General features: G+C 39.0%; 1 pseudogene; it reads right to left on the bottom strand.

Annotated features, from left to right (window-relative positions):
- Nucleotides 1-13,168: 13,168 nt before the first annotated feature.
- LOC131760822 (ubiquitin-conjugating enzyme E2 R1 pseudogene) lies at nt 13,169-90,296 on the bottom strand (annotated as a pseudogene).
- Between the last annotated feature and the right edge of the window lie 15,167 nt (nt 90,297-105,463).

Raw genomic sequence — 105,463 nt, 5'->3', positions numbered from 1 at the left:
ATTATATTTGTTCTCATGATCCGTGATCAGTGATCTTTGATGTTACCACCACAAAAGGATTACTCACCAAAGACTCAGATGTTGATTAGCATTTTTTTAGCAATAAAGTTTTTAAGGGATGTACATTGTATTTTTAGACAATGCTGTTGCACACTTAATAGACTACAGTATAGTGTAAACATAATTTGTACTGGGAAACCAAAAATTTGTGTGACTTGCTTCATTGTGATAGTTGCTTTATGACAGTGGTCTGGAACCAGACCTGAAGTATCTCTGATGTATGCCTGAACAGTGTTCCTTTACTGAAGGAGTTTGCTGATCCTTGATCTTGGTGAAGGGTATACTGGTGTTCATTGTACTGTTCTTGGAGCCTTCCTAAGGCTTGAGAATTTTTAAAATAAAAAGTTAAGGGAAAAACCTCCATCAGAATCACCAGAGGTACTTGATGAAAATGCAGAATCCCTAGCCCCAACTCAGACCAGAGAATTGGCATCTCTGGGAATTGCAGCTGGGAATATAATTGTATAACAAGTTCCCCAGGTGTTTCTTATGAGCAGTAACATTTGAGAACCCCATAGCACGTAGTAAGCCCCTGTTATCTCTCTCCCTCTTTAACAGAGAATACATCTGAACAAATGTGAATGTTATTTTATATTTATTTATTTATTTTTTACGGTATGCGGGCCTCTCACTGCTGTGGCCTCTCCCGTTGCGAGCACAGGCTCCGGACGCGCAGGCTCAGTGGCCATGGCTCACGGGCCCAGCCGCTCGGCAGCATGTGGGATCTTCCCGGACCGGGGCACGAACCCGTGTGCCCCGCATCGACAGGCGGACTCTCAACCACTGTGCCACCAGGGAAGCCCGTGAATGTTATTTTTTTTAACTCGAACGGCTCCATCTACACTGTCTTCCCCACAACTTTTGGTCACTAATGCAGGGCGGATCTGGTGCACAACACAGTACCTGGCTGTTTCTGGGGCAAAAGTTTGGAGCCTGTGATAAAGTCTCCACTGTCTGAAATTCTCAGTTTGAATTATTCCTTTGACTACAATTATTTCTACAGTGAGATCCCATCCATCCTTGTGAGTTCTCTTTATTATTTTAAGGAGTTTGCAGGAATATGTACAATAAGCCACAATCAGGCTGCATAGACTAACAACATAAGTTTCTTTGCTTTTGGATGGAACTGCATTCACCCTAGTTATTTCACATTTATCAAAGTACTGATTGGCAATTGCAGGTCTATTTTTTTTTTTAAGGTAGAATGAATTATTTTATGTAAGCAATTTGCTCTGTACACAAAAGCCTTTTAATACATGAGCTTCTTGGAGGAGGTGGGAGGGGGTTGGGTGGATTTTAGGGGGATAATGAAATTGGGCCTTGCCAGGAAAGAGGGTGGTACACCCTGGGAGGGCATGGGAGGTTTATCTTTTTCCACTTTTTCCCACCAGCTTACACTGATCAGAACACCTAGTTCCTGAGGGAGGAAGGCTTTGGTCAGATAGGTTTCTTTTTCTTTTTTTTTTCTCCAGATAGGTTTCTGATGTGGGGGAATGTCAGCTCTACAAACTCAGGAGGCAAGGAACATCATTAGCTCCAATATGGGTGGGAGGAGGAGGGAGTTCTCACAAGGGAAAGACCATGCCAGAACTTGTTGCTTCCTTCAAAAATGTGCATGTGAACAGTCTTTTTCTAAGGAAAATGACTCAGTGAGTAGTTAGTAGATTCCAGACAGAGTGAAGTCAAGTGTCTAATGCAGTTCGTTGCTGAAGATATGGTGGGTGTTTTGTCTGATGCCACCTAAGGCTGTTTACTAGCAGTGTTACTTCGAGCAGTTTCCTACTCCTGATCCTCAGCTTTCTCATATATATAATGGGACTACTAATACTTTTGTAAAATTACAAAAGGGATCAAATGAGAGTAGCCAACAAACCTGGGTGCTTTGTTTACAAAGAAAATCAGATTTCCAGGCAATTTGTTACCTGGGTTTGCCTCTTGCTGAGTGTTGAGCTAAAAGACACAACCAAGCCAAAGATCGGGAAAAGGAAGCATTATTACTTGAGTAAAGTAAGGAGAACACCGGGAATCTTTCCCAAAGCAGTGTCTCCTCCAACAGCAAAATTGGGGAAGTTTTAAGCTAAGGGTACATGTATATTCATGAAGAGGGTTGGGCGGCTGACAGAGTCCCCAGCTTTAATTGATTGAAGTCACAAAGGTCAGAGAAGGTCAACATCATCTTCTTGTAGGTTCCAATTGACCTAGGTTGAATGCCTGAGAGGGGTTTAATTCCTGCAAAACAACTCAAGAAAGTGCTTCAGGCTAGTCTTCACCATTGAAACAAATCTGGGAGTTTTTACAACTGATTTGTTATCTTTGCTGTTGTTACTTCTCTTGCCTGATAACAGTTAATTCTTTTGTTCCCTTAAGTTCTTTATTTTTGAGACCTATTCAAAGGGCAAGCTTTGTGGACAGACTCAGATCACAAAATGACAGGCCCAAAATGGCTTCTCTTGTGTCAAGAAAGCCATGCCTGGTTCTCTTTCTCCAAGGACCCCCTACTTTATCTGCTTATACCATGTATTCTTTTTTTTTTTTTTTTTTTTTTTTTTTTGGTGGTACGCGGGCCTCTCACTGTTGTGGCCTCTCCCGTTGCGGAGCACAGGCTCCGGATGCACAGGCTCAGTGGCCATGGCTCACGGGCCCAGCCGCTCTGCGGCACGTGAGATCTTCCCGGACCGGGGCACGAAGCCGCGTCCCCTGCATCGGCAGGCATCGGCAGGCAGACTCCCAACCACTGCGCCACCAGGGAAGCCCAGGAATCTGTATCTTTTAAACAAACAAGAGATAGTGCGAGATTTGGGAACCACTGAGAATGCCCTATGAAAGCCCCTGCCCTAGTTTTAACACACTTCCCGTACTAAGTTGTTTGTATCTAGAAAATAGGCCTTCAGAAGGCCAGACAGTGCTTGTTTAGTGAATTGGTTTGAGCATCCAGAATGAGGTTTGCATTTAGGCCCTTCCTTGCACTAGCACCATAACTCAGCAAACAGCTGTGTACGGACTCAAGCTATGAAATGTGGAAAGACAGCTATGAAGTGAAAACATGTGGCTGCACCCTGTTCTGCAGCTGGTGTGTGCAGTTTCCTGCTCTCCATTCTCGTGAGGGAAAACTGCAGTTCATGGTTTGCCTTTTCCAATCCCTTTTGGCGTAAACTAACATGGAATGCAAACAACTCATTTCTGGTTTCCTCTCAGTACTTTACCCACATTTCATTCTTCCTTCTTACCAAGTAGGAAAAATGCTAACATGCAATTAATTGGTTCAAAGTGAAGGTTTATATGATGAACTGAAGCTGAGTTAGAGGACTTGGAAAATGAGTGCCTTTGGCAACAAATCTTCCTATGTTTCTGTACCCCATTTCTTTCTAGTCACACCCCCACCTCCTCGTCACTGCCCAGGGTCCACTGCTGCAGCCTTGTCACACTGGGCAAGACCATGTTCCCATCCCTCTTTGTACCTTTCATTCCCCATCATTGCTCACATGTTCCATGTCCAGTCCTCAGCATCCTCAGCTAGCCCTTTGCAAACTTATTCAAAGTCAGATTGGTCCTCGTGTCTGAAACATATTCCCTCTCAGGCAGCAAGGCCATTTTAATATCTGCCCACAGTGCCCATAATGCTAAAAGTAATATGTTGCTGGAAGTTTTGTTTATCTTATTTGGTTAGTTTTTAAGGCAATTTTGCCCTCCTACATACTTCACCTATGTATGAGGCTGATTCCATTGAAGCCTGGAGGAAGTTACGAATCTGGAAAATTAACAAACTGGATAATCATTCCCTGGGTAATGGAGTCATTACCATCTACAGGATATGAATACTTGTATTTGAATAGAGTCCCTTTTGACCGTTTTCAGGAAGGTTATGGATAATACTGCGATTTTCCTCCTGCTTAAGCAATGTTCTCAGAACATGGAGACTAGATGAGTAACTCTACCTGGCTCTGAAACATATAATCCATTTGGATTCCAGGCCCAGGGTCTTGGCCGCAAAAAAGTGTATTTGTTCCAGCATCTTCCTGGAAGCTGTGCTCTGTGAGCACTGGAAAATCCCTTTCGTTTATGGTGTCCTGCATTTCTGTAAATCACCTTATTTCAATAGCTGAAAGGAAGAGATTTGGTAATTATAGCTTTCCTTTGTTGCAGCTTTATATTGAAAACATGCCAGCAAGGTTAAGTAAGAATCCAAGTGGATAGATGATATATAAACAAGATTAGGAATCATGAGGATTGGGGGCTTCCTGTGCAGTTTTATCCAGAGGAAAAAGGTCAATTACAAACCCCAAGTTATTTTTTTTGCTGGTGGGAGTATGATTTTATTATACTGATGATCTATATATTCTGTGTCTTATTTCCAATTCCTTGCAGTGAGTTAATTTGTTGATTTCAGTTATAAATTTTTAATGTGATATCTAAAGTATTATATTTAAAATCTATTGACAAGTATAATTGTTGGGTATTTTGGACAGTCAACTTCTAACTTATCAACTTAATACCTATATGGCTGCTACCTATTTGATTGAAATAACCTGAGAGTTCCTTTAAATTTTATTTGGTCCTTTATTTTATCTGTTTACAGAAGGTAAATGATGAATATGAAGCAGAAGGGTAACCAATGAAAGACTTAAAGATTAGTAACTTCGGAAGTAAAGGATGAGGAGGGAGAAGAATGACTCCACCCTGGCTTTCTTTAACTTTTTACATTAACTATTTCCATAATTAAGTTAGCAAGTCAGAGCCAGTAGAATCTATCTAGTCATTGAATTTCTGAGTTTGCTTAGTGAGATAATACTATTTTAAACATCCTGCCCTCTTTGTTTGTGTGTGTGTGTGTGTGTGTGTGTGTGTGTGTTGCTCTCATATGTCTGAAAGTTTATTCATTGTACCAACCAATATCATTATTTTGGTGAGGGCTAGCTACAAAGAGATTACACTTGTCAATGTGGTGTTAAAGAAGAAATATTCAGGACACTTGTTAAAGATGGCAAGGCAGACTTTATTCAAGGGGGCTATTATAATGGAGTTTTGTAGTAGGGGAGTGAGATGGAGTGCAACTCCAAATACACCAAGGAAAAGTGAAGAGTTATACCCAAGGAGCAGGGTGGGGATTGGTGGATGTAAAATGACTAAGAAAACAGCAGGGGTAGGGGGATGCTGGCTTGACAGGAGATTTGCAGCAAGTGGGCCAGGGTAATAAGATACCTGAGAACAGTGAGGGGGGATGAGAAATTTGATTAGATATCAAGGATGGGGAGTTTTCACTAAACTGGAGTTTTGTGAAAACTGAATTTAAAAGGCCAAGGACAGAGCCCAAGATCAGGGGCCTTGTCAGAAAAAGGACCCAAAGGAGCCTGATTCAAGCTTGGTCAAGGAGAGAGCCTTTGTCAGTGCTTCAAGGGTGAAGGTAAGTCTACTGTTAATTACCATGGGGAAGTTAGCTATTTAGGTATACTCACCTGCTTGGTATTAAGTTTAGAGCGAGGGAAAGAGGGTTTAATCTTTCCCTCTGAAATTAGACTTCTGTGAGTCAAATTGCTTTGAAATGGGCTGTTGAATTATGAAAAAGTTTCAGATACCACATAGAAAAAGAAGTTTTTTTTTTTTAACATCTTTCTTTGAGCATAACTGTTTTACAATAGTGTGTTAGTTTCTCCTATACAACAAAGTGAATCAGTTATACATATACATATGTTCCCATATCTCTTCCCTCTTGCGTCTCCCTCCCACCATCCCTATCCCACCCTTCTAGGTGGTCACAAACCACCTAGCTGATCTCCCTGTGCCATGCGGCTGCTTCCCACTAGCTATCCACCTTACGTTTGGTAGTGTATATACGTCCATGCCACTCTCTCACTTCGTCACAGCTTACCCTTCCCCCTCCCCCATCTTCAAGTCCATGCTCTAGTAGGTCTGTGTTTTATTCCCATCCTACCCCTAGTCTCTTCATGACATTTTTTTTTCTTAGATTCCAGATATATGTGTTAGCATACAGTATTTGTTTTTCTCCTTCTGACTTACTTCACTCTGTATGACAAACTCCAGGTCCATCCACCTCACTACAAATAACTCAGTTTCATTTCTTTTTATGGCTGAGTAATATTCCATTGTATATATGTGCCACATCTTCTTTATCCATTCATCTGTTTATGGACACTTAGGTTGTTTCCATGTTCTGGCTATCGTAAATAGAGCTGCAATGAACATTGTGGTACATGACTCTTTTTGAATTATGGTTTTCTCGGGGTATATGCCCAGTAGTGGGATTGCTGGGTCATATGGTAGTTCTATTTGTAGTTTTTTAAGGAAGCTCCATACTGTTCTCCATAGTGGCTGTATCAATTTACATTCCCACCAGCAGTGCAAGAGTGTTCCCTTTTCTCCACACCCTCTCCAGCATTTATTATTTCTAGATTTTTTGATGATGGCCATTCTGACTGGTGTGAGATGGTATCTCATTGTAGTTTTGATTTGCATTTCTCTAATGATTAATGATGTTGAGCATTCTTTCATGTGTTTGTTGGCAATCTGTATATCTTCTTTGGAGAAATGTCTATTTAGTTCTTCTGCCCATTTTCGGATTGGGTTGTTTGTGTTTTTGTTATTGAGCTGCATGAGTTGCTTATAAATTTTAGAGATTAATCCTTTGTCAGTTGCTTCATTTGCAACTATTTTCTCCCATTGTGAGGGTTGTCTTTTGCTCTTGTTTATGGTATCCTTTGCTGTGCAAAAGCTTTTAAGTTTCATTAGGTCCCATTTGTTTATTTTTGTTTTTATTTCCATTTCTCTAGGAGGTGGGTCAAAAAGGATCTTGCTGTGATTTATGTCATAGAGTGTTGTAAGAGGAAGGAATCAGGATTTCCCTGGTGGTGCAGTGGTTAAGAATCTGCCTGCCAATGCAGGGGACACAGGTTCGAGCCCGGGTCTGGGAAGATAACACATGCTGCAGAGCAACTAAGCCCGTGCGCCACAACTACTGAGCCTGCATTCTGGAGCCCGTGAGCCACGACTACTGAGGCTGTGTGCTGCAGTACTGAAGCCTGTGTGGCCTAGAGCCCATGCTCTGCAGCAAGAGAAGCAACTGCGCTGAGTAGCCTGTGCACCCCAACGAAGAGTAGCCCCTGCTCACCGCAACTAGAGAAAGCCAACAGGCAGCAGCGAAGACCCAACACAACCAAAAATAAAATATAAATTAATTAATTAATTAAAAAATAAATAAATAAAGAGGAAGGAATCCCTGTCCTGGATTCTGCCATTCTCTGTTGTTTCCCAAAGTGCAGGATTATCCTTAAAATGCACTTTGTGGGCCGTTTCCATCAGAACAATGGGGTTTACTGTTAAAACTGTGGATTCATGGGTTCCATTCTGGATGGGTTGAATTAGAATCTTTGGTTAAAACCCAGAAGTCTGCATTTAAATAAGGGACATAACCAGTGGAATGTATCACAGAACCCAGAAATCGATTTGTAACAAAGATGGCATTACAATCAATGAGTAAAGAATAAACTATTCAATAAATAATGTGAGAAAAGTTGATTTTCCACATAGAAAAAAATGCAGTTAGATCCCTACCTTATACCATGAAGAAAAATAAGAGTCCATGTAGACTGAATATTTAAATGTGGAAAATAGTACTGTTAAAACTTTTAGAGAGTGGGAATTCCCTGGCGGTCCAGTGGTTGAGACTCAATGCTTTCACTGTCATGGGCCTGGGTTTGATACCTCAAGTCATGCAGCATGGCCAAAAAATAAATAATTAAAACTTTTAGATAAAATATAGAAGGATATAATTTTCACATTGAAATAACCTTAAATACATGAAAATTTTGCAAATCATTTAAAAAAAGAATTCTACTAGATTACAATTTACTAATTTTATGTGACAAAAAATACCATAAGCAGTCAAGAGACACCATAAGAAATACCATAAGCAGTAAAGAGATAGGATATTTCTAACAAGTATAACCAGCAAAGAATTAGTATCACAAACCTAAGAACTTCTCTAAATCATTTAAGAAAAATAAAGGCAAACCAAGGGAAAAATGGGCAGTTTTTAATCATATCCAACTCATAGAACAGGAAATCTGAGGCAAATACATGTATGAAAAGATGTCTAACTATTATTATTTAAGGGGAATTCAATTAAAAAGTGAAATAGTATTCAAAGGGTTCATGAATATGCAGAAAAATGAAGCTTTTGGACACATTGGCTGGATATAAACAGGTACAAACACTCTGGAGAGCAAATTGGCAGTATCTAATAGCTTTGTGTGTATGCTATCCTAATTATATATATGCCTATGAATCTCTTGTTCATATGTGCAAGGAGGCGTGCAGAGATATTTATTGCTGTGCTTATATGGGTGAAAAATTGGGAAGAACGTGAATGCTCATCATTGAGGGACTGCATCAATACATTATAGTATACTCATACATGGGACTACCATACTCCAGTCAAAATGAATGAATTGTGTCTTAGTGTATCAGTATAGGTTCATCTAATGCTGGGTAGACAAGGTACAAATTGATACATATGAAACAATAACAATATTTATGGATACAAACATTGTTGAAGTTGCATCATCCAATTTCCTATCTCTAACAAGAGGTTTTCTTTCTATTCTTGCTAACCTTGGAGATTTATTATTTTATATTTTGATATCAGAATATTCAGGCTAAAATTGCTTTATCATTCATACTTTATTTCATCCAATCTTTTCCTTTTTATTGGTTTTAAAAAATCTTTTAAAATGAACTTTTAATTTTAGAATAGTTTTAGATTTATAGAAAATTTGTGAAGAGAGTTCTCATATACCCCACATCTAGTTTTCCCTATTATTAACATCTTACATTATGAGTATGGTATATCTGCTATAATTAACGAACTAATATGTTAAGTAAAGTTCATATTTTATTCAGATTATCTTAGTTTTTAACTAATTCCTTTATCTGTTCTAGAATCCCATCTAGGATACTACGTTAAATTTATTAGTCATGTCTCCTTAGGCTCCTCCAGGTTGTAGCAGTTTCTCAGACTTTTTTTTTTTTTATGACTTTGACAGTTTTGAGTTGCTGGTCAGGTATTTTGTAGAATGTCCCTCATTGGAGTCTGATATTTTTCTCATGATTAGATTCGGCTTTGGAGAAGAAGACCATAGAGGTAAAGTACCATTCTTATCACGTTGTATCAAGAGTGCCTATTATTGGGGCTTCGCTGGTGGTGCAATGGTTGAGAGTCCGCCTGCTGATACAGGGGACACAGGTTCGTGCCCCGGTCCGGGAAGATCCCACATGCCGCGGAGCGGCTGGGCCCGTGAGCCATGGCCACTGAGCCTGTGCGTCCGGAGCCTGTGCTCCACAACGGGAGAGGCCACAGCGGTGAGAAAGCCCGTGTACAGCAAAAAAAAAAAAAAAAAAAAAAAAAAAAGAAAGAAATAAAAGAGTGCCTATTATTAACATTACTTATCACCTTTGATGGTAACCTTGATCACCTGGTAGAAAGTGTTTGTCAGGTTTTTCAGCTGTCACATTATCCCTTTGTCCCCTCTTTCCATGCCATACTCTTTGGAAGGAAGTCGTGATAAAGTAATTTGCCCTAGGTCATACAGTTAATCAGACCTAGTCCAAGGTATGATTTGGGCCACAGTAAGAGGATTACTTAATGTATAGCAATTTAAATTAATTTTAAAATTAATGTAATTCAATTAATTTTACTTCACTTAAATTTTACACTTAATTTACATGTTAAAATTAAGGTTAAGGAAGTGCACTTAGCACTTGCTAAGTCCAGTGTCCCCTCGCCCTCAACAATCCTTCTACTCAAAACATATAGATTTATTAAGTACACAGCTGAGCTCAACATGAATACTGGAAAACTTACACATATTGAAAACTGGAAAGGAACTAGTAACAAAGAGCAGGAGCTAAAGTTCCATGGGGACCAGAAACTTAGACCAGAAGTCTGCCCCTAACATTTGCCACCCAGGCAGGAAATTCCAGGGTCCTGAATCTTTGGAAAATGGTCCAGAAGAAAGCAAGAGGTACATGCTCAGATGGGTATATCTTCTTCAGCTCCTGGATTCCTTAGTTCTTAAAGATGGGCACACTGGATGGAGGGCCACAGGGACCCTTTAAAGTGCTAGGTCAGACATCAGGGCCATATATCCAGGTCTGAGAGTAGTACTCTAAATAGCCATGCAGACTATACTTCAGGAAAAAGAAAAATGATTGCAGAGTGAAGCTATGGGGTAAAAGAAGTGATGATAAAGGAAGCAGTAAAACATAGAATATAATTCTAAAAAATACTTTCCATAAAGTAACAAGCATAACCATATTTGTGTTTGTGTTTGAAAACACTAGAAATAAAATACCACATAATAACTTGGAAGTTATGAGGCAGAGGAAGTTATTATGTGCTAAGGTCCTTGTCTTTTTCAGTAGAGAAAAGAGATACTGATTGGCTTTGTCATCATATTATAAATGCTTGCTAAAAAAAAAACAAGCACAAAATGCATAACTTCCAAACTGGAAAGCAAAAAGAAAGAAGTTTGAGAAATCTATTTAATGAAAGATAGCAAAACAGAGAAAAACAGTAGAAATAAATAGCAAAAAATAAGACATAGGGACTTCTCTGGTGGTCCAGTAAGACTGCATGCTCCCAATGCAGGGGGCCTGGGTTCGATCCCTGGTCATGGTACTAGATCACATGTGCCACAACTAAGAGTTCGCATGCCTCAACTAAAGATACCGCATGCAGCAACAAAGATCCCACATGCCGCAACTAAGGCCCGGTGCAGCCAAAATATATACATATAGAGTAAGATGGTAGAAATCCAAATATATCAATAATTACAGTAAATAGCCTCAGATTAAACTCACTTTTCTAATACTGGATTAAAAAACCTGGTTAAAAAAATAAAATATAAGCTGTTTATAGGTATGCCTTACACAAAATGATATGGAATGATTAAAAATGAAAATTATATACAAAAAAGTTGATGTAACAATATTAATATTGAATAATATTTATAGAATACTAAAATTCTAAGCAAGAAAATGCATAGCAAAAAAAGAAGGAAACATAATGATAGGGGGTAGCATTAAGGGACAAAGAGAAATATCTCTCTTAGAAAAATTGATAGGTTAAGGAAGCTAAATTAAGGAACCAATCCCCATGTTGAATCACAAAAGTAGGAAATAGGCACGCATTTGTTCTCCAATTCAGGAACTGTGGTTTGGTCTTCAATTTGCTTTACAGTGTATGCCACATATTTCCCCTGTATTTTTTAAGTACATATTTTCAGTTCTCCAAACTCACCACGTGTTCTCTCTTCTTGAGCTTCATACAGGCTTTTCTCTCTACCCAGAGCTTTCTCCTCCCCACTCCTTTTCTTGGCTAACTATAATACCTCTGATCTCATTTTAACCATCCTATCCTCTGGGAAACTGCCACTGTGCCAGGGGTTCCCACAGCACCTCATACTTCTTCTAGAGTGGCATGTACAAATTTGAGTTGTAATTGCCTGTTACTTTTCTTTCTCCCCCACTACATGATAACTGTTCCAGGACTGGAGCTATGTACTTTTCTCTTATTGCAGCACAGTGCCTGGCACATGATTTGCTTCTTGAGTAAATAAATCAGTGAAGGAATGAGATAAATAAAAATGAAATGTTTTTGCAGATGGAGGGATTAATTCTACCTAAGGAGACAGCTTCAAAGAGGAAGACACCTTTAAGAAAAAACTTGGAGAATGAATTAAGGCAAAGGTTGTTTCAGGTAAAGGGAACAGTGTGAACAAATGCCTGGAGGCTAGAGAGAGCATGGCATGGCAGGGAATTGTGAATAATCAAATTTAGTGTAGCTGGAGCATATATATGTGGCAGTGAAGGAGAGAGAAATGAGGCTGAAAATTGAGATTGGGATCCCTCTACAGAACCTGGAGTGCCATGCTAAAGAGTGTAAACTTGAGCTGGTAGGTGAGATAAATCCATTAAAAATATTTGAACGGTAGAATGATTATGGTAGTTATTTGAGCTATTCACCAAATATTTTCAGTTCTTCCCACTTCTAAGCCTATATTAGTATTGTACTTCCCCGTCTGCCTTTGAACCTAGGTATGGCTACATAACTTACTTTGACCGATGCTAATGTATGCCACATCTGCACAGAAACTTTAAGAGACACTATCTGATTTGCCATTGAGTCTTTTCCTGCCTTAGGTCTTATGGAAGCATAAACCTTGGTCCTTGAGTGAGAATGACATAAAGAAAACCCTCAGCTATTTGTCACATACATGAATAAGATACAAATCTTTGTTGTTATAAGACACTGAGATACAGTGGTTATTGCAGCATAATCTTGCCTGTTTCTGCTATTATAGGGTTTCTTTGTTTTGCTTCATTTTGTTTCAGATCTGGCAGATCAGTTAGACTTGAGGCTGGGAGAAAAATTAGGAGACCATTCTAATAGGCCATTGGCAGTAGGGAAGGTGAAGAATGAGGACAGGGACTGAATTGATTTTACTCATTTATGGATCTCTGGTACCTGGCACAGTTCCTGGAAAAAAAGAGAGGTAAGGGGAGAATCCTTGTTCTCATGCTTTCGTAAGGATTGTTTAGTATTCCCCCAAAAGATCTGTCCAAGTCTTTGTGACTTGTGAATGTGTACCTGTGAATGTGATCTTATTTTGAAATAGGATCTTTGCAGATGTAATTAAATTAAAGATCTTGGGATGCGATTATCTAAGATTTAGGATAGGCTATGAATCCAATGACTGGTATCCTTGTAAGAGAAAGGGGAGGGAGATTTGGCACAGGGTTACAGGGGGAAGCCATGTGAAGATGCAGGCAGGGACTAGAGTTATGTAATTACAAGTTGAGGAATACCAAGGATTGCCATCAACCATGAAAAAAGTAGAAAAAAGGTAAGGAATGGATTCTCTCTCAGAGCCTCCAAAAGGTACCAATGCTGCTGACACCTTGATTTTGGACTTCTGGCCTCTAGAACTTTCAAAGTACGTTTCTGTTTGTTGTTGTTGTTTTGTTTGTTTTAGGTAAAACTTGTAAGTTTATTCGGTGGAGGACTCAGTCAGGACTCCTAGTTGCGGAGTCATCCTCATCTTCCCGATAGCAGCCTCGGGCTGGGCCTCGGCCTCGCGGTACTCGCAACAGCGGGGCTGGCGTAAGAGCTCAAAGCCTCCTCCTGCGCCTGCGCCTGCGCTTGCGCCTGCGCCTTGGTCTTCACGCAGCGCTCACAGCTCGCGTGAAGGGCACTCTCGTGCCGCCGCGCTTCGCGTCCACCTTGGTCCTAGGACCTGCTTTGGGATGATTCAGCCTCTGTGCTCCGGCTCCTTGCCTTTGCTCTTTTTCCACTTCCTGCACATCATGACGGCTGGTGAGGAGGGGTCGGGTTATTGAGGAGGGAGGTGACGCGCAGGAGGGTGGTCCTGAGGCTCAGGTGGGGTTCCGATGTTTCGAGGGCAGCTGCCCGCCCGGGGGTCCTCACCCGGCACAGTGTGTGGAGCCTTGAGACGCGCATGTCAGCGTCTTGTAGATGTCGCTGTAGATGTCACCTTGGTCAGGAAACGAAAGTCCGGCGGTGGTTGCGGGAGTTAGGTAGTAGTCGGGAAACTTGAGGCGCGCCTTGAAGCAGCTGCCCTCATGGTAGGAGTTGGGCCCGAAAATGGCCACCTCCCAGTTGTACAGGTCGCCCCGTCCACCAGGGTCACCCAGCAGTCCTCCCCTGTCCCCTCCTGTGACCCTTTGAGCAGGGCACCAGTGGCCGGGCCTTGGTGTGATGCAAGAGTCCCGGGTCTGGGCGCGCGGGAGACCTGAGCCAGAGCTGGACATGGCCTCCTCCTCCTCGCTGCCCTCCGGGCCTGAGCGCTCCACTTGCTCTGGCCCTGCGCCACTTGCTCGCCTCTGTCCGGCCCATGCTGCCAGATTACTGTTGTTTTAAGACACTAAACTGGTGTGTGTTTTTTTGTTTGTTTGTTTGTTTTATCCCTGATACGCGGGCCTCTCACTGTTGTGGTCTCTCCCATTGCGGAGCACAGGCTCCGGACGCGCAGGCTCAGCGGCCGTGGCTCACGGGCCTAGCTGCTCCGCGGCATGTGGGATCTTCCCGGACCGGGGCACGAACCCGTGTCCCCTGCATCAGCAGGCGGACTCCCAACCACTGTGCCACCAGGGAAGCCCTGGTGGTAATTTTTAATAGTAGTCCTAGAAAATTAATAGACTTGTGCTCCACTTCTCAAGAGGGAACAGCATTAGAAGAATATTTCCAGTTACGCCACTCTGTGCACAGGAGTAAGAATGATTAATCTGATTTGTGAGGTTGGGGAATTAACTTGTAGCACCTAATACTCTTACAGGCTGACTTTTAGGCTATGCTATGGGGTGGATGTGTTCTCCTACTCATCTCTTCCATTAAATAAGTAAACCTGATTGATGACTTGAACCTGTTTTCTAGAAGCTCTCTAGGTCTGAAGCATGAAAGGCAACACACAATTCCCCACGTAGCTGGCTAGGCATAGATAATGCTTTACAGACTGTCCCTTCAGATGGTGTTCAAGATTGGACGTGTGTGTTATGGCTTTGAGGGTTTATAGGCCTGGAGGTCTTGAAGAAGAGGAAGAGATTCTGTGTGTGAGTCATAAGTACAGTACAACATATTACTTCAAACTTATCAAGGTTTACTTGATACTCAGCCATGATGAAGATATATTTCATCAACTTTAGGATTCCATCAATTGCAAGACTCACCATTATTTTATGTACTACTAAAAAAGAAAGGAACAACTGCATATGAATTGGTTCAGAAGCCAATTATTGCTTTGAAATGTCTCAGCTTTTCTGAGTATCTGGCAGTTTCTCCTGTTTCCATTGGTATTCGCTGACTTGTGATAGATAGTCCTTTGCACACATCTCAGTAATGAAATACAACATTATCTACTTGTAAACATCTTTTTTCTTAGTTCCTATAAAGCACTCAGTTATTCCTTTATAAGAAAATATGGAAGCGTGGTCATTCTTCCTACAAGGAGTATTTTCTGCTCAGTTTCCATGTCTTTCTGCATACACAATAGACTGTTTGTTTCACTCATGTCAAATTTATATTCCTCTGCTGTGTTTCTGTGCCTTTCTGCATTCTCCAAACATTTTGTTTAAATGCTGAATCGTAATGAAAGGTTTTTGAAAACGTTTAGACAGCAATTAAATTCAGCACTGTAGTGCCAGATTGCATATAACTCAACAGAGGTGATGACATTCATATGAACAACTGTGACCAATGGGGCATATGCCAGCAATGACAGCTCAGTTGTGACGCTGCCTGGCTGGCAGGGATTGTGAATGCAACTCCTTGGATTGTAAGAAAATCCAAGTTCAATGTATTAAATTTGAAAAAAAAGAAGTGTACCTTAGAATTGCTGAAATATGCAAATTAAATTTTTTACAGAAATAGGTAATCAAAATTTTCAAGTAAACCTCAAAGTTAATTATAACCACTCTTTTTTCTTTAATAGGGAGCCAGAAGTAGATAAACCTATATTGATTAATCACTGTTTCAGTATTTTTATCTTATTTGAAAATGACCTAGAGAGTCAGTGAATTTCCATCACTTAATATGGTGATACGCTAAGCTTCCAAGTTACCAAAAGACTTTAGAAACTATTTTTAAGTAGACATATCTCATCACTGTTGAAAAGTTTTATAAACTTTTACTCCACTTACATCTATTTGATTTACACCTTCATAACAATCATGTTTACATTAGTCAAGAAAATTCTACCAGATGTTAAAGAGCTAACCATTATCTTTTTAAAAGTTCTTTTCTTGTTGGCAAATTTTGTAACAGAAATAACTTATTTGACTAGTAAATCCAGGGAGAATAAAAGTTGCATGTCTGCATTAAATTTAATGCTGGTAATTCTGAAGACATGCTTGTTTTAATTAAAGCAACAAACTGAAACTAGCTTTTATTTACGGAAGATTATCCTAGATCACATGCACTTGAAAAACGTTTGAGTTAGTGTTTATAGTTCTGAGAGCATACTTAATTTACGTAGCATTTGTTTGACTTTAAGCCAATTAAATTAGTTGCAGGAAGGGGGTCCCCTTCCATGGCCCGAGAGTAGGCACTTGTCTAACACTTGGAAATGAATTGTCAGAGGAGACACATGTACTGACAAAGCAAAAGGTTTTATTGGGAAGGGGTACCCGGGCAGAGAGCAGTAGGGTAAGGGAACCCAGGAGAACTGCTCTGCCACATGGTTCACAGTCTCAGGTTTTATGGTAATGGGGTTAGTTTCTGGGTTGTATCTGGCCAGTCATCTTGCCTTTGTTTGGTTTGACTCAGGGGTCCTTCCTGGTGGCACACGCATCTCTCAACCAAGATGGAGTCTAGTGTGAGGGTTTCTAGAAGGTTGGCAGGACATATTATGGGCTGGTGTCTCTTGCCTCCTTTTGCTCCCTCATGATTTCTCCTGGTTAGTTTTCGGTGGCAGCCCTGTGTTCCTTATTGGGACCTCCTGTTGTGAGGCAACTCTTGCCAGTGGTTATTATCATATCTGGCTGAGACAGGTTTCATTCGATGGTTCCCTAACAAATAGAGCTCTTTAAAAATTAACAGAAACAGACTCACAGATTTAGAGAATGAACTTACGGTTACCAGTGGGGAAGGGTTGGGGGGAGGGATAGATTGGGAGTTTGGAATTGACATGTATACACTGCTATATTTAAAATAGATAACCAACAAAGACCTACTGTACAGCACAGGGAACTCTGCTCAATATTCTGTAATAACCTAGATGGGAAAAGAACTTGAAAAAGAATAGATACATGTATAACTGAATCACTTTGCTGTACACCTGAAATTAATACAACATTGTTAATCAACTATACTCCAATATAAAACAAAAATAAAAAAAACAAAAACAGTAAATTAGTTTTAGCAATACCATCCAGAGGTAGAAAAATATAACACATCCATAACGTGTACACAGACACACACAAATATATAGACAGATGAAAACAGAGATCTTTCAGCTTTCATTAAGATTTTTCACTTGTCTAGTTTTCAAATAGTCTTTCCCCATTTTTTCTTTTTCTTCCCCTCTAATAAGGATTACCTCTTGAAATTTGCATATCAAAAAGATGTTCCACAGTTCCTAGAGAAGACTGGATAGAACATTTACATCTCAAAGGCACAGGGAAGGAATGCAGATCCCACCAAGAAGGACTTTTGTTTCCTAAATCCAGAATTTTGCAATAACTACAAGAATTTTCAAGTGAATAGGTGAGGTTTGGGGATTAGTAAAAAGATTAGGTGGGCAATTTATGTTCTTGTAAAGACTTGATTTGTAAGGCAAGTACAGTTGTTTTTAATTCCTCGAAGAATTGAATTGCAACCTGAATGATAGCAAGGCTGACTGATTCATTCAACTACATCATTTTTAATTTGCTTTTTTTTATATAAGGGAGAGCTTCAACTAAGATGGAAATCAAAAGATTCATATGTTCTGGATTTAGAGCTGTTTGTCTTTGGAATGTTTTTCTTTCTCTCTAGGTACATGGTTTCATTTAGTTTAGGGGAGAAGGCCTAAAAAAGAACTTCCTATCAGGCTCTGAATATCAGTTTCCAATTTGGCTAACTTTTACTATAGAGCTACTTAAAAAAATATATTTTTGAATATCTTGTAAGACTTCAGCCAGGACAAACAATAAATATACCTGGGAGTATTGAATGACCTCATGAATGAAAGAGGCATTTCCCAAAGAAGTACTGAAGATACTTTCCTCGAAATGTTGCAGGAAGGGGGACCCCTTCCAGGGCCCGAGAGTGAGCTCTTGTCTAACACTCAGAAATGAGTTGTCTGAGGAGACCCACTTGCTGACAAAGCAAGAGACGTTATTGGGAAGGGGTGCCCGGGTGGAGAGCATGAGGGTAAGGGAACCCAGGAGGACTGCTCCGCCATATGGCTTGCAGTCTCGGGTTTTATGGTGATGGGATTAGTTTCCGGGTTGTCTCTGGCCAATCATTCTGACTCGGGGTCCTTTCTGGTGGCGCGTGCAACCACTGAGCCAAGATGGATTCCAGTGAGGAGGATTTTGGGAGGTTGCTAGGACATGTGGACCAGCATCTCCTCTCTCTTTTTGACCTTTACTGTATTCTGCTGGTTGGTGGTGGCTTGTTAGTTCTTTGTTCTTTCCAGTAGCTCCTGTCGTAAAATAACTCATGCAAATTGTTACTGTCTTTGCCTGGCCAGGGTGGGCAGTTTCAGTCAGTGTTTCCCCTAGCACCAAGACCAAGAGCCACTCCCGTTACTGAACTGAACTTGGGTCTGCTTGTTGGATGTGCAACAAAGCCAATCTACTGACACTGTGTTATAGTGAAGGAAAGTACAGCATTTATTGCAGGTTGCCAAGCAAGGGGAATGGGCATCTCATGCTCAAAAGACCCAAACTCCCTGATGACTTTCAGGCAAGGGTGTTTATTTTTATTTATTTATTTTTTCTTTTTCTTTTATTTTTTTAAACATCTTTATTGGAGTATAACTGTTTTACAATAGTGTGTTAGTTTATCCTTTACAGCAAAGTGAATCAGTTATACATATACATATGTTCCCATATCTCTTCCCTCTTGCGTCACCCTCCCTATCCCACCCCTCTAGGTGGTCACAAAGCACAGAGGTGATCTCCCTGTGCTATGCGGCAGCTTCCCACTAGCTATCTAATTTACATTTGGTAGTGTATGTATGTCCCTGACACTCTCTCACTTCGTCACAGCTTACCCTTCCCCCTCCCCATATCCTCAAGTCCATGCTCTAGTAGGTCTATGTTTTATTTCTGTTCTACCACTAATCTCTTCATGACATTTTTTTTCTTAAATTCCATATATATGTGTTAGCATACAGTATTTGTTTTTCTCCTTCTGACTTACTTCACTCTGTATGACAGACTCCAGGTCTATCCACCTCATTACAAATAACTCAGTTTCATTTCTTTTTATGGCTGAGTAATATTCCATTGTATATATGTGCCACATCTTCTTTATCCATTCATCTGTTGATGGACACTTAGGTTGCTTCCATGTCCTGGCTATTGTAAATAGAGCTGCAATGAACATTGTGGTACATGACTCTTTTTGAATTATGGTTTTCTCAGGGTATATGCCCAGTAGTGGGATTGCAGGGTTGTATGGTAGTTCTATTTGTAATTTTTTAAGGAAGCTCCATACTGTTCTCCATAGTGGTTGTATCAATTTACATTCCCACCAGCAGTGCAAGAGTGCTCCCTTTTCTCCACACCCTCTCCAGCATTTATTGTTTCTTGAGTTTTTGATGATGGCCAATCTGACCAGTGTGAGATGATATCTCATTGTAGTTTTGATTTGCATTTCTCTAATGATTAATGATGTTGAGCATTCTTTCATGTGTTTGTTGGCAATCTGTATATCTTCTTTGGAGAAATGTCTATTTAGTTCTTCTGCCCATTTTTGGATTGGGTTGTTTGTTTTTTTGTTATTGAGCTGCATGCATTGCTTATAAATTTTGGATATTAATCCTTTGTCAGTTGCTTCATTTGCAAATATTTTCTCCCATTCTGAGGGTTGTCTTTTGGTCTTGTTTATGGTATCCTTTGCTGTGCAAAAGCTTTTACGTTTCATTAGGTCCCATTTGTTTATTTTTGTTTTTATTTCCCTTTCTCTAGGTGGTGGGTCAAAAAGGATCTTGCTGTGATTTATGTCATAGAGTGTTCTGCCTATGTTTTCCTCTAAGAGTTTGATAGTGTCTAGCCTTACATTTATGTCTTTAATCTGTTTGAGTTTATTTTAGTGTGTGGTGTTAGGGAGTGTTTTAATTTCATACTTTTACATGTAGCTGTCCAGTTTTCCCAGCACCACTTATTGAAGAGGCTGTCTTTTCTCCACTGTATATTCTTCCCTCCTTTATCAAAGATAAGATGACCATGTGTGTGTGGGTTTATCTCTGGGATTTCTATCCTGTTCCATTGATCTATATTTCTGTTTTGTGCCAGTACCATACTGTCTTGATTACTGTAGCCTTGTAGTATGGTCTGAAGTCAGGGAGCCTGATTCCTCCAGCTCCATTTTTCGTTCTCAAGATTGCTTTGGCTATTCGGGGTCTTTTGTGTTTCCATACAAATTGTGAAATTTTTTGTTCTAGTTCTATAAAAAATGCCAATGGTAATTTGATAGGGATTGCATTGAATCTGTAGATTGCTTTGGGTAGTAGAGTCATTTTCACAATATTGATTCTTCCAATCCAAGAACATGGTATATTTCTCTACCTATTTGTATCATCTTTAATTTCTTTCATCAGTCTCTTATAGTTTTCTGCATACAAGTCTTTTGTGTCCTTAGGTAGGTTTATTCCTAGATATTTTATTCTTTTTGTTGCAATGGTAAATGGGAGTGTTTTCTTAATTTCACTCTCAGATTTTTCATCATTAGTGTATAAGAATGCCAGAGATTTCTGTGCATTACTTTTGTATCCTGCTACTTTACCAGATTCATTGATTAGCTCTAGTAGTTTTCTGGTAGCATCCTTAGGATTCTCTATGTATAGTATCATGTCATCTGCATACAGTGACAGCTTTACTTCTTCTTTTCCTATTTGGATTCCTTTTATTTCTTTTTTTTCTCTGATTGCTGTGGCTAGAACTTCCAAAACTATGTAGAATAAGAGTGGTGAGAGTGGGCAACCTTGTCTCATTCCTGATCTTAGTGGAAGTGGTTTCAGTTTTTCACCATTGAGAACAATGCTGGCTGTGGGTTTGTCATATATGGCCTTTATTATGTTGAGGAAAGTTCCCTCTATGCCTACTTTCTGCAGAGTTTTTATCATAAATGGGTGTTGAATTTTGTCAAAAGCTTTCTCTGCATCTATTGAGATGATCATTCGGTTTTTCTCCTTCAGTTTGTTGATATGGTGTATCACGTTGATTGATTTGCATATATTGAAGAATCCTTGCATTCCTGGAATAAACCTCACTTGATCATGGTGTATGATCCTTTTAACGTGCTGTTGGATTCTGTTTGCTAGTATTTTGTTGAGGATTTTTGCATCTATGTTCATCAGTGATATTGGCCTATAGTCTTCTTTCTTTGTGACGTCTTTGTCTGGTTTTGGTATCAGGGTGATGGTGGCCTCATAGAATGAGTTTGGGAGTGTTCCTCCCCTCTGCTATCTTTTGGAAGAGTTTGAGAAGGATAGGTGTTAGCTCTTCTCTAAATGTTTGATAGAATTCATCTGTGAAGCCATCTGGTCCTGGACTTTTGTTTGTTGGAAGATTTTTAATCACAGTTTCAATTTCAGTGCTTGTGATTGGTCTGTTCATATTTTCTATTTCTTCCTGGTTCAGTCTCAGCTGCTTGTGCATTTCTAAGAATTTGTCCATTTCTTCCAGGTTGTCCATTTTATTGGCATACAGTTGCTTGTAGTAATCTCTAATAATCTTTTGTATTTCTGCAGTGTCAGTTGTTACATCTCCTTTTTCATTTCTAATTCTATTGATTTGAGTCTTCTCCCTTTTATTCTTGATGAGTCTGGCTAATGGTTTATCAATTTTATTTATCTTCTCAAAGAACCAGCTTTTAGTTTTATTGATCTTTGCTATTGTTTTCTTCATTTCTTTTTCATTTATTTCTGATCTGATCTTTATGATTTCTTTCCTTCTGCTAAATTTGGGTTTTTTTTGTTCTTCTTTCTCTAATTGCTTTAGGTGCAAAGTTAGGTTGTTTATTCGAGATGTTGCCTGTTTCTTAAGGTATGATTGTATTGCTATAAACTTCCCTCTTAGAACTGCTTTTGCTGTATCCCATAGGTTTTGGGTCGTCATGTCTCCATTGTCATTTGTTTCTAAGTATTTTTTTATTTCCTCTTTGATTTCTTCAGTGATTACTTCGTTATTAAGTAGTGTATTGTTTAGCCTCCATGTGTTTGTATTTTTTACAGTCTTTTCCTGTAATTGATATCTAGTCTCATAGCATTGTGGTCGGAAAAGATACTTGATACAATTTCAATTTTCTTAAATTTACCAAGGCTAGATTTGTGACCCAATATATGATCTATCCTGGAGAATGTTCCATGAGCACTTGAGAAAAATGTGTATTCTGTTGTTTTTGGATGGAATGTCCTATAAATATCAATTAAGTCCATCTTGTGTAATGTATCATTTAAAGCTTGTGTTTCCTTATTTATTTTCCTTTTGGATGATCTGTCCATTGGTGAAAGTGGGGTGTTAAAGTCCCCTACTATGATTGTGTTACTGTCGATTTCCCCTTTTATGGCTGTTAGTATTTGCCTTATATATTGAGGTGCTCCTATGTTGGGTGCATAAATATTTACAATCGTTATATCTTCATGGATCGATCCCTTGATCATTATGTAGTGTCCTTCTTTGTCTCTTCTAATAGTTTTTATTTTAAAGTCTATTTTGTCTGATAAGAGAATTGCTACTCCAGCTTTCTTCTGATTTCCATTTGCATGGAATATCTTTTTCAATCCCCTCACTTTCAGTCTGTATGTGTCCCTAGGTCTGAAGTGGGTCTCTTGTAGACAGCATATATAGGGGTCTTGTTTTTGTATCCATTCAGCCAGTCTGTGTCTTTTGGTGGGAGCATTTAATCCGTTTACATTTAAGGTAATTATCGATATGTATGTTCCTATTACCATTTCCTTAATTGTTTCGGGTTGTTTTTGTAGGTCTTTTTCTTCTCTTGTGTTTCTTGCCTAGAGTAGTTCCTTTAGCATTTGTTGTAAAGCTGGTTTGGTGGTGCTGAACTCTCTCAGCTTTTGCTTGTCTGTAAAGGTTTTAATTTCTCCATCAAATCTGAATGAGATCCTTGCTGGGTAGAGTAATCTTGGTTTTAGGTTTTTTTCCTTCATCACTTTAAATATGTCCTTAGGCAAGGGTTTTTAAAGATAACATTAGGGGTGAGGGTTGTAGGGTGTGTGGTCAGCTCATGGACATTCTTCAGGTTGTTGTTGATGAAGTAACAGGTGATGTTTCAGGAATCTTAATCATCAACCTTCTGGGTCCAACTAGTATGGAGTCTATATGCTTGTGGTCAGCATGTAGTCACCATCCTCCACCTGGATAGGGATCTTTGTTTCTGCAGAACTACTCAAAGATATGGGTCAGACTGTTATGTATATCCCTTGAGGATGAACTAGGTGTCCTGTGACTCTGTTTTATTGCTGAACTGTTGTTTAAGCTATCATTACTTTTCTTGCTCGACTCCTTTTCCTTTGTTTCTGTGTTCCCTCACTTCTTGGGAAGGCCAAATAAGAAGCTGGGGACATGAAGGGACTTGTCCTTGGGAGGGCCCTGCAGAGTCCTGCTAGGTTTCAGTCTGACCCCAGACTCAGCCTGATTTCTCAGTCAGAGCCAGTTCAGAAAAGGAAACAGTCAAATAAAGTTCGAAAGCTCATAATGCAAAAAGTGTGGCATTAGGATCCAAAAGGGACTTACCCACCGCCTCCAGAGGCAGTGAGAAAGCAGCAAGCTGAAGGGACTCAGCAGGTATCTCCACCTCATTGCCCATTGTTCCCTAGACACTGTGGGGTGGGGGAGCTTCTTCAGTCCCCTCTTCTGATATCAGAACTGTTATAAGATAAACTGAGGCATATTAAAAATTTTAAGAGTTTATTTGAGCAAATAATTATTTAAATCAAGCAGTGCCAAACCAGAAGTGGTTAGAAGTGCTCCACTGACAGGAACTGGGAGAGGCTTTCATAGAGAAAATGTGGAAGCAAAGTAAGGAAATTACTGATTGGGTATAGCTGAAAGCCGTGTTGGCCATTTGTGACTGGTTGTCCTTAGCATTTTGATTTTGTAACCTTGAGGCAAATATAGGCTTAGATTTGGTTTGCTTCTATAGGCCACCAGAGCATTAGAACCATCTTGGCCTAATGGCCTCCTTGTTCAATGACTTTAAAAGAAGGCATGGTTCTAAAGGCTGGTCAGTCATTCTTTACTGTCTATTACACATTTCTAAGAACAAATCTTCTCTCTTGTCTCTGTATTTTGCCTTCCATTAGTCACACCTGTCTCTTGTCATTTCGTTTTGCTTTGCTTTGTTTTTGTCCCTTGTTGGGTCAAGGTAGGTTTGTTTTATGGAAATAATTAATGCCTGATTTCCCACTCTTCAGAGCTCTGGTGTGAGTTAAATCTACAGATGTTTATGAGTGGTGACAATCCCTGTAGGCAAATGTAGTAGCAGTACATTTATTTGGGAACCAGCTATACTGAATGATGCCAGCTGAAAGGGAATCCCAGAAATTTGCTTTCATGTAGATCAGACATTTGAACCCAGTGAAGAATGGCCCCCACTTTTTCTAGCTTTTATAAGTCCTGTAAGGCCCAAATTTCACTTGTGCAATCTGAGAACATTTTTTGCTTTCATCTGTGACTGGGGGTGGGGGAGTGGGAGTCAGTTGTTCAAAAGGAGGTTCTTTGTTCATCCTGACTCTCAAATCTGTTTCATAGGAAAATTTCCATAGGGAACCTAGGAAGAGAAACAAATGACTTAGGCAGAGAGCAACATTTGCTCTATTAAACATTCCAGTGGCTGGGTCTGTGGCCAGCAGGGCAGCCAAACCTAAGGAATTTCAAGGAGCATAGCTCTTTTTAAAATTGGAGTCCTTTGTCTGGACATAATGCTAATTGTTTCACATAAGCAACTTGATATATAGTACTGTGGGGACATCAGTGTTTTCTTTTGTCAAATACAGGCTAACATTTATTCAAAAAGGTTACAGTTAGAAAAGATTGTGAAACAGAGCTTAAGAAAGTGATCATGGGAGCCAAACTCTCTTTTCACTATAAACTTTTTCCTTTTCCTTGCTTCTGTAATTGTCAGATGCTAAATGCTTGAATCTTCTTGGGTTCTCTTTTCTTAGGAAGGGCACAGTGTAACCGGGGGAAGCAGATATTTGAATGCTGTAGTCCAAACAGCTGGCATGGGAAACAGGCATGGACGTGGAGGCTGCTGGTGATTTGAACGAAGCCCAAACACGCCTGAAGTTAACTTGATTTACAGGAGTCAGCAGAACCTGGAAAAGAACCAAGCTGTGAAGCCTTTGTTTGGAAAGTTTTGCAGGCTAGCCAGATCTAAATAAAGCTTTTCTATCAGGATTTCAAAACAAAACATTGAAAAAAACAGAGGATGCCTCTATCTTTCCTTGCTTTTGGCCAGGTTTTGAATTCAGTTAGAGGAGTAGTGAGTTGGATGTGGAAAAAGATGCAGTCAGTTTCTTTGAGCAGTTCAAGAATCTGTCCCATCCTGGAACATATAACACTGCAGGGTTGGATTGATTTCTACTGCCTAAGGAAAAAGCTAATTAATATTTCATGTTTTTATTGTGGTTCAGTAGTTGCAGGACTTACATTATAAGTTGGGGGCAATGTCAAGTTGACACAGGAAGCATAAGTGACTTAGAAATGCCATACTGAGGGTATGCCTATGCACCTACCATTCCTAGATGCCATCTCTGGCTCAGCCACCAAAAGAAGTTCTGTGTCCTCCTCTATGCAATGGTGATACTAAAAATACTGTTTAAAAAAAAATCAAGTGAAAAACCACATGTAAATGTAAACTATGAAGGTTCCAGGACTCTGTAGTCTCTGTGCCCTAAACACTATGGCATCCAACAATATTTATAGACCTAGAACACACATGGTAGGCACTCAGTTAGTATTTGTTGAATGCAGGAATGTTTTGTGGCAAAGCATCTTCATTTTCCTCTATAGTAGGGGCTGGCAAACTATAGCCAAAGGCCTCTTTTTCGAAATGAAGTTTTATTGGAATACAGCTACAGTCAGTGTTGAGCATGGCTGCCTTTTTGCTACTACAGCAGAGGTGAGTGGTTGTGACAGAGAAGTCCCAAATATTTACTATCTGGCATTTTACAGAGAAAATTTGCCGATCGCTTCTCTACTGCTAAACTTTTCTACCTTCCCCTAAACAGTGTGTCCATGAATATTCCTGGAGCCCTATTTCTCAAAATATGTTTCAGGGAACACTAATTCTATGAGCTGTTCCTGGTTTAGGAAGTTCAGAAAATACAAATTTATAATGTATAGTGTTACGTCTGAAAAAAACTTGTATAATTTTGATTCAGTATTTTAAAATTCATTTGACCTTATTATTCTCACCAATTAATGTTTTATAGAAGGAAGTTGCCCATAAACACCTTAAGAAATGTTGGTGAACAGAATTAATTTTGCATGCTAACTCCAGGAAATTGGAAGTGACTGCCCAGTGCATTGCATTGAGAATGGTCATGAGGTACTGCCGAGGCACCTAGATCAGCCATGGTGTGTATGCTGAGCATTTGCCGACACTTGTTTACACCTTATGAAAACTGCTTTACACTTATGGTCTTTACAGTTTCTGTATTGGTCCCTGCTGCGTGAGATGTGACTTCAAGGATGCTTTTCTTGGGTGGCTTATAACTTAGTTATGAAGAAATTTCACTAAGAATTACAGTGAGAGTACTTGTCTTATCTTCCAGGAGAACTGCTTAGAAGATGAAATTTGATTGGTCATATAGATGCAGACTTGATTATTATACGTTATTCTGCTTCTGATAGTCCCATTCCACTTGTGTTACTTTTTGTAGTTGTTCTGCAGTCCTTGGATATATATTTTTTTATTTTTTTATTTTTTTATTTTTTTATTTTTTTTCCGGTCTTTATTTTCATTGCTTCAGATTTTGAAGTTCCTATTGACATATGCTCAAGCTCAGAGATTTTTTTTCCTCAGCCATGTCCAGTCAACTAATGAGCTTATTGGAGGCATTCTCCATTTCTGTTACAGCGTTTATGATTGCTAGCTTTTATTTTTGATTCTTTCTTACAATCAAATCTCTCTGCTTATGTTACTCATCTGTTCTTGCATGTTGTCAGTTTTTTCTATTAGAGTCCTTAGTATATTAATCATAATTTTAAAAAAATTCCTGGTCTCATAATAATGAGTCTAATAATAGGTCTCATTCCTGCCATATCTGAGTCTGGTTCTGATGCTTGCTCTTCAAACTGATTTTTGCCTTTTAGTATGCTTTGTGTTTTTTTGTTGTTGTTGAAAGTCAGTCATGATGTATTGGGTAAAGGAAACTCCAGGAAATAGGACTTTAGTGATATAGTGGTAAAGTGTTGGGGTAAGGGGAAGCGTTTTTTAGTCCCATGATTAAGTCTCAGTCTTTTAGTGAGCTTGTGGCTCTGGACTATGAACTTCACAAGTGCTTCTCAGTTCCCCATCTCTACCCCATAGGTGGGACAGGACAGCCAGAGTAGGCTGGAGTTGGATATTTCCCTTCTCCCAATTTGTTAGGCTCTGGTCAAATAGTTTCTCTTGAGGGCAGACCTTTTAAAAGAATAGGGTATTTCAGAATGGCTCCCTTTCCCCTCCCTGGAAGCATGAGAGAATTTTTCTCCAATATTCACTGTGAGAACCTGGTAGGTAGAACTCACAGAAGTGTCAGGCCCTCCTGATGACTGGGGCCCCTTGGAGGTTTAACTCTCAGACTTGTCCAGACTGAGCCTCCAGAAATTTTTCAATTACAGCTTAGGTTTTCCTACCCTGGTATTGGTTCCTGTGGGGTTTTTGCTCTGGTTAAGTTGTGATTTCCTTGTATCTACCTGTCTGTCTCTCCAATTTGGGGGCAGTGGTTTGGGCTGTGACCTCACTTCTCTGATAAATATAAGAAGAATTGTCAATTTTAATTTTATTTTAGCATTTTACTTGTTAGGATGTTATGGCAACTTTCAAACTCTTTACATGCTGGACCAGAGACTTTAAGTCCACATCATTCTGTATACTTTCTTGGGTCTTAAAAAGATAACAAAGCAGATTCCTTGTCAGATCTTGTGTGTCCAGGAAGCATTATAAATTTGCTTTTTGAAGTTCCACCTTTGATTGAAACATATAGCAGTTTAAAAAGAGAAAATGAAAGTAATAGATATACTAATAAAAAAGAATAACATTTCCCTGTACCCGAAGCACAACAGAACAACAAAGCTATCATGGGGGTTAGTGCTGGACTATGCTGAGAGGTATGTCTGAAAGCAGGCAGAAGCTTCTTCAAACTAGGGCCTTGAGTGGGGTTCTCCTGGTTAAGAAAGGAGACTGGAGAGCTCCTTAGGGCTGTCATTTCTGTGAACTTAGTGCCCAGGAAAGAAAGACACTTTGTATACATTCACAACCTGAAAATGAGGCAAGCCCCACACAATGGCAAATCTTTAATATCTGTAATACCATCAAGGACATAGGGGAAGAGAAGCAGTTGCGGGTTGCCACTATACCTGGGAATGGCTGGAAAGGAAGGAAAAAAGTGACATTTAACCAAAATGAGCTTGAACTACAAACTCTAAAACGTATGAAGAAATCTAGTCTTAGAAGGACAGCCAACAATTTGAGACAAATTCATTTTAGGTACAATTAAAATAATAGATTAATTTGAAAAAGTCTTTAGATACATGTGTTTAGGATCATCAGAGTGGTAAATGAAAGAAAAACTTTCATACAGGCAGAAATGAAACAAAAAGATGCATATGAAATAAAAATCTTGTACACGACAAATGTAGGCAGTGGAATAAGAGACACAATATATTCTAGGCTGACACAGTTGAAGAAAATATAGTGCTCTGGACAGTTGTATTAGCAATTCCACAAGAATGCAACACAAAGAGAGTAAGAGAAAAAATATGGAAAAGCAGGGAAGAGACCTGGAAGATGTAGATTGAAAGGTGTCAGCATATATCCAAGAGGAAGTTCAAAAGAAAAAAGGGATGGTGAAAAAAATATCAAAAGAAAAAAGTGATGGTGAAAAATATATTCAAAGGAGAGTGAAGACATTTCAGAATTTAAAGAAATTCACAAATCTTCACATTTTAAAGAACACAAAGAATAATGAAAAGGAAAAATAGAAATAAGTTCACATGTAGATCCAAGATGGTAATATTGCAGAACTCCAAGCATAAAGAGAAAGGTCTTAAAAGCCACAAGAGAGAAAAACAGAATTCCTGTTAATGAATACCCATAGATGAACAACAGACTATTCATCTGCAACAGATGCCAGATTATAACAGATGTTTTCAAGGTGCTGATAGCAAATAACTGCAAACATTGAATTCTAAATCCAGTTAAACTATGACTCAAAAATAAGGACCTTATAAAGACAGTTTCAGATATCATAAGAAAAATTTACCACTTAAGATCCTCAGTGAAAGAACCATGAACACATATGCAAGGATCAAGATGCAAAAAACAAGAGAAACTGTTATTCTTAAAGTGCTGTTATCTTTAATTAACCATTGACATTGTTCACACACACACACACACACACACACACACACACACACACACACACTCTCAACATTCTAGATAAGAATACCAAGAAAGAGGGTGGAGGCAGAATTGGGAGTCAAGGTCTTTTCATTGGGTAGAAAAAGAAGACTTTGGTTGTTAAGGAGGTGGATGGAGATGTTAAGTAATTCTAGGCCAGTGTTTCTCAAACTGTGGCATCTATCAGAATCTCTTGGTGCACACAGGTTGTAGGTCCCATCCCCAGAGTTTCTGATTCATTAGGTCTGTGAGACCTGAGAATTTGCATTTCTAATAATTACCAGAGGATACCTATGCTGCTGGCCTGGGGTCCACACTTTTAGAACCAGTCCTCCAGACTTGATTGGAAAAATATTGTAGCTGACTCTGTAGATCAAAAAATTAAGGGTGACTGATAATAGAATAGAAACAATGTGTAACTTTAAAACCATAGGTTAAAAAATTATTGTACAGTACAACAGAGGCAGGTTAGGAGAAAACATAAGAGAATAAGGTGGAAAAAGAGATTGGTAAGCAAAAGTTAAAATGGTAGAACTAAACCCATAGACAGAAAGACAGTCTTTGCAACACATAGAACTGAAAAAGAATTTATGTCCAGACTGTATTAAGAATTTTTGCAAACATCTAAAACAAAAAGTCAAAACCTGAGAACAAAGGATATGAAGGCAATTCACAAAAAAGTAAAGCAATATGCCCAAGTAAGCATATGAAAAGTGCTTAGTCTCACCACTAACAAGGGGAATACAAAATTAAGACATGGATTCATACCCAACGGATAGGTGAAAACTTAAAAGTCTCATAATTCTAAATGTGAGTGGGGAAAGTGAAAAAACAAGACAGAAGTCTCACACATAGGTGGTGAGAGAGTGCATTGATAAAATCCTTAGAGACCAATTTGACTGTATTTAGTAAGGATATAATCCTCATGTTATATCATAGTAAAGATGCACATTCTCTGTAACCCAGCAGTTCTGTTTACGAGGAACCCAGAGGAACTCTTGCATGTATGTGTGTACAGAGGTGTGTGCATAAATGTTCTGGAAGCATTGCTTGTGATAATGAAAAGCTGGAAATAACCTAATTCTTTCACTAGGGAGTGATAAAAATGTAGGATCTTCATAAAATGGAGTACTCCGAAGAATTAGAATTAATGGGTACTATGCGGAGATAAATTCTACCTACAGATTCTTTAATGTTATATATTATACAACATTATTAACCCCAAATACCTTGAATCAGCATCAGTTAATACTACAGTAGAAACTATAATGTTTCAGTGATAAATAAGAAACTTCAATGAAATGTATTGACGTAAGTGATTTTGAGAATCCTAAGCACTGGGTTAGCCATTATTCTTTATGAAGATTAGAACGATAACACAGAAGGATGAATAATATTTACATTCCAGTAATCATTTTAAAATTAATCTATACTTTTTTTGTATTTTTTTTATCATAGAATTGTCTCTACATAAGTCTGTTTACTTAAAAGGGCAAAGAATTTCCTTTAATATGCAGAAGTTTATTTAATAGTTATTGTCCAAAGACTGTTGACTTGTAAACTTGAGACGATGTCTGTTTAAGAAGCTACATTTGTTCAAATATTTGTAATAGAGAATTACGTTTATTACTGAAAGAAATAAACTATGTTAGTCATTCTGTTCTTGTTTTAAATAACACAACCAGTATATAAAAACTGCTCCAAGAAAAAAAAAAGGGACTTGCCTGATGGCACAGTGGTTGGGGGTCCGCCTGCCGATGCAGGGGACACAGGTTGCCGCGGAGCGCCTGGGCCCGTGAGCCATGGCCGCTGAGCCTGCGCGTCCGGAGCCTGTGCACCGTGACGGGAGAGGCCGCAGCGGTGAGAGGTCCGCGTACCGCAAAACAAAAACCAAAAACCAAAAAACTGCTCAGTTAAATTAGGAAAGTGTAATTAAAACCTTCCTCCATGCAAAATGATTTTTTTCAAGTAAGATAAATTAGTGCTTCTAGCATTAACTTAAAACTGTAATGCTGAATCTAATTTTCTAGTTACATGTATTAACATGGTAAATCTCAAAAACAAAAAGTGAAAAAAGCAAATTGGTGAATATGTACAGTAAGATGACACTTATTTAAACAAAACATTCAAAACAGTGCTATATATATCCCATATAATGTTTTTTTACCAGAAACCGTGGTATCAAGTAAATATCAATATTACTTATAGATAACATGCCATGGTGATAAATTATGAAAACATGGAGGGTAGTCAAAGAATATGGTGATTTCTGGGGAGAGAGGAAGTGAGAGGTACCAAGAGTCTTCAATGATATCTGTCATATTTCTTACTTTCATTTTTAGCTTTATTGAGATAGAGTTGACATATAACATTTTGTAAGTTTAAGGTGTACACGTGTATGTTGATTTGACTTATATTTTGCAAAATGATTATACCACATTAGCATTAGCTAACACCTGCATCCTGTCACGTAATTACCTTTTTTTTTTGTGTGGTGGAACCATTTAAGATCTATTAGCAACTTTCAAGTATATAATACAGTATTATTAGCTATAATCACCATGCTATATATATTAGATCCCCAGAACTTGTTAATCTTATAACTGGAAGTTTTTACCCTTTGACCAGTATCTCCCCATTTCCCCCACTCCCCAGCCCCTGGTAACTACCATGTCATCTTTATTTCTTAAAACAAATAGTGAAAATATGGCAAAAATAACTTTTGTTCAATATAGGTGGTAAGTACTTGGATATTTGGATACTTGGAGTTTTTTTGTTTTTGTTTTTGTTTTTTTTTGTGGTACGCGGGCCTCTCACTGTTGTGGCCTCTCCCGTTGCGGAGCACAGGCTCCGGACGCACAGGCTCAGTGGCCATGGCTCACGGGCCCAGCCGCTCCACGGCATGTGGGATCTTCCCAGACTGGGGCACGAACCCATGTCCCCTGCATTGGCAGGCGGACTTGCAACCACTGCGCCACCAGGGAAGCCCTGTCATGTATTTTTATTTAGGTTATAGAACATGGGTAAAAAATATGTGAAAAAATGTGTTCTTTCTCTCATATACATAATTCTTTTTTTTTTTTTTTTTTTTTTTTTGTGGTACGCGGGCCTCTCACGGGTCCAGCCGCTCCGCGGCATGTGGGATCTTCCCGGACCAGGGCACGAACCTGCGTCCCCTGCATCGGCAGATGGACTCTCAACCACTGTGCCACCAGGGAAGCCCCATAATTCTTATAAACCAGTTACACACAGAAGATTCTTCCCCATTCCCCCCAACCCCCCAAAACAACTCTTTTATTCATATAGATGCTGTGAAAACATGAAGAACTCCAGCAACAGGAGCCCATAGGTAATAGTCAGCTGTTTGCAGCTTCAAGCTGGCAGTATCTTTTACATACAAATGTCCAGTAATGTTTCTGCACATTTCCAATTAGCACCCTCTGGCTTGTCCACAATAACTATCCAAACCTTCACCAGTATCCAGCCTTCCTCAGCAGCACCCAAACTCTCAGCAGATGATACCTTCCAGCATTTAATCAGGGAAGAAGAGATCAGTAGGCATTCCTCCCTGAGCTTCTCCCTGTCTTTCTCCTGACCCACAGATTTGCATCTGAAGCCTTTATTCTCTCTATTCCCCTTAGTTTCTGTGAGAACAATGGCCTTTCTTCTACTTTAATTCATCCATCCGTGTTCTGGACCTCCTTTCCTTTTACTTTTTCAGAATATCACTTTATCATAGGTGCCTCTGGCTCCTGTGTCTTTATTCTCTCCTATGTGTTTTTGTTTCCTTTTGGTATGTAATTATGCTTAACTATCTTCTAACTTAAAAAAAAAATCTCCCTTGACCCTCTCATTTCCACTACGTGTACTCCTCCCTCAACAACTTTAATTCATTTTTGAAAACTTTATTGCTAAGTGAAGGGCCATTATGGTGAAAATCCTTTCCTGACCATCTATTACATGATGTAACATAATGCTTCACTGTCAGACTTCTTGAAGGAGAGATCTACTTTTCCTTTCCCTACTGTCTCAACCCACTTCCATGGTTGTTTGGTTGCTGCCCCTCTTAGTGCACTAAGTTCTCTTGCCAAGAATTTACCAACTGATGTCTTGTTTGTAAGTAAACTGTTTTGAGTTGGCTTCTTGGATGTAGTTCATAGAGTTGGTTATTTCCTCTTATTTGAATGTCTTTCTGCCCTTGACTTCAGTTGTGTTGAACATGCATTTATTGATGGACCAGATACAATGTGCTAGAAGCCACCCTGGTTGCTAGAGATGTGGAGATAAGTAGGACCTGGACCTGCCCTTGAGAGCTTCAGAGGCTGCAGCTTGGGTGGGGGGAGACAGGTAAATGTTGCTTCATTAGAATGTCATGGGTTCTGGGCTATGACTCTGCTTAAGAGCAAAAAAGAAAAGAAGTTAGTGTGCTGAGGTGGGGAGATGATGCTGAAAACATGGCCTTTGTGCACTGGTGCCAAATCGAATCTCAGAGACAGAGTTTTGCGTGAAGTATAGAAAAGAATAGCTTTATCGCTTTGCTGGGCAAAGGGAGACACAGCAGGCTCCTGCCCTCAAAAACTGTGTGTTCCATCCCAGGAGGATTTGGTGAGGAGTTTTATACCAATAGTTCAAGGGTGATAAGATTAGGGTGTGTGCAGGGCTTGCACTCCTTTAATCTGGTCTCAGGTAATCTATTGATAAGCTTCTGTGGTTCCTTTAATCTGGCTTCAGGTGGTCTTCTCTGGAATGAAGCATGCTATATTGTCCATTCAGGGGTTTTAGTTCTATAAAGAGCTTAAAGATGTTGTTATGTGTATCCGTTGAGGTGGAAACAGGACCCTGCCCCAAGACTGCACTATTGTTTCTTGGCTGCTCCTCCCTTGTCTCTGCATCCCCTACCTTCCCTGATTAGCAGCTGTTTGAACCTGCCCTTTTGGGACTCAGGGAAGTTCATGGAGGTTGGAGTCTGTTCCCTACAAACAAGAAACAGGGGACACAGAAAGGCTTCTGTGCCCAAGAGCCCCACAGGGTCCTGCTCAGTTTCAGAGAGACCAAGAGAAAGCCTTTCTGGAGAAGGTGGTACCTGAACCGAGTCTTAAAACTTGAGTATTAATGTGGTTTCCAGCTCTTCTTATTTCCTGCCTATCTCTTTGGCTTTTTCTTTTCACCTCTCTTGTTTTTTGATGTTGTGTTCCCCAGTCCTCCTTCCTTGGTCCTTTATTCTCTTCTCATTCTACTCACTCTTTGTATATGTCTGTGTCCTTGACTACCATCTGTATCCTGCCTAGATCTGTCTCTTAAACTTAAAGCTAGATATATTGCATACCCTTATTCCCCCCCAGCTTTATTGAGATATCATTGACATGTAACACTGTGTAAGTTTAAGGTGTACAATGTGATGATCTGATACACATATATATTGAGAAATGTTTACTGTACCATTCTTAAACACTTCTGTCTGGTCTGGAAATTTTACAGACAATTCAACCTAAGACACTTAAAATGGATAATTTTTTTAACTCCTTAAATATATCCTTCCTCTAATGCTTCCTATCAGTGAATGCCACTACAATCTGTCTAGATGCCTAAGCCAAGCATTTAAGAGTTCATTCTACTATGTCTGTTTGGTCACCAAAGAGTTACTGATTTTGCTACTTCATATCTCTTATAGCTATCTACTTCTGTGAATTTCATTGCTGTTGCTTTAGCTTAGACCCTCCTCATTCTCTGCCTGTTGCATTCTCCTACTAACAGGTCTCTCCATCTTCAGGCTTTTTTCTCTTTAAGGACTTAAAGACTTGTCTTTCAGTCCTTTCCTTATCACTACCACAGTGACCTCTCAAAGCACAAAGCTGGCCTCTTCACTCCTCTGATTAAGGTCCTTTGATCACTCCCCATGGACATCAGGATGCAATATAAACTGGTTGACCTGGCTCACGGGAGAGGCATCATTTCTGGAATTTCCTCTCCTTGTTCCTAATTTCCAACAAATCAAGCTACATATGGTTCCCTGAGCGAACCAGTCTCTCTCATGTTTTGGTGCTTATGCATATGTTGTTCCCTCTGCCTGGAACTTACTTGTCCCCTTTCTTAACTGACTATAGCTCAGTCATCTAGTTATTACTTTCAAACTGCAAAAATTCTTCCCTGTCTCCTTTCCCAATTTAGCTTACTCTGACCCACAGGCTCTGTAGCATCATAGAATTTTTGGATCTAGCATTTATCACACCATACATTTATTACCAGTTGGCCTGTCTTGTATCTCTACTTAATCTTTGGGGTCCTTAAGCCAGGGACTGACTGTGTTTTTGTTCTCTGTGGCCTCAGATTCTAGGGTTGTTCCTCGCACATAGGCATAAGACACGTACTCAAGAGATGTGTATGGAATGAATAAATGGATCCAGCCTTCCCAAAGAACTTTCCCCATGGTCGTCATGGTGCTGGTTGCTTCTCAGTCTTCATTTTAAAACTAAAGAAAAGAGGGAAGTAATAGAAATAAGATTAAAAGATTTCTCAAAAAAGCTAGAAATGAATGTTGAACAAATAAATCTTGACTAGGGTTTTTTAAACAGTCAAAACTGACATGTAAAGGAAGACAGAAAAATTCCTATCAGGCAAAATGGGATAAAGGATCACAGAATATTTTTTTTGATAAATTAAAAAGTAGCAACATAGTGAAACAAGTTCTGAAACAGCAAGTTTGAAATTTACTTAAGGTCACGTGTTTTGGTTTTTTTTTTTTTTTTTTTGTTTTTTGCAGTGCGTGGGCCTCTCACTGCAGTGGCCTCTCCCACTGCGGAGCACAGGCTCCGGACGCGCAGGCTCAGCGGCCATGGCTCACGGGCCCAGCCGCTCCACGGCATGTGGGATCTTCCCGGACCGGGGCACGAATGCGCGTCCCCTGCATCGGCAGGTGGACTCTCAACCACTGCATCACCAGGGAAGCCCAGGGCACATGGTTTAAGAAAGTCATAGGCAGAACTTCTCAAAGACTGGAAAGATATCCTTAATAATAAGAAGCTACACTTAATCATAATAATTTTAGCTAACATTTATGAGCATTAGGGGTGCCTGGTATTATACTGAGTATTTTACATTCATGCTCTCAATTAATGTTTATATAACACTATGAAGTCTATATAATTATTATGCCCAGGTTACTGATGAGAAAAACCAAGCCCTTTTTATAAGCCAGATCTGCTGGATCCAAACCTAGTGCTTTCTGCCTTCCTGGAAGGAGGTTTATTGCCTCGAGGGACAGAGCTTGGCTGTGTAGGTAATTCACAGACAGGGCTTGTCCTCCACTGGGCCACAACAGCCAAGACACATTTCCCTCCTGTCCTCTTGGTTGCCTTTTGCAGATTTCCCTATTAGGGAGTCTATGAGGAAAAAGATTCACAAGGTCACATATAATAATGGACCAGAGGCTATGGAGGGAGGTAAACATTTTTACTTAATACCACCTACCATGGAAAGTTTCTTTGTGAGATCTGTGGGTATGGGTGCTGAGAATGAGCTTCCCCTTCCACATGGGGAAGTGGTAGGGCCAAGAGCCAGAATAACTTGTCCAAAGTCCCCAAGGAAGTCAGCACTAAAAGCCGAGTTTCTACCACTGGACATTCAGGTGGCTTAAATGGATATTTATGTGTATGAGAAAGAGGGTCCAAGAGAAGGAAATGCACCCTCGCCACTGAGTTATATAGAGATTGAGTGCAGAAACCTGTCTTCAGTTATGAGGCTTCTCAAATTTTGTCTGGTTCAGAGCTCAGCTCACAGTAGACCTCCAATGTATGTGCTTGATGAATTAGGAAGATTTTATGGACTAAACATTATCTGATTTAACCTTTACAAATTCCCATCAGTTAAATATCACTGATCCTTTAATAAAGATGAAAGTATGGAGACTTTGAACAAGACTAAATAACTTGTTCAAGGCCACTCGAAAAATAAGGACTGGAGCTTGGGTTGGGGAGCAGCAGCCCTTGTGATCACAGGTTGAAAGGTTTGCCTTTTCCTGTTTTGTATTGGCTCACAAAAGCCCATTGTTAAATATTCAGGACTTTCCAAGCTGACTATTAAGTTGTTAGTAGTTTGGAATTGCATGGTGTTAAGTACTTTTATCACAGGAATTTGCAAACAGTGTAAGTGAGGGCTCCCTCCACCTGTGGAGAGCCAGTTTACAGAACTGGTTTAGTGTGTCTGACCTGTCATTGTTCCCATTGATTATCCCAAATAACAAAGTTTCAGTTAAATGTTACATCACAACTCACTTAAGAGCAGCCTCACTTAAAGCTTCAGTGTATCCAGCCAAAGGAACTGACTTTAATGTGCTCTTTGTAGGGCTAGATCCCTATGAATGATAGATACAGGGAGTAACAGGTTAAAATTAGTGAGAGGATTCTAAAGAGATGCTATTTTCTCTGCATTTTATTTCTGTTGCAATATTTGGAAACTTTCCTGTTTACATATTTATTTAATGTGTCTCCCTCCACTAGAATGTGAGCTCCATGAAGACAGACACTTCATTTTTGGTGCTCCCGGGTTAGACCGTAGTATGAAATATAGTTGAAACCAGCAATAAGTTCACCAGCAGCAATCAAACAAGGAAATAGTTACAGTCTCACTCTCTAACTGTGAAAACCTGGTAGCCAAAGAAAATCAGAAGATTCTAGCATGGCTAGGCTTAGCAGTAGGCAGCTTTGGAAAAAGTCAAGAGAAACCCTTAACTATCATTACAGGGTTTCAGTAGAGAAAAGAAGGGCTTCCAGAGCTTTACATTTTCCAGGGCTTCAAATAAATTGAGCAATAATCTGAAGACTCTGGGCACCCTTGACCCATGGGAATATTTTTAGAGGAATAGCACCCACAACTATGTGATGTGAATTCTCAGATAAGATATTAAGAGAATCTCTGAAGAAATAGAACTCACTCAATAGCCTGTGAGTTCTGGGCTATTGCCCAGAGCCCCAGCAGAGCCTCCCCGTTCCCCTTGCACCACAGACAATAGAGAATGAATCTAATACAATAATAACTCTTTAACCTTAGGTCAGAGGAGAAAACCATGCAGGTTCAGATGAGCTGCAAGTAGAGTCACCAAGAATTGAGTTGTGTTCTGTCAGAGCAAAGAGAGGTTTGGTTAGAGTTGTCTGCCTTAAGCTTGTGTTAAAAAAATAAATAAATAAAAAAATCCACGGTGTTAGATACATTGATAATAGGGGAAGAAAGAAGGAAAGGGGAAGAAAGGAAGAGAGGAGGGAGGGAAGGAAGGGGAAGGAGGAAGGGCAGGAAAGAGCAAGGGAGGGGGGATGAAAGGAAAAGGCAGACTAGAAGAAAAGGAAGGAAAGAAGAGGGTGAAGGAGGGAAGAAAGTGGGAACATACTGAGCAAAACACAGATGAATAGTTCAGTCCATATTTCTATGAGTGGTGTGGGTCGTAAAAGAATTACGAACAGGAATTCCGTATTAAGAACAAGGTTATAAGAAATAAGAATTCAAGGATAGAATGGTACAAAATAACAGCCTGAAGTGCGGAAGATTTCAGAGCTAAGGGAACAAGTTAAGAACCGAAACAATGTCATTACGAAACTTATACATAAATTAGAGACAAAGAACAGAGTACACACAGCTGAAAGTCAAATTACTTACACAGAGAAAAAGCTGGAGGAAGTCATAGTGAGCACAGAGGAAAAATGCAAGAGTTGAAAGCAATTAGAACAAAGAGTCTCACCGCCACTGGTCCTCTGCTCATGCTCACGTTCACACCCTATGAATTCTACCTCATTGGGATCCCCGGTCCATTGATCTTACCACTTTTTATTATTCATCAAGCTGTCTACTCTTATTTCCTCTTCATCCAGCTTAGATTTACTTAAAAACACATTCCTTGAGAATCTGAATAATGCTTTTTATTTTGTTTTTTGGCGAATTCCCACTGGAATGACAGCCCTTTTGTTATGGATGATGCTTGGTTTAGAGCAAAAGATTTCACATATTGAAAGCTTTGATCCTATGGTCTGTTGCTGCAGTCAGCCCCTGGGAAACCAGGATTTTAACTCCCTTTTCCCTCCTCTCCATTATATTCATTTGGCAAAACGAATAAACTAACAAAAATTAAAACTCAAAACAAAAACCCTGCATGATTAAACCCAACTATCTTCTACTTTTGAGCATTTGAATGGTGTTGGAATTACTAATACAAATGGAATGACTAGTCCCACTATAAATTTGTGCTCATAATCTTCAAAAGAGCACTTGATACTTCCTGGCTTTTCTTGTGTGTTCTTTTTACTCTCTGATTCTTCAAAATACCCTTTACACACTTTCTCTCCTCCAACCTTTAGTATCCTTCTCTTTCTACACTGTCTTAGCTGATGTTTTCTCTTTACATGACTGATAAAAGCAAACAGATGGTGACTTGACTTCCTCCTTCATATTTACGCAGTCCTTATCTTTCTCAATGTCTCAGTAGCAGAGTGGCCTCTCCATCCTTCATGAAACACTTTCTATTCTAAGGCTTTGCTAGTTCTCCTCATCCCTCCCTGCTACTCTCTCAGTCTTCTTTACTGGATTCTCCTCCTTCCACTTCAGATGTGAGTGTATTCAAAGGCTTGGTCCTGGGTCCACTTCTCTACCTACACTGATGCCACATCCCATCCTCACATATGCTGATTTATTTGGGGGTAGGGAACTGGGCACAAGTATTTCTTAAAGCGTCTCAGGTGGTTTTGTTGCAGAGTGAGGACTAAGGACCACTGTCTACCCAAGGTGATTTCCCCCTTGGTATTAATTCCATCCATATGTTGACTATTCATAAATTTCTCTCTCCACCGAACTCTAGACTAGATATAGATAGCTCTGTCTACTGGATTTCTAATAGATATCTCAAATGAGACATTACTAAACTCCTGTACCCAATCCAACCTATTACTTCTCCAGCCTTTCCCCCCCTCTCAATAAGTGGCACTATTGACATATAGACACTACCAAATGTAAAATAGATTGCTAGTGGGAAGTAACTGCATAGCACAGGGAGATCAGCTCAGTGCTTTGTGACGGCCTAGAGGGGTGGGAGGGAGACGCAAGAGGGAGGGAATATGGGGACATATGTATATGCATAGCTGATTCACTTTGTTATACAGCAGAAACTAACACAACATTGTAAAACAATTATAGCAGAAGCTAACACACATTGTAAAGCAATTATACTCCAATAAAGATGCTAAAAAAAAAAAGTGGCACTAATTTTAACTTGTTTCTCGAGTGAAACAAAACTAACCAACTAACCAACCAAACGAGCAAACACACACTAGAATTTGTCCTTGGTTCCAGTTTTCTCATTCTTCCACCTCAAATTCTATCTCACTAGGAAGTCCCTTCTTCTCTACTTGTAACATGTATCCCAAATCTTCTACTCTTTTTTGTCTTTGCTGTTATTGCTCTAGTCCAAGCCATCATCATCTCTTGCCTGGATTACTACAGTAATCTCCTAACTGGACTTCCTACTTCTACTTTTTCACTCCACCATCTCTTTCAATTCATTCTCTACACAGGAATCAAAATTTGGTCTTCTAAAAATGTAAACTAGTTCATGTCCTTCTCTCCTCTTGCTTATACCTTCTGAAGTCTTTACATTATATTTTGAATGAAGTCTCAATCTCATATGTTGTCCTAAAATTCCCTGTGTGAAATGACTGTCTACCTCTCCAACCATATACTCTCCTCTCCTAATCTCCAGTAAACTTTAGCCACATTGGCCTTCTTTCTGGTACTCAAACATGCTACACGTATTTTTGCCTGAGGCATCTTCTGTTCCTTCCATGCAGAATGTTTCCCCTTAAGGAAGTTTTCTGACTGACTTTTTTTTAACCATTCAAGGACTCAGCTCACATGTCACATCTAAAGAGAGGTCTTTCTTGGCTAAAATAGGCTTTTGCCCACTTACCATGTGTCCTTATGTACATAGCACCAATCACACACAATCTGAAAACTACCCTGGGCTTTTATCTTACGTGTTTTATTTTTTCTCTCCTCCTTTAGAAGGTAAGCTCCATGAGTGTAAGAATCTTACCTGTTTTTCAGTCTTATCTCCCCAGTGTCTAGATGCCTCAAATATATTTGTTGAATATACTCAGGAATGGAAAACCTATGGTAAAAATGATCAGTGTTGAGGATCAAGTACATTTAAATAGAAAACTAAGGGTAAACACTTGGAGGATTATAATTACAAAACAAATTTTAAGTACTAAAAATCTTGACAACATTAAAACCACAATATAGCTCATAAAACTAAGAATGTAAAGGGAATTATAAAAGGGCTAACTTCCTTATTGTTCAAAGTATAGAGTCAGTCTTTTCAGTTCATTCAGTCTAAACATTTCTTCTGTTAAATTCAAGAACAATTAAATTTTACTTAAAAAACAGCATTTAGAATACAATTCTATTTTACATTCTTTTCCCCCTATCTATCCACCCTCTTGTTGGTATATAGTAATAGAAAAAATGTTATAAAGAGAAAAGAGATGATTATTTTGGGGTTGTGAGAGTTCTGGTGACTTTTTCTTTATTCTTTCATTTTTTCCCCCTGTTGCTCACTTTTAAAAAAAGTCATGGAAAATGAAGTCATTCTGAAAAATAATGAATGGGAGATGAAAAAGTACATACTACATGTGTAGAGAACATGCTCTCCCAAGAAGCTAACTATGAAGGTGAGAATTGAAATAGAATGAAACCAGGGAGGTTTTTTCTAAAACTTTGCTAGTTTGCTTATTGTTTAAGAGAGGTACTAGAATATATCTGAATGTAGATGAAATGGATTTAGAAGCAAGGATGTGTGCATGTGGCATATTTAGGAAGATGATCTATGGGTCAAGGTCCCTTCCAGAGAAGAGGAGAGTTAATGAGTTTCACAGCCCATTTGGAACTAGCCTTTATTAGGAGGTAGGCAATTTATTATAAAAGGGGGAAAAAGGAGAAGGTGGGTGCAGGTAGATGCAGGATGGTATGTATATTTAGAATCAGTGATAGGAAGTTGAGGGGGTTGATAGCTAATTACTTTTATTGTCTCAGGGGAGTTGGAGACAAGACATCACTTGAGAATGGTTATGGGAGTTTGAGGAAACTGAAAAGGTATAAAATAAAAAAGCTACTACTAGAGAAAAATAATAAGATTAATGGGCACTGTTGCGGGCTCAGTTGATGTTGCTGATTAAAAATGTAAACTGATAGCAATCTATAAAGCTGAATGATTTTTCTCTAGCTTTGCTCAGCCATTTGGGTGCAGGAATGGGACAAGTGGGTGGTTGAACTCACTCAGGGTGGGTACTTTGAGACAAGGGTCCTAGGGAGGTCCAGGAATTTACAGGAGAAGGATTGTAGTGGAATCTGAGATGGAAAAGGAGAGGAGTGAGGAGGCTCTGATGGGTAAGGAGAAGTTGGTTTGGCCTGTGGGTTGAAAGATGATGACCAGTTTGAAGGAATGTTATCCCTGGGCATTTGAGCTGCATGTCTTCTTTTCATACACAATGAAAATAGACTAGACGGAACATTCATATTAAGGTTTTAGTCCTAGCCACTCTGATGTACATCTGTGTGGTTTGACACAAGCTACTTACTTGAGACTCCGTTTCTTTATCTGTAAATAAAAGGGTTGAATTAGATCAATGCATCTCAAACTTTAGCATGCACATGAATTACTTGAGTATCTTGTTAAAAGGCAGATTCTAGTTTAGCAGGTCTTTGGTGGGGTCTGAGGTTTTGCATTTGTAATAAGCAACCATGTGATTCTGGTGTTGCTGGTCCATGGATCATATTTGAGTAGCAAAGAAGAGATAAATTCTATAGGCTTAAAAATTCTGATTATAAAATCTCAAACCTTGAAATATATTTCCTCCTCCTTCTCACCTTCCTTTTCTGAGCTTTGTCAATTCATTTTGAAACCAAGTTTTGGACACTTCTATGGTTTTCCCTTAACTGAGCAGGAAGTAAATAGAGAAAGATGCAAACCCTGCAGAATAACCCACGCCCAGCAACGGAAACAGAGAGGGTTGATGACGTCTTACAGTTTGTGCTTGCTGGGTGGGGGTAAGTGATACTGCCTTTTCCCAGGCATGGTGTGTCAAACAGGAATGTACTATCACTCAGGAAATGGCTCCAATACAAACAGGGACACCAGAGATCAGGGTTGGATGAGAGACTGATCACAGCAAATGGCACGTTACAGACAAGACACTCAGATCGATTTCCTTCCTTTGTCATGTGAAAAGGTTTCACTGTGTCAGTGTTCTTTTCCTTAAAAACATATGTTCCCAATCTAGTATATATACAAAGCCCACCACCAGAAGTCCTCCTTTACTCAGCTAAGGACTGAGTAAAGGTTCATTTTGTTTTAAAGCTAAAGACTACGGGAAGCTCATCTGGTACCGACTTAGAGAAACCCACTTAAACTGTTCCCATATTGTATATTTCCCACATGACTTTCCATTTCAAAAGGTTCCAATTACAGGGATGTGTTTTTCTGGATTGAACATGTTTTTCACAGGCAATTAATTCATGTTTCAATTAAAAAAATAATAAGGGCTTTAGCAGATTAAATCTGATACTTTAGTTCTAAAGAGAAAATTTGTTATAAGGAGAAATAGATGAAAGAATGGAACATAAAATTTTTGTAACAGCCATAACTGAGGACAGTTCCCATTTAATGAGATGTGTGTTAGTGATGGTAGGAAATGAAATGCTGAATATGAATAATTGAGGGAAGAGTCAGAGTTAACATTTCCTTTTGGGATCTGTTTCAGTGGAGGAGGAAATCATCCTGAGAAGTACTTTTTGGCTTATCTTGCAAATGAAACTGCCCATAGGCCAAGTTTAGAAAGGATTGGGAAAGACACAATCAGGATCTAAATGTCAACTTCTAGCCTTTCATCCTGTGGGGCAGCCTGTCACCCTTGAGATTGAAGAAGAGGCTGATGTTATCTCAAGGCTCCTTCTTGATTTCTGGAGATGGGTTTGCCCGGCATTTGAGGATGGCAAAAAATAAAAGAGGAAGAGCCATCTTATCTAAGGTCTGTCTGTTAGGTTTTCTTTAAATATCCTGACTCCATTCAAGAAATGTCTTGGAATATGTTTTACATTGTGCTGAAATCTAAGCCTCTTGATCTCCGGAAATGGTGGCTGGGTCTCATAAATGAGAGTAAGCGTGTTTATTGGTAGCACTCATTTGCAGTGGAGCAAGCAGTTTAATGAACTATGAAAGAATAGTCACAAAACCCCATTTCCACAGGAGAAGAACATTGTATGCAGTAAACACAAATAAACTCCCCGCTGCCTTTCTTCCCCACACCTCTTAACATGTCCTCATAAGTATTGTTGAATCCACAGGCCATGGAGTAGATGACAGCCTTGACTAATTAAGCTGAAGTGTTGTAAGGGGTCACTTTAATTATAAAGCCAGAGCTCATCAATGGATTGAAATGAGGGAGAAAGAACTGGAATAACCTTGCTTGAACTGCATTAAGTTACTATTTTGTAAAGCCAAGAAATTCTTAGGGTTTTCAACAACAGGCATTGTGGAGACTTTTTTCCAAGGTCAGGGGTGTGAGTGGATTTTAAGAGATTGCAAATTACTTTGCATAAAGAAGAGGTTTTTTTTTTTTTTTTTTTTCATGGAAGGAGTTTCTATTACATGTAGCAAATTTAATTCTAGATGTTCAGCACTACAAAATCTCGACCAGATATCCAAACTGGCTGGAGATGTTTATTGCAAGTAAGGTATTCAACACCTGTCCGAAGAGACCTCTCCGCCCCCTTACGTTTTCATGTGCTCTAGCATGTTAATCTTGCAGGAGTGATGAAATATTTAGTCTCACAACATAATTAAAGAGGCTATGAAAATTTCTGAAACTGTTAAATTACTCTAAATGCCAGTTAAGTAAATGACTATAGAGCTCCTCCTGGGATATTTTTGAAGATTTATTAATCACACTGTTTCAAAATATGAGATCCACTTTAGCAAGTTAATTCAGAGTAGGAAAAGGACTTCAGACCAAATAATCCAACCCAAAGGAAAGATATTGACATTTAGCAGCCCCTGTTGCTGCTATAAGGTAACTCATTTGCTGAAGAGTCACTTATGTAGATCTACTTTTATAAGGTAGATCTTCTACTTTTATAAGGCACAGGATTTCCCCTTCTTTTCTGTTACATGGATGTTGTATCCTTAGCACATGCCAGTCACTGGGGGCAGGCACTCCCAGGTTGCTGGAGGTGGGTGCTTAAACAAGTCACTTTTCTTTTGGTGTCACCTTTTAATCTGAATGTTGGTTTGAGTTCTACAGCTTGAGATGTATGTTAAAAATAAAAGCTAAGATTATAATCCTTGTGACATTGGAGCGAATGCTTCCATTTCTACTAAACGAGTTGGAATTTAAACCATATGTAATGATGGTCATTATCTCTGGGACTTGCTGCTTTGTAGGGAGGTTGGGCAGGAGGAAAGAAGTAGGGTGGCTTGCTTCGAAGCTCATACATTCCATCACACACATCCTCTCTCCCTATCTCCAGCCCCTTTATATGGCAAGACAGATTACCTCTTTTGCCTTCTGAGACCTGCCTTTAGAATGAATTTAGCCAGAATTAATTTTTTTTTTTTTTTTTTTGCGGTATGCGGGCCTCTCACTGTTGTGGCCTCTCCCGTTGCGGCGCACAGGCTCCGGATGCGCAGGCCTAGCGGCCATGGCTCATGGGCTTAGTTGCTCCGCGGCATGTGGGATCTTCCCGGACCAGGGCACGAACCCATGTCTCCTGCATCGGCAGGCGGATTCTCAACCACTGCGCCACCAGGGAAGCCCCAGAATTAATTTTTTAATAGATTTTCTTTTAGAGCAATATTTACAACAAAATTTAGCAGAAAGCACAGAGTTCCCATGTACATACCCCTAGGCCCACTGCCACGTAGCCTCCTTCCTGACTGTCAACATCCTGCATCGGAGTGGTACATTTGTTACAGTCAGTGAACCTGCATTGACACATCATTATCACCCAGAGTCTGTAGTTTACTAGGGTTCAGTATTGGTGTTGTACATTCTATGGGTTTGGACAAATGTATCCATCATTATAATGTCACACAGAGTAGTGTTCACTGCCCTAAAATTTCTCTGTGTTCCACCTATTCATCTCTCCCTCTCCCCCAACCCCTGGCAACCACTGACCTTTTTACTGTCCCCATGATTTTACCTTTCTCAGAATGTAAAATGGTATATAACCTTTTCACATTGGCTTTTTTCACTCTGTAATTTGAAGTTAAGTTTCCTTCATGTCTTTCCTGGCTGAATTTCTTTTTATTCATGTAAACATTTCTTTTTGTTTGTGTTGGGGTGGGGAGAATGAGAACACATGGTAGCTTGCCAGGAGTTGGGCCTGCAGTGTTGTGGCCATTCTGTGAAAACACCTTAGGCTAATAACACACCTTGGATTTCGATAACCCACCAGTCAACCTTTAAAGTTTTTGTATTCCTGTTTGCCTGTCTGTTTTTGCCATTGGGATGTTCAGAACTGTTTGATGTTGTTTGGTTCTCTTTTATTGCCTCCCAACTCAATAAATATAAGAATCCAACAAGGCTCAAGATGGATTATTGTTAGGAGAGGAGGGTATTTATTCATTTCTTCAAGTAAAAGGGTATGGAGAGTGTTTTTACATAGACCAACTCAGAATAGTTTGTCTTCTAATTCCAGCTTTCTGTTTCAGCAGAGGGCACTCTGACCTTACCTAGAGCCCAGTGTTTTTTTCATTTGCCCAGTTTTGGAAAAGAGCTAGCTTATCGTATCCATTCTTCAGTTTAACAGTCAGCAGTGAGTATATTGTCAAAGTAGAAACCAGATGCATCAAACTAGGGCTCAGTCTTATCCTGTGTGATCCTGAAGTCCTTTGTTCATCTCTCACCTAAGCTCCTACTGTTCTGTAGTGAAATCCATGCATTTGCATGTAGCTTTTCTGACCAGTCTGTGAAGTTCTTGGGGCTGGGACCCATATATTTCATCCTTGGGGTGTAGCACAATGCCTAGCACAGACTATGCACTCAATAAATATCAACTGAGTAAATGAAAAAAAAAAAAAGGTAGAGTCTGACCAGACTGTAACAGACAAAGGGACAATTGTGCATGTATTTGATGTTTCTCTAGAAGACATCATTTTGCTTTGTGGATTCAGTAGTGTTCCTTCTTGAGGTCATACTCATGTTCCAGGTTGCTATGTGTCAAGAGGCAAAAAGTAGCATCTGCCTTAGATCCAGACTGGAAGATCCCACTGTGTCACCCCATTCAGCATGGCATTATTTGATACCCATAATGGCCTGGTCATGGCAAGTCATGTAGGTAAATAAAATAAATACTAGTTCTTTCAGCAAATTTTGAGATGGCAAAAGCCCAAGACAAATCCAACTTGCTAATTTGAATGTACTCTTCCTTGGTCCTAAAATGCTCTTCTCTTCATCTCTGAATCTCGAAATCCTACCAAATATGTAACCACCAGTTCAGATTCTGCCTTTTTCATAAAGTTCTATTTCAGGCCATCAGGAACTTCTCTATCTGGCCTCCTATAGATGTTGAACCTTTGAACAACCCTCATGGCTCTTACCCATTTTTCTCATAATTTTATATATATATATATATATATCTTATAGAGGTTTAGCTCTTGTTGTAAAGGAACTTGATGTTTTCTGAGTGCTAGCTGCGTGTGCTATTTCATTTAATCCTTAAAACATTTCCGTGATAAATATGAACATTGTCATCTTGCTGATGAAGAGACTGGAGCTCAGAGAAGTGAACTATCTTGACTGTTATCTCCCAGGTAGCAAATGATGGAGACAGATTTTCAAACCAGTTTGGTCTGATGCTAAAATCCATGTTCTTTCTGTTACATTGTGCAGCTTAAGAACAGGAACAGGGGGCTTCCCTGGTGGCGCAGTGGTTGAGAATCTGCCTGACGATGCAGGGGACACGGGTTCGTGCCCCGGTCCGGGAAGATCCCACATGCCGCGGAGCAACTAAGCCCGTGAGCCATGGCCGCTGAGCCTGCGTGTCCGGAGCCTGTGCTCTGCAACGGGAAAGGCCACAACAGTGAGAGGTCCGCGTACCACAAAAAAAAAAAAAAAAAAAAAAAAAAAACCAGGAACAGGAACTACTCATTATGCCCTGTAGAGGGTTGAGCTGTAACAAGCTGGGGGGGGGGGGTTGTACCTCTTTACTTCACACTGTTTGAAGGCCTCAGAAGTTGCTGTGGTTTAACTTTAACTACTCATGACAGCCTGCTCATAGAAGAGAATCTGTGGACCTGTCGTTCATATTATTTATATTTTTAAATTAAGAAAATTGATACATAATCTACATGCAGTAAAACACCAAAATCTTAAATGTACAGCTTGGCGGTTTTTTCCTACATATTATGCAGTAAAGAGTTAACATAGTAGGCCTGAATTCTATCCTTAGAAAGCCCTGCTTGTGAGGTTGGCCCTCATCTGGCATCTAGGAACTTCAGTTTCAGGAGGGTTTGTGTTGTTTCCCTGATGAGAATGGTTCACTGTGTGTGTATGCAAACAATAAGATTTATGCTAACACTTGACTTTTTTTCTGGGAGTCTGAAGTTTTGGTACATGCTCTGTAGAAGCTGCCTCTGTTACTAGCTCCCAGTAAAAACCCTGGCACTGAGTCTCTAATGGGTTTCCCTGGGCGACAACATAGCCTGTGAAATGAATTTCATAGTTCATTGCTGCAGGAATGAACATCCTGTATGACATTACTGGGAGAGGACTCTTAGAAGCTTGCTCCTGGTTTACTCTGAACTTTGCTTCATGTGCTTTTTCTCTGCTTTCACTTTTCATCTTTTTTTTCTGTGATAAATGACAGGCACGAGGCTAACTTTATGCTGAGTCCTCCTGGCAAATCATTGAACTGAGAGTGGTCTCGTGGTCCCCTGATTCACATATGTTTACACCTGTGTAACTATCAATCAGATCAAGATATAGAACATTTCTGTCATTCCAAAAAGTTTCTTCATGCTTCTTTCCAGTAAAAACCCTTACTTCCAAAAAGAGCTAACCATTATTACTTCCAAAAAGAGCTAACCATTTTTCCGACTTCTGTTGCCACAGATTGCTTTTGCCTGTTCTTAAATTTCAAATCAATGGAACCATAATAGTATGATTCTTATGTTTGACTTCTTTCATTCAAGGTAATATTTTTTGAAATGCATTAAAAAATCCAATATATCCAAAATATCCAATAGAATATCCATGTAGTGTACATCAGCAGTTCATATATGTGTGTGTGTGTGTGTATACACACACACACACACACACACACACACACACACACCATAATTTATTCTTTCTTCTGTTGATAGACATTGTGTTGTTTCCAGATTTTGGCTGTTATAAATTATAGCTGTGATGAACATTCTTATATCAACCTTTGAGAGAACATACGCATTCATTTATCTTAGAAAATGTCTAGGGGCTTCCCTGGTGGCGCAGTGGTTGAGAATCTGCCTGCCAGTGCAGGGGACACGGGTTCGAGCCCTGGTCTGGGAAGATCCCACATGCTGCGGAGCAACTGGGCCCGTGAGCCACAGCTACTGAGCCTGCGCGTCTGGAGCCTGTGCTCTGTAACAAGAGAGGCCTAGACAGTGAGAGGCCCGCGCATCGCAATGAAGAGTGGCTCCCCGGCTCGCGGCAACTAGAGAAAGCCCTCGCACAGAAATGAAGACCCACCCAACACAGTAAAAATAAATAAATAAATAAATTTATAAAAAAAGAGAAAATGTCTAGGATCCAAATTGTTGGATCATAGGGCAGATGCATTTTTACCTGTATTAGAAATTGTCAAACAGTTTTCTAAAGCAGCTGTAACAGTTTACATTCCCACCAGCAGTGTATAAGAGTTCCAGTTGCTCTACATCCTTGCTAGAACTTGGTATTATCAGTCTTTTCAATTTTAAGCATTTTAATGGGTATGTAGGGATATCTCGTGGTTTAAATTTGCCTCTCTGATGACAAATGACACTGAGCTTTTTTTCATATTATTATTGGTCATTTGGATATCTTTTTTTTTTTTTTTTTTTGGATATCTTTTGTGATGTGATTCATGTTATATTTTGAAATGATTTTTTAAAAAAATTTCTTATTTTGTCCTTAGTTCTATCACTGAATTTCTGAGTTTTCCTAATTCTGATTTATGCTGTTATTTCATATAATTTATCATTAAAAAATTTCCATTAATTTGAAAAATATTAAGTTACAGCTTTCATCTGTTCTGTGGTCATTTTTCTGGAGTGCTTTAATTATCTATAGGGGTGTTTTCTTGCACCTAATTTTCTATTTCTTTTGAAAATATTGTATAGAATTCAACTATGATTCTTTTCTGTTGCTTATTTTTTACATGAGATTAGTTTTCCTCAACTTTTAGGAAGAAGGGATGAGTTAGGATAACTTTTCTAGCTCCACATTGCTATGGAGTTCTGTCTTTCTGTTAATATTGTTTTTGTTCAAAAACATGGTCTCATACTTTTGGATACCTCCTGGTTTTGTTCCTCATCTCCACTTTCTTTGTACCTGCTCTTTTCTTCCCTCTCTTGGTCAATTTAGGTTCTATTCCCAGCAGTTTCTTCCTCGTGTAGAGCTTTGCTCTGGAAGAACACTTTGGCAAATTCATTTCTACAGTTTGTAAGTCTCAGATTAATCCAGCCTCTTAAACTCTTACTGTCATCCCAGCACACTTAACTGCAAACACCCCTTCCAATTCAGCTGCAGTCCTCAAATTGGCTACCCATGCTTTCCAGTCAATATATGTTGGCAATTTTGGAGTTATTTTGTTCTCAGATCTGTTAGATGCCTCCTTACTTTCCTTGGCTTCTTCCTGTATAGATGCTGATACTATATGGGTCAGTGACTTGTTCGCACTTATTCCTATTTTGGGTTCATGAGAATAATTTATTCCTTAACTTATAGATATTGTCTGTGGCTTTTTGGTTTGACTCTGTTTTTATGGGGGTGATTCAGGGATATTAAAAAACTATACTCTCTCACCACTATCTTCCTATATTCTATTTTGAATTTAAGCCAGTGTATTATTTTTCAGGATATTTATGTTTTAGGTATTATGTCACATTACAGAACAGGAAAACACATCTCCAGAGCTCTCAGGGAACAGGTATCGAGTTTTCAACCCCTTGAATCATACCATGGTAAATTGGTATTGGGCCTGTGCATCAGACTCTTTTGAGAAAGGGGGCTTGAGAAGAATATATAACTCTATGTTTAGTTCTTTTTCTTCTCTTTCTTTTTTTTAAAACAATTCCCCTACTTCCTCCACTTGTTTTCCTTCCTTGATTTGAATTCGTGGGAGTGTATTTCACTGTTTTTTTTTCATGTAAGAGGTGGCTTAGCAAAAGAAACTTCTTAAACTCTTTTCCTACTTCCCAAAGCAACTGTTGACAAAGGTATGGATTTCAATCCAAACATACAGTGGAACTCATGGGACTGTTTGGAATCTTTGCATAATGAAGTTTCTCTGTGGGATTCTTGCTTTCTTCCCTATCCCATTAGGACTCCTCCTATGCTGAATTTAGATAATGAACCTTCTGGTTAGGGATGTGTTTTCTTTATTTCATGGTTAGTGACCAATATTAGAGTGCTACAAGTTATGGTTAACCACATGACAGGGTAACCGTTGGTTCTCTAACTTTGTCTACGTAAGAATCACCTGGGATTTTAGATCCCACAAACTGGAGATTGAAATACAGTATTATAGGGTGGGTCTAGTAATCTGCACAGGATATACATCCCATATGTTGATGCAGCTGGTCAGTCCAGGGACCTCAGTTTGAAAAACAGTAGCATAAGCCAAAACTATTTGCAGCCACCAAACCAAAACTAAGCTTGGCGGCTGTTTTTTCCAAAATAGGCAGTGAAGTTTCAGAAAGAAATGCTTCATGAGGACATTCATTCATTCACTGTTTCAATTAATGTCTTAAATGTTATATATGTGTCAGGGCCTGTGCATATTCATTCTGAAATGAATGAGAGATGGATCTAGACTTTATGGCTGAAATGAGACAAATGTGCAAAGGAATAATCCCAATATAATGTCAAAAGGGCAAAAGTGTTGCCCCTTGGAATTCTCAAGAGAGGTATCTGTGGCTTTCCAAATTTGCCATATAATCTCCCCACCCCCCAAATATGTTTGTAATCGAGAGTGAAGAGCAACAATTTCAGTGAGACATAGAGCTTGGGCTTTTATAGATTCCTTTTCACTAAATGACCTCCACAGGCTACTGTTCCAATTTTGTTCAGTAAAATGATAATTCCATGTCATGGACCTTCTTCTGGTCGACAAGAATATTAAATCCACAATTGCCAAAGTTTATCTGAGATTAAACTACTGTAGAATGGTGCTTCTTAAATTTAAGCAAGCTTGTCAAAACACAGATTCCCAGCACCCACCTCTAGATATAATGATTCAGTAGGTCAGAAGTGAGGCCTATGAAGGCTTGGTTTTAATAATCTCCCAAGTGATGCTATTCCCACTGGTCTAAGGACCACATTTTGAATAGCACAGTTTTAGAAGAGCTGTTGGTAGCACCCAGGAACTGAAATTGAGCAGGACCCTGTGGGGCTCCTGGGCACAGAAGCCTTTCTTTGTCTTTTGTTTCTTATTTGTAGGGAATAGACTCCAGCCTCCATGACCTTCCCTGAGTCCCAAAAGGGCAGGTTCAAACAGTTGCTAATCAGGGAAGGGAGGGGATGCAGAGACAAGGGAGGAGCAGCCAAGAAACAATAGTGCAGCCTTGGGACAGGGTCCTGGTTCCACCTCAAGGGATACACATAACAATATCTTTGAACTCTTTACAGAACTACCCCCCCCCAAAAAATGGAAGATGTTAGCGTTCTTAATTTCAGATTAAAGGAACCAGAGAAGCTCCTCAAGAGACAACCTGAAGCCGGATTAAAGGAGTGCAAGCCCTGCACATACCCTAATCCTTCTCAGCAATCCCGACCTTGAACCATTGCTATAAAGTTCCTCACCAAATCCTCCCGGGTTGGGGACACACAGTTTTTGAGGGCAGGAGCCTGTCCCCCCTTTGCCTGGCAAAGCAATAAAAGCTGTTCTTTTCTACTTCACCCAAAACTCTGTCTCTGAGATTCGATTCAGCACTGGTGCACAGAGGCCAAGTTTTCAGCATCAGAACTAGTAATTAATACCCTAGACTGGGGAGTGGCATAACATGCATATGAGGAGGCTCTTCACAAAGGACCTGGGTCTTGCAAGTTCAATAGGAGCGCTTAATGTGGGAGAGGGTGAATCATAAGTAAAGAGAGGATTTCCAGGCAGATGGCACAGTATATACAAAGACACAGAGACATAAAACAGCACAAAGTGTACAAGGGACCTGTCTATAGACAGCACTCTCTACAGTCTAAAAGCCCACAGTGACTCTGGAGGTGATGAAAAAAACAAAGCTTCTACTTGAGCAGAAGAGGAAATGAAAGCAGTGGAAAAGATTAGCTCCTACTTGAGCTATAGAGGAAATGAAGACAATGGTATTTGAGCCTCAAGGAAGCAAATTGTGCCAAGAGATAGCAGGATGCACCGGTGTATGATGTCCCTTTGAGATATTCCTGAGGAAAGGGTGGGTGGTTTGCTTCCATTGATGAGTTAAGTAGAGTTTTGCGTGTGGGGGGCAGATAATGTTTACAGCTCCTATTCCAAATTTCTGATTCTGTGATATTAAAAATGCATTAAAAATTTGGAGGTACAAAAAGGAAAATTACTGTATATGTATTTCTACTTGATTTGACTTGAAACATGCAAAAAACTCTAAATGTCTCTTTGTAATACTTCTGAATGTATGCATTTGTGGCTGCAAGTTCAACTTAGACTGTAACTTCCCAACTGTATTCCTGGATAAAGAATCCTGCAATAACCCAGTTTCTCATGAGAATGAGCTGCAGCAAAGAGCACTGCCCCTGGTCAATAGATGTAATAATTGGGTGAAAAGGATGAAAAGGAACATTTCTAATAGCGGTCCCAGTGACTTTCACATTGCTAGGTCTTCATTTCTTTCCCCAGGAGGACCAGTAAGTCTTTTGCAAGAGGAAATAGAGCAACCAAGCCAGTTTCTGCATGTGTTCTTAAGAGAAAAATAATACCCACTTTGACCACAAATTTTTCTGATGAAAGATGAATTTTCTCTCTGCCCCCCCCACTCCCAACAACTGCTTTGTAATTCTGGAGCTTGAAGTACTTCTGTTCTAATAAAAATTGCACCTTATCTCTCAGCAGCAACTAATAGTAGACCCTCGGCATATGTGAATAGCCTGACACATTCTTTCTTTCTTCAGTTTTAACTGTCTAGATCCACAGGCAAAGAAGCACTGCAGACTCAGCTGCAGAACAAAAGCCAGGGGCTCTTTATTTTATACTGATTGGCGTGGTAAATGTATTTGTCACAGAAATCCTCCCTGAAAGGAAGTGACCCAAGTCTACTGGCTTTTATTTATTTATTTTATGCTGCTAAGAATTGGGCTTGACTCTAGTTTTTTAAGAGAGAACCCTTAAAGATCATTCATTTAGTCATTCATTTATGAACATATACTGAACATCTGCTACGCGCCAGCCAGTGTGCCAGGCACAGGGTTACTAAGAACAATAAAACTCGGCTTTAGAACTTTCTAGAAGGGGAATTAGATAAGTAACTTTCTCCATTATCTTGAGGTACAAGGAGCCTTTTTAAGTCTATCTGGGGAAGCTCCCCAGACAGGGCAAAATGTAGTCTGGCTCCTTTTTAGGGGGAGGAGTTTGCATTGAAGATAAGGGGTTGACTGGGGTCCGGTGATGCCCCTTGCGAAGTTGAGGAAGGCTTACAGGACAGCAGTAATTGCGAATGCAAGTTCAAAGGAATGCTGCAGTCTTTGTAAACTGTAGGTAATTTGGATTGGATTTGGTTTGAGATGATTGGTGCGAGCAGTTGAAGACAGAGATCCAGGAGGGGCTACCCAGTGACAGACTCAATACACAGGCATGAGGAAAATCCCTGGGTTCTCTGAAGGGTCTGGATATGTGTGTACGCTACCTCTATACCCACCCTTCATCTGTATAATGAGATAACAGTTGTGCTTACTTCATAGGATTGCTGTGAAGATAAAGTGAGATAACGTGTCAAGGTCTTAGCCTGATTATTGCCAATTTTTTGCTTTCCATAAATTGTAGTAATTGCAGTGACAACAGTGATAGTGGCTATTTTTGTTGGTTATGCCGATTATAGTATTTCTGCAGAGTGTTTTCGCTCTGGGCCTGTGAACAACTGCAGGGAATCTGAAAAAGAATCCTGGTGAATTTGTTACATCCTCTGGGGTGGAATGGTAAGATACTACTTGGAGACAGCCAGAGAGTTCTGGGTTCCCTCCCTTAGCTGAGGATGAGTAAAACCTTGATCAGGACAGTGAGAATAAAGAGGCAAATTTAATAACAAATCTCTCCCCAAATCTCCACCCCAAACTAGACTGCCGAACTTGACACTGCTTCACTGGTGCTCTCTAGTGGCCAGTAGGAAAAGAACATTTCTTATCAATAGAAGTGGGACTGAATACATTATACAATATATGCAGACCGTGGAATACGATGCAGCCATTTAATTTTATTATTCTATTATTATTAACATCTTTATTGGAGTATAATTACTTTACGATGGTGTGTTAGTTGCTGCTGTATAACAAAGTGAATCAGCTGTATGTATACATATATCCCCATATCCCCTCCTTCTTGTGTCTCCCTCCCACCCCTCTAGGTGGTCACAAAGCACTGAGCTGATCTCCCTGTGCTATGCAGCTGCTTCCCACTAGCTATCTGTTTTACGTTTGGTAGTGTATATACGTCAGTGCCACTCTCTCTTCCCCTTCCCCTCCCCGTGTCCTCAAGTCCATTCTCTCTACATCTGCATCTTTATTCCATCCTGCCTCTAGGTTCTTCAGAACCATTTTTTGTTTTTTAGATTTCATATATATGTATTAGCATATGGTATTTGTTTTTCTCTTTCTGACTTACTTCACTATGTATGAATGAATTAGAGCAATCCCAGTCGACTTGGAGGGATTTCCATGAGGAGCTGAGGGAGAAAAGCAGCTTGCAAAAAAGCATAAATAATGTGCACTCTGTCTTGTAAAACAGTGCACCCCAAACTTGTCATTATGATGTATAGATGTGTATGTATAAATATATATATGATTAAATAGAATTATGTGAGCATAAATAATATATGAAAGGATATGGACTAAGTTTTAAAAGTGAATTCTCTTGGGGTGGGAACAAGGGCTGATGTGTATAGAGGGAAGATAAAAGCTTGAAAAAGACAAACAACAACAAAAACATCCTACATTTATGCATTTACATAAAATCCTGTCTGAATATATACATATCCGTAAATAAAAGTTAATTTACAAGTAAGTAATCCAGATGATGGAATCTGTGAAGATAATTTCCCAGAAAAGCAAAATTCTATGGAAAACACTCATCTATTTATAGCTTTTTATTTAGTGACTTTTTTTTTTTTTGCAAAAGCCTAAAATGACCACTCTTTTAAATTATGGTGTTATAGAAGTTCAGTGTATATAGTAGGATTTATTGAGCTATTTCTAAAGTTCAAACAGTGCAAAGTTTGTTTTCTGCAATACCCAGGTTTTGCCTCCTACCATAAAAGTGTGAAAACAATCTTAAGTCTGACCCTAATGATACTGTGTTTTCATCCATCTGCAGCAGCCTTCACATGTGATAAAATGATGTTTGTGATTGTTTGCTTGTCTTGAAGTGCCTATTCTTCACTTTCATGTGAAGGGTAATAAAAATCTATCTGAAGATGCTAATTGAAATACATAGTAATAGCAATATGGTGTAGTGGAAAGTTACCAGACTTTGATCTCAGCTCTGTCACTCACTATGTCTGTAAACCTTGGCAAGTTATTATACTTCTGGAACTCTTCAGCTTATTTGCAAAATGGGGATTAAAATAGGGACATAACGCATAGGTTTGTTGTGAGGATTGAATGAGATAATTAAGGTAAAGTGTTTAGCAATATTCCTGGCACAGGGTAGTCATTCATTCATCTATTAATTCATTCAAGAAATAGTTACTGAGGACCTACTATGTATCAGGCTCTGTGCCGTTGTGTGGATATCCATTCCTACCTCTAGAGATCTGTTTTGTTTGTGAAAGGTGGAGTTTTAACCTAACAAAATCTGTGCTTTCCACTTTTGAGCCTTATTTCAAAAGTTTTTGTGTCATTAGTGTCCCTTGCCAAAGTCCCAGAAGTTGGTTGGTATGGGGAGAAGAAAGTTGGCGTACCACTACAGCGTTCTCCAGCCCTACATGCTTCAGGCAAGAATCCCTTCTATTTAGGATAATAATGAGGCACTAATTTCAATTCACTACAATTTAATATATGCCAACTATGTGTTAGTCATTATACAAATTTCTGGGAAATAAAAAATTATTAAAACAGTTCTGATTCAGAAGAGGAGAGATTCATATAATAAAAACTATTATTTTTTAGTATTCTACTTTCCTGGAAGGCAGTAAAGTAACCTTGGATGCTAACAGTTGGAAAGAATGCAGTCTAAAGAAACCTCCGATCCTGCCAAAAACTATTCTAGTAGTTTTCCTCCATTGCTGCTTTCTGCTCAACTCCGGTGATTCTGGGACCACACAGTAAAATCTTCACCATTTTAGCCCTAAGAAAACCAAACAGTCCTGCTGCTGTGCTTGTCTGAATATCTAATCTCCTTGAGTACTGTGTACTTACCTTTATTCATTTCTACACTCAGATCTTGAATGAATGTGTCTTCTTGGTAGAACTTAGGTTACATGTAAAGCCCCAGGTAAAAGGGATTCATAGAAATGAAGTGTTAACTTTCCACCCTCTGTTATACAGAAAAGCATGATAAAGGGGTTGGCATTAAGAATTTAGTGAGCAAGTTTGTAATACCTTCCACAGTCTACCTCTTTGGCTAGGTCCACAAAGGCCTATAATTAAACTTCAAAACAATAATGGCAACAAGAACACTTTCTTGAAAAACGTAATGCAACTATTTCCTACTCTCCTCCCAAAGGGGGGAATCAAAGTCTCACCAGTTTAGTGCAAATATCTTTTTTAATACCTTTTTAAAAATTAATTAACTAATTTTTTGGCTGCATTTGGTCTTCATTGCTGCATGCGGGCTTTCTCTAGTTGTGGTGAGCGGGGGCTACTATTCGTTGCGGTGCATGGGCTTCTCATTGCAGTGGCTTCTCGTTGCAGAGCACGGGCTCTAGATGCATGGGCTTCAGTAGTTGTGGCACGCAGGCTCAGTAGTTGTGGCTCGTGGGCTCTAGAGTGCAGGCTCATTAATTGTGGCATGTGGCTTAGTTGCTCTGCAGCATGCGGGATCTTCCCTTACCAGGGATTGAAACTGTCACCCCCGTGTTGGCAGGCGGATTCTTAACCACTGCACCACCAGGGAAGTCCCTAATGCAAATATTTTGATGTACATTTATCCTTTAGTTCAGGATTTGGCAAACTACAGCTTCCAGGTTAAATTCAGCCACCACTCATTTTTTTTTTGGTAAATAAAATTTTATTGGAACACAGCCATACTCATTTGTTTAAATATTGTCTGGGGCTGCTTTTGTGCTCCAATAGCTGAGTTGAGTAATTGCTGTTGATATAGTATGACTTATAGAGCCTAAAATATTCACTGTTGGAGCCTTTACAGAAAAAGTTTGCTGACCCCTATTCTAGCTAATTGTAATCCTGTCTTGATATCCCATAACTAAATTGTTAAAGTAATTACCATGAATGCACCACATATGAAATAAAAGGGGAAAGGGAAATTTTTTAAAAAAGAAAACCTTAGTTAACATATTTGAGCAATATGAGTGTATGCTATGGTCATCATTTCTACAACACATTAACAATTTCTTTTTCTCACTTCCCATTCTTTTACCCTCAGTGAGGGTATAATACCCCTGGCAGAATAACCCATGCTTTCATTTTTAAGGGTCTGGGCCTCAGTGGTCCTGTCTCTATGCAGTTGTTGTAGTTGCTCATTGACTATTATTACTGAACATGGCAGTACTAGGAGGATCCAGAGGAATCATTGGCTTCTAGACATGTGCTTCTCTTTTTACATTGTAGAGAAACAACCTTCTTCCCATTTGATTATTAAGGTCTGTTACCTCAACCAACAAAGTATTCCCCCAGCCCTTTCTCCAACACATTGCGGAGACTGAGGAGCTCAAAATGTTCAGGTAGCTTTCTTACCTCCTTGATCAGTGGAACTATTTGCCAGCAAAAGTTGTCCTTCCCTTAGGTGCTAAGAGCGCTACACAAACTGAGCCCAAAGACACAAGAATGGAAAACAAAAATTTTGTCAGGAGTTTATTAGAGGTAATGTTGAGAAATTCCATTCTAACTTTTACCCCTCTAACCCTTGTTATGGGCTGAATTGTGTCCCCTCAAACATTTATATGTTGAAATCCTAACTCCTAGTACCTCAGAATGTGACTGTATTTGGAAAGAGGATCTTTAGAGAGGAAATCAAGTTAAATTGAATTCATTAAGGTGTGCATTAATCCAAGATGATGGGTGTCCTTATAAGAAGAGGAAGTTTGGACACAGTCACATATAGAAGGAAGATGATGTGATGACATGGGGATAAGACAGCCATCTTCAAGTCAGTGATAGAGATCTGGAACAGATCCTTTTCTCATGGTCCTCAGAAGGAACCAACCCTGCCAACATCTTGATCTCAGACTTCTAAACCTCCAGCACTACAAGAAAATAAATTTCTGTTGTTTAAGCCACCCAGTCTATGGTACATTACGATGGCAGCCCATATATTTTGGCTGTGGGTGAAGCAGTGCCATATATTATTTACTTGTTTAGAACAAACTGTAGAAGAGCAACCCAAACTCCCGGCTAATGTTATGACTCTTTAGTAGGCAATTCCACTACTTAATAAAATCAATTGCTTTTGAGTGATGGAGGACATCATAAGATCAGTGACTCCTGTGAGTGGCACCCATTGCTTTAGTTCTTTTGCTATAAGATTGAATTCATTAGTCAGAAGCAATATTTTGTGGTCTCCTTTAATGAGAGAGTCCAAGGGTGGTGATGTTGGCATAAGCATGGGTGGCAGGGAAGGCAAATCCATATCCAGGATAAATGTCTATTTCAGAGAAGACAAATTACTTCCTCCACTCCACCAGGTGCCTGGCTGATCTCTCAGAGGTATGGTGCTAGCAGCTGGTTTCTGTGATTGGAATTTTGGATAGTCATCAATGCTATTAGCCAGATAAACCTTGGTGTTGTTATACCAGTGCATGCTTTCCATTCTTGCCACTATTGTTACTTGATAGATGAGCCTATTGAAAAGTGTCTGGATAAAGATGCCAACTGACATCCACAGAGTAAGTCATCTTTTCCACATAATTATTGTTCAATGCTATAAGGAGGGGATTTTGGATGAGTATTGGTATACAGGTGTAATAATACTTGGTTCATTCTGAAAATATCATATGTATACTTATTTCCTGAAACCTAGTCATCAATTTAAGTCCATGACCATCCAGACAAACGATTATCCACAACCTTCTGTGAATTATTGTAGATCTGAGTCCCCAGGCATTTCTCCTCTAGGCATTTTCCATCTGCTGTCCTTAGGGCCAGGCCTGATTAAGGTTGTAATTACGCGGTAATCCATTTATGGCTGATGCCAGTATATTGAACAAGACCATTTGTGAGTCAAGCTAATATATTTTTTTTCCCCTCTTTGATAAACTTCTGAAAGGCAGCTTCCCACCAGGTCATATATGTGGCAGTATAGGAGAAGTAGGCATATTAGAAGTATTTATATAAAAATATATGCTCATGTAATTTATTTGTGCTTTCATGACATACTTGAGCCTGATATTAAATATAAAACTTCATTGATTATGAGGTGCTGCTGGGCACACTCAAGTTTATGGCTTGGTGGATCAATAACCCCAGTTTATCATATGTATTTCATATCTTATGGTTACTTTGTGTTTCATTGTCCGTGTTCTCAGGGTCCAGGACCAAGTCAGAAATTTTATTTTAGAAGGAAAATAGTAATTTGCTAAAAAGTTCATGTTTTTTTTCCAAATTCCAAAGGGCTTACACTGTGATCCTTCTTTTAAAACTTGCTTCAATTGCCACAAAACATCCTGGTTGTGGTAGATATTTTAAGCATCTTTAAATTTGTTGGTTCATACAGGCCAATTGGCAGAATTCTTTGCGTTTTTTTTTTTTTTTGGCTCTTTTTTTTTTAACATCTTTATTGGAATATAATTGCTTTACAATGTCGTGTTAGTTTCTGCTGTATGACAGAGTGAATCAGCTATATGTATACATATATCCCCATATCTCCTCCCTCTTGAGCCTCCCTCCCACCCTCCCTATCCCACCGCTCTAGGTGGTCACAGAGCACGGAGCTGGTCTCCCTGTGCTATGTGGCTGCTTCCCCTAGCTATCTATTTTACATTTAGTAGTATATACATGTCAGTGCTACTCTCTCACTTTGTCCAAGCTTACCCTTCCCCCTCCCCGTGTCCTCAGGTCCATTCTCTACATCTGCATCTTTATTCCTATCCTGCCCCTAGGTTCATCAAAACCTTTTTTTTTTTTTTTTTTTTCCCAGATTCCATATATGTGTTAGCATACGGTATTTGTTTTTCTCTTTCTGACTTCACTCTGTGTGACAGACTCTAGGTCCATCCACCTCAGTACAAATAACTCAGTTTCATTTCTTTTTATGCTTGAGTAATATTCCATTGTATATATGTGCCACATTTTCTTTATCCATTCATCTGTTGATGGACACTTAGGTTGCTTCCATGTCCTGGCTATTGTAAATAGAGCTGCAGTGAACATTGTGGTACATGACTCTTTTTGAATTATGGTTCTCTCAGGGTATATGCCCAGTAGTGGGATTGCTGGGTCATATGGTAATTCTAATTTTAGTTTTTTAAGGAACCTCCATACTGTTCTCCATAGTGGCTGTATCAACTTACATTCCCACCAACAGTGCAAGAAGGTTACCTTTTCTCCACACCCTCTCCAGCATTTATTGTTTGTAGATATTTTGATGATGGCCATTCTGATTGGTATGAAGTGATACCTCACTGTAGTTTTGATTTGCAATTCTCTAATGATTAGTGATGTTGAGCATCCTTTCATGTTTTTTGGCAGTCTGCATATCTTCTTTGGAGAAATGTCTATTTAGGTCTTCTGCCCATTTCTGGATTGGGTTGTTTGTTTTTTTTGATACTGAGCTGCATGAGCTGCTTGTATATTTGGGAGATTAATCCTTTGTTGATTACTTCATTTGCAAATATTCTCTCCCATTGTGAGGGTTGTCTTGTTTATGGTTTCCTTTGCTGTGCAAAAGCTTTTAAGTTTCATTAGGTCCCATTTGTTTATTTTTGTTTTTATTGCTGTTTCTCTAAGAGGTGGGTCAAAAAGGATCTTGCTGTGATTTATGTCATAGAGTGTTCTGCCTATGTTTTCCTCTAAGAGTTTTATAGTGTCTGGCCTTACATTTAGGTCTTTAATCTGTTTTCAGTTTATTTTTGTGTATGGTGTTAGGGAGTGTTCTAATTTCATTCTTTTACATGTAGCTGTCCAGTTTTCTGAGCACCACTTATTGAAGAGGTTGTTTTCTCCATTGTATATTCTTGCCTCCTTTATCAAAGATAAGGTGACCATTTGTGTGTGGGTTTATCTCTGGGATTTCTATCCTGTTCCATTGATCTATATTTCTGTTTTTGTGCCAATACCATACTGTCTTGATTAATGTAGCTTTATAGTATAGTCTGAAGTTAGGGAGCCTGATTCCTCCAGCTCTGTTTTTCTTTCTCAAGATTGCTTGGGCTATTCAGGGTCTTTTGTGTTTCCATACAATTGTGCAATTTTTTGTACTAGTTCTGTTAAAAATGCCAAATGGTAGTTTGATACAGATTGCATTGAATCTCTAGATTGCTTTGGGTAGTATAGTCATTTTCACAGTGTTGATTCTTCCAATCCAAGAACATGGTATACCTCTCCATCTGTTTGTGTCATCTTTAATTTCTTTCATCAGTGTCTTACAGTTTACTGCATACAGGTCTTTTGTCTTCCTAGGTAGGTTTATTCCTAGGAATTTTATTCTTTTCATTGCAATGGTAAATGGGAGTGTTTCCTTAATTTCTCTTTCAGATTTTTTGTCTTTAGTGTATAGGAATGCAAGAGATTTCTGTGCATTAATTTTGTACCCTGCTACTTTACCATATTCATTGATTAGCTCTAGTAGTTTTCTGGTAGCATCTTTAGGATTCTCTGTGTATAGTATCATGTCATCTGCAGACAGTGACAGTTTTCTTTTTTTCCAATTTGGAATCCTTTTATTTCTTTTTCTTCTCTGACTGCTGTAGCTAAAATTTCCAAAACTATATTGAATAATAACTGAGGGTGGGCTACCTTGTCTCATTCCGGATCTTAGAGGAAATGGTTTCAGTTTTTCACCATTGAGAATGATGTTGGCTGTGGGTTTGTCATATATGGCCTTTATTATGTTGAGGTAGGTTCCCTCTATGCTTACTTTCTGGAGAGTTTTTATCATAAATGGGTGTTGAATTTTGTCAAAAGCTTTTTCTGCATCTATTGAGATTATCATATGGCTATTCTTCAATTTGTTAATGTGGTATATCACATTGATTGATAAACCCCACTTGATCATGGTGTATGATTCTTTTAATGTACTGTTGGATTCTGTTTGCCAGTATTTTGTTGAGGATTTTTACATCTATGTTCATCAATGATATTGGCCTGTAGTTTTCTTTTTTTGTGACATCTTTGTCTGGCTTTGGTATCAGGGTGATGGTGGCCTCATAGAATGAGTTTGGGAGAGTTCCTTCCTCTGCTATATTTTGGAAGAGTTTGAGAAGGATAGGTGTTAGCTCTTCTCTAAATGTTTGCTAGAATTTGCCTATGACACCATCTGGTCCTGGGCTTTTGTTTGTTGGAAGATTTTTATTCACAGTTTCAGTGCCTGTGATTGGTCTGTTTATATTTTCTATGTCTTCCTGGTTCAGTCTTGGAAGGTTGTGCTTTACTAAGAATGTGTCCATTTCTTCCAGGTTGTCCATTTTATTGGCATATAGTTACTTGTAGTAAGCTCTCATTATCCTTTGTATTTCTGCAGGTTCAGGTGTTAGTTCTCCTTTTTCATTTCTAATTCTGTTGATTTGAGTCTTCTCCCTTTTTTTTTGTTCTTGATGAGTCTGGCTAATGGTTTATCAGTTTTGTTTATCTTCTCAAAGAAGCAGCTTTTAGTTTTATTCATCTTTGCTATTGTTTCCTTTATTTCTTTTTCATTTATTTCTGATCTTTATGATTTCTTTCCTTCTGCTTACTTTGGGTTTTTTTTTGTTTGTTTTTCTTTTTCTTATTGCTATAGGTGTAAGATTAGGTTGTTTATTTGAGATTTTTCTTGTTTCCTGAGGTAGGATTGTATTGCTATAAACTTTCGTCTTAGAACTGCTTTTGTTTCATCTCATAGGTTTTGGCTTGTCGTGTTTTCATTATCATTTGTTTCTATGTATTTTTTCATTTCCTCTTTGATTTCTTCAGGGATCTCTTGGTTATTTTGTAGCATATTGTTTAGCTTCCATGTGTTTGTATTTTTTACAGTTCTATCCTGTAATTGATATGTAGTCTTATAGCCTTGTGGTCAGGAAGGATACTTGATACAATTTCAGTTATCTTAAATTTACCAAGGCTTGATTTGTGACCCAAGATATGATTTATCATGGAGAATGTTCCATAAGCACTCGAGAAGAAAGTATATTCTGTTGTTTTTGGATGGAATAGCCTATAAAAATCAAGTCCATGTTGTTTAATGTGTCATTTAAAACTTGTGTTTCCTTATTTATTTTCACTTTGTATGATCTGTCCATTGGTGAAAGTGGGGTGTTAAAGTTCCCTACTATTATTGTGTTACTGTTGATTCCCCCTTTTATGATTGTTAGTATTTGCCTTAAGTATTGAGGTGCTCCTATGCTCGGTGCATAAATATTTACAATTGTTATATCTTCTTCTAGGATTGATCCCTTGATCATTATGTAGTGTCCTTCTTTGTCTCTTGTAATAGTCTTTATTTTAATATCTCTTTTGTCTGATATGAGAATTGCTACTCCAGCTTTCTTTTGATTTCCATTTGCATGGAATATCTTTTTCCATCTACTGACTTTCAGTCTGTATGTGTCCCTAGGTCTGAAGTGAGTCTCTTGTAGACAACATATATAGGGGCCTTGTTTTTGTATCCATTCAGCCAGTCTGTGTCTTTTGGTTGGAGGATTTAATCCATTTACATTTAAGGTAATTATCGATATGTATGTTCCTATTACCATTTTCTTAATTGTTTTGGGTTTGTTTTTGCAGGTCTTTTCCTTCTCTTGTGTTTCCTGCCTAGAGAATTTCCTTTAGCATTTTTTGTTTTAAAGCTCGTTTGGTGGTGCTGAGTTCTGACTTTTTCTTGTCTGTAAAGGTTTTAATTTCTTCCTTGAATCTGAAAGAGATCCTTGCTGGGTAGAGTAAACTTGGTTGTAGGTTTTTCCCTTTCATAACTTTAAATATGTCCTGCCACTCCCTTTTGGTTTGCAGAGTTTCTGCTGAAAGATCAGCTGTTAACCTTATGAGGATTCTCTTGTGTGTTATTTGTTGCTTTTCCTTTGCTGCTTTTAATATTTGTTCTTTGTATCTAATTTTTGATAGCTTGATTAATATATGTCTTGGCATGTTTCTCCTTGGATTTATCCTGTATGGGACTCTCTGTGCTTCCTGGACATGATTGACTATTTCCTTTCCCATATTAGGGAAGTTTTAAACTATAATCTCTTCAAATATTTTCTCAGACCATTTCTTTTTCTCTTCTTCTTCTGAGTCCCCTATAAATCTAATGTTGGTGCGTTTATTGTTATCCTAGAGGTCTCTGAGACTGTCCTCAGTTTTTTTCATTATTTTTTCTTTATTCTGCTTTGTAGTAGTTATTTCCACTATTTTATCTTCCAGGTCACTTATCCGTTCTTTTGCCTCAGTTATTCTGCTATTGATTCCTTCTAGAGAACTTTTAATTTCATTTATTGTGTTGTTCATTATTGTTTGTTTGCTGTTTAGTTCTTCTAAGTCCTTGTTAAACATTTCTTGTATTTTCTCCATTCTATTTCGAAGATTTTGTATCATCTTTACTATCATTACTCTGAAATCGTTTTCAGGTAGACAGCCTATTTCCTCTTCATTTGTTTGGTCTTGTAGGTTTTACCTTGGTCCTTCATCTGCTGAATATTTCTCTGTCTTCTCATTTTGTTTAACTTACTGTGTTTGGGGTCTCTTTTTCGCAGGCTGCAGGTTCATAGTTCCCTTTGGTTTTGTTGTCTGCCTGGGTGGGCGAGGTTGGTTCAGTGGGTTGTGTAGGCTTCATGGTGGAGGGGACTGGTGTCTGTGTTCTGGTCGTTGGGGCCGGATCTTGTGTCTCTCTTGGGCAGGGCTGCGTCCGGTGGTGTGTTTTGGAGTGTCTGTGAGCTTATTATGATTTTAGGCAGCCTCTCTGCTAATGGGCGGGGTTGTGTTCCTGTGCTGCTAGTTGTTTGGCATGGGGTGTCCAGCACTGGAGCTTGCTGGCCGTTGGGTGGAGCTGGGTCTTAGCATTGAGATGGAGATCTCTGGGTGAGCTCTCGCTGATTAATATTACATGGGGCCAGGAGGTCTCTGGTGGTCCAATATCCTGAACTCGGTTCTCCCACCTCAGAGGCTCAGGCCTGACACCAGGCTGGAGCATGAAGACCATGTCATTCACATGTCTGCTAGTGTTGGAGGGTCTCCTGTGGCTCACTGTGGGATAAGGACACTGGCATCAGAAGTTCTGGGAAGTACTCCTTGGTGTGAGCCCTCCAAGAGTCAGTTGGCAGAATTCTTTGCCCTACAACTACAGTTGACCCTTGAATGACATGGGTTTGAACTTTAGGTCTTTAATCCATTTTGAGTTTATTTTTGTACATGGTGTTAGAGAATTTCTAATTTCATTCTTTTACATGTAGCTGTCCAGTTTTCCCAGCACCACTTATTTGAAAAGACTGTCTTTTCTCCATTGTATATTCTCGCCTCCTTTGTTGTAGATTAATTGTAGATTGATCATAAGTGTGTGGGTTTATTTCTGGGTTTTCTGTTCTGTTTCATTGATGTATATGTCTGTTTTTGTGGGAGTACCATATTGTTTTGATTACTGTAGCTTTGTAGTACAGAGAACAAAATTTTAAAATTTGTTTGGAAACACAAAAGACCCTGAATAGCCAAAACAGTGTTGAAAAAGAAGACGGAGCTGAAGGAATCTTGCTTCCAGACTTCAGACAACTCCTTTTAAAGTAACATGATAAAGTCTTCAAGTGAGGCAGTAAAAGTCTTATCAAACAGTGCAGTAAAGGCTACTTTTGCTGATAAGAGAGGCTCAGTGGGATTTAAGAGAATGGGTAACCTGAAGTCTTTCAAATTCCCCACATTTCCCTATTTCTATTTTTGAGGTCTTATTCTTTGCAAATTAGTGCCCTAACTCTCATATAAGACTTTTGAGTGAGGTTGGAATTGACCTTATATTGTAATTTAGCAATCAGTAGGATCAGACCTTGCAGGTTCTGGGCTACATCTGCCCAGCAGCTGCAAGAGATAATGTCCGTATTAGGGAAGTCATGTTTCTCTGACTGTGCCTTTGGCCAAGAATTTAAAAGCCCAAGCATGTCATTTTCTTTGTTAAAGCTCTCCAGCACAGTTAGAAATAGCTAGCCTACTTCCAACACGATCATTGTATGCACGATGTTCTTCAGAATAGCTTTTCATAGCAGTAACCTGGCCTGTGAAAGCCTTTAGTAGTTTCTTCATTCATGGGGATCATAGTGACAATTTGACCCTGAATTCCATGGAAACTCACTAGATAATTAGTGCCCCAACCTCTAATGCTAACCAGCACTGACTGACTTCAGACCTAATTAGAATAGATAACTGATATGGATTGAATGTTTATATTCCCTCCCTCCCTCCCTCCCTCCTAAACAAACAAAAAACCTCATGTATTGAAGCCCTAATCCCAATGTGGATGGTATTTGGGGGTGGGGTTTTTGGACCGTAATTAGTTTTGGAGGAGGTCATGAGGGTGGAGTTGCCATGATGGGATTAGTGTTCTTATAAGAAGAGGGACCAGATCTTTCTCTCTCTCTCTCCCTCTCTCTCTCTCCCTCTCTCTCTCTCTCTCTCTCTCTCTCTCTCTCTCTCCCCCTCTCCCTCTCCCTCTCCCTCTCCCTCTCCCTCTCCCTCTCCCTCTCCCTCTCTCTCTCCCTCTCCCTCTCCCTCTCTCCCTCTCTCTCTCCCTCTCTCTCTCCCTCTCTCTCTCCCTCTCTCTCACTCCCTCTCTCTCTTCCCCCGCCCCCCCCCCGCACCCCATGTGAGAACACAGTGAGACAGAAGCTCTCTGCAAGTCAGGAAGAGGGCCTTCACCAAGGAACCAAATTGGCTGACACCTTGATCTTGGACCTTCCAAATTCTAGAACTTGTAGAAAATAAATCTGTTGTTTAAATACCCAGTTTTTGGTGTTTTGTTATGGCAACCGAAGCAGGCTAACACAATAACCAACATTAAATTCCCATTTCCTTAAAGGATCCATTTTTTGTAAGCATTTCTGGTACAGATTCCCATATGGACTAGTATTATTAGTTGCAGACAACAGAATCTACTTTAAGTTGTTTATACAGAAAGTGATTAATTTTACAGCATTATGTAACATGCCGCATTTGTAGGAGGGCCAGGAAGCTAAGTTTGGATATACTGTACAATCAGGAAAAACATAAGTGTAGAGAAACCGTGAACGACCTTGGGATTGTTTTAATGGAAACTTTCCTGTTGCATGCTCCTCGACATTTATGATATTAGTGGCATGAGAGTACAACCTCAGCCACAGTTACTACAGGAAAGCCAAATGCCTCTTCTTGTTAAAAGTTCTGATCTCCCTTTGGGGCTGCCACCTACCACAAGTCTCTAAAAGGTATTTCTACAAGAGAATGTTGTAACATTTTCTTCTACAAGAAGCAGGACAAGGTATCTTCCAAGAATTCGCTTGAATCCTATGTATTCAACATGAAAGCAACTGTTGAAGGTGAAAAACTTCAAGGCAAGATCAACAATAAGGACAAATAGACAATTCTTGACAAGTGTGAAATTATCAGCTGGCTTGATGAGAACTAGACTGCAGGGAAGGAGGAATTTGAACATCAGCAGAAAGAGCTGGAGAAAGTCTGCAACCCCATCATTACCAAGCTGTACCAGAGTGCAGGAGGCATGCTAGGAGGGATGCCTGGGGGTTTCCCTGGTGGTGGAGCTTCTCCATCTGGTGATGCCTCCTCTAGCCCCACCATTGAAGAGGTTGAAGAAGCCAACCTGAGCATAGATTTAGCATTGTTCCACACAAAACATTGAAGAACCCAAATTTGTAGCAAATTCCATGGCAGTTTTAAATTTCAGCTGCTATAGTAAATAATGGGGCATTCTTGATACTTGAATATGGAAAATGTGCACCGGGAAAGGAAATAACATTGCACTTTATAACCACTGTTTTATAAATGGAAAATGCAATGCCTTAAATAAAACTGTATTTAAAATTGGTACCAAAAATTTGTTATGTATTTTAAGTCTTTGAAATATATTTCTATAAGAGAATCTTGTAAATTTCTACAAGAGAACCTGGGTGAAGTAGATATTAGCTTTTTAGCACATGAAGGTGCATACTATAAAGAACCTGAGGTTGGTGTTGAGTGTACCAATCTGTAGTATCTTCTGCAGTTTCCATGAAGTCTAACGAAAAATAATTGTGAAGACTTAAACATGTAAGATTGTCAGTCTGGTCTTTTGTTACCCAGTTTAAATACTCAGAAAGACCCTCTATTTGGGGAATGTAATCTAGAATTATTAACTGAGTCTCTGTGGGGAAACAATTCATTATTCTAACTTCATTCTGTGAGAGACACACAAAAGTATCATCCTTCTATTTTAAGGAGCTGCCCATTAGAAGTATGTTATTGGGGCTTCCCTGGTGGCGCAGTGGTTGAGAGTCCGCCTGCCGATGCAGGGGACACGGGTTCGTGCCCCGGTCTGGGAAGATCCCACATACCACGGAGCGGCTGGGCCCGTGAGCCATGGCCGCTGGGCCTGCGTGTCCGGAGCCTGTGCTCCGCAACGGGAGAGGCCACAACAGAGAGAGGCCCGCGTACTGAAAAAAAAAAAAAAAAGAAGAAGTATGTTATTGGACCTGAATGCCTCATTTGCTGACTATAAGGATAAGCCATCCTTTGTAAGGATCCTTAAGGGAAAACTGGCTATGGGAGAGGAAAAGTAGGTTGAAACTCTAGCTCTTTTTCTTTTTTCAAGCCTATGTATGTTTCTCAGTTCTCTAAGATCTAGGTGAATAGCTCAGGACTTTGTTATTGCTTTCACAGCAAGGAGAAAATCATAGCACAGGTTGACAGGCTGTAGCCACTGTCTCCCTCTGTGGTCCTGGAATTTGTTTTTCCAATGGTATGTCAATTCCTTTTTAACCATCCTAACATTGAAGTGTGTTTAGCAATGAATGCTGTTTTCTGGTAATCTTTCATCTTCTGTGAAAACGCAATTTGTCTTCTCAAATAAACGGCAACGGGCTCTTGTCCTCCCACATGACATTTTCTCACATTCTTCTTAGGTCTGAGGGTTGAAAAAAGATCTACAATATTTCTGCAAAAATACAATTAAAATGCATCTCTGCGAGCTTCAGTGTCTCTAGTAGGAGCGACGTGGTCTTTGGCTAAGGCCAAGAGCTAAGGGGTGACTGTATATTTCAATGCCTGAAAAAGAAACATGAAAAAACCCACACTTACTCAGGAACATTGTTCAGGCAGTGAGGAGGAACTGTGGACCATATTGTAATGAGAAATGTATTCTGCCTAGGAGAGAAATGTTTGCGCAAAAAACTGCTCAGGGGGTAATGCTGGTCTGGCTCACTTTGTTAAGAAATAATAAATATTCTTTTTGGAAGGAAAAGAAATGACCTTTAGAAAGAGGAATTTAGAACAGAGGTTTTTGAATTGAGTCTGACTTGAGTCCAAATTCTGACTATTCTGTTTAATGCCTATCTAAGTTTGGGCAAGTTATTATCTTTTTGAAACATGGGTTTCCACATAAGTATAATGGGTATAAGCATGAATAGCTGTCTATAAAAATAATGTCAAGATTAAATGTAATAATGTATAAAGATATTTTAGTGCCTGGACATACTCCGTAGCTATTATTATTACTGGTGATTTTATAAGTATCCTGAACAATGTAAGACTGCATAGGAACATTCAACTGGAGAGCTTTTTCAGGTGTATATAATTGATCTCTTAGTTTTGTGTGTTTGTAAATAAAATAATTAACATATATTGAACCTTTATATGACAGAATGCTGGTTATCAACACAATATCTTTTTTTTTTCTTTTTTGGCTGCATTGGGTCTTCGCTGCTGCGTGCAGGCTTTCTCTAGTTGTGGCAAGCAGGGGCTACTCTTCGTTGTGGCGCACAGGCTTTTCATTGCGGTGGCTTCTCTTGTTGCGGAGCACGGGCTCTAGGCGCGCGGGCCTCAGTAGTTGCAGCATGTGGGCTCAGTAGTTGTGGCTCGCGGACTCTAGAGCGCAGGCTCAGTAGTTGTGGCGCATGGGCTTAGTTGCTCTGCAGCATGTGGGATCATCCTGGACCGGGGATCAAACCCATGTCCTCTGCATTGACAGGCGGATTCTCAACCACTGCGCCACCAGAGGGAAGTCCCTCAACACAACATCTTTTCTCCCATTTTCTTGACAAAGTCCTGATGTGCCCTGCTAAAAACTAGCATTCTTGCAGCTAGAAGTGGTGATGTGACACAGCTCTGACCAAGGAAAAGAAAGTAGATGTCTTGGGTGATTTCTGGAAAAGTTTTCCTTTCCTAATAGTGCTGCTTCCTCTTCCCTGCGTTTTGATCAGAAGGTTCAGATGAAGATAGAGGTAGAGTTACATCTTGAGGCCACAGGGAGACAATGAGGTTGAGAGCCTCACTCACTGAGGCTGGCAGAACAGAGAAAAAGAAGTAACTTGGGACAACCAGTGACACTGTGGAGATGTTGCCTTGGACCACCTCAAGGTGATGTTTTTTGAGGGACAGTAAATTCTTATTTGGTAATTCCTGCATAGAGTTTCTGTTATATGCATCTGACATATGCTACTTGCTGGCAGCATGCTACTTGCTGGCAGCATGCTACTTGCTTTTCATGAATGATCTGATATAACTCTAAAAACAGCCCTATCCTATGAAGTACAAATATTACTCCCATTTAAGAGATTATGAAAGCTCAGAATCATTAAGTGATTCATCTATGGTCACATGGCCAGTACATGGAAGAGCAAGGATTTAAACCAAGGCAGTCAAACTTCAGAACCAGTTTATCTATTTATACCCTCATTTCACTATATATGGATTTCAGATTGCTTTCAAGAAATATATACAATAAAAGAAACAAATATCAATAACATTTTGATATAAAAAAAAAAACCCAGAATGTTGGTGCCCAGAAAACAATAAGTTTCAATAGGAGGTAAAAAGCAAGGGGACACTGAGTGATAAGGGGGAATAGAATAGAGGTGTGTGTACCATACAGTTACCTTAGGAAAGATCCACAAACTTAGTTTCTGAGCTTTCTGGTAGCTAAGTAAATTCTAAAAGCAACTGCTAACATAGAGTTTCACATAGGACATAAATATGAATAAGAGACTATATTAAGACACAGATTCCTGGACTCTATTCTCAGATATTCTGATTCGGTAGGTCTGTGGTAGGGCTTGAGAATTTACATTTATCCCATACTTCTAGGTATCACTGATTCTGCTTGTCTGTGGACTTCATTTTGAGTAGCATAGATGTAGGACATAGGTCACAAACTTACCTGCCCAGAGGTACCAGCCAAGTAATGTAAATGATAGAAGTGGGCCACGTGTAAGACAATAGGGAGGGGTTGCAACTGTGGCACATTAGCATTTTAAACGGGTAGCTGCTTCTCAACACCAGCCAGTTGTTGCCTTGTGAAAACAGGCAAATATTGATAGATTTTCAAGTGTTTCAAGAGGAACCCAATGTCATCAAGAGAAAATTATGTGAAATTTCTATTTCTAAAAATACTATTCAGGCCAAATACATCTATCTCTTAATTAAGGGGCTATAGGGAGTGAACATACCTTATTGTTTTTTTAATAATTTCTCTATATTTTTGTGAGTTTCATAAAATATTTTTCTGCATGTTACTAACATGGTCATTTTTGATTAAGGAGTTCCTCCTAAGATAATGTGTGTTTATGGTTTTACTATGTCAGTGATTTAAGACTTCGTTCGGTTCCTAAGGGAGATTCTTTTAAAAGGGGTGGGTAGGCTGAGTATGGTTGCAAAAACTCCAATATCTTAAAGCAGAGGTGTTTACTTCCATTTCCTTGGAGAGCAAGGATTAATGTGAGATGGATAATTCTAGGGCCCCAAGATTTTGCAAATGAAAATTTTCTAGTCTTTGGTCCATATTCTTTGCAAATATGAGCTAGAAGATTTCACATAGTCTTTTCTTCAAGGCAATGTTTTCTTCTAATAAATGGACAGAAAAAAAATCTCTGTTTGAAATTTCTAGAGTAGTTTCTCTTTTTTGACTGTTCTTAGTTTTGTTCTATGATAGCACCTTTATTGTTTCCTTAATATTTTCTTCCTTTTAAATTCCTGTTCTCTTTTTTGAGAACTCCTAATATTCAGATATTGACCTCTTAGACTAATCCTCTAAATATTTGCTCTGTAGCTTTTAGGTAGCTACTTGTTATAAGATTAAGGAAGTTCCCTCTGTTCCAATTTTGCTAACAGCATTATGTTTTCATAAATGAATTTTAAATTTTATCAAGTGATTATTTTGCATCTATTGAGATTTTCAGGGTTTTCCTCTTGTTAATACGAAGAATTTCTTAGACGGATTTTATTTATTTACTTATTTTTTAAAATTTTATTTTTATGTTTGGCTGCATTGGGTCTTTGTTGCTGTGTGTGGGCTTTCTCTGGTTGCGGCAAGTTGGGGCCACTCTTCGTTGTGGTGCGCAGGCTGCTCATTGTGGTGGCTTCTCTTGTTGTGGAGCCACGGGCTCTAGGCGCGTGGGCTTCAGTAGTTGTGGCACATGGGCTCAGTAGTTGTGGCTTGTGGGTTCTAGAGCACAGGCTCAGTAGTTGTGGCACATGGGCTTAGTTGCTCCGTGGCATGTGGGATCTTCCCGGACCAGGGCTTGAACCCTTGTCCCCTGCAGTGGCAGGCGGATTCTTAACCACTGCGCCACCAGGGAAGCCCTTAAACTGATTTTAGAATGTTAAATCATCTACACATTCCTGAAATAAACCCTACTTGATTAGGATGTATCACAGTTTTCACATACTGCTGATTTGATGTTCTAAAAATTTTAAAGTATGTTGGATCTCTTTATAAGAAACTTTAGCCTGTAATTTTGTTTCTTATAATGTACTTGTCAGATTTTGAGATCAGGTTGTACTGGCTTTATCAAATGAATTAGAGGTATTCTTTCATTTCTATTTTCTGGAAATAAATAAAATTAAGTAATCTTATTTCTTCTTTAGATATTTGGAGGATCACAGATGAAACTACAGATTTCTTTGTGGAAAGGTTTTATTCAGTTTCTTTAATGGATATAGGACTATTCAGATTTTCTATATTTTCTTCTGTTAGTTTTGGTAAGTTGTGTTTTTCCAGGTTTTTGTCCATTTCACCTACATTTTCAAATTAATTAGCATAAGATAGTTTATAACATCATCCTTTAAAAATATGTTTGTTAAATCTATGATGTCCCCTTTTTATTTCTGGTAAGGGTAATTTGTGCCTTTCTGTTTTTTCTTGATAAGAATGACTAAGAATTAGTCAATTATTTGTCTTTTTAAAACAAAACAACTTTTGGCTTTGTTAATTTTCTTCTACTGAATAATTTGCTTTCTGCTTCATTAATTATTCTTTGTATTTTTATCATTTTCTTATTCTTCTCTCTTTGGGTGTAATTAGCTCCTCTTTTTCTAACTTCTAGAGGATATATTTTTAGGTCATTGATTTTCAGCCTTCTTTTCTAAGGTACTACATTTCTCTGTACAGACTACTTCAGCAGTAAATCACAAGTTTTGGTGTGTTATATTTTTGCTATCATTCAGTTAAAATATTTCTAGTTTTCACTGTGATTTTCTCTTTAACTCATAGGTTATTTAGAAATATATTGCTTAATTTTCAAATATTTAGAGTTTTCTTGCTATCTTTTGATTTCAATTGTGGTCAGAGACTGTTCTCCGTATGACTTCAGTCATTTAAAAATTTGTTGAAACTGGCCTTATGGCCCAGCATATAGTCAGTTTTTTGTATATGTTCCATGTACACTTGAAGAGAATAAATACTCTCAATTACTGAGAAATGAAATCTTATAATCCACAATTATAGTTGAAATCTTCAACTATAATTGTGGATTTGCCTACTGCTCTTATTAATTTCATCAATTAAAAAAAATTATTTATTTTTGACTGTGTTGGGTCTTCGTTGCTGTGTGTGGGCTTTCTCTAGTTGTGGTGAGTGGGGGCTATTCTTTGTTGCGGTGCACGGACTTCTCACTGTGGTGGCTTCTCTTGTTGCAGAGCACAGGCTCTAGGCGCCCTGGCTTCAGGAGTTGTGGCTTGCAGGCTCCGGAGCGCAGTCTCAGTAGTTGTGGCGCACAGGCTTAGTTGCTCCGCGGCATGTGGGCTCTTCCTGGACCAGGGCTCGAACCCATGTCCCCTGCACTGGCAGGCGGATTCTTAACCACTGTGCCACCAGGGAAGTCCCAATTTCATCAATTTTTTCAATTGTTGAATATGAGTTAAAAATTTTTATATTTTCCTATAAAAATAACCCATTAATTTTAATATTTTGTATTTTATAATTAACCCATTATTATTGTGAAATGTCCCTCTTTATCTCTAGTAACTTTGTTGCCTTAGAATTTACTTCATGTGATATTAGTATAGGCAAATGAGCCTTTATTAGTTGGTATTTCTGTGGTATATATTTTCCATTATTTTAGTTTTATTCATTCTAAATTTTTACCTTTAAAGTGTGTTTGTTGTTAAGTAGCATATCATTAGATTTTGGATTATATCTATCCTCACATCTCTGACATTTAATTGGAGTATGTAGTCCATTTATAATTAATACAATTACTGATATATTTTGGTTTAGGTCTTCAATCTTAGTATTAGTTTTTTATTTGTCCAGCCTGTTTTTACATTTATCTTTCTTTCCTTTCTTGCATTCTCTTGACTAATTAAATATTTCTGATTATTCCATTTCCTCTCTACTTGCTTATTATTAATACATTCCTCTACTCTTGTTTTAAGTTACCTAGAAATGACATTATATATCATTATTTATTAGAGCCTAATATAAATTGTTACTTTTTTCTTTTCTTTCTTTTTTTTTTTTTTTTTTTTGCTGTACACGGGCCTCTCACTGTTGTGGCCTCTCCTGTTGCGGAGCACAGGCTCCGGACGTGCAGGCTCATTGGCCCTGGCTCACGGGCGCAGCCGCTCTGAGGCATGTGGGATCTTCCCGGTGTCTCCTGCATGGGCAGATGGACTCTCATCCTGCGCCACCAGGGACTCTCATCATCACTGCGCCACCAGGGAAGCCCTAAATTGTTACTTTTAAAACATCCAGGACAATGCAAGAAACTTAGTAGAGTTTACACCCCTTACCTTCATCCAGTGGTGTGCTGGAGCTGGCTCAAACCGGCCCCTGAAGACTGATTGATCAATTTTCAGAAATTTTGCAAGCCCACTGTTGAAACATTGGTAGCTTGAAATTGGCTGTGGTGGGAGTATTTATACCACAGAAACTGAAAATAGTCAAAGTAGGATGTTTTAGTTTTTTTGAGAACTTGTCAAACATTTAGTAACACATTGTTGTCTCCATTCCCATTTATGTTACTGTTTCTATATATTTTAATACTATATATAGTTTAGACCCCACAAAAATTATTAATATTATGTTACACAGTTAGTATTCTATATGAATGGAGTGAGTAGAATCATAGATCCCTGACAGAACTTCCTAACTGTATTTTAAAATCACCATGCTTCAGTAGCACACAGGATTGAAGTACAATGAATAAATATCTAGCCAGTTGAACTGACTTCAGATGTAGGCAGAGCCTTTGCCTGATTTTGACTTCCTTTTATATCAACAACCTGAGGAATGTTAGCTATCTGTCCTAGGCATTCAACCTAGTGTTTGTTGAATGAAAGACAAAATTAATAAAACACATGATCTATAACTTATTAGATAGTTATCTTCAATACTACTATTACTATTATAATAAAATTAAGAAGGGAATCTCTTTTACTGTATACCTGAAATGTAGTGTGCATTCAATAAATATTTGCAGAATAGGTGAATGAATAATAACAAGCCAAAAACAAACACCTACCCTCATCAGTGTAATCTTCTCTAAAACTGGGAGTATTCCTGTTTTATCTCAAAAAGTCTATTTATTGTTCAGGCTTCAGCTTCTTCTAGAAAGCCCTTCCTGACTTTCTAAGCTCCTGTTAGGTGCCCATTTGTGCTCCCACACCATCTTGTCTTCCTCTTGCATGACACATATAACAGTGCTTTGTAATAGCTTGTTTAATTATCAGTCATTTCCACTGTTCTGTGTGCCCTGTGAAGTCAGGGATTATGGCTCTCTTGTCCTATCGTATATGCTAAATACATTTAACTTGAATATAGGAATCGCACATTCCCAAAGGCACATGCTAAATCTCATTTGCCTATTTTTACTTTGCAAGGCAGGCATGGTACTACATTGCTCCATGGTTCTCAATTAATACTTCTTTTTAAGATTGCCTCCCCATTAGACCATGTGCTCAGAAAAAAGAAACTGCATTTAATATTAACTTGGACAAAACATAGAAGACTAAGCTTGGCTTAAACAGCAACACAATGATATTTGAAGTATTTTCTGTTTTAGCATTCCAACTTTTGTTCCTTTCCAACAATATTGGTGACTAAGCTCTTTTGGTGTTTCCAAAAAAAGGGGAAAATATATAGTCACAGGACATATAAAAGCATTTACAGACATTTACGTGATATTGGATGGTGATGTTTAGCAAAATTTGGCAGGAGTGAATCAAATATGATACCAGAATTAATTTACGAGTCTTGACTCCCAGCTTCCTGGTTCTATAGCTTTGTTCCATTTGCTCAGCAGGCAGAACGCCTTGAAGGCTGTTTGTTGTGCCCCCCATATAGTGCCTTGGTCCATGTCATACCCAAGAAGTCATAATCTATGTTTTTCAATCTAGTCATCGTTCTTCCACAAGCCTCGGGCTCCATTGAACAATTGCTTTAAATAGAATAACAATTTTCCCTTTGTCTTGCCATTGTCAAAGCATACTGTGAAAGTTTAGAGACCAGAATCATGTATTTGACACTACACAAAGTTTATGGAACTCCCTGGACATGGCCTTCGGCTCAGAACCAGTTGGCAACTCTCACTGGTTGAATCAAGTACATTTGTAAAGATTTTAGTTCTTAGAAAATCAAACTCTAGGAATAATGAGAGGGGAAAGACAAAACCTCTCTAACTTGGCTGGGATGAGGCTAGTCATGTCATCTGTCCTAAATTTAAATTTGTTGAGAATGGAGAAGGCATAATCTCTGTTTTTTATGATTACAGGTCATGATTTCCATAGCCTGACTGCTTTTGGCAACATGTTATTGTATTAAATGGCACATAGACAGTTTTGAAACCCAAACCATGAGATTTTCCTCCTTTTTTTTTTTTTGCTAATCACAGCCTGCTTTGTCTAGAACTTCTCTTTGGCTGTGCTGTTACAAAATCCTAATCAGAATTTCCTTAGGGAAGATTCTTCTTTGGGTTGGTCACTGAACATGCTCTTTGCACTTACCAGTGCACTTTTTTTTTTTTTGTCAGTACGCGGGCCTCTCACTGTTGCGGCCTCTCCCGTTGCGGAGCACAGGCTCCGGACGCGCAGGCTCAGTTGCCATGGCTCACGGGCCCAGCCACTCCGCGGCATATGGGATCTTCCCGGACCGGGGCACGAACCCGTGTCCCCTGCATCGGCAGGCGGACTCTTAACCACTGTGCCACCAGGGAAGCCCAACGGTGCACTTTTAATGAGTAATTGAAAGCAGTAGTTGGTTTATTGTCTAGTTTGGAGAACTGTTCAGTTTCTAGTGGCCCAAAATGGCCCGGGCTTGAAAGCAAGATGGAGCCTGCACTTACCATGAGGGAGAAAGGTTTGCTGCCAGATCAGGATGGAAGAATGCCTGCTCTAAGTCACATGCCACATTATTTATCTACCTCCTAACTTCTGTCATCTTACTAGGCAAGAGATATCATTCCCACCCCCCACCCCCGCCCCCCCCGGGCCCCCTTCCCCAACCTCACACACAATTGTGTTTATTTTTGTGTGAATGATATGGGGATACAATGGGGACTGTATATCTTTTAAATTTTCCAGCAGTGTGTTTACTTCCTTTGTGATGCCTGTTAAGTACAGAGAGAAACCAAGTGACAATTCAGCGTTGCTTAAGGGAAGCAGGGCAAAATTCCCTCTGCCTTAGGCATTCTCTTCACCTAACGTCCCAGGTGGGCTCCTACTTCCTCAACTCTGAACCATCAGCCCTGAGAAAGGATGCTTGGGCAAACAGCATCCTCTACCTTATTTCCCTTATTCTTTCTTTAACCACAATTCTAGAAGGGGCAGCATAGATTCTACTGTTGGAAGTAGTGTCCTCTCTGCAGTATGGCAGAACCTCTCTGAGGGCATCCAACAGAGATCTTGACATTGGAGCCATAGGATAACTTGGAACTATGGATTATTGAGAATGAAAATACATTGGTTTAATTCTTCCTCCTCAAAAATAACTGGATGTTTGTACCTCTTAATCTCCCTCACCTATTTCCCTCATCCCCACACTCCCATCCCCTCTGGCAACCACTAGTTTGTTCTCTGTATCCATGAGTCTATTTCAATTTTATTTTTTCTCATTACTTTTGTTTTTAAAATTCCACATGTAAGTGAAATAATAATGGTATTTGCCTTCCTCTGTCTGACTTACTTCACTTAGCATAATACCCTCTAGTTCCATCCATGTTGTTACAAATAGCAAGATTTCATTTTTAATGGCTGAGTAATATTCCATTGTATGTATATACACCACATCTTCTTTATCCATTTGCCTATCAGTGGAACTTAAGTTGCTTCCATATTTTGGCTATTGTAAATAATGCTGCAGTGAACATAGGGACGCATAGACCTTTTCAAATTAGTGTTTTTTTTCTTTTTGAAAAAATACCCAGAAGTGGAATTACTGGATCACATAGTAGTTTCATTTTTAATTTTTGAGAAACTTCCATATTATTTTTCATAGTGGCTGTACCAACTTACATTCCCGCCAACATACACAAGGGTTCCCTTTTCTCCACATGCTCACCAACACTTGTAACTTGTTGTCTTTTTGATAATAACTATTCTGAGAGGTGTGAGGTAATATCTCATTGTGGTTTTGATTTGCATTTCATTGATGATTAGCAGTATTGAGCATCATTTCATGTGCCTTTTGGCCATCTGTATGTCTTCTTTGGAAAAGTGTTCATTCAGGTCTTCTACCCATTTTTAATTGGGTTGTTTGTTTTTTGATGTTGAGTTATCTGAGTTTTTCATGTACTTTGGATATTACCCTCTTATTATATATGTCATTTGCAAGTATCTCCTCCCATTTAGTAGGTTGCCTTTTCATCTTGTTGATAGTTTCCTTTGCTGTGCAAAACCTTTTTAGTTTGATCTAGTCCCATTTGTTTATTTTTTTTGTTTGTTTCCCTTGCCTGAGGTGACATTCCAAAAAAATATTACCAAGATGCAGGTCAAAGAGCGTACTACCTATATTTTCTTCTAGGAGTTTTATGGTTTCAGATCTTACATTTAAGTCTTTAGTCAATTTTGAATTTACTTTTGTATATGTTGTGAGAAAGTAGTCCAGTGTGATTCTTTTGCATGTAGTTGTCCAGTTTTCCCAGCACCACTTATTGAAGAGGCTGTCTTTTACCCATTGTATATTCTTGCCTCCTTTGTTGTAGATTAATGGTCCATATAAGTGTGGGTTCATTTCTGAGCTCTCTATTCAGTCCCATTGATCTATGTCTGGTTTTGTGTCAGTACCATACCGTTTTTTTTTTTTTTTTTGCAGTACACAGGCCTCTCACTGTTGTGGCCTCTCGTGTTGCGGAGCACAGGCTCCGGACGCACAGGCTCAGTGGCCATGGCTCACAGGCTCAGCCGCTCCACGGCACGTGGGATCCTCCCAGACCGGGGCATGAACCCATGTCCCCTGCATCAGCAGGTGGACTCTCAACCACTGCACCACCAGAGAAGCCCACCATACCGTTTGTGTTTGTTTGTTATTAAAAATTTTTTTTTTGATGTGGACCATTTTTTAAAAGTCTTTATTGAATTTGTTACAATACTGCTTCTGTTTTATGTTTTGGTTTTTTGGCTGTGAGGCATGTGGGATTTTAACTCCCCAACCAGGGATCAAACCCACACCCCCCACACTGAAAAGTGAATTCTCAACCACTGGACCACCAGGGAAGTCCCCATACTGTTTTGATAACTGTAGTTTTTTAGTATAGTCGGAAGTCAGGCATTGTGTTACCTCCGTTTTTTTTTTTTTTTTTTTTTTTTTTTTTTTTTAACTGCACCATGTGGCATATGGGATCTTAGTTCCCTGACCAGTGATTGAATCTATGCCCCCCTTCATTGGAAGTGTGTAGTCTTAACCACTGGACCACCGGGAAGTCCCGATACCTCCAGTTTTTCTCTTCTTTCTCAAGATTTTATGGGCTATTTGTGGTCTTTTGTGTTTCCATACAAATTTTAGAGTTATTTATTCTAGTTCTGTGAAAAATGCCATTGGTATTTTGATAGTGGTTGCATTGAATCTGTACATTGCCTTGGGTAGTATGGTCATTTTAACAATATTAATTCTTCCAGTGCATAAGCACATTGTATCTTTCCATTTGTTTGTGTCATCTTCAGTTATTTTTATCAGTGTCTTATAGTTTTCAGTGTAAAGATCTTTTACGTATATGCTTCAATTTATTATTAGGTATTTTATTCTTCTTGATGGAGTTGTAAACTCCATTACTCTTTCAGATAGTTCATTGTTAGTATATGGAAATGCAACATTTCTGTATATTAACTTTGTATCCTGCAACTTTACTGAATTAATTTGTTCTAATAGTTTTTGGTGGTATCTTTAGGATAGTCTTTGTATATAGTATCAAGTCATATGCAAACAGTGACAGTTTTACTTCTTCCCTTCCAATTTGGATTCCTTTTATTTCTTTTTCTTTTCTGATTGCTATTGGCTAGGAATTCCAATATTATGCTGAATAAAAGTGCTGAGAGTGGGCATCCTTATCTTGTTCCTGATCTTAGAGGAAATGCTTTTAGCTTTTTAACATTGAGTGTGATATTGAGTGTAGGTTTGTCATGTATGGTCTTTATTGTGTTGAGGTATATTCTCTCTCTACCCACTTTGTTGAGAGATTTTAAAAATCATAAATGGATGTTGAATTTTGTCAGAAGCATCTTCTGCTTCTATTGAGATTTTCATATGATTTTTATTCTTTAATTTGTTAATGTGGTATATCATATTGATTTGTGGATATTGAAAAAATCCTTGCATCTGTGGGATAAATCCCAGTTGATCATGGTATGATCCTTTTAAGGTATTGCTGAATTCAGTTTGCTAATATTTTGTTAAGGATTTTTGCTTTTGTGTTCATCAGTGATATAGGCCTGTAGTTTTCTTTTTCCTGTGGTGTCTTTGTCTTGTTTTGGTATCAGGGTGATGCTGGCCTCATAGAATGAGTTCAGAAACATTCCTTTCTCTTCAATTTTTTGGAATAGTTTGAGAAGGATAGGTGTTAACTGTTCTTTAAATGTTTGGTAGAATTCACCTGTGCAGTTGTCTGGTTCTGGACTGTTGTTTCTTGGGAGTATTTTTTTTTTTTTAATTACTGATTCAATTTCATTACTAGTAATTCATCTATTCATATTTTCTATTTCATCCTGATTTAGTTTAGGGATATTGTACATTTCTAAAAACATCCATTTCATCTAGGTTGTCCACTGTATTGACATATAATTGCTCATAATAATCTCTCATGATCTTTTTTATTTCTGTGGTGTCAGTTGTAACTTCTCCTTTTTGTGTTTCTGACATTATTTTTTGGATCCTCTCTTTTTTTAATGAGTCTGGCTATATGTTTATCAGTTTTATTTATCTTTTTAAGGAAGCAGCTTTCAGTTTCACGGATCATTTAGATTTTTTTAGTCTATATTTTATTTCTGCTATTTTTTGTATTATTTATTTCCTCTACTAATTTTGGGTTTTGTTTCTTCTTCTTTCTCTAGATCCTTTAGGTGTAAGGTTTGGTTGTTTATTTGGTATTGTTCGTGTTTCCTGAGATAGGCTCATATTGCTATAAACTTCCCTCCTAGAACTGCTTTTGCTGCACCGCATAGATTTTGGATCATTGTTTCCATTTTCATTTGTCTCCAGGTATTTTTTTTAACATCTTTATTAGAGTATAATTGCTTTACATTGTTGTGTTAGTTGCTGCTGTATAACAAAGTGAATCAGCTATACATATATCCCCATATCCCCTCCCTCTTGTGTCTCCCTCCCAGCCTCCCTACCACACTCCTCTAGGTGGTCACAAAGCACAAGCTGATCTCCCTGTGCTATGCGGGTGCTTCCCACTAGCTATCTACTTTACATTTGGTAGTGTATATATGTCCATGCCACTCTCTCACTTCGTCCCAGCTTACCCTTCCCCCTCTCCGTGTCCTCAAGTCCATTCTCTACATCTGTGTCTTAATTCCTGTCCTGCCCCTACGTTCTTCAGAACCATTTTTAATTTTAGGTCCCATATATATGTGTTAGCATATGGTGTTTCTTTTTCTCTTTCTGACTTACTTCACTCTGTATGACAGCCTCTAGGTCCATCCACCTCAGTACAAATAACTCAGTTTCATTTCTTTTTATGCTTGAGTAATATTCCATCGTATATATGTGCCACATCTTCTTTAACCATTCATCTGTCGATGGACACTTAGGTTGCTTCCGTGTCCTGGCTATTGCAAATAGTGCTGCAGTGAACATTGTGGTACATGACTCTTTTTGAATTATGGTTTTCTCAGGGTATATGCCCAGTAGTGGGATTGCTGGGTCGTATGCTAGTTCTATTTTTAGTTTTTTAAGGAACCTCCGTACTGTTCTCTACAGTGGCTGTATCAATTTACATTCCAGCAACAGTGCAAGAGGGTTCCTTTTTCTCCACACCCTCTCCAGCATTTATTGTTTGCAGAATTTTTGGTGATGGCCATTATGACTGGTGTGAGGTGATACCTCATTGTAGTTTTGATTTGCATTTCTCTAATGATTTGTGTTGTTGAGCATCCTTTCATGTGTTTGTTGGCAGTCTGTATATCTTCTTTGGGGAAATGTCTGTTTAGGTCTTCTACCCATTTTTGGATTGGGTTGTTTAGTTTTTTTTGATATTGAGCTGTATGAGCTGCTTTTATATTTTGGAGATTAATCCTTTGTTAGTTACTTCATTTGCAAATATTTTCTCCCATTCTGAGGGTTGTCTTTTCGTCTTGTTTATGGGTTTCCTTTGCTGTGCAAAAGCTTTTAAGTTTCATTATGTCCCATTTGCTTATTTTTGTTTTCATTTACATTTCTCTAGGAGGTGGGTCAAAAAGGATCTTGCTGTGATCTGTGTCATGGAGTGTTCTGCCTGTGTTTTCCTCTAAGAGTTTTCTAGTGTCTGGCCTTACATTTAGGTCTTTAATCCATTTCGAGTTTTATTTTTGTGTATGGTGTTAGGAAGTGTTCTAATTTCATTCTTTTACATGTAGCTGTTCAGTTTTCCCAGCACCACTTATTGAAGAGGCTGTCTTTTCTCCATTGTATACTCTTGCCTCCTTTATCAAAGATAGGCTGACCATGGCCATATATGCGTAGGTTTATCTCTGGGCTTTCTATCCTGTTCCATTGATCTATATTTTTATTTTTGTGTGAGTACCATACTGTCTCGATTACTGTAGCTTTGTAGTATAGTCTGAAGTCAGAGAGCCTGATTCCTCCAGCTCCATTTTCCTTTCTCAAGATTGCTTTGATTATTTGGGGTTTTCCTATTTCCATACAGATTGTGAAATTTTTTGTTCTAGTTCTGTGAAAAATGCCATTGGTAGTTTGATAGGGATTGCATTGAATCTGTAGATTGCTTTTGGTAGTATAGTCATTTTCACAATGTTGATTCTTCCAATCCAAGAACATGGTACATCTCTCCATCTGTATCATCTTTAATTTCTTTCATCAGTGTCTTATAGTTTTCTGCACACAGGTCTTTTGCCTCCCTTGGTCAATTTATTCCTAGGTATTTTATTCTTTTTGTTGCAGTGGTAAATGGGAGTGTTTCCATAATTTCTCTTTCAGATTTCTCATCATTAGTGTATAGAAATGCCAGAGATTTCTGTGCATTAATTTTGTATCCTGCTACTTTACCAAATTCATTGATTAGCTCTAGTTTTTCTGGTAGCATCTTTAGGATTCTCTATGTATAGTATCATGCCATCTGCAGACAGTGACAGTTGTACTTCTTTTCCAATTTGGATTTCTTTTATTTCTTTTTTGTCTCTGCTTGCTGTGGCTAAAACTTTCAAAACTGTGTTGAATAACAGTGGTGAGATGGGCAACCTTGTCTTGTTCCTGATCTTAGAGGAAGTGGGTTCAGTTTTTCACCATTGAGAATGATGTTGGCTATGGGTTTGGTATATATAGCCTTTATTATGCTGAGGTAGGTTCCCTCTGTGCCTGCTTTCTGGAGGGTTTGTATCATAAATGGGTGTTGAATTTTTTCAAAAGCTTTTCCTGCATCTCTTGAGATTATCATATGGTTTTTATCCTTCAGTTTGTTAATATGGTGTATCACATTGATTGATTTGCATATATTGCAGAATCTTTGCTCTCCTGGAATAAACCCCACTTGATCATGATGTATGATCCTTTTAATGTGCTGTTGGATTCTGTTTGCTAGTATTTTGTTGAGGATTTTTGCATTTATGTTCATCAGTGACATTGAGCTGTAGTTTTCTTTCTTTGTGACATCTTTGTCTGGTTTTGGTATCAAGGTGATGGTGGCCTCGTAGAATGACTTTGGGAATGTTCCTCCCTCTGCTATATTTTGGAAGAGTTTGAGAAGAATAGGTGCTAGCTCTTTATTTATTTGTTTATTTTTCATTACGCGGGCCTCTCACTGTTGTGGCCTCTCCTGCTGCGGAGCACAGGCTCCGGACGCGCAGGCTCAGTGGCCATGGCGTACGGGCCCAGCCGCTCCGTGGCATATGGGGTCTTCCCGGACTGGGGCACGAACCTGTGTCTCCTGCATCGGCAGGCGGACTCCCAACCACTGCGCCACCTGGGAAGCCCCAGTGTTAGCTCTTTAAATGTTTGATAGAATTCCCCTGCGAAGCCACCTGGCCCTGGGCTTTTGTTTGTTGGAAGATTTTTAATCACAGTCTCAATTTCAATGTTTGTGATTGACCTGATTATATTTTCTGTTTCTTCCTGGTTCAGTCTCGGCAGGTTGTGCTTTTCTAAGAATTTGTCCATTTCTTCCAGTTTGTCTATTTTATTGGCATATAGCTGCTTGTAGTAAGCTCTCATGATCCTTTGTATTTCTGCACTGTCAGTTGTTAGTTCTCCTTTTTCATTTCTTATTCTGTAGATTTGAGTCTTCTCCCTTTTTGTCTTGATGAGTCTGGCTAATGGTTTTTCAGTTTTGTTTATCTTCTCAAAGAACCAGCTTTTAGTTTTATTGATCTTTGCTATTGTTTCCTTCATTTCTTTTTCATTTATTTCTGATCTGATGATTATGATTTCCTTCCTTCTGCTAACTTTGGGGTTTCTTTTTGTTCTTCTTTCTCTAATTGCTTTAGGTGTAAGTTTAGGTTGTTTATTTGAGATGTTTCTTGTTTCCTGAGGTAGGATTGTATTGCTATATACTTCCCTCTTAGAACTGCTTTTGCTGCATCCCATAGGTTTTGGGCCTTCGTGTTTTCATTGTCATTTGTTTCTACATATTGTTTGCTTTCCTCTTTGATTCAGGGATCTTTTGGTTATTTAGTAGCGTACTGTTTTGCCTCCATGTGATTGTATTTTTTACAGTTTTTCCTGTAATTGCTATCTAGGCTCATTGTGTTGTGGTCAGAAAAGATACTTAATATGATTCCAATTGTGTTAAATTTACCAACGCTTGATTTGTGACCCAAGATACGATCTGTCTTGGAGAATGTTCCATGATCCCTTGAGAAGAAAGTGTATTCTGTTGTTTTTGGATGGAATGTCGTATAAATACCAATTAAGTCCATCTTGTTTAGTGTATCATTTAAAACTTGTGTTTCGGGCTTCCCTGGTGGCGCAGTGGTTGAGAGTCCGCCTGCCGATGCGGGGGACGCGGGTTCGTGCCCTGGTCCGGGGGGATCCCACGTGCCGCGGAGCGGCTGGGCCCGTGGGCCATGGCCGCTGGGCCTGCGTGTCCGGAGCCTGTGCTCCGCGGCGGGAGAGGCCACAACAGTGAGAGGCCCGCATACCGCAAAAAAAAAAAACAAACAAACAAACTTGTGTTTCCTTATTTATTTTCATTTTGGTTGATCTGTCCATTGGTGAAGTGGCGTGTTAAAGTCCCCTACTATTATTGTGTCACTGTCAATTTCCCTTTTTATGGCTGTTAGCATTTGCTTTATGTATTGAGGTGCTCCTATGTTGGGTGCATAAATATTTATAGTTGTTATATCTTCTTCTTGGATTGATCCCTTGATCATTATGTAGTGCCCTTCTTTGTCTCTTATAATAGTCTTTATTTTAAAGTCTCTTTTGTCTGATATGAGAATTGCTACTCCAGCTTTCTTTTGATTTCCATTTGCATGGAATATCTTTTTCCATCCCGTGGCTTTCAGTCTGTATGTGTCCCTAGGTCTGAAGTGGGTCTCTTGTAGACAGCATATATAGGGGTCTTGTTTTTGTATCCATTCAGCCAGTCTGTGTTTTTTGGGTGGAGCATTTAATCCATTTACATTTAAGGTAATTATCGATGTGTATGTTCCTTTTACCATCTTCTTAATTGTTTTGGATTTGTTTTTGTAGGTCTTTTCCTTCTCTTGTGTTTCTTGCCTAGAGAAGTTCCTTTAGCATTTGTTGTAAAGCTGGTTTGGTGGTGCTGAATTCTCTTAACTTTTGCTTGTCTGTAAAGGTTTTAATTTCTCTGTCCAATCTGAATGAGATCCTTGCTGTGTAGAGTAAACTTGGTTGTAGGTTTTTCCCTTTCATCACTTTAAACATATCCTGCCACTCCCTTCTGGCTTGCAGAGTTTCTGCTGAAAGATCAGCTGTTAATCTATGGGGATTCCCTTGTATGTTATTTGTTGTTTTTCCCTGCTGCTTTTAATATTTTTCCTTTATATTTAATTTTTGATAGCTTGATTAATATGTGTCTTGGCATGTGTCTCCTTGGATTTATCCTTAATGGGATTCTCTGAACTTCCTGTACTTGACTGACTATTTCCTTTCCCGTATTAGGGAAGTTTTCAACTATAATCTCTTCAAATATTTTCTCAGTCCTTTTCTTTTTCTCTTCTTCTTCTGGGACCCCTATAATTCGAATGTTGACGTTTAATGTTGTTCCAGAGGTCCCTGAGACCGTCCTCAATTATTTTAATTCTTTTTTCTTTATTCTGCTCTGTGGTAGTTATTTCCATTATTTTATCTTCCAGGTCACTTATCCATTCTTCTGCCTCAGTTATTCTGCTATTGATTCCTTCTAGAGAATTTTAAATTTCATTTATTGTGTTGTTCATCATTGTTTGTTTGCTCTTTAGTTCTTCTAGTTCCTTGTTGAACGCTTCTTGTATTTTCTCCATTCTATTTCCAAGATTTTGGATCATCTTTACTGTCATTACTCTGAATTCTTTTTCAGATAGACTGCCTATTTACTCTTCCATTTGTTTGTTCTGGTGGGTTTTTACCTTGCTCCTTCATCTGCTGCATATTTCTGTGTCTTCTCATTTTGCTTAACTTACTATGTTTGGGGTCTCTTTTTCACAAGCTGCAGGTTCGTAGTTCCCGTTGTTTTTGGTGTCTGCCCCCAGTGGGTAAGGTTGGTTCAGTGGGCTGTGTAGGTGTCCTGGTGGAGGGGACTGGTGCCTGTGTTCTGGTGGGTGGAGCTGGATCCTTTCTTTCTGGTGGGCTGGACCGCATCTGTTGGTGTGTTTTGGGGTGTCTGTGAACTTTGTATGATTTTAGGCAGCCTCTCTGCTGATGGGTGTGGTTGTGTTCCCTTCTTGCTAGTTGTTTGGCATGGGGTTTCCAGCACTGGAGCTTGCTGGTCGTTGAGTGGAGTTGCTCTTAGGATTGAGACAGAGATCTCTGGGAATGCTCTCACCGAACGATATTCCGTGGAGCCAGGAGGTGTCTGGCAGTCCAACGTCCTGAACCCACCTCTGAGGCTTAGGCCTGTCATCGGGCCGTAGCACCAAGACCCTGTCAGCCACACAGCTGGAGTGCCTTCAGAGTTGGAGAAGCGGGCCTGCAGTGGCTCTCCTTCTGTGCTGCACATTAGAATCATCTGCTTCTTCCTTGTTTTGCCCCAAAGGCAGTGTTCCACAGAGAAAAACAGTAGCCTTGAAAATAGTCACAGCTTGAGATGGCTTTTTTTCTTTTTTTTTCTTTTGCTTAGTTGGGTTTCACTTGCTCACAGAGGGCCGTGTGCAGAGGCCTCGCACCCGGCTCCTCCGACTGGAGTTCCTAGTGCGGAATGGCTGCTGCCAACACCTCAGCTCAGGTGGGCTGTGTATATAAGTGGGGCAAATGACACTGCAGTCCCTCCAAGTATTTTTTCATTTCCTCTAGAATTTTTTAGTGACCCATTGTTTGTTTAGTAGTACATTGTTTAGCCTCCACGTGTTTTGTGTTTTTTGCTGTTTTTCTTGTAGTTGATTTCTAGTTTCATAGCCTTGTGGTTGGAAAAGATGCTTGATATGATTTAAATTTTCTTAAATTTACTGAGGCTTGTTTTGTGGCCTAGAATATTCTGGAGACTGTCCCATGTGTACTTGAAAAGAATGTGTATTCTGCTGCTTGTGGCTGGAATGTATGTACACATTCCATACGTATACATATACATACATATATATATCTCCATCTCATCTAATGTGTTATTTAAGGTCAGTGTTTCTTTATTGATTTTCTGTGTTATCTGTTCATTGATGTCAGTGAGGTGTTAAAGTCCTCTACTATTATTGTGTTACTTTCAGTTTCTCACTTATTCCTGTTTATATATGCTTTATGTATTTAGATGCTCCTATGTTGGGTGCATATGTATTTATAATTGTTATGACTTCTTATTGGATTGATCCCTTGATCATTATATAGTGTTTTTCTTTGTCTCTTATTACAGTCTTTGTTTTAAAGTCTATTTTGTCTGATATAAGTATTGGTGCCCCAGCCTTCTTTTCATTTCCATTTGCATGGAATATTTTTGTCCAACCTCTTGCTTTCAGTCTGTGCCTGTCTTTAGATCTGAAGTGACACTCTTGTAGGCATTACACATATGGGCCTTGTTTTTTTATCCATTTAGCTACTCTGTGTCTTTTGATTGGAGCATTTAGTCCATTTACATTTAAAGTAATTATTGTTAAGTATGTACTTACTGCCATTTTGTTAATTGTTTTCAGGTTGTTTTCGTAGTTCTTCTTTGTTCCTTTCTTCTTTTGTTCTCTTGTAATTTGATGATTTTTAGTGTTATTTTTGGATTCCTGTCTATTGTGTGTCTGTATCTATCATAAGTTTTTGGTTTGTGGTTACCATGAGGTTCATATATAACAACATATATATTTATGAATGTATGTGGATATTATGGATATAGATGAGTTTACTACTTTTGTCTTTTAACCTCCCTACTAGCTTTGTAGGTGGTTGATCTACTGTCTTTACTATATATTTGCCTTTACCACTGAGATTTTTTTCTTTCGTAATTTTTGTAATTGTAGTTGTGGTCATTTCTTTTCTGTTTAGAGAAGTCCCTTTAACATTTCTTGTAAAGCCAGTTTAGTGGTGCTGAATTCTTTTAGCTTTTGCTTGTCTGTAAGATTCTTTATTTCTCCTTCAAATCTGAATGATAGCCTTGCTGGGTGGAGTATTCTTGGCTGTAGGTTTTTTTTTCCTTTCATTACTTTGAGTATATTATGCCACTACCTTCTGGCCTGGAAAATTTCTGCTGAAAAGTCAGCTGATGCCCTTATGGTAGCTGATGGCCTTTTGAAGAACTTGTAACTTTTCTCTTGCTGCTTTTGAGATTCTTTTATCTTCAATTTTCACCATTTTAATTATAATATGTCTTGGTGTGGGCCTCTTTGGATTGATCTTGTTTGGGACTCTCTGTGCTTGCTGGACCTGGATGTCTATTTCTTTTTCCAGGTCAGAGAAGTTTTTATGTATTATCTTTAAATTAGTTCTCTGCCCATTTCTCTGTCTCTTTTCTTCTGGGATCACTATAATGTAAATATTAGTATGTTTGATTTTGTCCCAGAAATCTTAAAATCGTAAACTATCCTCATTTAGAAAGATTCTTTTTTCTTCTTCCTACTCAGCTTGGGTGATTTCTACTGCTCTGTCTTCTAATTCACTGATCTGTTTGTCTGTATCATTTAGTCTATTTTTTTTTTTTTTGGCCACATGGCTTGCAGGATCTTAGTTCCCTTGCTAAAGATTGAACCCAGGCCCCTTGCAGTGGAAGCATGGAGTCATAACCACTGGACTGCCAGGGAATTCCCTCATTTAGCCTATTGTTGATTCCTTCTAGTGTATTTTTCATTTTAGTTATTGTATTCTTCATCACTGTTCAGTTCTTTATATTTTGTAATTCTCTGTTAAATTTCTCACTGTGTTCATCCATTCTTGTGAGTTCATTGAGCTATTTATGATCATTACCTTGAACTCTTTATTTGGTAGATTGCTTATTTCCATTTCACTTACTTAGTTCTTTTGTGGTTTTATCTTGTTTCTTCTTTTGAGACAGATATCTCTGTCTCCTCATTTTGCCTAATTCTCTGTTTATGTCTTTTATTTATCTTTTTAGTTATAAAATATTGGCTATATTCTCTGTGCTGTATAATATATCCTTATAGCTTTTTTACTTTATACATAATAATAGTTTGTACCTCTTAATCTCTACCCCTCTCCCCTTCTCTCTCACCACTGATAACCATCTCTTTGTTCTTTATGTCTATTTTTTTTCTATGTGTTAGGTAGATCAGTTACATTTTCTGATTGTTGGAGAGGTGACACTGTGTACAAAACATCCTGTGGGGCCCAGCAACATACTCCCATCTAGTCAACAGAGCTTTATGCTTTAGGGGTGTCCCCTTTGTGGGCTTCATGAACCCTTTTGTTGTGGCAGGGCTGAATACTCTGGGTGCACTGGTAGGAAGGGCTAACCCCCAGCCCAGTTGGCTGCCAGGCCCTGCCTAATGTTGTGGCTGCCAGCCCACTGGTGGTTTGGGCATTCCCCAGCATGGCTGGCTGCATGGCCTGAGAGGTCCTAGACCTGGTGCTGGCCTAGTGGTGGCTGGGTAATCCTCCAGCATGAATAAGCTAGAGGGAAGAATCCAAATTGGCCCTTGTCAGCACCAGTGTCCTCATGGTAGAATAAGCTCCCTCAAATGGCTGTTGCAAGTGTCTGTGTCCCCAGCGGAGTCACAGTTGCCTTCTGCCTCTCTGGGAGGCTCTCCAAGATCAGCAAGTGGATCTGAACCAGGCTCCTTTCAAAGTCCCAGTCTTTGTGCTGGGACTCAGAGCATGTGAGATTCTGCATGTGCCTTTTAAGAGCTGAGTCTGTGATTCTTGTGGCTCTCCTGTATGCAGGGCCAGCCATTCTGGAGGCTTATCTTCCTGGTGTAGGACCTCTGGGTTGGGGACCCCAATGTGGGGCTCAAACCCCTTGTTCCTCGGGGAGAACATTTTCAATTGTGATTATCTTCCCATTTGTGTGTCACTTACCTAGGAGTGCGAGTCTTGACTATACTGCATCTCTGCCCCTCCTGCCAGTCTTACTGTGGTTCCTTCTTTATATGTAGAAAATTTTCCTGCAAATTGTAGAAATTTTAGTTGTAGAAAAGTTTCCTGCTAATCTTCAGGTTGTTCTCATAGATAGTTGCTCTGAAATTGTTGTAATTTTGGTGTGCTTGTGGGAGGAGGTGAGCTCAGAGTCTTCCTACTCCACCATCTTGGCCACCTGGCATATTCTTTTCTAAGCCTCTAAAAAAAATTCTAAGTCTCTTAAGACTTTCCAGAATATTCTAGGTAAACTTAATGGTCATATCAGCCTTAACAGTCAAACAATTGTTGGTGAGGTTTAAGGTCCCACATAGAAGTTTATAATGTATTTCAGAAAAATTTCCTAACCTTCAGGACATACTGATAAACAGTATTCAGTTACCTGTATCTGGTTAAATCTGGGCCCAGGTGCTCTGGACATACATTAATCAGCACCACCATTATTATTATTATTATTTTTTAAACATCTTTACTGGAGTATAATTGCTTTACAATGATGTGTCAGTTTCTGCTGTATAACAAAGTGAATCAACTGTACATATACATATAGCCCCATATCTCCTCCCTCTTGCATCTCCCTCTTACCCTCCCTATCCCACCCCTCTATGTGGTCACAAAGCACCGAGCTGATCTCTTTGTGCTATGTGGCTGCTTTCCACTAGCAATCTGTTTTACATTTGGTAGTGTATATATGTCCATGCCATTCTCTCACTTCGTCCCAGCTTACCCTTCCCCCTCCCTGTGTCCTCAAGTCCATTCTCTATGTCTGCGTCTTTATTCCTTTTGGCACCACCATTATTAATGTGATGTCAGAAAACAGCTTCTTGCCTTAATATTTTTCCAATATTTGGATACTGTGAAATCCTACTTATAGTGACCTTATTATTTTACCTTTTGATTCCATGGTTATGAAATGCTATAGCTGTTAGCATCATTTATCCTATGGCGAATTAGTTTCAGAAGCCTTGTGAATTTTTTTCTCTGATTCTTTCTTAAAAAATGTTGTTTGAGGGAAAGAGGATAATGATGTTGGGTACCTAATATAGGAAGGTGGCCTGACAAGTGTGATGGGGAAGGTTGGGGGGTTGGTACAGTGGCAGGGGTGGGAGGGTGAAGGGAGTGAGGGAATGTGTGGGCAGGGGTAGAGGTTTTATGAATTTGGGGTCTGAGATCACTACAGGGCAGTTCACTCAATCATAGTTTTGTGCATCACAATTTCTGATGTCATAGATAAGAGTGTAAAATTTGGGCCTTATATGGGGAAGGGGCAATTCTTACATTCCATGGGCAGGTCTGATAAGGAGCTTGAAAGAAAAAAAAGACTAATGTCACAAACTTGCAATGAGGAGAGAGTCTCTTTAATAGTCAACAGATGGCAAGCAGTCTCTTTTATGTAATTTATTGCAGTAGGCGAAGGAATCATAGGCAAAAGGGCCTGAAAATGCTGTGCAGGTACTAATTTACTGACAGTTGAGCACCCCCTAGGGGGTGGCCAGTGGAGAAGATGGTTCCAGGATCCAGAATTTTGGCCCCCTTTCCACTTTTCGAGAGTCTGTGGGGGCAATGCCTGATGCCACTTGGGGATAAAAAGTGTCTCAAGGCTCCTAACTATTCATAATGGAGCAGTGGTAGTTTCAGCTATCTTTACGTCCAGCAGTTGTGAGAATTAAGATAAGTGGCAGTAGTTTGCAATCCATGAGGTACTACATGGATGTCAGTAGTCATTATGCTATGACCACTCCCTGTAAGACTCCCTGTCTGAGATCTTATTTAGAAGAGAATGTAATTTCATTCCCATAACAATCCTGAGAAGAAGGGAAGAAACTACAGTTGACCCTTGAACAACTTGGGTTTGAGATGCTCGGGTTCACTTATATGTGGATTTTTTTCAATAAGTGTTTACTACAGTACTACACAATCTGTGGTTGGTTGAATGCATGGATAAGGAACTGTGGATACTGAGGGCTGACTGTAAAGTTATACATGGATTTTCGACTGTGTGCAGGTCAGTGGCCCTAACCCCTGTGTTGTTCAAAGGTCAACTGTATTTTAATTTTACAAAATGAAAATAGCTTCTTTTTTGAGTCTGATTGTGGAAATAATACCTATATAACATATCCAAAAAAATAAAAATAAAGAATAGTCCTTAAAATTTTTTTTTTTTTTTTTTTCTCAGTACGCAGACCTCTCATTGTTGTGGCCTCTCCCGTTGCGGAGCACGGGCTCCAGACGCGCAGACTCAGTGGCCATGGCTCACGGGCCTAGCCAGCCCGTGGCATGTGGGATCTTCCCAGACCGGGGCATGAACCCGCGTCCCCTGCATCGGCAGGCAGACTCTCAACCACTGCGCCACCAGGGAAGCCCAGTCCTTTAAATTTTGATACATATCACCAAAGAGTTCTTCAAAAGATTCAGTCAATCAATATACTTACCAGACATGTATGAGAGAAGCCTATTGTCTAAACACAAATACTGGGTTTTGCCCATCGTTTAAAGTATAGCCAATCTTTTGTTTTATTTGTGTTTCTTTGATTACTAGTGAGGCTGAACATCTGTTCATGTGTTTATTGGCCCTATTTTTTTTGATGCCTATTCATATTCTTTACCCATTTTTCATACTGTTTTGTGCTGATTTATAAGAACTTGATGCACTATGCATATTTACCCTTTTCCTGGTACATATGTTGCAAACATTTTTCTCTAGGTATTTTCTTATAGCCTTGATTGAAATCTTTTTGTTATTAAAAAATCTTTATGTTTTATGAAAATAAAACAATTGTTTTCATAATTAATATTTACATTAATAATATGAACTAATAAAATTTCAATATTTTCATTCATGGTTTCTGACTTTGCACTAAGCATGGAAAGGCATTCCTCATTTAAAGATGTAAAATTATTCACCTGTATTTTCTTTGAAAATAACATTTATTGGATGTCTACATGTGCTCGGAGCTGTGTTTGCCTCATTACATTTATAATTTTATTACATTTTCACCAAAATTTTATGAGGTGGATATTATCATCATCTCTATTTTGCAACTGAGAAAATTGCAGCTCAGAAAACAGGATTTACTCAAGGTCACCCAGCTGAGAAGTGGTAGATTCACAACTGGAAGACCGATCTCTAACTCCATAGAATATGAACTTTTCAAGCATTTCATATTCCAGAGATGACCCTGCCTGCCTGTATTTAATTTGAATAAATTCATAAGTTAAAAAGAAGTCATTATAAATACTTTCTTCAGAAAAAGTACCCAATCCTGAAAAGAATTACTTTAATAGTTTTATGTAGGTCAGATAATAACAAAAGAGGGATAATGCCTGAGAATGCCAAGAACTAGTTTATAGAGTAAAAATTATTAATTTCCATAATGTAGATGGATGGAATATTTTTGGTTATTCAGATATTCTAGTTAAAATAAAATGCAGGGCAGTATTGCTGTGAGCCAGTGGAGGAATATTCTGAGGTCCTTCCTGGGCAGAAATCGTATTCTTCTCTAATAATCAAGAATAAATACATGAATGTTATGTCCCCTTCCACAATAGTCTTATAGTAGGGCCAACATTTTGTTTCTACATTCTCTACACATTTCATTTGTTAATTTATTTTTACAGTCAGGCCTTGGTTTCATACCTGTTTTCTTTTAGTTCAGGCACTGTTTGATACCATACCTAACTGTTGTATTTGAATTCCTTGTCATGCTACACATTTGTGAGCCATTTCTCGCAAAATCAAACCAGTGAACTACAAGATGTTCTGTAAATGAGTTAGTTATCCAGACTCTTGCTAAGATGAGCACTGGCTGGCAAATTTAAAAATATGTATGTAAAGTATGATGAAGGTGTTGGTGTTGATATGGGTCTTTCATGTTGATACTTTGAGTTTTGGCTATTTTCGGAGGATTTGTAGAGGAAATGAGATGTTTTTATATTGTATAAAAAAGGGTTATTAACATTTCTTGAAAGTTTCATATCACAGAGAAAATAGTGCTTTTTCTTGATTGATAATTCAGTAGTTAATGATGATTTCCAATATTTTAAAGCCAAGAAAAAAATACGTGGAATAATAAGGCAATGGGAGATGATTTTAACCAGTGTAATACTAGAAACAGTTGCAGAGTAATTTCAGTTTGCATAAGAAATGCAGTGTATGTAAGAAACAACATCTAAGGAGGATTTTTTTTTGGCTGGGGTCAGGTCTTCATAAAAATAATTTTATATACTTGAATTAAATATCTGACAAAGATAATTCATAAGATATGAAGAGGAAAGTTTGCAGGCAAATTACCCGTCAAGTAAGAGAATACAGTGAAGGCAATAAGAAGTGATCTCAACCTTTGTTGTCTTCAAGGAATGTTTCTTGGACACCAAAAGTATAGATAAAGTCCTTTGAATAAGCCAAATTTCTTTTTGCCTGCTTGTCCTTAGAAACATGAAAGAGACAGTGAGAGAGAGACTGACTACTAGATAGTATTCTCTCTCTAGAGAGAGGAAAAGGGAGTGGGGACGAGAGAGAGAGAGAGAGCGAGAGAGCGAGCGAGCGAGCATATGACTAACTGCTGGGTAATAAAATTAATTTCTTTTTCAGATGACCCATGCTTAATGGAGAGAGAGAGAGTTATGCAGAGTTGAAAGATGATGACTTGAATAATGGTTTCATTTACTAAGATGGGATGGCTATAGGAAGGAAGGCTGGGGGGAAGTGGACATATGTAAGTCTGGAGTTCATGACAAGGATCTGGACTGGAGATGCAGATGCAGGAGTCATTTATTTATTTAGTCAACAAATATCTGTGGAGTATTTACTGTGTACCAGGTGCATTTTGGGAAGCACTGTTCTCTGTTTACTGTAGCTGTAGCCCATAGATAATTGGACTATTTGAGGAAGTACTAGGGAGGGTGCTTTGTCTCTTCTTACATCCCTTTGTTTACTCCTCTCTAAGGGAGGGAGAGAAGGTTCATCAGTAGCTCAGAATTTGAAGTTAATGGACTGCATTTTACTGTGGGCTGAGCCACTGTATTAATGGTGAATGTTATTAATGGCATGTCCTCTTCTTTCATTTGCTTTCTGCATCCTTGCTGCTGGCAGGTTAGATTGTCAAGGACTTTCCCCTTGTGTGAAGTATGGTTATTCCCTTTCTCTGATCTTCTCCCATGGGTCAGACTGGTTGTCAGGTGGGGGACTGCAAACTCAGGTAAGCTCAGAAAAAAGCTTTTGAGTTGAGCTTGCTCTGTCTGTGCCTGTCTCTCGATTCATCTGTGTTGGGACTGATGAGGCAGGCCTCTGATTCTTGTCCATGTGAGTAGATATGTAAGTGGATGTGGGGTTGCTGTGCAGTGCTGGTCTTTATTGCTCACTAACTCCAGGCATAGGTGAGTCTTAGTTCTCAAGGCTGGGAAGCAGTGGGTCTCACTATGACCCTGAGCCTGAGCTGTATTTCCCATTCTAGCTTTCACTAGAGCTCTGCTTTGCTAATGCCATAGTAAACAGCAAGTTTTATTTGGCCAGTGATCTCTGTGTGCATACTCCATTGGCTAGGTCTTAAAGGGAAGGAGGGGAGAGTGGCAATTCAATTCAGTTCAGTTCAGCTCTACTCTGAGTGCATTTAAATAACAAGTAGGGTACCTGAAGCCTTGGTAGTAAATAGAGAAGACAGGGATAGTATGTAAAATGAGAAAAGAGGGAAAAGATGACAGAATCCTAGGAAAACCCCACAATATTTAAGGGACAGGTATTACATTATATAACTGTACTGCTAAAGAACAGAGTAAAAAGTCAGAGGGAAACATGCTAATAGTGCCCGTGTGGACATTGGCACCAGGGGAGGTTTCAGTATTCTTCTTTTCACTTTTTGTATCTTTTTTCTTCTATGTTAACAATGAGCAGTAGCTACTTTTATATCATAAAATAAAACTTAGAAAAAGTCATATGGAGAAGGAATTTAGCAGTGTGATTTAGGCAGAGGAAAAAGTCCTTGGAACAATAATGTTTTAAGATGTTAGCTGATTCTAAAATATTGCTGTTTCTCTGTGGTCTCAAGGACAGAAGAATTTTCCTTCCACCCAGGCTGTGATGAACAAACCCACTCTTCTATTGCACGTGCATTGTAAGTGTGCTTCTTTTGCAATTAACGCATGTATGAAGCAAATACGGATTTTGACAAAATTCATTTGTGAGGTACCAACTTGGGACAATAAAGTCTGAGGCCAGGAAGCACACACCAAGGCTGGGGAAGGTGTGCAAAAGGAAAGAAGAAATCTGCTGTAAGAGTAGAAGGAATTTATTTTCCATTCAACAAATCCTCATGGAGGGCCTGTTATATGTCAGGTTCTGTGAGAGGTGTTGGGAATACAGTGGTCAGCAATATTAATGTGACTTCTGTCTTCACTGAGCTTCCATATTAGCAAGGGTAGTGGCAAGTAAAGAGGGAGTTACAACAGAGTGAGAATACTATGATGGGCCATTGTTACAGGAGCACCCGAAAGCATCTAAAACAGACCTTGGGGAGAGGTGAAGGGGGTGGTGGTAGTGATGTGATGGTGGTGGTAGAGAGAAGCATATAACTGCTGAGGACCTACACTTTTCCTAGCTGTATATCTGGAGATTCCTCCCCAGACAAGAAAGTATCATTTCCCCCCAAAACTGTGTATACAAAGTTGTGATCCTTCAGTATAGATATGCTGATGTTTCTATGACTGATAAAGAAATGATTGTTTCATTAACCAACAAAATAGCTAAATATAATGAGTACTCAGCCCAGCATCTGAATATGCTTTTTAGTTTTCCTTAAGAAGCCTCTTTCACTTCAGAAGCTGTCAGGTTTCCATAACTAAATCCCCCTGAATAGTTAATTCATGAATGGAGGATGTCAAAAGCCAAGAGAGACAGGCTGTTTTATAGCAGCTGTAGCAGATTACAGCCTGTTAAGTTTGTAATGACACATGTCACAGTGCCACTCTGCTTCAGGAAAGCCGTATGTTCTATTGTTAAATGTTTTGGATCTGAGTTCCCTCAAGGTTTCACCTCTATGCTGGTGTGTCTCATAGATGTGTAGGGAGCCAGGGACATCAAAGCTGTATCTTCTGGCTTAAAAAATTGCATGAGCAGGAGATAGAAACCAATGTTGGGATTAAAATGTGTAGCCCTATGGTTTTAATCTCGTTGCCATATGGCTCTGAGCCTATGATCTGGCAAAAATTTCAGCCTAATTTCCGGTAAGCTTTTCATTAATTAAACGTGGGAATTGGTGTGTGTAAAATGACCAGGCTAGCTATATGGGGGGCTTACCTCTGCCTTTTGGGTTTAGAGATAAACCCAACTTAGAGTGCCAGGTTATCTTGATGCCCTGTAGGCTTTGGAATGAAACCATTGCCATTTCTGTCGAATTGAAGAATAGCTTTAGAACACAAAGCAAACTATGAGAAATAGTTTTTCTATGCAAAGAAGCAAAAAAATTATGCAGATAAATTGAATGTTGAGGTTAATGTACAATCTAATTCTCATTTAAGCCCTGATTTCTGCTTTTTTTCTTTTCATTAAAATAAACTTACTGACTTAATAAAATTGTTATGTATATGAACTTATACATCAAATTTATGCTAATGAATTTATGTTAATAAATAATGTCTTTATACTTATTTAATGTAAGATTTCATCTGAAAGTAGGGTTGCTGCTAAAGCAAGTTTGAAACCACCGTTCTATTTGCTTACATGTATCCTATTCTGTGTGTACTATTAAACAACTGACAACTGCTGAAGGCTATCATATGATGTATATCGAACAGTGAGGTGTGATATGGACCAAACAGTTAAGATCAGGCACATGGAAGTCTAGGTGGTTAGACACACATGTCATTTACGTGCCCTTGAGTCATTGGTTTTACAGGCTGACAGTGAGCAGTCATTCATTATAAATCATTAGAATTTTAATTTTAAAAATTAGTGTAGGGAGCTGAGTTGGGGAGGGACATTAATATGAATATTTGGTATTAAGATGAGAACAGCTCAGTAGGAAACTTCCTAATGGAAATGTCACTGATAGTAATTACCCCTTTCCAGTCAAGCAGCTCTTTGATTTTCCTCCAGCATTAGGGGACCAGGCAGCCTGACAGAGACAGCGAAACAAGAAGGGTGGTTTAGAAAGCTAGAGAATCTGGAAATCTGGCTAGGGAATTTGGAGACTGCATGTAATTTGATATTTGTATCATCTGAAGAGTGCATTGGGTCATGCTTTTTAATCGCTAAGTGGAAATTCACTGGGGGCAAACTGGTGTGGGATGAGAATGGAGATGAACAAGAATCCCAGGATCCACAGATGTGTACTGCTGGGCAGGAGGTGGGCAGGAGAACCAGCCAAGGTCAGGGGAACACTAACAGCCACTCTCACCGTTCTCCCATGAGATCTTTCTAGCTCTCTGAGGGCCCAAGGGTGGTGTGCCAGTGACCCCTGGAGTTTTAGGAAGATGTATAGCATCATCTTTCTTGTAGGCAGCATATGGGATATTTATCATCACTCAAAGCTTATGAAATCTTACATTAATTAAACTGAATGTACAAAAAGCTCTAAATAGAGTCCCCGAACCGAAGTAGCTTCTTTTAGCTTAAAATAAAATTAATTCTTGGAATCCTTAAACCTAGTATCAGCAACATTCTACTTCCAGAGAAATGCTTACAAGTTGAAGGGTGAAATTTCTGTTGATTACACAGCTTCTTGCCAGTGGATAAATATGTTTGCCTTCCATTCTTTAGTTTTCCAGTGTTATTATCTTTTATCATTTTCTCCCTCATAGAAACAGCTTTGTGATCTACTCAAAATGAAGAGATTGAATGAGAATTCTGGTCCTGTATCTTTCTTTTCTTCTTCAATGATGAAAACTTTCTTTATAAAGAACATGAAGGGAAACATGTCAGAGGGCTTAAATTATGTCTTTTCATGTGAAAAGTTAATAATAAGATTGAGTTCTGTCTCGCTCTGGAGTGAGTCTCATTTCTCTGAGAATACATAATACACAGAGAAATACACATTGAGATGACAGTGTATAAATATGGCAAAATGCTTAAGATTTCCATGGTGACGTTAGATGAATGCTTTCAGTATCCGAATTTTTTTTTTTATTACTACAGCTATCCTTCTGTAAAGCTAACCTGACTCTGTATTAACAGGCTGATGTAATGTTCAGGGTATTTTTTGGTTGATTTCCTAGAGTCAGAGATAACATGATGCTTCACTGTGTCTGATTTTTGTGGGTTGGTAATGGTTCAAACACATGGGAGTAATTCAAAGCTTTGCTTTTGCGGTTCAATAATTCCATCTCCACTTAGAAATGAAATGATAGATTTTTTTTTAAAGCAACTAAATAATGCATGGTTTGATGGGATAAGGAGAGTATTGCTAAAATTCACATCAAAAAGCATCCTCTGTGATACCGCTCGATTCTCAGAGCTGTTCCATTAGTGCCCCTTTAACATGTAATATTTCCCAATTAAATGTGTTGGTAAGAAATATTCATTTTAATAATTAAAGAGCTTCCCCAGCTCCCTGAAGAGCGTTACCATGGAGGCCCAGCTCCACTGGTGGGAATAATCAACAGCATGCTAATGTAAGGAGAGGGTGACAGTTGAATGCTAGTATTGCCCTCAGGTGAAACTAACTTTGGGCTTGTTTCAGTGGCTCGGCCCTGGGACACCCATGAAGTGACCTTTTGCTGTAGCAGGCTGTTTTGTGGCTATGTTGGAGTATAAAATTTATCACCTGTTACGTATGTAGACTATGCTTTGAGACTTTCTAGGATGACATGAGAAAACTTTTTGACTGTCTTCAATATTACTTAATTATTAGGCAGTGATTCCCCCAATTGGGTTTAGTGATGCCTTAGACCTGCCGTGAAATTCTGCAAAGAAAATTTTCTTTCATTTTATTTTAAAAGAAATATATTACCTTGGGGCTGTTAGGAGAGGCTGATGTAAAAGTAAACTTTGAGAAGGGGTCTTAACCAAATGTAACAGTAGTCATTGGTCTGTTGGCAGCAGCTGTGTTGAATCTGAGTCTCAAGGCGATAGTGAGACAGTGCCCTCTTGGGTATAAAATGCCAGTAAAGGTAATTACAGCTGACAGCATTAGGGGATTGATAATTCCCAAACACTTGAGTTACTATTATAAGAAAGTTATATGGTACCATAAAGCCAAAGACCCCATCCCATTACTTCATTATTTTCAAATAATGATAAGAATTAAGGTAACCATCACCACTACTTCTCCTGGTAATCATCATCCTAATAAAATAGTTCATGCTTAGAGAGTACTTAGCATGGAACACTGGTTCTAAGTGCATTACATATATGGAAGCATTTAATTATGATCTACAAAGGACAGGTCCTAGATTCTGATAATTTGATAAAGATATCAATAGTGGTAACTATGTCTACAAATATTATATGTCTACCCCTGTAATGATAATGATTTGTGACTGTTTAGTACTACACATCTTTGAAACCACTCTCACACTTATTCATTTGATTCTTGCAACAAACCATTGAGGTAAACAGAGCTATTTTTATGTTAGTTATATAGAGACATTATGAGATTTTCCAAAGTTTCAACAGTTAATCTTGGATTCGCAGAATCTCCAAATTGGAAGTATTTCACAGATTTTTACCAGTGAGAAAAAACTGACTTACAGATATCTGTGGTTTGCTCAGGCTTTAGGTCTTGTCACTGTCATTCTTATGAATTTCCCACAACATTGGTATTTTTGCTTTGATTTTCAAAACTGGAATGATCATTCTTTAGCTTTCCTTGATAGGAGGCAACTTTGCTTAAAGTCTCTTAGGAACACTCTGAGAACAAGAGCAACGTGGCTTCTCTAGAGGGTTTTCATCAATTTCCAAGTTAGTTAACCTGGAAAATGAATAAAAGATCAGAAGGCAGAAAAGCGCAGATGGTAGAGGGGGAGAGCAGATTACCGGTCTTTGGTTTCTGACACCCTCCCTGGGATAGGACAGAATTGAGCACTTTCTGGTTCAGGCAGTGAGTGGACTGTGGTATTGTCTCCCATAGGATTCTAAGCTGCCATCAGCCCATCTTGGGTGGCTTTCTCAAAGTTTTTGTCCATGTTTGGGAGTAGTCATAATGTAGTCGTGATGTGTGAGGGATGGCCAGAAGCCTGGGCTATAGGAGCCAGCTGTCCACATTCCTCCCAGGGTGGATCTGATTCTCCATCTGTCAGCAGGCCTTGCCACAATCTTCTCTGTAATTCAGGCCCTATCTTGACAGATGGTTCTTACGTGATGTTATAATTGTTTTTGTTTTAGGAGAAGCTTTCTCAGCCCTCAATTTATAGTTAACATTTTAGTCAGATCTTTTTCTGTTGTTTTGGGCAGTATAGAGCCATGACCTAGTGATTTTCATGTATACCGAGTAGCATAAATAACCTGCTAATTCATAAGTTTGAGTACAACAATACATGCACATGATGTTTGCAGCACCCCTGAATTTAAGGTAGAGTCATCACTAACTACTATGAGTAGAAAGGGAGAGAGATTCCTCTTATGGTTTGTCCCCTAAGTTCCTC

The sequence above is a fragment of the Kogia breviceps genome, chromosome 8 (assembly GCF_026419965.1).
Source record: "Kogia breviceps isolate mKogBre1 chromosome 8, mKogBre1 haplotype 1, whole genome shotgun sequence".
Classification (NCBI taxonomy): domain Eukaryota; kingdom Metazoa; phylum Chordata; class Mammalia; order Artiodactyla; family Physeteridae; genus Kogia; species Kogia breviceps.
The sequence above is the reverse complement of the archived record's forward strand: the minus strand, read 5'-3'. Positions and strand labels throughout refer to the sequence as shown.